This window comes from Tauraco erythrolophus, chromosome 6 (genome assembly GCF_009769465.1).
Source record: "Tauraco erythrolophus isolate bTauEry1 chromosome 6, bTauEry1.pri, whole genome shotgun sequence".
NCBI classification, from domain to species: domain Eukaryota; kingdom Metazoa; phylum Chordata; class Aves; order Musophagiformes; family Musophagidae; genus Tauraco; species Tauraco erythrolophus.
The window spans coordinates 59,667,166-59,811,344 of NC_141470.1; the positions used below are offsets into that span (position 1 = coordinate 59,667,166).

General features: G+C 40.6%; 2 protein-coding genes across 5 annotated transcripts; one reads left to right on the forward strand and one right to left on the reverse strand.

The window, feature by feature from the left end:
* Positions 1-2,102: 2,102 nt before the first annotated feature.
* Positions 2,103-3,170, reverse strand: LOC104376643 (inositol 1,4,5-trisphosphate receptor-interacting protein-like 1). The gene has a single exon (XM_009983253.2). The coding sequence runs from the start codon at positions 3,153-3,155 to the stop codon at positions 2,103-2,105; it is 1,053 nt and encodes a 350-aa protein (XP_009981555.2). The 5' UTR covers positions 3,156-3,170.
* Positions 3,171-9,966: 6,796 nt separating this feature from the next.
* EML1 (EMAP like 1) lies at positions 9,967-119,999 on the forward strand. 4 transcript variants are annotated; one of them, XM_086613793.1, is made up of 25 exons: positions 9,967-10,114; positions 62,558-62,740; positions 65,640-65,702; positions 68,016-68,148; positions 73,750-73,800; positions 77,078-77,212; positions 82,690-82,718; positions 84,126-84,152; positions 87,338-87,467; positions 91,728-91,877; positions 93,882-93,951; positions 95,879-95,989; positions 98,364-98,459; positions 98,989-99,123; positions 100,589-100,688; positions 102,565-102,719; positions 103,932-104,057; positions 104,317-104,448; positions 109,101-109,168; positions 110,736-110,824; positions 111,347-111,444; positions 111,564-111,651; positions 111,841-111,936; positions 118,036-118,166; positions 118,440-119,999. In XM_086613793.1, exons 1-25 carry the CDS (start codon positions 9,988-9,990, stop codon positions 118,563-118,565), a joined length of 2,649 nt encoding a protein of 882 aa, XP_086469919.1. In that variant the 5' UTR covers positions 9,967-9,987; the 3' UTR covers positions 118,566-119,999. The 4 variants fall into 4 exon arrangements, with proteins under 4 accessions (XP_086469919.1, XP_086469920.1, XP_086469921.1 ...); XM_086613794.1 differs by lacking the exons at positions 9,967-10,114; positions 65,640-65,702; positions 84,126-84,152 and adding an exon at positions 33,798-33,864 and having other exon boundaries at positions 68,016-68,147; positions 73,743-73,800; XM_086613795.1 differs by lacking the exons at positions 9,967-10,114; positions 65,640-65,702; positions 73,750-73,800; positions 84,126-84,152 and adding an exon at positions 33,798-33,864.
* Positions 120,000-144,179: the final 24,180 nt, after the last annotated feature.

The following is a 144,179-nucleotide window of genomic DNA, read 5'->3' on the forward strand; positions in this document are numbered from 1 at the left end:
GCTCACTGGACTTGTTCCAGACCTGAATTTGTCCATGCCCATTTGGGAAGTGCATGGTTTAGGAAAAACACGTTTTCAAACATTTCGGCTTGTGTTGCAGATTCCCTACATAGTCTGAGAAAGCTTCCAGAGCATCGGGCTTGTCCTCCCCCAGATAATGATATGTGGTGACAGTAATCCTTCTATCACACTCTAAGTGCTTGTTCTTGCTTCTGTTGAAGTCATCCAGATTGTGGGTTATTTGGAAGCATTTATTTTCTCTGCTTCTTCAGTATAAAAGAAGCAGAGGATCTTATCACCTGCGAGTAGAGAATTTGCTAGATAGCAAAGGCAGAGGCCCACTAAATTTGCTTCAGTGTCTTTCTGATAAGTGGAAACAGATACACTCAGGTGCTTCAAATGCTAGAGAGAGGCTGCACCTACTGCAAGAGACTGGTGGTGATCGTGGCCTGAAGCCCAGAGGCTTTTGGAATCAGACAGCCTGTAATCCACAGGCCAAGCTCGGGCTGCCAGCATGATCCAGCTCCTCTTAGAGCAGGCAGCAGTGGGGCCATCCTAGGGCTGACCCTCACAGGAGGGTGGACTGCGGGGCTGCAGGGCCAGCACCAAGGGGGTTCCAGCAGGCAGATGAAGTGAATAGCAGAGGATATAACCTCAAGCACATCCTTGGCATTGTTTCCACACGGCAATGTACCTGAACCCTTCAGTCTGTGAACGGATTTTCTTGTTTGAGCACGACTCATTGCACTCTCACCCTTCTCAGATTTGGACCATCCTTTGTGGTTTACCAAGACCCAGGGTAAATGAACACATCCAGAGACCCCTGGAGATGCCAAAGCAGGCAGATGCATTTGGCTCTCTCCTACATTTTCTGTGAGAGGCTTGGCTGGGCGATAGATCCATGTCGTGATTTTAGGCCGATCTGGCAACTAAACTCCACACAGCCACTCTCTCCCGCCTGTAAAGTGGAGAGGAGAAAAATATAATGAGAGGACTGAGGGTCGAGACAAGAACAGAGGGAGCACCCACCAACCATGGTCCCAGGCAAAACAGACTCAGCTTTCTTAAAGCAAAACAATTTATTAACAGTTACTTAAAAGAATAAAGACAAATAAAACCAGTTACTTAAAAGGATAAAAAGAAAACAAGGCCAGATCTTCAAAACAACACCTCTCCACCCCCCTTGCCTTTTCTTCCCAGCTCTACCTCCTCCCCCCAGCAGCACAGGGGGACAGGGAATGGGGGAGTGCAGGTGATTTCATTCCATGTTGTTACTGCTGCTCCTTTCTTAAAGGAGAAGGAGTCCTTACACCATTTTCCCTTGCTCCAGTGGATCCCCTCCTCACGAGGAAAATCCACAAACTTCTCCAGCGAGAGTCCTACCCACAGGATGCAATCCTTCCCCATCAGATTGCTCTGGTGCGGGCTTTACCACAGTCTTGGATTCTTAGGAAGTTGTTGCCGCTCACTCCGGTGTGGGTCGTCACATAGACTCTAAATGCGTTTCTATACAGACTTTAAATGCGTCTCTACCTGTGCCCATGATTCACAATAGTCCTTGGGCTCAGGCATCTCTTCTCCGACGTGGGTTCTCCATGGGCTGCGAGTGGGTCTCTGCTCCACCAAGACCGCCTTTGGCTGCAGGGGGGCCACCTGCCATCTCGCCATCGGTTGCAGGAGAAACTCAGCTCCGGCACACCTCGTCTCATTCCATCTTCACTGACCTGGTGTCTGTGTGGCCGTTTCTCTCAGATTTCAGTCCTCTCTGGGTGAACCCGGCCCGGTGGGCACCCCGGGAGCGGGGCTCTCCCCGAGTTCCCCAAGCGGCTCCATCGCCGCCATCCTCAGTGGGTGGCACCGGCCCAGCGCGGGCCGCCGACCGGCCGGGAGCCGGGGAGCTTGATAATGGTATCAAACCATTATTTACAAAACTCCGTGAAGAAGTTTCCACAGTCTCTTTCCTTCAGTTGCAGTTAAAGTCAGCATAGTCACTGCTCTGGATTTAAACTCTGCTCTGAAAGGCTTGTCATCTAAACATGGAAACATTTAAGTCATGTGCTAAAGCAAGAAAATGAAGCTGCACAGGCAACACTGACCTCTGCCTACTCCATGGTCACGAATGTGTGCAAGTTGCCTTCCGGCACCACCAAGATCAGCTCAATGGTGAGGGATGTCATGTTGGAGCTGCTCAGCCTGAGCCTGCAGAAGCGTGGGGAGGGCAGCACTGTCAGCTTGTATGCGTTTTCCTCACACACAGCAATGGAGGCTGCTGTCATCAGGTACTGGAGCCAGAGGGCAGTTTTCTGCACGTCAAGGTACGAGCCGGTGCAGAAGTTTTGTAGGAGGCTGGCTCCCTGGCTGCTCATTAGCTTCTCCCTAGGGCTGTGGAGGAAGCAGAGCATGTCCCCCAGCTGCCGTTCCCTTGAGCACACGCACTCCAGTTCCACTCGCAGGCGGGAGTTCCTCACCAGCATCTCCCCTCCAGTGCCCAGCTCGAGGTGGAAGGAGTGCCCGGGGGGTGGCTTCATGGGCACAAGCAGGATATAGACAAAGTCTTTTCCATGGGCACTCTGGAAGCCGCCCACCCCGACAGCTGGCTGCAGCTGCGGCACGAAGGCATTGCCGGACCGTATTTGGCACTCAGAGAGGAGGTCGTTCACCAGCTCTTCCACCATCATGCATGTGCTTTCCCTGCTTGGCAGCGGCCACAGCTGCTCCTCCCAAAACCCGTCCATTGGTAATGAGTCTTCCGCCTCCTCCTCCTCGAGCCTTCTGCCGTGCTTACTGCTGCCTCCTGGATTATGGTTTCTCTTCAAGAGTGACCAGTAGAGCCAACAGAGCATAAAATGGCCTAGAAGAAACTCCCCTAGCTTCTGATATGTCATCTTCCAGAACCACCAGCAGAACCTAAGGAGCAGGACCAGGCCTCCAACCAAGGCCCAGAACTGCCACTGCTGAGCCACAGTGAAGAGCAGGGCTCCCCTGGCCGCCCCGCTCGGCTCCTGGGCGCTCTGCACCATCTCTTCAAGCAGCCAAGTCATCTGTTGATTCAGATACTCTTCATGCTGCTGCATGTGCTCCTGCATGGCCTTATCCAGCCCATCGCCAGCCATCCACGGGTGCCAAATGAGGAACCGCGAAAGCAAGACAGCCATGGTCTGCAAGAGAAGGGAGAGAAGGGGTTCAGGGGGCTTAGAAAGCGCTGGGAGGGAGGGAGCTGGTGGCAGGGGAAGGGGGGATGGAAGCCGCAGGAATCGTGTGGCGGGTAGGAGAGGGGAGGAGGCAGCTGGGAGCCCGCAAGGCCCATGGCCAGTCCCAACAACGTGGGCACCGTTCCCAGCTCCAGGCGCTCTCCCGAGCGTCTGGGCTTTCCATGCAGGCTGGGAACCCACCACCCGGGGGCCCGGGATTCTGCCCTGGCCCTTGTCCAGCACAGCCTCCCGCCGCGTGCGTCCTCACCGTTATCCCAGGGCGCACTGTTCCCTGCTGACGCCCCTTACAACCACCCCTTGGCGACCTGTCCATTGTGATGTCACGGGCGCCCAGCACATCACAGCCTCGTCTCACCTCGCCTCTCCCCTCCCTTTCTGCCCCATTTAATTTTCTTCTCCCTTTTCTGTTGCCTCTTTTCTTCCCCTCTTCTCCTTCTTTTTTCTCCTGTTACACTCCATGTCCCTTTTCCCTTCCTTTTCTTCCCTGTTTCTAAGGGTTGAGAAGAATCTTCATCCTTGATTGGATACGGAGGGAAATATGGTGACAAAGGATGAGGAAAAGGCTCAGGTACTTCTGTTGCAGACTAAATTTGGTTAACCTCATTCTTTTAACTGTATTCTTTGTGTCTTGCTTAGCACTGTTAAGAATTGTTGGGATTAGCAGTCTTGTTTAGCATCAGTAGCCTAATTTGCTGAAACCGTAGGCCACAAGCTGCTTCCTATCACCTGGGAAAGTTGAACTTAATTTTTGTTGATTAGTTACATGAAGGGAGGCCCTGAGAACAGTGCAAGCTGGAAGATAAGGGGGCCTCAACTGTTAGCAGAAGCTGCAACTCATCAAGATAAGAAACAGCTAACAGCCTGTCTGGAAACAGCGAAAGAATCCAATAAGGAACAAAGAAGAACCCAGACCAAAAATGGCCATTGGACCAAGAGACGTGTCCAAGGCACGTGAACAGCACATGAGGAATGGGTGCATAGTCTGTAAGGGTATAAATGCCCAGAGATTCCTTTATTCAGGATCCCTCTCCGGAGGCACACAGCTCAAGCTGTTCCTATTGCTGTACCATTCAAATTATTTAATTTTTTAAATCTGGAATCATAAATCTGAGACTCTGCTCCTGGAAACCTAGGACAAAGAATTTATTTAACACTCAGGGTACCCAGCCTGCTGAGCTGGAAGACAGGGACAGGAAGTGGAATGAAGACCCTATAATCCAAGAGGACATGGTTAGCGACCTGCTACACCCCTTAGGCACATGCAAGTCTATGAGGCCAGATGGGATCCACCCAAGGGTACTGAGGGAGCTGGAAGAAGCGCTCACCAATCCGCTTTCCATCATTTATCAGCAGTCCTGGCTAACGAAGGAGGTCCCAGCTGACTGGAGGCTAGCAAATGTGATGGCAATCTACAAGTAGGGCCAGAAGGAGGATCAGGGGAACTACAGGCCTGTCAATCGGACCTCGGTGCTGGGGAAAGTTATGGAGCAGATCATCTTGAGTGCCATCACGTGGCATGTACAGCACAAGCTGAACGGGCCCAGTCAGCACGGATATGTGAAAAGCGGGTCTTGCTTGACTGGCCCGATCTCCTATGAGAGGGTGACCTGCTTAGTGGATGAAGGAAAGGCTGTGGATGTTGTTTACATGAAATTTAGTAAAGCCTTGGACACTGTTTCCCATAGAATTCTCCTGGAGAAACTGGCTGCTCATGGCTCTGGCTCAGACGGGTGTACTCTTCGCTGGGTAAAAATCTGGCTGGATGGCTGGGCAAGAAGCGTGATGAATGGAGTTAAATCCAGTTGGCGGCCACTCACAAGGGTGGAAAAGCCTGCGCCCACCAGGATCCAGGTGCAGAGCTGCAGGCATTTGAGGTCACAGGCACCACAGCACATCACAGGCACGCTCTCTCATCTCCTCTCCTCTCCTCTTCTTTCTCCAGAGTTTAGTGTAATTAGGCAGGAGATTCCAGAGCCTCTTTTAGAAGAATTTGCACAGTACCTCATGGTTTTTCTGCCTGGGCAGGGATCAAACCTAGCTGCATGTTTCTGTACATGAGTGAATCCAAAGCTTTCTTAGATGCTCCACAAGCAAATAAAGGTGTAGACTGTGTTAGAGAGTCTTGGTAGCTGGCTGGGGAGGAGGAACGGGATGTGGAACGGATGTTCTGAAGATCCCTCTGGTCTGAACATCTGCTTCATCGTTGCTGCAACTGAGAGAGTCTGGATTTGATGTCCAGTTTCACATTCATATAATGGCTATTACCTCTTCCCCAAGGCATTCTGAGCCAACGCAAGGGCTTATTTATATATTTATTGCTTTATATATTTATTTCATAGAATCATAGAATGTTTTGAGTTGGAGGGGACCTTAGAGATCATCTATTTGCCGAGAACTTACTGCGAAAGTGCCAGGCATGTGGAGCAGCACTCAGTGGTATTATTTTCAGCTGCTTACTCATTCAGAGGGAGCCGCAGCACATGAGTCTTGCTGTGCTTTTTGGCTGCTTTCCTCTTGGAGCGTGGAACTGTGCATGCCTGGCTCTTGAGAGAAAACAGGGATAAATCACAAGTTTGCCGATGTTGCCTTGCTAACGTGATGTGTGTGTAGTCTAAGCATGTGCAGTATGGATCATGAATGTGCTCTTGGGAGGGAAAGTGTTTGGGGAATCTTTTACAAACAGGAAGAAAAATACACTGATATCTCTTGTGCTCTGATAAGGACGTGTAGCATTATGTGCAGACTGCCTAAAGAAATCACTGCTTTCAACAGTGGTAACGAAGTTTCCTAACAAAGACAGATTGTGTCTACAGAGAAAAATAAGAAAAGTGACTGCCAAATAATATCAGTGAATGTATCAAGAAAATACTATTTCATTACCAACAAAATAATGATGTTAAAATCTGGTTACGCAGCTTGTCTAAACCGAGGAGACTAAATATTCGGTGACTAAGTGTCACTACCCAAAGGATTTATCCATTACTCCCCACTTATCCTACTGCAACCTAAATACCTCACAAAATGACCCTTAGCAGCAAAAACTAAAACCAGCTATATTTTATTGGTTACCAGTGAGTCCTCACATCAAAAGATAAAAGATGTCAAACATGAGATCTCATTAGAAGAAAAAAAGAAAGAAACTAAAAAAGAAGGAAAGAATCATTAATCACAGGATCCCAGATGTGTTCCCTCTGGAGCTGGTGCTCATGGGCACACCGAGCAGCGAGGGACGGTTTCAGTCCCGGGAAAGGCCTGACTCAGCCACACACAGCTGAAGGGATGCTCTGGAGGAAAAGCAGGTTTTGGCTCCTCTCTGTTTGGGGCTCACGTCAGTAACATCAATATACACCCATTTCCCTGCTTTCAGCTAAACCACCTCCGTTTCACCTGCCCTTCACATCAGAGCAGATGTTAACTCCATAGTGCAACTGAAGAAGCATCTTGTTTCCTCATTCTCCCTAGGGGTTGTTAGTGATGTGTAGAATTTGCTTACCAAAAAATAGGATAGTTAAAGAAATAGAGTGATATTGTAACAGGTAATAAAAAATCCAACAGCTCCAAACAGACCCCATGTCAAGTTCAAAATGCCTATCAATAAGCTCAGTTATACATTCATAAACAGTTGCTTGCACGACAAGGATGTCACCAAAGGGCTCAATTTCATTTTCTCCCAAACCATGGCAACTTACAGACCTGTGATTTAAATCCTGGTCATCACTCTGAGTGTGTATGTTTGGGGGATGGGGAGTTAAATCCCACGAACCCTCCTTTCTCTCACAGAATTAGCTGTACCTCAAGAAGTCATTCAGTACAATTATTTATTACTTGTGTAAATCAGAGCAATGCAAAGAGGTCTGCCAGTGAAGTTTAATGGCATATTCCTGTTTCTGTTATTGTTCCAAATTGTCTAAACTGAGAAAGGAATGATTCCTTTGTTTCGTTTGTTGGGGTTTTTCTTTTGTTTTGAGTTTTTTGTAATGCTTTATGCTCCCAAGGAAATGATAGACAGTGAATTGTTTATGAAATTCCTACAGTGGGAGGAAGTCATGCTTGGGTCTTGCTGCCACGGAGGGAGATAAATAGACTGTCCTAATATATTTAGCTAAAGAAGATATAACCCATAGGAAAACAGACTGAGCAAGACTGGAGAGACCTACACAAGCTGGCACAGCAGATACTGAGCCAGAGAATAGACTGTTTAGAGAGAGGCACTTATGAGTACTCCCCACCAACAAATGAATCATCGAGGGCCTAACTGGCTATTTTTAGCAGCAGTGCTTACATTTCTTTTGCCTTTACCTCGAGAAACCTGAGTGAAGCACTGCATGCATGGCACTAAAAATCCATACAGAGCAATGCTGGGCTTCCTTATGTGGATGGGCAGGGCTCAAAGTGCCCTTGGCTTAGCAGTGCAGCAGGGCCCACAGACATATATATATATACATGTGTGTGTGTGTGTGTGTGTGTCCATGCAGAAGTAGTTCACAATCACAACATATGCCCTCACGTGGTGGGTAGATCGGTGGGGCTCAGGCACCCTTTATGCTCCCATCCCCCTGCTCCCATGCTTCTCCTCAGCTCCTCTGCCAGGATCAGGGAGATTGCGTCTTGTGATATCCTAATCGTTGCTCTGGGCAAAAGCCTTTGACTTCAGCTCTGGGGATCACGATTTAATCCAATAATTTAGCCCAATAATAGATATGAGTGGGTAACACAATATTTGGTTTTTATCATTAGACTCACCATTTGGAAGTAACGGGCTGCAAAGCCCTTATGATTTGTGTCAGGGCATTCCATAAGCGCCACTATAAAAAAGCAAAGATGTCTCCATTGACAGCACTTAAGAATTTTCACTATTGCTTTGATGACTATCCACTTTTAATGGAAAGTGCTTTTCCACACCATTGAAGCACAGCTAGCCCATAACTTCCGAGCACCCTGAAATGCTGAGATGCTACAGGAAGCAACGCTTAAGAGAGTGCACCCGCTCTTTGGCACGCACTGCCTGGCTTCAGACCCCGCACAGCTCCCTGCCTGTGCTGCTGCTGGATCACGCACAAATCGGGGCAGAACGCGCCCCCCAGCATCGAGAGCGGAACAGAGCTATTTCATCTGCCTTCCGTTTTTGCCGAATTATCAAGTGGATTTTACACTCAATTCCTTGTCTGAAATTGGTGGTAAAATCCACGCAGGTCTAAGCTTGTTTCCTAAGATTTTATTGGATTGCAGAAACAGTGTGTACTCATCTGGCGGTGGCGGATATGAAGGCTGCAAGTTGAGAGGCTGATGTTCAAATCCAGCTGATCAGCATAAAGCCCTCAGGATATTATTCTTGCTGCAATTACAAGTAACAGCTATCAGGAGAAGAAAGGGCAGGAGACAGCCATGTAGTGAATAGAAATGTTTCTCTTCAGTTGTTTGTATGAATACTGCAGACAAGGATAAATAATTGTTACTATAAAGCTCTCGGTGACAAATTGATCCCCATCTGTGTCTCTAGTGTTCCTCTAGTTTTTCCTTATGGAAAGGAAATCAGGCAGTGGTAGGTCATCAGTGTGGTCATTTTAAGCTTGGTGAAAATAATGATCCTGATTTAAGAGTCTCCTTGTGTGACCTTTGCTTAAATTCTTAAGTGTTACTCACACAAACAGCCCCACTGGTGCTGATGCTAATAGGTAGATAGCAGAGACAATTTCACTGTGCCTGTTAGAGACTGGAGACAAGAAACAAAAGCTCCTTTCTGAGAGCTGCCCATCCATCTCAAATGCTCTGACTCACTTCACCTCATGTGCAACTAACTGCTTAGAAAAACCAACACTGACATCTTTTTACCATGTTTACAGGATTGCAGCTTTAGGATACACAAAGCATTACTTCAGCTGATTCCATTAATGCTGAAGACACAGGCTTGTACTTACTCTGTACAAGCTGTAGAAAAGGATTCTGTGTGAGAGGATTATGGCTACATTTCAGATGCTCAACATTTACTAGTAGAAATATTTCGCGATGAAGCAATACCATCATTAAGACCTTGCAATGCATCAGCATCTGCTTTATTTCTTCTGTTAGAGTCTCCCTAATTTTTTGGGGGGTCTGTGTGTCAGGCTACGAAGAGACTCAAGCCCAATTGTTGCTGTTCTTGACTAGTTACTTAGGAAATAGGGAAAAAACATCAGGCTCAGTCACACAACACGATCTATCAATGCAAAATGGCAATGCAATACCATGTCAACGCAAGTGGCAAACTGAGCAGATTTCTGGTTGCCTGACATGTGCCTGTCTGAGCTTGCTTGTATGCAAACAGAAATTCATAAATGGCATAAATTACATGAACTATGTTATCTTGCATCAAAATATTTTCCCAGTTCTGTGTTTCTAAATATATCTAATTTATGCATTTCTGAGCACATAATATATGTTGCTCACAGCTGAAGCAGGTGTATCAGCTCCTCTCCTGCTTAAATCAGAGATGCTGTTGGATATTTCAATGGATAGAAAAAGTACTTCTTCAGGTGGTGCCAGGTTTGAAAAATAAGTGGTTTGACAAGTCTAGAGAAGACATCCAACACAAGCTCTTCGAACTACAAATTCTTTTATTGTAGGACTTGTACTCTCCCTTTCCAGTGACCTTGCCATCCTAAGTGGGTTCTTATGACATCACCTTAATGCTGTGGCTTAAAAACCGCTTAATTAATTTAGCGTCTATGCATCGCTGTCTGCTGCCATTGTAACCTTTGCATAAGTAAAAAGCAGACAGGGCACCCAGCTGCCTCTCATGCAGAGCCCTTTGAGTCCCGGACATAACCCACCAGCTGCTCCGGGGGCATCGCTGAGGAACATGAAGTCCATCCCCGAGGAACCGTCCCAGGCAGACCACAGTGGAGCACCAGAGTTCTGCGCAGGTCACTCGTTTCTTCTATTACTTAATTCCACATTGTTATTGACATGAGGATTACCTTGTATTTTATAACAGCTGGGATTTTAACTCCATCTACAAAGTAATTAATTTTCCTTAAGTGCGATGGTGGCTCGGTGTTAAGTAGTAAGTCGACAGGTTTACTGAAAAGATGTTTTCTCTAGTCTGGATATGATACTGTAAGATAGCATCTCTTTCTGTATTGTCTGATGTTAAATATCGTAGTACAGCAAGAAAAATTGTTCTGACTCAGTGCTGAGCTCTGAAGACCTCATAGACTTTTTTTTTTTAAGTGTTACCTGTTCGTGGTGAGTGTTTAGAGTGAGTTTAGAACAGAAAAAAGCTTTCCTTTTCCTTCAGTACAGTCTGAAAAGTAGACAGGTGGCGGTAAAAAAAGGATTTTAAATCTAAAGCAAGCTATAATGCCATTACTGGTTTAAGTTACTTTAATAAGAAAGGATTTGTTGCTTACTAGCTTGAGATTATACATAACTGTACTTCCAGTCAGTAAGCGAAAAAAAAAAAAAGATAAGCAATCAAAATACTTGATTTTAAATACATTTCATTTTCCTAAGTAGTAGACTTATAGATGTTATATGTTACTCATTAGCTAACAAAAGAAAACCTCATCCTGAGATCTGGCCAAGAAAATCCAGGATTTGAGTTCATGCAGAGACTAGTCTACTGTAGATGACATAGCAGTATTGTCTTTCTCCCTGCATTATACAGCTTGGCAGCAGTACCCCAAAACCAGACTTAGAAGAGAAGAACGTGTTGCATTTCTCCCCAGCCCCAGAAATACCAGCTCTCCCGTACCAGGGTGCAGGGACCGCTGTTTGCGCGTGGCGGTGACTTTGTGTCGGCAGGTGTAACCCCGGGAGGTGCTGCCAGCGATTGCTGCACACTGCGCTCAGCCCCCCTGCCCTTCACAGCGCTCGACCCCAGAAAGCTGTTCGAGTCCAGCAACTGGCATCACGGCAGCAAACGGCATTATCTGAATTATGCGTGTACCAAACCTGGGCTCTGCACAGGGAGAACGGGTTCAAAAGCCCTTCTGACAGCCCCACCACTGTATTATGTAGCATGTGACTCATTAACTGCCAGCAGCTGAGACAGTCCAAGCAGAAAGATGCTTTTGGAGCTGCCTGCTTTGTTCAGAGAAAGCTTGACAAAAATGTTGAGCTTGCTTTTGTAGAATAGGCTCATGCACACTGAAGATGGAGGACATCCGTAAGGAGCCAAGGCACTTCATCCCTGCACAAGCCAAGTGCAGGGCTGTGTCAGACATCAGGAGCTATTGAAAGACAGAAGTACAGTGTGATCTCTGAAGCTCTCTGAAACTATCTGAGTGGGAGGTTGAATGCCACAGTTTGTGGAAGAAGAGATATTTTTCCATTCTAACAAAAGTCTTTGAGAAGATCCTGGGTTATGTATTGCTTGTAGTCTATGACAGATTGAATGAGGAATCCATCCTCATGGGTTCTTCTTTGTTCAAAATTAAGAGGTAAGATAGCTAGATGCGGATAAATTATACTACTAGAATACTGTTATTATACTATTTATACCATTGGAATTCACATTGCCCAGCGTGTGCAGGAAGGGAACCTCCAGTGTGCCGGGCACTCAGGGGAGATGCGAGTGGTGGCTTTTGGTGGGTACCACGAAGCTGTTCAGGGAACAGTCATGTTGGGTTGCCTCCTGCACGTGTTCCGCACCCAGGCACTTCTCTGGCTTTTACGGCACACTGATCTTCTCCCCCCAGCTGTGTCATCCTCAAGATGTTTTTTCATCTCCTTTAATCAGATTAACCAGCTGCTCATGCTCTCCGGACACTGTGGGATGTACTTCAGACCTTGATCTGTCTTGCCTTTGTATTTCCCCCCTCGACAGCTGTGTGCTCAAAGCAAGGGGATTGTGTCCAGCTTGACTTGCTGGGGCACCTATCTTCTGTTTTCTGTGAGAGGGGCCCTTTTAGTCCTTGAACACTCTGTGCTGCACCTGTGTTCCCTTCAAAATGGGGCTCGAGGTGGTACCTTCTCTAGGCAGATGGCAGGAGCAGACCTGTACCATCTGCTTCGGGCTGGTATCGTCTTCCAAAGCATTTTAAGGGGTGCTTGCTGGTAGAAACGAGTTTTTATGTCCCTCAAGGTGACATTGGGCACTGTGAGATGGTAGAAAGTGATTGAGTTGGTACCTCTGAAGAGGGCAAGCTGCCACCACAGCTGAAGCTCCCGCTTCTTAGCAAGGACATGGTGAGGAGCCAATTTGCTGTTGATGTGATGTAAATATGACGTAAAATAGGTATGTGAAAATGACCACGGAAATTTCACATATTTACATGGAGTCTGTTCTCTTACTCTGATTTTAAGACTACCTGTCTCCGGTGATATAAGCAAACTTTCTCATTTGTGTCCACGGTCTACATATATAGCACTAAATGTGTACACAAGCCGATGAATAAATGTTCCCATTATCACGTTTGCAGTATGGAAAAAAGAATCCAGTAAACTTCTGAATAGCATCACATGTATCCAAACCAGAACATAAAAGGCTTTTCCATAAACGCATGCATTTCGGGATGCCTGTTACTCTGTTCTTAAAACAGAAGCGGAGCTAATTGCCAGTGAAATCAGCAGTCACCGTACCAATCAGATGACCAGCAAACAGCTAACACAGTGTTTACAGGACAAAGTCTGGGCTTCACTGCGCTCCACAGTGCCTAGAAGCAGTTGCCATCACTACTTTTCTTACCGTTATTCTCCAACATCTTCCAGCTTTAATGCAACTGGACTCAACAATGAATTACTACGAATATGCATATATTTTCCCTCATAAAGCATTTCTGACTCACATGTTTTAAGTAGGGCAACAAAGATATATGAACTAGACAGGCTATAATTGTTTTTGTGGACTTATTTTTTTATGACATAACTTGGATTTGAATGTCGGGTATTTTTACTGTGGTATTCTTTACAGCACTGAAATATTGATTTTGTCCCCCTGAGCACTAAATACCATTTTTAATATAAGTTTGTTTGCATGGAGTTGATATCTGTGATGCTGTGTTGGTTGCTATACTGTTTCTACAAGAAACATTAACTGCAGAACATGAGATAAGGTACCTGTATCCAACCCTACCCTGGCCGTATCAGAGCTGAAAGCCTGAGCTGGTTTGCATTTACTGCACTTGTTTTGCATAGCTTTTGTGCAGTTTTACACAGCCTTGTGCTTGTTGCACTGTGCTGCAGGTATATTTGCACATTAGAGAGGCTGGATAAATGGCGACGTGGTCACTACCATTTTGCCCTAATCACAAAGGGTAAAGCTGGTCTATTTTTTAAAAGGAAAACTAGTATTAAGCTACCTAGTCTACTGAAATACAACTGTCTATATTTCAAGTTTTCTTTCTGCCTAGAAATCATAATGTTCGATATAATAGCTACTTATGAAAAAAGTATATTTTTATCATTTCTTCCTCTAATACTCACTGAATATGGTTGTCAGAAACAAGCAGTGAAACATTTTCATTTTATAGTCTGAAAGGCCTTCTGGAAACATAGGTTTGTGTTGGAGCATTTCTCAGAATATTTCTTTAGATCTGTCTGTCGAAGAAAGATATTAAAACGGACATTCTTTTATCTGTTTATATATTATGGACCTTTTCTTAAGCACATATCCTGTTGTTTTCATTGCCCTTCTGAAACTTAGATGATACCATATAGGAACACCCCCTGGTACATTTATTTACTATTTTTGGCTCATGACATTTTCCACATCACAATTTCTAGGGTTATCAGCATCGGTATTTAGACGTACCGCCTCCTAAATGTATTTATGTTGACATACTATCAGCATCGACTCAGAAACATTTCCCCTCCACTCCATCTTCTATACTCAAGTCATCCTGCCAGAATTCAAGTTTCTTTCATATTCTGATTAGGTGCTTACTCCATGTCTCTTTTTAGCATCCATTCCTAAAAAGTGCTCAGGCTGGAAAGCCCTGCCCTGCAAAGCCTCGCTTCTCTACCACAGTACAAGGGAGCATCTTGATGTCCTCCCTCCTGAATGGAGCCATACTACCAGCCTGAGCACGTCACCTCATTTGAACTCTTACATTATATAAAACGAGGAAAGAGGTTTTAATTTATCCAAGAATATCTTCATGAAAGGAGTTTTAAGTCATTTCACTGATTATGAAATCTCAGCCGTGAAACTCTTATTCAGGCAGAGCTATTGATGGGAAGATCCCTATTACAGCTAGAATATTTTTTCTCCTAATAACAATGAAAACCCACTACATATTATTAAATTTTGAATGAGGTCTTCTATGCAGCAGGGTTTTAATGATCTCACCGTTGCCAAGTTTGGCTTTCAAAATCCCAGTGGAACATTTTTACCAGGCCTATTAGGTAATGCACACAACCCTTGGGCACAAATTCACTATCTCCTATTCAATGTCCTCACGCTAGACCTTGCCAATGACACAGATGTTCTTTTTCCATAAATTCCATCAACCATGGTCTGGAAGCCATAGTTTTTGTTGTTCTGTTCATCTCTGCTTTGTATGCATTTGTATAGCTGGTCATTACTCTTTAACAAAAAACTTTCTGTCTAATTTAGCTTCTCTTCAAAATAAAATTTGTGATGCAAACAGAAGAAAGATCATTCTCTGCTGTGGGCCGGTTTTGACCCTTTTGTAAGCATCAGGAACATATTTGGTATTTAAGATGGGAAATTTTGTATTGTTCCAACCAATAAACAAGGAAATATTTTTTTTTCCAAATCTCAGAACATGCCAGTTATACAGATTTTGCAATATGTCCTCCTTATAGACTTATTTCTAATGGGATAGTTTGCATTTTGTCAGGCCAAAAGTGGAAGTTTTAAAATTTATGAATCTTTCAAGTGTTACTTTCCATAGGGCATTAACCACTTTGTAGTTTCCAAAGATTTGAAGATCCCAGGGCCATAATAAATACATTTGACTCCAAATCAGTTTAATGGAAGCATTGCCCTAAGAAAAGATGTAAACCTAATCAGAGACTGAAATCAGGGCTGACCCTCCAATCCTCAAATAAATGATTGCCGTAGGGCGTCTGTCTCAGTTGGGACAGGAGCCTGAGGGCACATCAGGGCTGCTGTCACTATTTAAGGCTCCTGCTGTGAATCCTCTGGCAAGGAAGGGGCAATTCATCTGTTTTAATGGATCCTTTGGTCATTCCTGTTCTTTTGCCTGTCTTTCAGTATTCCTTAAGAAACAGTCCTGTACTAACCAGAAGATTAATGACATCACCTAATTGGTTTTGCTATCCTTAGAGATGATGGGCCAAATTAATCCCTGTTAGAGCTCCATTAATCTTTATGGATTTACACCCAAGATTAATTCGTCCCCATGATACTAATCACTTGCTGTGTGGTCTGTGGAAAATCACTTAACTTTGCATGTTGGTTTTCCATCCCAGCTGGAAAATGGGGACAATAACTTGGAGCTCAGTGAAGACAAATGCTTCAAACACTCTTAGGATTGGTTAAAATGGAAGTTACTTTTTAATAAAATGCACATTTTTTTCTGAATGTTAATTTCAGTTTGCACTTGTGTTCTCACTTCTTAGTGAAGCTTGGATAGAAACGTTTCCCTATGGGGGTATGGATGTGCCTGGTATTTATATCAAGTGAAGTCTTGGCACTGTAGAGCTTGGTGGGAATTTATGTGCTGATTATCCCAGGCCCGGGGTGTCACTCTTCAGGTTTTACAGAAGTCACGCACACACCCAGAGGCAGAATTTGGCCTTTCTCATTTCTGCTCCATTTAGGCCAATTTCTACAGCTGTTCCCCAGTGAGAATCTCACTGAAGATAGCAGGAATTTTGCTTAAGTAAGGATTACAGGATTAATGCCTCTATCTCCACTCATGTTTATTTTGGCAGTCATTTAGATTGGAGATCTCCAGAGCTCTCTAGCTCAGGTTCTCTCCATTCTGCTCACAGATACACATCTAAATGCGCCTCTCATGGATTAAAGTAGCAATTGCATTTACAAAGAGACTTCTGTATTTGCAGAAAAATGTTCTGGTAATGCCACCAATTAGATAAAACTGGGACTTCACGCAGATAATAGAAAAGAATCTGCTGATAAGGATTGCAGCAATTTATTTTAGCTGGGACCCATGCTAGAGGTGAATAACAAGCAATCCATCAGTTAGACGACGAAAAGTACACTTGAGTTTTACAACCCATTCCCTTTTAATAACCCCAGGCACTATTACTCAATCAGAAAATATATATATTGAAATCTGTTCTTCTCTATTTATGCATATTTAATGTGTTCAATTGCCTATATTAGTGAATATATGTATAATAAAGAAGTTAAAGGATCAGTCGTTGTAGTCTTTTTAGTAGGAAACTATACAATAAAATTTAATGATCTTTGCAAAAAAGGTGCAATGTGTTTAGTAATGAAATAATTATAGGGTTTTGACATTTATTTGGTACAGCTTCTCTGAGCAATTTACAAATTGCTTTGTAAGAGCAAGTATTTTTCAGATATACATTTTATTTTACAGCCAGTATTAGTCATTTCTTCTTAATTCTAGAAATATAAAAACTGTTTTACTTACTTGCTGGAATTTCAACAGACGTACTAAATGTGCCCTGAAATCATCGTCAATTATTTATTTGAGTTGGCAAGGAAAAATATTTTTAAAGTTTAATGAAGCCAGCAGTGATACACAGTTTCACGTTGCTGAGCAACAATACTGGTGACCAGTATTTTTAAGGTAAAAGAATACAGCATAATCATGTTGATGCCTCAGGGCTCCGTTGTACCTCCCATAGTAAAACTCAGGGGAGCAGGATCAAAGGGTGCAGCGGACTGCTTCAGCTCACTGAATTTCTCACGAAGAAGCAATGGATTGCAGGGCAGGAGGGGAAGCTTGGAGACAGCCCCCAAACTCCACAAGTCCCAGAAACCCATGGGGAAAGAAGCTCTCCCCAACTTCAGGGCAGAAATGGTTGAAGTATTTGAGCAAATTGAAGGGGAAGCTTGAGAGGGGTGTAGGAAAAATGAAACGCTGCAGAGAGAGTAGTTAATCTGGCATTTCTCAGAGTTCAAGGATAAAGAGACACTAAGCAAAGTAAAAGGCGGAACATGGATTTGATTAAAAGAAAAGCTTTCGTGCAATGCATAATCGATCTGTGGGACTAACTACATCAGAGTGCTACCGAGGCCAAAGGCATAAAGGATTCGGAGAATGACTAGCACTAATACAGGCCATGCAATCATCATTAGCTGCATGAGGTAGAATTTTCTTTAAACAAGAAATCTCTCTCTCTCTCTCTCTCTCTCTCTCTCTCTCTGTGCTTCCTGGTATTGAATAGCAAAACTGGGGAGAAAATTCTCCTGAGGACAAGCTATTTTATAAATGCGTGTTGTGTGGCACAGTGAAGCCCACCTGGTACTGGGCCAGCCAGAGCACAGGTCTGGGTTAGCCTGGCAGTTCCTGTTTGTGTGAAGTTCTGCAGCGATGTCTCCCCACAGGCTGGCTCTTGCCTTGGGCTACTTCTTTTGTATTTTGGCCGAATCCCATTTCAATGGGACCAGAGGCAGTGAGATGGAAGACTTCCTACAGGTGCTCCCACAAGCCTCTGAGGCTTTGCAAAGGAAAGGAGAAGCCTTTCCACCTGGAAAGGCCGTGGAAGTTGCACGCTGACTTGACCGAGTCTGTCCAAACATGTCCCTCACTTATAAAGGCAGTTGCGGCCGCACAGTGATCCCGTGGGGAAAGGCGCAGGGCTGGAAGGAGCAGAGCAGAGCAGAGCCGAGCAGAGCGCCGTTGTTTCCTTCGCTGCCAGCTTCTGTTTCCCCTTGATAACAGAGGGGCTGAAAATACACAGCACTTCGGCTCCTTATTTATTAACCGCATTCCTCAGCAAACACATTGGTGCAAAGCAGCACCAGATTATCATCCTCGGTTTGTGTGTGTTTTTGAGAAGTGTTCTCTGTGCCTACTGGGAATTGTGTTTTGAACGTTCCTTTTTCTGTACTCTCTGAGTCATATTCCCTCATTCCTATACCTCACAATATTTTCCCATTGCCATAGTGATTGCCTGTGAGGAAGGCACAGCCGAGTAACTTCAGGTTTTCACTCAACCCAAATTGCCTACCAGACTGGACCCCTGCTGGAGTTTGTCTTACAGCAAGCAGGCGGTATGAATTAAATTGGGCTTTTTCTTTCTAAGAGAATCATAGCTCCTTTCCAACACAGAGGAGATGTTGTCACCTCTCTGGTCTAAAAGTCCTCTCACCAAACCATCCCAGTTGGTCTGATCCTAAATCTTCCGAGTAGGTCTGACTCCGTAAGCAGGCAGTGACTCCACACCTGAGTTCTCACAGAGCAGCTAAATGAATTAAATTGCAATAGTGAAGTATGTGTTGCTCACTCGCATTTGTGTGTGCCCCCTCCCTGCCCTGCTTCAGCTGAATTCTTTAAACTTACAAAGGGTTTGGACCAAATCCACATTTCTGAACACCTCCCTCTGTTGGACACTGATCCAAATGTCACAGCTTTCTCAAATGTCACACTACTACACCTAAGCAGAATGGCAAACCTGAGTTTCATAAGTGTAAAGACATAATTTTAAACTTTGTGGTTTAGGTTCTGGAATATTTAAAAGACTAATATGTTTTATGAATTTAAATGTGTATCTTTGATAATGTAAAAGAAAAAATTCTCTTGTAGGAACTACTTTTGTTAGCACTGTGAAGGGCAAATCCAGAAAACAGACAGTCTAGCCTTCAAGGTTAATGATCATTTTTAATGCCTGTTTAGGAGGTTGTGCTGCTAAGAAATAAATCATATTAGATTTTCGCTCTTTTATGAGGGAAGGGGAGAACAGTTTGTACAGAATGCCTTTATGCGTAGATATCTGTGAATGCAGAGAAAAGAGAGGCATAAATGCCTTTCATGTCACGCAAGGGAATAACATAAACACACTGAAACATTCGATTCCATCCCTAGCAGTACTTTGTGATATGAAGACAAATACAGGCTGAGCTCACTTTAAAATATTTTAAAATGTGCTGATTACAGATGCTCAGGAGCATCAAACCCAGAGAGAGCTCTCCTTTCCAGAAGTGTACATGTTTGCCTGCTAAACAGCAATTAGATACTTTTAATTTAAAGCAAATACTGCAGTCAGTGTGAAGAGCCTTTTTACTTCATCAGCTTGTCCACAGGAGCATTATAAGAGTGGATCCAAAAAAGAGAACAGAGTAGAAAAATGAAATCACAGATGTGCCTCGTATCGTTTTGGAAGTGGACAGTGAGGACACCTCAGACCTGATGCCTATTCAGGCTTTTGTCATTTCACAATTACAACTGTGATAATGACTTTTTGCCAAGTTTTGACTCTGGTTTGCATCTTCTCATAAGAGGGAAAGGGGCATTGGCTCATTCTACAATAAGCACTAGTGAACTGTAATTGCTTCTTGCTGACCTGACACACACCAATGCCCATGAGAAGAACGGCTGATTCTCCATCTCTACCCCCCCCAATAGTAGCAATGTACACAAGAGCTCAGAAAAGTGACTTGATTTTTTGGCATATCGACTTTATTTTCTGGTACAACATCAACTAAACTGATTTCTTTATCAGCTGCTCTTGAGGGAGTGTCGTGGTTTAACCCCAGCTGCCAACTAAACCCCACTCAGCCGCTCGCTCACTCAGCCCTGGTGGGATGGAGGAGAGAAATGGAAGGGTAAAAGTGAGAAAACTCATGAGTTGAGATAAAGACAGTTTAACATGTGCATAAGCAAAGCAAAACAAGGAATTCATTCACTCCTTCCCATCCGCAGGCAGGTGTTCAGCACACATATCAGTGACATGGGAAGAAAAACACCATCACTCCAAACGTCCTCCCTTTCCTTCTTCTTTCTATGATTCTATGATTCTTTCCCTAACTTTGTATGCTGAGCATGACGTCATATAGAATCATAGAATCCTAGAATGGTTAGGGTTGGAAGGGACCTCAAAGATCATCTAGTTCCAACCCCCCTGCCATGGGCAGGGAAATCCTCCACTACACCAGGTTGCCCAAAGCCTCATCCAACCTGGCCTTGAACACCTCCAGGGATGGGGCATCCACAACTTCTCTGGGCAACCTGTTCCAGTACCTCACCACCCTCAATGTAAAGAATTTCTTTCTTATATCTAATCTAAATCTCCCCTCTTTCAGTTTAAATCCATTGCCCCTTGTCCTATCACTACATGCCCTTGTAAAAAGTCCCTCTTCAGCTTTCCTGTAGGCCCCCTTTAGGTACTGGAAAGCTGCAATAAGATCACCCCGGAGCCTTCTCTTCTCCAGGCTGAACAACCCCAACTCTCTCAGCCTGTCTTCATAGCAGAGGTGCTCCAGCCCTCTGATCATCTTCGTGGCCCTCATATGGTATGGAATACCTCATTGGCCAGTTTGGGTCGGTCACTCTGGCTATGTTTCCTCCCAGTTTCTTGCTCACCTGCAGACTAACAAAGCATGGGGAGTTGAAAAGTCCTTGATTTCTTAGCAACAACAAAAAACATCACTGTATTATCAACAGTCTTCTCATACCAAATCCCATACTAAATCCAAAACACAGTGCTATTCCATCTGCTAAGAAGAAAATTAACTTTATCCGAGCCAAAACCAGAACAGGGTGGTAAGAGTATGCTGCCAATGACTTCAATGGGGGCAAGTTTTGATCTCCTCACAACAGAAAAATGGAGCAATGTCCTAATTTATATTACTGCAGCTTGATAGCAACTGAGAGAGATTTTGTAAGTAAAGTAGGATTATTTGAGGTACTCCAGCCAATTACTTGTGAACCTCCTGTGGAAAAAACAACAGCAAAATGCCCCTGGATGTGGCCCTGCAGCTACGGTTCTGCAGAAAGCTTAATGGGCTGGACAATAACTCAGTGAGGTGGATCTCAGGAAACCTAGGCTGGAAAAGACCTTGAGAGTTCATCTAGTCAATCTGACCTAAGGCAGGACCAGCTATATCACATCAAAGAGGACACATATTTGTCTAAAACGATCTTAGAGATGTTCCACGGATGATCTGTAACTTCCCCAGGCAATTTATCTCAGTGCTTTACTGCCCTTACTGTTGGAAATATTTTTTATTCTAATGCCTCACCTGAATGAGAATCTTTTTTGATACTTTAAACTGGACTTACTGCTCCAGCTGAGGCGTTATCAATGCTGAATAGGGTGGAAGGATTTCTTCATACATTTTCAGGATTATTTATCCATCGCAGTATGATGCTCGCCTTTTCCACTCTGCATGCATAGCTGACTCAATGTTTGGTTTGTGGTCTACACTTGGTTGAGCTATTTCCTAACCAGCTATTACCCACCTTCCCGCAGATAATTCCTGTCTAAATGTAGTCCCTTGTACTGGTCCTTAGTACATTTTATCTTGCTTTTACAGATAGTTCCTTCAAGCTGCCAAGATCTTTTTTTAAATTTTAATCTGCCTATTGACTAGCATACCTGCAGAGCTCCTAAGCTGTGGCCTGCACATTTGCTAAGTATGTCCTCTGCTCCCTTTTTCAGTCACTAATGACAATGTAGACTATAATGGGACTAAGGACAAAACCATGCAGAATCGTATTTCCTTCCATTTTGTGTCACTTTTTAGGTATAATTACCTGAACAGTCTCACACCTGTTAGAACAGGTGTAGCAGGGTCAGCAAGGCTACGTTTCCTTATTTGTTTAGGAGAGTGCCATGAGTGTGCATAAAGCCTTACTGAAGCTGAATTATATGACGAGTGCCTTCCTCCTCTCCACAGCACAATACAGTCACAGAAAGAACCAGACTGGTTTGTCAGACTTTGTTCTTACCACTAAAGCTGAATGCTATCTACTTCCCCTTTATTTTCTAGGCCCTTATAAACTGTTTAAAAAGTTCCAGACTTTTTGAGGGGATTGAAGTTAACCAAACAAATCAATAATCTCCTAGTTCCTTTTTTCCCCCATTTTAAGGCAGGCACCATGCTTTCCTATTCATGATCCCCTGACACCCTATACATCTAGTCACTCAGAGACAGTAACTACCCGTTGTTCGATCAGTCTGCCCGTTAAGTATCACAGGATGAAGTTAACAAGCCTAGCTAATTTGAAAAAAATCATCTGAATACAGTGCTGCCATGAGATGAATCCAACTGCAGAACTAATCAATCCTAGAAACAATCATCTGTTTGCTAGGGTAATTTTCAGCTGGGTCAGTTCACCACCCAGATCCCTGCACACCCTTACAAATCACTGTGGCAGTGGGATGCAGGAGGGCAGCGAGGAGGTGAGAATGGAGTGGAGCAGGGAGCTTGTAACAACATTTTTCAGCAACAGCACTGGCTTAACATGTTTGTTAAAATACAGCTTTAATGAAGACAGATACAAAACAGTCATTAATCACTTGTAGGTTCCCCATGTAGGTTCCCCATGTCATCCTCAAGGCTGTTGCCTTGCACCCCTGTGTGCACTCTCCTGGCCTTCTTCATATGCACTTGTAGAATGACATCTTGTTACCTCACTGTCCCTGCTTGTATCTTATTTTGTGCTTTTGTCTTTCTGATTTTACCTCAACATACTTCTGCCATTCATCTATACTTATCCTGAATAGTTCAATTCCTTTCCATATACTTTCTTCTGGTCAGGTCAGAAAGGGGCTTGTGATGAAGCCAGGGACTTCATTCCTACATTTCCTCTCCTTCCTCTACGCTGGGGTAACTTGAGTTTCTGAGCTCCAAAGGAAAACATGCAGGGATGGAAAAACCCTGGGTTTCACGCTTCATATGCCATATTTCCTAATTTCACATAGAAGGAAATGCTGAATGAATGACAGAGCAAACACTCTTCATCAGACAAATGCTAAATCATATCTGTCATGACTGTCCCCTAATTGCTTGAATATGATGTAACTCCAAGCAGAACGTAGCCCATGGAGTACATGAGCAAGAGAGAAAAGAACATTTTTTCTGCAGTCCTCCAGCTGTTCTGATCTGCTCAGCAGAGCCGAATGTAAACAGGTATTTTCCTCTGCTTCTGGTCTCTAATTGCATCATTTTCCACGAGTTCACATGTATGGCAGCTGAAAATCATGAGTCACATGTATTCTTTTCCAGCATAAAGTATTTACTTCTTATTCTTGGATGGTCACCAAATGACATTTAAAAGAGTGAAGTTAGCAAAATGTCCTTTACACAGGCTTACACAAGTTTTCTTTAAAACATGTTACTGATATGAAATGAATGCCATCAACTTCTTTGAAATGCATTTTTTTTTCTTAATTTGTCATATGACACTAAATTGCATCAATATTGCTAAGCTTTTTTTTCCCTGCTGAAATGATTGCTGAATAAGAAAATAACTGCTGGTGTCTTGAAATAAAAGATGTCGTGAAGGAAGGGGGGAGATGTTACAGATGTGTAAATCTGAAAAATCTGGATCCAGAGTTTTGACTTTGCCAAAAAACTGTCTAGTTGAACAAAGTCTAGCTAGGTTATTTGTAATTATTTCTGTATATAGCACCATAAAGCTATATAACACTTTTTCTAACAAATAAAAAATAATGAAGTCAAGATTTTGGCTGAAGCTGATAGTGCTCTGCAAGGTTAAAGCAGATGAAAACTTGGCTCTTGGCCTATTCTACCCATCCCTTAGTCTAGGGAGACTCATTCAGCTCCATGTGGGAACATTTGTCCGAAGGGGTGATTTGGGAAAAAGACGCAAAATTCTTCATTGGAAGATTTCTCAGACATCTGTAAAATATACCACAAGCTGGTTACGGCCAAAACATTCATTAAACAGCTACTGATATGTAAAAGAGTTGTTTAAGAGGAATAATATGAAGGAAAAGGCAGCAAGCCCCTGTGTGACAGGGCTGCAGGCTGATGTTTAGAGCAAGATCCTAGCTGGGACTGCACGGTGGTCACGCAGTGTCCCTTGGCAACCTCCAGCCCTTCATCAGCCAGTGCACACTGCAGGGGTTTTATGTTCTTAATTCTTTCGTTCATGGCTGCATCTGCTTGTATAATTTACGGCATACAATACATATTTTTCTTTTGAGATTCATTCTGCTCTTTATTCCAGCATTTATTCTGTCGGAAAGTGGTGGGACAAGGAGGGGTTATCGGGCATCAAAAAGTTGAAAAGAACTTGTCTTCTTGCTCTTTTTTTCTTGAATTATGACTGTGCTAATGACAAAATCCTTTTAGTTTCCCTCCTTTCCCTTTAGTTTCCCTCCTTTCCCTTATCTGTAGCCCTGGTTTTCTCTTGCTTCTTTGAGAGCTTGAGAAAGAAATGTCAGGTGGTGAAATACTTAGGAATTAAAGGGCTGCATCAAGAAGCGTTTTTAAAATTAGGTGACTTGGTATCCGAAACAAATGCACGATTGTTCTTCATGCTTGGATGGCTGGCAGCCAGGCGACAGGGCCTGGGCTATTTCTCAGGGCTTCATTCAGGGACTGTCATTATTGCCCCTATTACTTTTTCCTCTGTCCAGGGCTCCCTTGAATGCCACCACCAAAGCAAAGAATGCCACGCATGGCTTCCCTTGAGGAGGATTAGTAATCCTACACCTTGCATTAGCTGGCAGAGGTGTTTTAAGAACAACCAGCATTCTTTCCCCAAAGGCCAAATATTTTATTACTGTATGGACCTGATCCTGCAATATAAACCCTGCTATCTATTCATGTTCCTGGGCAATTCAGTGAAAACTTCTTTGGTTCAACCACTTATTTTGTTGCATTTTATTTCTTAAGTTTTGTATGTCAGAAGGAGATGAAAAGTGGCATTTATCTAAATTTCTGGATACACTTGCTATGAATCTGTAGAAAGAAATTACTTTGAAAAAAACACATGTACCACAAACTTGCTTTGATCGCATTATGGGCCTCGGGTGATTGCACAGACCAGAACAAAAAAGTCTCTTCCAAGTCAAATTCTGTTCCAAAGTAAATAAAAAAGTTTAATTCAAAACAAACTTATAGTTACCCAGAAAAATAAAAGCTACAGCCCATGCTGGAAATTAGTGTAAAGTAATGCTGAAAACTGTAGGAAAGGATTGTTCCCTATTGCTTTTTTCTTAAGCAAGCCAAGTTTAGATTAGCTGATGATTTAACTGTTTTCTTTCATCCCCCGGTTGTGTCTTGGGATCTTGTACTGGGAAAGCAGAAACGGGCTGAGGCAGCAAAAGCAGTGGAGGGATGAAGGTCTCAATGTAGGTGGTCTTGGGCTCTGGCAGATATCAAAGGAATCTGCGAGGGTAGTGGGCTGAATTTCCTGCGTACCCCTTGTAGGTCATCCTGTCTTCCACCCTCTCGCTCCTCCACCCGCTTGGGAAAAGCTCATGGAAATTCAATGAGTTTGAGCCAGTGGACCTTCTGTTGTCCCCTGCATCCTCTTTCTCCCTCTACCTCTTTTAACAGGAGGTGGATAAGCAGAACTCTAAGATGGGTTAATTGAGGTGGTAAATGGGCATATGTGATGGCAGGAGTTAAGATTACAGGTAAACTCTGCAACTGCTTTCTATGACTTGTTTAGTTGCACAAATTAGCTTTTCCAATAAACCCCTATCTAAAAAACATATAAAATCACTAAAAGAAATGCAGCATTATTTCCAATTACGTCTCAAGACATTTACCATAGTTCATTTTTCATATCTGGGCAAATTTCCAGTAAAATAAATTACCAATTTTAGCTCTTATTGCAAATGTAGAAAAGTGACATAAATGAGATTGGCTAGCCCCTTCTAACATTAATGTATTGAACGGATGTGGTACTTCATCTTACACATACATTTTTATGTGTGCTTTATTATTTGCATGGCCTACAGTAAATTCTCCTAGTACGCATTGGTTCCCATGAGATGCCCTTAATTTTGCTGGATCTTGGCAACAGATCAACAGCGACATGAGAAGGTGAGAAATTACGAATACCAGGTCTGATAAGGCACAAGTTTAAACCACCATTCTACTGACCGAGGAATATAAGAAAAGTGCTGAGATACCTCCCTCTGTTCACAGGCACTGTGGGTATCTGTTCGCAGAGTAGAGAGGCTTGTCTCTCACAGTGCAGCTGACATACATCCTTTGGACATATATCCTGTTTTCTACTTCTGGGTTTTACATGTTCTTGTAAATTGCTACAGTCAAATTAAAATTCTCAGTCTAAAAATAGAACAGAATGACTATTTCAGTAGCACTTCTTTAAAAAAATGGCAATTTTTGTGTACACCTTAAATGATCGATTTGCTATGCTGTTATTTAAGTACCATTAAAAAAAATAATCTACATTAGAGTTTGCTCCGGTCTTTCTCTTCTCTAACATAATTCAAAAGGCACAGATTTATATTGTTGTGGCTTTGTATAAACTAGATATTAAATTCTAACAAAATATGACTTAAATACATGCATAAAACAGACCGCTGGAATATTTATTGTCATATTAACATCTTTATAATCATAACACGAAAACTAAAAAATAAAAGAATCAGTGACCTCAGCCATGTGCAGGACGAGTGTCTATGTGGTGCTAGCCACCCAAAAGCATCCCTTTCTCATACTCGTTGAAAGCATTTCTCAATACCTACATGCCTGGGGCTCCCCGAAGTTTTGGCGGGTGCACGAAAGCTCTTTCCGCTGGGAGGGAATTTCCCATGGGGAGTGACACAGACCTATAGGAATGACCCTCCAGTGCCCTGGCTGGAGAACTGGTGAACCTGTGCTAAAGCTATTGCACCTGAAATCAGAGAAGCAACTGTACCAGGACGTAGGATTCTTGTCCCCAAACACAGAGATCTCAAACAGCTCTGCTACTGGAAGCTTTCAGCCTCCGTTTAGGGCTGAAGCCACCAAAAATACAGTTGCAGAGCTCAACTAGATTTGAAAACGTTTAAGGAGAAGTTTTGAAGAATGGACGGGTTATTTTCTCATGTGACGCTATCCATTGCTGCGCTTCTTCACGTGATTCTCTCAGAGTATTAATATCTTAGAAATGCTGTTCCCATCAGCACAGATTGCACAGAAGGTGGAAAAGGAGATGCATTCCTGTGTATCTGTAGTGTACTTTGCTTCTCGTCAGTTTAGTATCACCATGTTATGTCTTTGAGGGTAACAAGTCTGCAGTCGGCCATTACACACTCTGAAATGCATTGAACCCAACTTGTTAGGGGACCTTACAAAAATAAGTGTTTCTACTGCAGGCACTATGCTTGAAAGCATTTCATAACAAACCATACAAGTAATACTTTCAGCGTTTGTGGGCAGGGTAGGCTAATGGTTAGTGCACACAACTGGTAGTTATCCTGGTTTGATTCTGTCACTGACTTCCCAGCGTGACTTTGGCTGTGTCATGTTTTCCCTCTCATTTTCCAAATAAGTAACATAAAGACAACATTTAGTTCAAAAAGGTGGTGCAAGTCTGAAAGCACCTCTGTTTGCTGAGCAGCCTCCTGTCTTTGAATGGCAAGAGTCATAGATGCACAAAGCATTATTCTTTTCATCTTCAAAGCCTTCTCTTTGTATTTACAAATTAATCAACCTTTAAGGCATTTTTTTTTCCTGGGCAGTATGATTAAGAATATTATTATTAATTATAGGGAAAATTCCACAATTCCAATATATGTCATTCAAAGCAACATGATATATACAGACATATTGCAACATATTTTCATTTGGATTGTAAAACATGCATACCTTTGATGGTTTCATCCCACATTTGTAATATTGTATTTTTAATGCACTCAGACTGTGCCGGCATAATGGTGATGCTCCCCTTATAGCCCATCTTTCCCGCATGCATGAAACGTGCTTTGTAGTGACATTCATGAAGACCCCTGCTGTGGTTGAAATGCTGGAGTCCTGCTATTTAGAATGAATGATTATTCCAGTGGTTGAAGTGTTTTCAGAAAGGAGACTGGGCGGCAAGGCGCTTCTTCCTTTCCTACCCCACAGCAGGAGAGGAAACCCTTATTTGAGCCTACGATAGGACCCTGGCAGAAAACCCCACTCTAATACGTGGAGATAGTCTAGCTGTGAGCAAAAGGAAAAGCCACTTCTGAAGAATGAAGACAATTTAATTACCACATGAAATTCTCTTAAAAAACCCAAGCAATCCCTGCTGCTGCTCGCTGAAGAGAAAGGACAAATTAAAAAAAAGTAATTTAAAAATCTGTCTAAATCTGAATTTCAGTGGACTTTAAGCAGCTAAATCCAAAACTTAATCCCAGAGTCCCAGAGTCCCCCTCTGCTAAATGCCAATCTCATCCTGCAAGTTCCTCAAACCCAGGCACTGGCTCTTCCTTGCCTGGGGCTCCCGTGGTGCGTAGCCTGGTGCCGCTGCCGGGCGTGCGGCTGCCTGGTGCTGGCTGCCCGGCTCCTGCCGAAACACCGCATCCTGCAACGCTGAGACAGAGCACCGTGCCAGAGAGATGAGGTCTCTGCTCCGACACCAGCTTTCAGACTGGCCAACTTCCAGTGCCGGTGGTGAATGGCTGGAAGAGGCGCCCATGTCTTCTGTCTTGAATGAATGACAGGTTATCCAGGGAGAAGCACGTGCGTGGTGCCTTGTGTTTGGAATTGTAATATGGGGCCAGGCACCAAATGTTGCAGTCCTTCAGTTTTTTAATGGATGAAACCTCTGACTCACAGAGGAAAAGCAAAACTTGAACAAACACACAATTTAAAACCTTCCAGGCTTGGGCAGAGACTGCCTGCTGCATGAAGAAGGACTGTAAATGGTGAAATGGACCCTTACATCTTAAACGGAAACACAATGAGCTGCAGAACTGAGCTCAGCTTCCTTCCATCACGCTGCAGTAAATGTGACCTATCAAATGATTGCTGAAGAGCTTGAGGGGCTCTTCAAAAGTTAGTCATGGTCAAATAGATGCTATAATTATATCCACTGATAAATTTTAGCAAAACCAGCACATTTGCTGATGGTGCTAGATGCTTTGCCTGGTGAAGATTCCTCTAGTTACAAAATAGGTTCAGTGTACGCAGCGGCCACCCCAGCTTTCCTGGTCTGTTCTGTGGACATGCATGGCACCAACCTGAAAGAAAAATGCTCCAGCCTCTGTGGTGAACCGAGCCTTCACCTTTTGTAAAGAAGGGCCCACTACACCTAATGCCATTAGCAGCTCTGCACAGTAGGCTTTGCCACTGAGATCCAAATCCCAACGTCCTTCCGTTACCAAGTGCTACCTCATTCCCCAAACAAGCCCTAGGAAAGCAATGGCAATGGCAATGACATTCAGCATGGACCCGTGTGTCAGGAATGAAGGGTACGCTGTCCAAGCTATCAACAACCAGTGAAAACAGCCTGACACTGTCGAATGAGAGAGCCACAGAAATGACCCAGAAGAAAATCCCTCTTCAAAAGTCCTTCTCTACCAGTCAGGTGAGACGTGCTTGTATTGGGATTCTTCTCTCAACATGATTGCTAAATGTAAACAGCACAGGGACAAGATTTATATAATCAGTGTCTGCTATTTTAGTGGATTTTGAGAGGATACTGTAACTCAGATTTCTTTGTTTCATATTGACATGGTGACTGGGACAGCTTGCTCTTGACTTGAGAGTATTTTTAGCTGTAACATCGTATTATAATACAGTCCAATTCTATACTGTTGAGAGTTATGAACCACAATACTTCTGATATGCACCTGCTGCAGGATATTTTTGTATTTATCAGTAATGCAAAAGAAATAGAAATAAAAAAGGAACAGGAATACCTAAAGCATCAAAATTATTTAACTATAGCCTATTAACAGGGAGTGAAAACAAGGCTTCTTTGTCCTAAAATTGGAGTTATAACTCCTGAAAATTCAGCTAGGGATGGGTGAAAGCTCTTTTGTTCTCACTTAGCAAATAGTCATTTGTATTACACAACTCAATACAAATGAAACTTAAATAATTAGTTACGAAGGGCAGCTTTCAAAAACGTAACATCAGACAGAGTTTCTGACAGTGCCAACAATAAGCGTGCACAAACATATAGCAACAAATCCCCTCCAAATACATCAGTCCCACTATATTGCTCAGAATGCCACATTCCCATTCCTATGTATATGATGTCCCATTTTCCAATGCACTAGCTTTGATCTGTACAAATGATTAAAGCTAAAGCTTACTGAAAAATGGAGAATAAAAAGAAGTGGTTTTGTTGTTTCACTACACCAGCAGAATTCCCAGAGACACATTGGTGCATCCTTCTGATCCATTGTCCCATTGTTCGCAGAGCCAGACAGAATTCCTTTTTCATTTCGTGCCTTGTGGTTCAGTTTAGTGTAATAAGATTGTAACAGGTCTAGAAATCATTGCAATTAAATTATGAAAGTGTTTTCCTTTTCTAACCCTTGCCCTCAGAATATAATGTCATCATAACAGCATCTACAGACTAGAGCGGAGATCATTTTCTGTCACATCTCTGAGCCGATTTGCAGCACAGTGAGCCAAAAGGCTTCACTGACACCTTCACAATTAATTTTTGTGGGTAATCTATCACATGGTTTCAGATGTTCTATCTTCCTTTCATTATGCTGCCTTCAGACCGGGTTTAGATTTGAGTTTCTAAGTGACTTTTAATTTCTGCTTTCTGAAATGGAGCTGTGTTGTCCCTTTTTGTCCTTTCTTCTGCTTTGGCAGATGTCGTAAAAGTTATCGGGCTTTTACTTCTCTTACCTTTGTAGCCCTGTGTCGTGGTTTAATCCCAGTTGGCAACTAAACACCACCCAGTCCCTCTCTCACTCCCCGCAGTGGGATGGGGGAGAGAATTAGAAGGGGAAAAGTGAAAAAATTCATGGTTTGAGATAAAGACAATTTAATCAGTAAAGCAAAAGTCGTGCACACAGCAAAGCAAAACAAGGAATTCATTCACTCCTTCCCATCGGCAGGCAGGTGTTCAGCCATCTCCAGGAAAGCAGGGCTCCGTCACTCATAACAGCTACTTGGGAAGACAAACACCATAGCTCTGAACGTCCCCCCCTTTCTTCTTCCCCCAGCTTTATATGCCGAGCATGATGTCATATGGTATGGAATATCCCTTTGGTCAGTTGGGGTCAGCTGTCCCAGCAGTGTCCCCTCCCAACTTCTGTGCACCTCCAGCCTACTCGCTGGCGGGGTGATGTGAGAAGCAGAAAAGGCCTTGGCTCTGTGTAGGCACTGCTCAGCAATGGCTAAAACATCCCTGAGTTAGCAACACTGTTTTCGGCACAAATCCAAAACACAGCCCCGTATCGGCTACTGTGAAGAAAATTAACTCTATCCCAGCCCAAACCAGCACAAGCACTCTCACTGACAACACGATTTTTACTACAGACATAACACTTTTAGATTGCATAGATTTCACAGATTTATTTGCCACAACTTGCACATCTGAAGGAGGTATAGGTTAAGCTAACATTGACATTTTATGGCGACCACACTACTTGTGCTGAAACTCTCTCTAGCTGGTGGAAAATTAGCACATTAAAACACTTCTCAACCTCAAAAAGAATAACCTAATCACAGCAATAATGTTTTAAAGTGAAGGAAATTCTTAATTAAAAATACATTAAAAACGAGCTCCATTTTTCTATTATTGTAACTTGTCTGCCAAAAACGCCATGCATATGTGTTTCTGCGTGTACAACTTTTTAGAACAATATGGCGTCTTAAAAATGTCTGATGGCTTACGAATGAAAAGGTCATGAGAAAATCTAAGGGGTTTGTATTAATTTTAAAGATGAGAAAGAATCATGGCTCATTTAAAACATTAAGAAAATCTATTGCCTTTGATATTCTTGAAGTAGTTTTCTCTTCCATGCTTTTTTTTTTTAACGTAATTAAACTACCACAAATTTCTGTTATTTTATAGCCCACAGCTATAAAATGCAGTTGTTTTTGTCAGATACAAGTCAAGCACCATCAGGCTGGGTAAGTACTTGTGTTGGAGATGACCTCAACTGTACTGATATTGGCACTGGCAATTCAGGAGGGAGCACTTTTCACTCCTCTTTAATATGGAATTGATATCTCTGCCTAATTTTATAGCATATTTTTGTGTTAGCACTAGCATGGTTTAGTGGTTGGTGAAAAGACTCACATATACCGAACCCACGCCTGTAAGTGGATCCACATGACGGAAAAAGCTTGCAAAAAGCTCCTGAAGGTTTGAGACCTGAAGACACGCTTTTTTAAGTGCTTTGGCATTTTTCAAGATGAAAGGTGCCATAGTTATGCAATGCACTATTTTTTGTGTGTCCCTTAAGGATCTTGAAATAAAAACGCCTTTCAGTAGCCGGACACTTAATATCCCCAGCACAGAAACTGAAGGTATAAAATAAGTTTACAGGATTACTAGCCACCAGTTTCGTACCACTATCCTCATCTCAACATGAATGGACATTATAAACATACCTAGACAAAAATATTAAAAGCAGTCGAAATTATTTTAGTATCCCGTATTGGAAAAGTGCATAATATTCCTCAAACTAAATGCTTAAAACTGTATAAGACGGCTTAACGGACTACAGTTGGTTTGCGCTTTTTTTAAAAGAAATTTGTAAGAGAGTATCGATTACGATATTGTTTTGTCAACTCCATCCTGTAGCCAAGCGAAGGGCCACTGAAACCAGAGGAGGACACGCGGCTGCTCCAGCGGAAGAAGCGAGCGGAGCCTCAGCCAGAGCAGCACCGAGCAGCGCTGCTGCAGCAGGGGGGGATGCCGGGGCCGCACGCTGCGCTCTCCGGCCGGCAGGCTCCCCCAACAGCTACCGCCAAGCTTCTGCCGTGAATTCGGAGATGTTCCCATCTGGAACTCTTTGCACGGCCGTACGTCAGCCGCCATCCCCTGAGCCGCTCGGCGGGCGCTCCCCGCCGCAGGGACGGGAGGTGGCCCTGCTCCGCCGGCCCGGCCGGGACACCCCGCCTCGCCGTGTCCCGGCGGGAGGCGCGGCCCCTCGCCGCGGCACGGGGAACCGAGGCTCGCCCCTCTCGCAGACGAGGGCCGGGTTTCGGCGGCGCAGGGGCGGCCTGGCCCGGCGCGGGTGATCGGCGGGGCCGCCGAGGAGAAATGCCGCGCCGGCCCCGCGCCTGCCGAAAGACGCGGCTTCTCGGTCGTCCTCCCGCCTCGGGGTCGCCCCGGCCTCTCCCCGCTCGAGCTAGTAGTGCCCCCGGCCTCACCACCGCGCTCTCCCGGCCCTCCCGCCGCCCGCCCAGCGGCTCCCTTCCCGCGAGACCCCGCCGAGCCGTGCTCTGACAGGGCTCCGCCGCCGCGGCGCCGGCGGCACCTCCCCTCCGCCTGCGAGCCGCGGGGCGCACGCTGCGCCGCGGGGCCAGACGCCGCCGAGCGGGACGGGAACCCCGCGGCCAGGGAGGGAAGCACCCCGCACCGCCCGCCCCCGCCGCCGCGGCGTGACGGCGCCCCGCCCCGCCCCGCCCCGCGGGTCTCCCCCCTCGCCTCAGCGGCGGAGCGGAGCGGCGCGGCCGCCGCCCCAGCCGCGGCGGAGTGAATGGGTTGCCATGGCAACTGAGTGAGGCAGGCAGCAGGCCGCCACGGCCCCAGCCGCCTCCGCTCCTCAGCGTGTGGGCGAGGAGGCAGCGGGCGGCCGCCGGGACAGCCGAGGGGAGGCCGGGAGCGCGGCGGCAGGATGGAGGACGGCTTCTCCAGCTACAGCAGTCTCTACGACACCTCTTCGCTGCTCCAGTTCTGCAACGGTAAGGGCGGGGGCCGCCTCCCGCGGCCGCCCCCGGGGAGCGGCGGGGTCCCGGCGCCCCGGCGGGGCGGAGACGGAGGCCGGCGCGGGGAAGGCAGCGCCGGGAGCGGCCCTGCCTGGGGCTGCCGGCGGCGTCTCCGCCGCCCAGGGCCGCCCAGCTCCACAGCGTAACTCAGGGAGAGGAGGAGGAGGAGGGAGGAAACTTCACCCCCCTCTGCTTCCCCCGTTATACAGCGGGAAACCTGCCAGCCCTCGGCGCCGGGGTGCTTCTGTGAGGAACTTCTGGACCTCCTTCACGGGAATATGTGTAGATATGTGTGCGTATGTGTGAATATGTACAGCTATGTGCGTATCTGCCTCGGAGGCAGAGCCGGTACCCAAGCGGCCACCTACCGCTGCATGCCTCCGCTGCGCGTATGCCAACGTACATGGATGTCTATGGATAGGAGCGAGCTGGGAGCGCACGGATGTGACCCTGAGGCGCGCAGCGGCGGCACCGCGGCGACCAGAGCCGTCCCGGCGGCGCGGTGCGATGCGGCTGGGGCAGGTGTCCTTCCGCCCCCCTCCCCTGCCCGCCCCCCGCTCCGCTCCCTCCCCGTAGAGCCCACCCGGAGGCTCTCCACACCAGCCAAGGACAGTTTTTAGGTGCGAGATGCCTGCGTGGAGTTAAGGTAGTTGGCTTGCAGTTGCTGATTTTTCTTTCTGTTATTTTTTTTAAGGTAGGGGTTATTGGGGGGGGGGGGGTGGTGGCGTCACCTGAGTGGCAGTGTGGCAGGGGAGCTGCTGGGCTGCAGTGACAGGTCGTAAAAAAGGAAGGAGGAGGTGAGGAACTGCCAGTATCCTCAGAGGAGGTATCTGGAGATTGGCCTGCACAGTATTTGGGATTATTCAGTTAGCTGGTGTTTACTGTTGTTTTGGGGGAAATAAATCTGTTATCCTAAACGTTACTAAGAATTCTTAATGGTAAACTTTAGGCTCACAATACCTTATTTTGATGCTAGTTACTGCTTTCTAGCGGCAAAAATGCAAGGATTCATAATCTTGTATTTCATTGAAAATTAATTTGTGCGTCTCTTATTCCTTCAGATTTTAGTAGTAGTCTGGATTTCTGCTGTTACCTGAACAGCTGGAGTCAGGTTCATATTAAATTGCTTCATGACAGCAACTGCGTCAATATAGCTGCCTTTTTTCTTGGAGGAAACGAAGATGATAAATTCTACCTTATTTTCTTTGTGGTGTTGTGCAATAAAGGGACAGGTTAGCAGAAAACTCTAATGCATGTGGACCTTGAGACTGCGGGAGCAGTTTTTGAGGGCATGACAAGTCACACGCGTGGGCTGTGCATTGTGTGGTGACACTGTATTCTCACAGCTCTTCAGGAGAGAAAACTACGACTGTGTACGGGGGTTGTACACTAATAGCAGATGCCTGTTTTGCCTAAACGTAATAAATATTTCGTTGTAAGTATTTTTAAAAAGAAAACATACAGCAATGTATTTCAAAGGTTATACTCTAACCCGTTTCTAGGCAAGCTGTCTTCCTACAAAAATCCCTGGGCTTTGCTTTTGCAGTGTTCATGATAGTAGCATACATATGGGAACAGTAGGAGTAGCAGCACTTTCTGAATAGTTTGAATAGGCAGAGTAGCTTATTTCTGAGATCTGTCACTCGTGGATTTTGTCACTCTGAGCACCTATTATACATGATGGAAATGAGCTGTATGTATTTATGCTGTACACAGGTTTTAAAATCTTAGTTAATCCTTGAGTATTATGTTCTAGAATGCGTTACTGACGAGATTGCTTCCCTAGCTGTTGTAAACTTGTATTAGTGTTTATGAAATAAAGTGGTTTGGTTTATAAAATAAAGCGAAAGAAGCCTTTCCCTTTATGAGTTAGCCTTCAGTGAGACTGTATTCGATGAGATGAGGAAGAACAAGAGAATCAGGCCTTTGAATACTGCCTTGAGGTGATCAGATATTTCACACAGGCACTCATGACCCATGAGGAAAAGAAATACAGATGGAGGATGCCAGTGAGGGTTTTGAGGTTGAAAGAGGAAAAGAAAATTGCTTTACAGGGAAGTGGAAAGCTCTTGCAAGTATAATGTAGTAGTATGAAAGATGTGAAGTTGGGAGTGGGGCAGGCATAAAGAAGAACGAGAGCAAGAAAGTGGTGGAGATGTGAAGGTAAAGGTGATTTTGATACGGGGTGAAGGGAAATACAGAAATGGCTGGTAAGGACTCAAAGTGATCATCGCTGTGTGCTCTAACGTTTTCTGTTCTGAACATAGAAGAAAGGATTAATTTTAGTTTTGCAAGTAAAGACATGATGAAATTTTCTGATGGTCTTGAACTGAAGAAATGATAAAGAGGCTGCCTGTACGTGTTGTGTTCGGAAAGATCAAGATAGAGCACCTGTGCTCCTGCCAGAATAACTGTAGGTCACTGTAGGACAGCAAGTGAGCTCTAGCCTGGGCCCAAGGACGGCTGTAGCCTCTCCCGCTTTCTGATGCCTTCTTGGGGCAGGTGGCAACCACAGAAGGGATGGAGGAGGAAGGGAGCAGTGGTGGGCAGGAGGCTGTGATGGGGATGTGGGAGCCAGATCTTGGCTGTTGGAGGGCCTGGTCAGAGAGAAAAGGAGTAATATGAGGGCAAACTTATCCCAGGCCTCCTTTTCTCTCTAGAAAAGGCTCTGGGTTTGGGAGGAGAAGTTGGGTCTTATTCCTCCCTCCTTCCCCCCGTTCTTTACTCACACACAGATCTAGTCTGCAATTATTGTTTAATAACATATTTTTATGGTTTGCAACGTGTAAGAAATACGGTAAATACAGAAGGAAGGGAGAGAAGGAAGAGATGAGGAAAATATGTTCATTTTGAGCAGCATGTCTAAAATCTAGGGCAAATATTTAGCACAGCTAGTTCAAAGCCACCTACTTTCTGCAGCTCTTTTATGGAACAGTAGGGTAGGGTTGGCATTTGGGAAACATAATGTTAATGAACACAAGCATCAGTCTGAGACAACATCAAAGCAAGAAATACAAACTTGCAATGTGATTTTAGGAAGTTGTTTCATTCTTGTTTTCTTAGTTGTAAACTCAGAGAATACTACTTTGGAGGAGTTTATCGCATTAGTTTGAAATATCCCTCTTGATTTTCAGAGGACAGTCTCTTCAGATGCACAAAGCCTTTTGCTAGTTTCTGTGCCTATTCTATTTGTTTGTTTATTTTTAAGTAAGACACTAAAATAACTCCTCTTAATACCTGTCTAAGGACAGTTCTCAACTTACATCTCACTTTCTAGGTAACAAAGAACACTGTTTATTTTGCATGTTGAAAAGTTAAGCTTGGGTAATATTAACTGTGCTTGGTTATAGATACCCTCCTTGGTATCGATGTGACTTTTATGTGGTTCTTAGGTAGAAAACCATAATGCTTATTTACAGTCAGTTAAAGTTTTAGTCATGTGTTATTTAAGTTGGAGGTAAAAGTGGTAGAATACTGATAAGGCAAGACAGTGTTGAGGTTTTTAGCATCTGCTTAAAAACTGATGGACAGAACTGTGCTGGACATGAAACTACGGAACTAGGTGCATACTTCATTTACAGACAGTGCTCATCTCACCTTCAGCTGATGACAGTGAGCTCCAAGAATGATCAATAGTGATAACAAGCAGGTAGGGGAGGCATGTAGGGTGTGGGCAGAGGTTCATGGGTCCTCTGACCGCAATTCCTTATCCATTTATAGCCGTAATGATGACCTAACGAGCATGACCTGCACCACGCTAATGGCTGTGGGCAGGATTATTAGAGACGTAGAACGTAAAGGGTGAAATCTGTGATTCCTGTACTCTGCAAAATGCCTGTGTGAACTTAGAGAAGCAAGTGAGAATTTATCCTTGATTTATTTACAACTTGTAGCATCTTTTTAATATTCTTCACTTGGCTCTTGAGAAAATTGTAGCTGCCAAATGGCCATTTCTGCAACCATGGATGCCTTGTTTGACAAGAACTTCAAATTTAAAATATCTGGGTGAAGCAGTAAAAAAGAAGTGTAAAACAAATTCTTTCTTAATGAAATTGATTTCTTTGGCAAGGGATTCCGTAATATTAACTACAGTTCTGTTTAATTGATTATGTGAAGTATAATTACTAGTAGAAAAACTTAAGAGGTTGAGAACTATGTTAATTTATATTTATTAAAAAAAAAAAGCAGAATAAAACCCCCTGCTTTTAAAAACTGACAATTCCTTTTCCCTTCCTCCTTTCCCTCTTCCCAAAATTGCTAAATCATGTTATTAAGATTTTTGACAGATAATAGTTTTGATAACTGTCAGTCACTGTTTCTTTTAAGTCTTGAAAAGTAAATTGTGTGAATTGGTTCATATAGTAGTTTTGGTCAGTTTATTTCCTGTTTGAGTCTTCTCCTTCTGTAATTATCCACCATTCCCCAAAATAATTCAAATATATGTACATTTTTCTCTCTGACTCACGTATCTACGAGTGGAGTGATACCCTGTCAGTGAGGAAGTGAATGCCGCAAACAGGAAACCTTTATGGACAGCATTATTCTGGCAGTCGACTCTTCTTTCCCGTTTGGTTCTCACACTTCCTTTCCCCAACCTTCTGAAATTCAGCTGGTTACCCTCTTCCTACAGCTGGACTAAAATCGCACAGTATAGTATGGATTAGGGAAGGAACAATGGTATGCTGAGCCTTGTAGTTTTCAGGTCACTAGTTCAAATCTGCCAAGGGTTGGGAGAGACTGCAATTTGGTTTTCTGTGATCACTTCCTAGGAATAATGCAAAGCGAAATTGGATTTAATTTGGTTCTCACTGGGCAGATTCGTGCACTGTGTGTGTGAAAAGATGTTGCAAGCATGCTCAAAAAGATGTTGCAAACATGTTAATAGCATTACTCATGTTTGTTGTTTTTCTCAATCGCCTGTAACAACAGAGACAGACAGACAGACCAGGCTTTCTCATATTTCATCTCTAGACCTGTCCTCTCCAGGACAGCAGCGTGTTCTGAACTCGGGAGTGGAGGAGACACCCTACATGAAGCTTCATTCAGTTTTGTAGGACAGTAGAAGATTTTATTACCCAGAATTGCTTGGAGAACATTTTCTTATTTTTCCTTTCTTTGAGATTTGTTCAGGCTCTTACAATTGAACACTTAAATGTGATGCTGGATTGGACTCTACATTAAGTGTCTGTTTTGCACATTTTGGAGTTACGTAGAATATTGGTCGATTTTACTTGATCAACTTGCTTCTAGAGCTTACTTTCTTCTCTCCTGGAATAAAAGGGAGGGGTGGCATACAGAAACATGTTTTTTTGTATGTGTGATAATTGAATGCAGAATAAATCAGTACACTATAAAATAAAAATAACTTGCTGTAATGGACATTTTCACAATATATATTGTTAGCTTATTAAAGCTCGTGCTATTATTTTTAATAAGACACTATATAAGTAAAATGAATTTGTTACCCTTTAATTAGCTATGTATTTCCAAATCATGAATTATTAAAGCTCATTTCAGTCATGGATAGCGTTAATTGTAGTTACTGGAATTTAATTTTTTTTGGCCTTTTTTTTTTTTTTAACCAAGCTTTTAAAAACAAATGAAAATGTAGACCAGTCATGAGAGAATCCTTCGGTGATCGTCAAACGTCAATAGAGAATCTGTGTCAGTGTTAGCAGGATGGAGAGAAACTACAAGTATCAAGTATTTTATCATGAATAAAACAACATACAGAATTGCAAATTAAAGCATTGGGCTCTTAGCAGAAAACATGCTTTATCTGATCTTCAAGGAGTTTTTAAAAAATTTAATAGTACTTTACAGAGCTGATAAAATATGTGTTTTAAGTTCTAATTAAGAATAGTAAGACCCAGTTTCTTCTATTGAAACTTAAACCATGTGCAAACAATTCGAATAAGCATTAGAATTATATTAGAAGTACATTATTAAAAAGCGAATATGTGAGGAGACAGTGAGGTAGTACGCCAGTCAGCAACATACATTTTAATAGATTTTATCCTGGCTTCACTCCTGTTTCTCCTTTCCTTAGAAATTTAAGATGAAGATTTTAAAGTTGATGCTGCAGTTCTTTTGTCAAGAGAAATTTTGTGAAGCTGTGATGAAGAACCTGTCTTTTGATCATCAAAATCTCGAGGCAGATGTGAGAGAATAAGTAGGAGGGTTGCATGAGACAGTATAATGGCTACATTTTTTTGTGGGGTGCTTGCTGTTCACAAATTACCGCTAATTGGGCAACCATAAGGAACTGGGAAAGCTTAGAGGGAGTGCAGATGGAACTGTGGATGATGCTCCTCTTCCATGAAACATGATTTAAAATGTTCGTCCATTACGTAATTAAAATGTGCAAGTAGCTCCCTGAGGTTTTTTAGGGAGGTAGGGTGGGGATAATGATATGTTAACATGATTTCACTAAATGAATTCTTTGGAAAGTAATTAAGTGAGATTGTCCACACTCCATTACTTCCAAAGAGTGAAATCTGACATGGTCCATCATTTTCTTGTCTTGCTTTGAGATGACTGATTGTTGAATAAATATAATATACTTCTTGAAAACGTATTAGAGGTCTCTAGCAGTGTTTTTAGATATTGTGGAATGTAGAAACTAATTGCCTTTTTGGATTTGAAATCTGAAATAAGCATCTCATTGTATTAAAAGCAGTTTGCATTTCTCAATAGCACAGACCCTGTATTTGATTGGAAACTTACGTAAGTTTCCTGTAAACAAAACAGAAGGAATATCTCCTGGTTTTAAGTGTAACTTCCATAATCCATTGCAGGTCAATATATGAGACAGTAGCTTGGCTTGAACTCATCTGAGAATTGTCTGTGAACAGGTGCCTAAGCTAAACTTTAAAATGTGCTTGTCTATCCTGTATCTTGGGAACCTCACATTTCAGTATGTAAATAGAAAAGACAGAGAGAAACAACCATTGTTTCAAGCTAGTAAGGGCAAATATTTTTTAAAAAAACTTTGTAAAGAACCTTGTATTTCATGAAAACTTCATGTTTCTTTTTCTTACAACTGTAGTGAACACCACAACAAACAGAAACAGCTTTTGAGATTTCCCTCTGCTGCTCCTGTACACTCAAGTGGGGATGACGGCACAGTAGTATCTAGAATTTCCCTGAGGCTGTAAAAGGCTTTTGTACCCTGAAGTCATCAGCATTAGGAGCAGCTTGCTTTTTATTTTTTTTCCCTTGGTGGCAGGGGAATAAAATCATCCTGAAACCTGAGAAAGATGCTTACAGATAGACAGTTTCATATTTACTTGTTTACTAAACCAATTACCATTCTGTTACTTCCTTTCCCATTCCCTGTCCAGCATTTCCCAAACTGTTCTACACAGACTTGTTACTGCCTAGGAAGCATCCTTCCAACTCCCAAATGGAGATGCTGCTTTAAACGGCTCGTGGGGTCTGGCAGGTGGGTCCTCCTCCTGACCTTGAAGTGAGCACCTCAGGCTTAATCTGTTACATGGCATGGTTTTACCATTCAGTGTCTGATGAATTGCGTGCCGGTGGAGGATGGCTTCTTGGAGGTGAGCAAGGTCTGCGGCTAGATGGGTGGTCTGGTGAGGCTGGCTAGGCTGCAGGGGGCAGCGGGGTCTTTATCTAAACTGATAAAAACCTGACAGCAATTAGCATATCCTGCAACTCAGGCCAGTCTTTATTTGAACCAGTGTCTGCACTTCTGCCTTTTTGCTTTACCTCTTCCAAATGTAGGCCAAAATAATAGGGCGGTGACAGCCAGGGCAATGCTCAAGTGGTGCAAAAAATCAGGCCATCTTTTTTAGGTTCCTAACTGTGAACCTAAAAACTGAATTTTGAATTGAGTTTTAAAATTGAATTTAAGAAGTTCATGTCCATATATTATGTGAGGCATGGATATAAAGCATGTTTAAAATACCTCAGTGTCACACCGTAAATAATTACTAGTGTGATTTAGGGTAAGAGACAAAATCCCGATGCTGTGCAGCTGATAGGAGTTTGGCTGTGGACTTCAGTGAGACTGCGATTTCAAACTCTGAAAACACTCATGGCAAACTGCAGTTGAGTCGAAGAAAGTGAGGATTCTTGGAAATTTTAGCTCTCGTAGTGAAAAATATACACCACTGTAATTTAGCTAAGTGTATAATGCCACACGTGGAGGGACGTGCGAGGGTAGGTTTTTTCTTTTTCTCCCTTTTATGCTAGACAGCATGTGTATGTGTGAGATCCCTGCGGTGGCTGTGTTTCACTTTGGAAATAAGTGATTTCCTCTGTGTTCAGATGTTTTAATGAGCTAATCGGGGATCCTTTGGGACAAAAGATCTTGTACATACAATTTTTAAGTTAAGCATTTATACGTCTTGCAAGGCTTGAGGTCTTTTTTTCCTGAGAAGAGAGATAAGATCCATTTTTAAAATGTAGGGGTTTGGTGTGCAGTCTGGCAGACATGTAGGCTGAGGTCAGGTACTGTTGGCATACCAATAAACCTTTTCTCAAACGATACGCTGCAGGATTGGCAGCTGAAGGGCAGAATACTTCAAAAGAGGTGTATGTAAGATGCACTAGCTCTGAGATGCGGTATTTTAGCTCTATGTCTACATTAGCAGGAAATACGGGACAAAAGGAAGAAATCTGTAAATCTAAACCGTTTGTGGTGAGGACCTGGGTATCCGTATGTCTCTGCGTTTGCTGTGGACTAGCTCTAGTCTGAAGCCATGCTCCAGACACCCATCAGCACTCGAGCATTCCTGGAGTGCCACTGGAGTGCACTTCTAAGACTTGGCCACGATATGAACCAAAGAGGGGTGAGTGGTGACGATTGCTGCATGAGCACCCTCTGGGTCTGAACTAAAAAACTTGTAGGGAGCCAGTGGTTATCAAAGTTAGCTGGCAGTGCTGCTGGGGCAGCTGGAGCTGGGGCGGTTGTACTGTTATCTTGGAGGGATATTGTCTCCCAGTTTCTAGTCTCTTACCATCATTCTTTCTAATTTGGGAAGAATATGGTCAGAACACTGCTCCTGAGAAGTTGCTCACTTGTCATTCCACTCTGTTTTTCCTTGTGAAGAGATTCGTGATATCATGAACAAAAGACCATAGGACTTATGTTGGGCTTGAGCACTTCTGTAGGTGGAGAGATTTATTAACAGTTTATCAAAAAGCTTTGTTTATCATTATGGACACTGATCGTGTTCAGAAGTGAAGATTAAAAACTCTTGACCTCTTTTGAGGAAAGTTGAATGGATCGGGCAGAACTAAAATCAAGGCTTTAAATTGAGAACAGTTCTGATTTACTGACAGAGCTAGGCCCAGTCATTCTGGAGGTGGCAGGAGGGGATATCAGTGTAGCAGTTTACCTGACCTTTTTATTGTTTAATAGCTCAGTGTTTCCACCTCTGTTTTTAAAGCTGAATAAACAGGATACAAATAATAAGGCTTTTGGCTATGGGGATTCCTCTCACCACCCAGACCCAGTATGATTGATTACTGTATGGTGGGTTTTGCTTAGATTGTTTTTGCTACATTTGACAGTCTGTTATCTGAAAGACTTAGAACAAGCATGTTATCTGCACAAGTCGGAAAAAAAAAAAAATGCTTCTGACTGTCACACCAGTAGTCTTTCAAAGCACATTTATAGCTGAGTTAAATCATTACTTACCTGAAATGTATTTCAGATATTTCAGCTTTCTTTTGTGACCTAGATGCTTTGTTTGGTGTTTTTTTTTGTGGTGTTTTTTTTTGTTTTAGGGTTTTGGGGTTTTTTTTGAAACAAGAAACTGAGTCGTGGGATTGAATGTTCAGTTATGGAATTGAAAAATGTTTACTGTTGTGTTAAGTGAATGCTTTATAACTGAAATTCATGGAAGCTGGAAAATATGTGTGTTGTTATGGTCTCCCATAGCTCCCAGAGCAATATATCTGTATCTACTCATTTTTTTTTATGAAGTTCACGATTGTAAGGCATGAAGGTGAAACTTTACAGCAGTGAATAGAGTAGTGTGGTTTATTCCAGCATTGTCTCATCTGCAAGTTATTTGAGAGATTCCATTCTGTAGCTGTCATTCCTAGGTAGGATGCTCTTACTGGGACCCTGACCTCTTATGTGAAGATGTACCCCTGGGTGATTGATAGGCTTATTTCTAAAATTTGTTTACACAGGGGGAGTGGATACCAGGGCAGCCTACCACTTTTTTTTTTTTTTTCCTTCCCACAGGGCAAAGCTAAATTGAAAGAACCCTTTATCCTTTTATGTACTGCTTTTCATAAAATTTACTTTGTTTCTGATGCATATTGATGTAATGAGATCTTTCTAACTACTAACTTTGAAGATGAGTAACACTGTGAGAATGTTTCAATTGTTTCACTTAAATGAAAGAATGCAATGTAACATGGATTGGAGAGACTGAATACGGGATGTTAAAGGTGACAGGCTTGATCCTTCAGATGTTAAGTGACAGAGAGTGTATGGGTTGCTTAGGAGTAAAGGGTAACAAACCAGAGAGCTGTGGGAGCTGGAAGATAGTAGTATAGAATTCTGGAGGCTGGGGTTAAGTTGATTCTGGTATCGGGGGCAAACCTGATGCAACCCCCACCACCTCCAGCCATCCGTTCCCATTTTCAGGCTACAAGAGCTCAGGCAGATAAGCTCATATACCCTGTGCGGCTGCTGGGAGGAAGGTCTCGCTTCCCCTTCCCTCTCTCGCTCTCTGTGGTTTTACCCACTCAACACTTGACAGACTAATTTGTCAGAGTTAATTTAACATGTTAACCAAACAGGAAAAAAAAACCGACCCAGTGTTTGTGTGTGGTACTTTGGTTTTGCTTTTGCTGGGTTAGTTTTCTGCCAGGTCGGAGAACTAAATTTGGCTTCCAGAGGCAGCAGAAGTTAAATTATAGGAGTAGTGGGTGCTGCAGACAGACTGGGGGCTTCTAGATTGGCCATTGTGTCCTGTGGAACTGGACCTTTGCTTTTGTCATTGCAGCTGCTTGTGGCACCATGTGTTGCACGGCATCAGTCAATTAATCCGAGTTAGAAGGGGTACCCATCTGGTTTGTATTGTAGCAGGTAGAAGTGATCTCGGTTTTTTTCTGTATTGTGCCAGGTGTACTGGTGGTAGGCAAAGTTTTAAAACAATGTGTAAGGCAATACAGGGGAGAGGCAGGCAGCCGCTAGAAGACTGACATAAAGAGAAAAAGTACTTTTTGTCTGCTACAAATATGATTTATAACTGAATTAAAAGTTCATAGAGATGGAAAATTATATATTCATTATAAATTTCATTTTCAGTCCAGTTACTCATTCAAAGCACAGTGGACTAACATAAATTTTTTACCATTGAGATTCCTCTATTTCTTTGGTGAATGTTTAGCTTTTGTGGTTACTTTCATGTGTGTCTGTGTGTGTTTTGTTTGTTGTTTGTTTTTTTTTTTTCCTCCCTGGAAGCTATGAATCTCAGTAGGTTTTGTAATTCTTATGTTCTTTGCAGAATTTTACATCACATTTGATTAAAAAAAAAAAAATCATAGCCCCAGGCACACAGGTGTACTCACAATATTTTTATACACAGAATTTTAATTCCTAATTACATATCATCTACTTTTTTTTCTTGCACTTTATAACTTTGTAACTATGTATTTATCAGAATTTTGTACTTTTCGGAGAGAAGTAAAATTTCTATCAAAAGAACAATGATCTCTTCTTTCTTATATTGTCTTTCTCGGGAACATACTGGTTTCAGGGACACACTGATCAGATCATTCCACAATTTTGCAGGAAAAGGCATACCCTAAAACTAGAATTAATCAGTAACAAGCATCATCAGTGTGATGCTGTCGCTCTGTTCTTGGAATCGAGTCTGGCTGACTGCAGCTGAAGTATTTCTTTTGATTACAGCAGACTCGTTGCAAGGGGAAGAGGAAGATTCGCAAGACCTCTGTGCATTGAGGAATTTAAACCAAAGTACCCTTGCAGGAGCTAGTAGCCATCTTCAGTGGTCCTGTATAGGAAGGCCTGGATTAAGAGCCTTGCATTGGAGAGCACAGTTGTGCATCTTGTTTGTTTACTCTTTTTTGAATCCAAAAAGTTGAAGTAAACCTAAAGCAGCTCCAGTGATTCCTGCAAGGCTCTGTAGGATTTTGTGAAGCCCAGAAATCACTTAGTGGATGCTGGGTTATTAACCCTGGTAGCTTTGACTCAGAAGGTTATGAGGGATTTGATTTGTGTGCATATTGTTCCAGGAGGGTGTAACTTCAGGGATTTTTCCTCCTTTCTATGTTTTTGGGCGCTTTTTTTTTGAGATTTTAATTTAAAAAAATGTTTAGTCTTGGAGAGCCCTCTAAATCTAAGCCTTTTACTGCCTCCTGAATTTGGCAGTTGCTTCTCTTCGTTTAAGTCTCCAGGCATGTGCAGTGTGAAGCTTTGAAGTAGCTACTGCCTGGCTGAAGCCTCTCTGGGGGCAGGAAGAAAGATAATAAAGTTTGTGCTTTTGACGTTTTCTTTCTTTCCAGCATGTAGATATTTTAACACAAGAATAAGTGCAACGGCTGATTTTTAGTAAAGACTAAAATTGCAGAATTGCAGAGACTGTCTTTTATGGTCTGGTTTTAATTTGGAACAGTCACTAAAATCAATGGTGCGGAAAACCACATGTATTTTTGTCAGAGGTTTAATATCTAGCATTAGGAACGGATTAATCCATTTAAGAAGTGGAATATAATATTCAAGGGGGAGGTACTTTGTTGCAGCCCAGTTTTCTTAGATAATGCCCCACGGACCACTGACAAATACCAGAAAAAGTGAGGAAAGCTATGTGGGAAAACAACACAAGCTTTTGGATCTTTGTAATTCTGTTTCTACATAGTGTCTGCCAGTCCCATACTCAGCTGAGTGAGCAAACATTTGCAAAGTCCATGGCAGTGTATATCCCAAACAGAACGAATTGGAAAAACCTCTCTGCCTTTACCTTTCCTTGCAAGGCTCTTCAGATGCTATCTCAGCACTGCTCGTGTACTTCCTCAAGAATAAAATACATATAGGCCACCTTCTCCTGGCCATTCCTGACTTTTTTCCAGTCTGGTTCCCTTAAAAAGAGGTGCCTTGAGGGAGTGGATTAGAAGTAGGACAAATACATCAGGGAGGAAAAAAAAAAACTATTTCAAACATCTTGACTGTGGCAGGGAAAGGTTTTTCTGTTTAGGTGTTCCCAGCTGTCACATGGAGCACTTCCTGCACTACACTCATTAGTATTAACTAAGATTACTTGATTTAGTGTTAGCTTAAATATATAAAGGGATTTAAAAACAATTAGTGTTATGCACCCATTGCTTGGTTTACCAGGCTCTCTGGGTTCGTCTGCTGCAGAGACCCAAGCGGCATGAGGTGCCATTTCAGCTGTATTCTGGGACACAAACCCCGTGCAGCAAGGGGAGCGTGCCCCATGGTGCTCTGCAGGGGCATCAGTGTTGTTCAGACCTTAGTTTATTTAATTGATTTGAACCATTTGGTTCCTGGTTGAGTGAGACAACTTGTTGGGGTCTGGATCAAAATTGTTTAGTTGGTCCTTACTGATCCCTGGTGTTCAACAGAGTGAAACATCATTTTGTAAGCCAAGGAAAAATTACTGTCTTTGTCATCATCACTTCTGTGCACTGTGGAAGCTTTACCATTACTGTAAATGTGGTAGTAAGTTTTTTAGTAGAAACTTCATTTATCTCAAACAATATTGTAAATGATCTGTTTTTACTTGCAGTTTATTGTAGTACCTTTTGTTCTGCTGCACAGATATTTATTCAGTTTCTCTTTGTACATAACCATTTGTCATACTAAAATTAAATATTAGACCTGTACAAAAATTTAAAATCATTCTGTACTGGAAGCAGCAATTCTGTGACTCCCTTAACAAGTCAGCAACTTGCATGGTTGTGAAATCTTTCCTCTTTCTTCCAGTTATGACCAGGAGGAATTGACGTGTTGTTGCTCTTACAGGTCCTTCCTACCTGTCCTGTAGTGAGCTATGGTTATGAGCTGCATACTAAACCTCAGTTATCCTATGTTACAATCTATATGAGCTGAATTCCCACTTCCACAACTGTGGGAGTGGAAATGTGAAGCAGTCAAGTAAGCTCAGTCCTTCAAGGCTCCTCCCAAGGTGACTGGTGCAGAGTGCAGTGAAGTCCAAAGGGTTCTTCCAACCTTTTGTAGGCACAAACCTTGGGAAACAGATGAGCATTGTTACTGTGACTACATCTTTCAGAATTTTTCATCCTTTTTTTTTTCCCTTATGATAAAAGTAACAGCATAAAAAAAAAAAAAAAGCTTTTGACACTTTTGACAGGCTTCCACACGATAATTAGATAGTAAAAAGAAGGTGTGGGTTGGCAAGGCATTAGATATGAATGATATGCAAGGTTGTATGTGTTTTTCTTTAAGCAACGTTGTGCTGAAGATGAAGCCCTCTGAACAGATGTGTAAAACAGAGGTTTTAAAGTGAAAATGGATTGTATCCGTTTGAAATAATCCAAGAGAAGCTGGAGAAACCAACTGGCACTCTCATTTCTATTTCTGAATAACTCCTTTATCTAGGTAAGAAGTTCTTAATACAGCATATTATGTGTATAGTCTTAGAACTGCGTGCATTAGCTTCCAGTTACACCCAGTGTCTTATTTATTCACTTTCAAATTAACTTTCTGGAATAATAACCTTTTTCTTGTGCTGTATATTCTGAGCGTCGCCCTTCCTGCCTTTGCATCTTGTGGAGGGGGCAGGAAAAAATGGCTGGAGGAGAAGATGGGTCATATAGTTTGTGTCAAAGAAGAGGAGGACTGGACAGAGGGAGGGAAGATGAAGCAGGGCCTTGACACAGCTATAGTATATGAATTTTATAATTACTCCACAGGAAAATGGATTATGGGGAGGCATGCACAAGACAGAAGAAAATGCACAGTGTTTAGTATTCCTGTGGGATTTTGGGACGTCCAACTTAATTTGGCAGGGTATCATCATTTGGTCAGTGGTAGTGGTGGCAGCAGAATTGGGTTCGGGTAGTGGCAATTGCCCCTCTCCTACTGCTGTGTTTCTGGCTGCATGCTTTAGGTTTTGTGCATGTTCTAGGTCCTGTGCCTTCTGGGAGTCTAATTCCATACTTTCCACCTGCACACTGGGTCCCAGCTCCTTCCCACAACAAAGAGGGACCCACTCCTATGCGCTGAAGCCCCCGAGCCCCCAGCCTGGCAGCACTGCCAGTTCTCTGCAGGGTCTATGGTGGGAGGCTCTTGCCCCACGCCCTGGGACCATGACTCCCGAACACAGCTTGCAGAGGTGCTCGAGTCCCTGCATGTACTGACTTGAGACACGGTGCAATCTCCTCCATAAAGTTAGTAGCAGCAAGAGCTGCCTGCATTGCAGAGACTTGTCCGTGGGCAATCAGGAGGCGGTTGTGAGGACCTGGTCGATGCTGCCAGGTTGTAGATACTATTTCCTCGGCAAATTTTTAGCTCTGTTTTGATTTCTTGAAAGAAGGTCAGGCTGACTGCTGGAGGACCCGGTGCTGTCAGGGGGACCCTTTTCCTATCACACCGCTGCTCTGTCCTGTTTGCCAGGCTGTGAGTCTTTCAGAAATAAGACGTGAGCTGCCAAAATGGCAGATGATGATTCTGCTGAGCATACTGTAGTCTCTCATAGCATTGGTGTTTATCAGGCTTCATGTACAGGTCTCAGCAGTACAACTGAAGGTCCTCCAGCCCTTGCCACACCTGACTGTGTAGTCTTCAGCCCCGCAGAAAACCTAAGGAGATCCTGACTGAGGACTGCAGGGATAGGGCTGGGTAGATTTTACCCATGGTGGACACAGGAGATATCTTCCACTAGCTCAGGTTGCTCAAGGCCCCATCTGTCCTGACCTTGAACACTTGTAATGATGGGACATCCACAGCTTCTCTGGACAACCTGTTCCAGTGTCTCACCAGACACTAAGCATGTTGAAGAGCAGAAGCCTCTAGAACCCACACCATGAGAGTGTAGTCCCTTGCAGAATTTGTAAGGAAATGCAGATTTCTTGGGTCTTGTATTTACTCTGCTGTAGGCAGTTGTCTATGAAACAAAATATTTTTTTATCTTCTGGTACAGATCCACAGATGCTAATGCCCTCTCCTTGCTGTCGGTTGTTTCTGTGGATGAAGTAGCAAGCAGATAGAAAGTTCCAACACCTCTGGAAAAATCAGGAAAATTATTAAGCTTTCCTTTTTAAGCCCTGACAGGTTAGAAAATGTTAGAACTAAGGCTGTATAATGAAGCTTAAAACACAACTATTTATGTGTTACAGGATTTTTTTAATTACTTCATTACCCCCTATAATTTTCATAGGAATTGTGCCTTATTCATTTCACAAGGCAGACCTTCCCCGAGTCCAATAAATCCAGTAAATGTGTTTAATGTAAATTTGAAATCCAGTAAATATAGCCAGTAAATTTGATATCCAGTTCAAAAGCCTTTCTTTTTCTGGCAAGGCGAGCTAGTAAGGCATTGAAGTACTTACCATACAGTAAAATATACTTATGTAAAAATTGATGACATTTTCTTGGAATTTTTCTTTTTTAATGAATAAGAAAGTAGGAACTATCACACTGTGTGAATAACTTCAAAATGTGTTTTTCAGTAAAATACTTGCGAGTTTTTTTTGTGGTGTGTGGGTTTTTTGTTGGGTTGTTTTTTGTTTGTTTTTTACTTGATAGCGTGCTTATGAAGCTGTCTTGTTTTCATAAAAAAAAAAAAGGGAGATGTGGATAGAACATAGTTACTGGGGTGTGTGACTCCTTTGCCTCAATGGTGTTCACTGCTATAGCTGTTGCTTGTTGGCTTGAGTGTAACTGGGGTGCCTAATCAACCAGATGGTTTTTTTATTTCTCTTAAACTTTTGACCTTGCAAATATGAAATGCTTGCATTTGGTGAATAATCAAAATTTGGAAACTGTTCCTTACAAATAAGACCACTGAGTGTGAGGAGTTGGGTCACTGGCCTAGGGAAGTTGTAGCTCTGGTGGTGAGGCTTTTCTGCCATGGAGAGAGCCTGATGTCTGAGGGTTTTCCTAAATGGTCGTGTTAAATATTGGGAATATGACCTTCTGATCCGTGTATCTTACCATGAGATTGTTTATTATGTTTGTGTCTTTTGTGTAACTGAGGATTTTAATTCTGAAGCTTTTCTATACTAGACTTTACTTTTTGTCTTCTGCTAAACTGAAGGGTATTTGAAAAAGGCATCTCCTGTTTGCCTTGTCTGGCTTACAAAATTGATGTGCTGTGAGCAGATATTGTTTTCTGAACTATCTCTTCAGTGCAGTAGGGAGAAATGTTTTCCAATCAGTTTCAGCCTTTTTCCCACGTCTCATAAATCTAGAGATTTCCAAGTTCATTGTTGCTCTGCTTACTGCCCATGGAAATTACTGCTCTGTACTGAGGAAGTTTACTATACCTGGGTGCTGTTTTGGGCAAATCTTATCACTTAAATAGTCTTTACATACTTGGAGACTGCTAATCTGTGTTCAGGACTGCTTTTAAAAATGTACCTCTTTGAATTGTAAATAAAGATTGTAATGTTAAATGGTGTCCTGGCATGTTTTGAATTTGACTTCTGAAGTTGTAGCCTACCAAAAAAAAAAAAAAAAAGGATCAAAGAGGGGAAGATAAGTAAATAAATTCTAGGTTAATTTAGTTCAAGTGGCTATACTTGCCCTACCTTGTGTCTATATGCTTGGATACATAGGTCTGACTTATGGGAGGTCCAGCCACATCCAGAGCTAAGAAAGCATAAAGGAACTTCAACCCTAAAGCTGTATGGCCGTATTAGCTTTAAAGAGGTGTCTTTGCTGGTAGGCTCTACCTTATCATGAAGGTTGAAGCTCAGATGCCCAGTAATCATGGGGCGACAAGAGCTTTATCAGCCAGGCTTTCTGCACGGTTTGTTTGCGCTAGTCCTTCAGCTCAGTGCCATTAGGAGATGGCTTTTGGGAAAGGATTTGCTCCGCACAGCCTTTGCCCATCTAATCTCTCAGGTGGAATTCATACGGGAGAAGTACTGACTGCCACCAGAAAGAAATCAGTCCCAGAAAGTCCTTGAGGGAGAGGAACAGTCGTGAGCCAGGCCCTGCTTGGACCTTGGCCTGGGGCTCGCTCCCAGCCAAGGGCGGATCTGGCATCTGCTGGCTCTCTGCCTTTTGCTGAGGACTCTCTGTGTAGCCTTGAGGAGATGTAATACTGCATTAGTTGGTCAAAGCATATTTATAAACTTTTTTTGACAAACATGAAAGCTATGAACTAGATTGTCTCCTCCTCCATGGAAACCTGAATTTCTTTTAAAAATAGGCAATGTGCATGTTGTTGTAGCATTGCCAAATGCTGCGGAGGATGGGGCAAGCCTTGGAGTACAACTCCTTCATTCTCACAGGGTGGCAGGACCACAGTTGCATAGTGTCCTGGGAATGGCACTGCAGCTGGGTGGAATTTGTGATAATACTATGCACTCCGCTGTGGTAAAAATAAGAATATGATCTTATGTTAGGGAGTCCAGTTAAAAATAAAAAGAATGCAAATTGTCTTCAATTAGAGGGGTTGCATGTTAAACCAAATAATTTTTCAAATTATGTATGGTTTTCTGTTTCTTGAAACAAACTTGAAATAATTTTTTTATTTTTTTTAAGGATAGGGAATAAAAGGATTGTCTTCCTTCTCTGTATCCTAAAAAGCCCTAAAGCAATCCTCTTCCTGGTAATTACCAGGACATCTAACAGTCTATCAAATGCAGTGTCTCTGGCTGTATTTGAGTCTTTGGCAAGGGCAGTTTGTTCTTTCTGCATTAATATCAGTAAAGATTATTTACTGGAGAGCAGGAATGTGACATTTTAGAATAAAAAGTTATATTACTTAGACTAAATTATTGGTTTACTGGATATGAAATAATTTTAAATGGTAGTTTTGATATCTGTCAGAATTAAATGAAAGCAAGACTTAACCCTAATTCACTATGAAGATAGACAACATGGGGAAAAATTCCAGTCTGTTGTGGACATCCTGTGTGCTTTTTTAGCTCTCCCATCAAAGCAAGACTGTCGCTAGTTAATTACAGTACTTCTCACGAGCACTAGGTTAACTGGCAGTAGGGAAAAAATTGTACATTACTGTGAAAAACAGTACTGAACCAGACAAGTTTTAAAAGAAGACTTAAAAGTTTTCTAAATTTGAAATAATTTTTTCCTTTAAATATTTAAATTGTAATTGGTCTTTGTGACAAGCTGTAATGAAACCTAATGTTATACTGCATTAATTTCAGAAACTAAAATATTCACGAGATAGAGAGTTCTGAAAAAAAGTCAGACCACTGCTGGAAGTGAAGCCATTAGCTGAGAACAAGTAACCAGAGTTTGCAGAAGTGATAAATCTGCTCTTGACATCAATAACCCCTTCTGCAGGTGCAGGAGGAATGTTTTGTTCTCTTTGTATTATGTTGCTTACTTTGAGTCTACAGAAAACAATTCAAAAAGCTGGTAAGCCTTTAAGAAATGTGAGTATGGAATATTGGGGGGGAATATATCTTACAAATAAATGCTGTTGATTAGAGGCTGAGATTTTCCAATTCTTAATTCTCAAAGGATATGGTTATGAAATAAGACAAACTATTTCTAATTGATAGCTATGGATTTCTTGCTATTGATGTAGTCTCAGTTTTAATAAATCTTTAATTTCTTAAATGGAAGAAATGTTTTGTTTGCTTACGTATTTTTGAAGTTTAACAGTGTTTTTATTTTGATTTTTAAAACCTTAGGCATACATGATTATAACTTTCATTAAAATGCAGGTTATAAGAAGTTATAGGTAAAAAGGTATTGGTCCAAGTAAATTCGAGTATCACTTGCCATTCCAATGTGGAATACGAAGGTGAAGAAATGTATGCTAATGTAAGTAAGTGTTTAGTAGTGCTCTCTCTCCTGTAGTGTAAAGGCTGTATTTAATTGCAGATCAACTGGTGGCTGCTGTGTCTTAGTGGTTTCTTGCTAGTGTGAATCAACTTTTCTCTAGGAAAATAACTTAAGTAGTACGCAGTAAACAAGCAGAAATAAAATTGTTCTGTAGTGCATTATCGCAGGCTGATATCAGTAACTTTTAAAAGATGTTTTAAATCAGTTTTCTTGCCTTTTGAATCTGTCTTGGCTGCAAGTAAAAGTAAATCTTTCTGCTTTACTTGCGTATGGCTTAGCTGAAGAATCCAGTGGAGACATCCAGGTTTTTTAAAGGCAGTGAAAACATATTGAACTGAGTACTGATTAAGTTTCTAAGAAAACATTTTGTGTGTACCCATATGTGGAGTTTATTTGCTCATGGTTTAAAACATGTTTAGCAGAAGTAAATCTTGCATCTAAGTTGTTTCTTTTTGTCTAACAGTGCCAAACAAAAGCTGAAGTCTTATTAGTGTACATCATGTAAGGAATTTGAAATCATCCCTTGCTGGCTTTTGTAGTATGGCTTGAACGTTGAGCCACAGCCGTGAGGCAGAGATGAGGCTCATTGAAAATGTTCTCCCGTGTTCTGTGACCTGCTTTTCTTCTGTCGTTCTGAAGGGTGTGATACAGGCACATTTGCAGCACGTCACTGAGAAGATGACGTGGTAAAACACAGCCCAGTGTTTCTGTCCGAGATACCTCGGTTAATTAACCTATCAGTTCCTTTCTTTACAAGTTTGTCTAACATGAAGATAGATGCTTCTATTTCAGCATCTTACCTAGGCAGATCTCATGATGTCACTTCTCTCAAACTGCTATCCCTGTCTTAATATTATGCTGCAGAAGGTCATCTTTATTCTCCTGGCTTTTGTTCACAATGGTTTGGGGGTTTTGTTTGTTTGTTTGTTTTTGTTTGTTTTGTTTTGTTTTGTTTTGTTGTGGTATGGCCTGATCCCAGCATAATGTAGAGGAATGATAATTTGTTAAAACATTTTCTATTGATTTCTATGCTCAACAGAGCCAGCACAGTAAAGACCTCTTCTGGGAAAATTCCTTTAATTTATTGATGTGCAAAAATTTGTTCCATCTTCCACTTAAGCACTATTGGAAAACATAATTTTTAACTGGTTGATTTCCAAATAGAAGCTCATCTACCATCTGCTGGGGAAAAAATAGTAAGCTACTAGTTATAGCTCGATAGCTACAGGCAGGTCAAGGGCACGTGCTTATAATTTTGCTACAGTGACTGCTGACTAATTAACCATGAGGAACTTTCTGAGAATTTTCTGTTAAGATCATTTTCTTCTCTACCATTTTGTTAATGAATACAGTGCACCCAGCTGTGAGGCTCTGAGTGATGATTGCTATTATGGATTTGTCCTTTCAAATTCTGCTTCTAATTTTAGGAAATTATATTCCTCATCTTTAAGTTTCTATTGGTAAAACTGTAAAAGGACAAGTTATTTGTCAGTGAATGTTGGGAAATAAATACAGTAATTAGATTTTTATAAATACTGGACTGCAATAGCTAGCTATATTAGAGGAGGGAAGAACACTGTTCACAAAAATAACCATCTGTAGTCCATATATAGTAGAGGAACAAATATTTGGATTACAGTATTTTTATTAGAATGATTTCAAAGTGGTCTGTTCTCACAAGATGATGCTTTACGTTGCTGTTACTGTGGTCTCCTTTAGATCACCAGAGTACGTCATTAGGCGGATGTGTGGGATAGAGTTGTCTTCTTCCCATTTCCTCCTACACATACATACCTTCTGAGGACATGGAAAAACTAATCTGGTCTGTTCAGATTACTTACTGTGAGATGTACTTGATTGTACCGAACTAGGGCATCTCCTTGCAATGCTAATCATTCTTATCTGAAGTATATGTCCTAGAATAGGGATTGAACTGAAAAGTTGTCCTACCTGTTCAGAGACTGTATGCATGCATGCATACAAATATAAGCTCATAGGTAGGCATGGTATTGTTCCCATAGCTATCAGGTTTGAAGACTAGATGCGATTTCTTGTTTCTCACAATCAAAGCTTTCCAGCTAAAAAAGCATAGATGGTGGTTGCGCTTTTATCCTATTATGTATACTTTTATACCAAAACGCGACTGGAGGAGTTTACATCATAAAGGCCATTCCTTCAGTGTTCAGCTGGCAACCAGTTTTGATTTCTGGAAGTTCAGGTAAAGCAACATGCTCTTACAGTTTTAACTGTAGTTTAAAATTTCTGTCTGTTTTTATTCCCCTACCACACAAAATAACAAGATTAAGTAGGATAACATTATTTTGGGCTTTAAATCCACTTGCTTCTCACAGTGGAAAGCTCTAATCTGGTCAAATCAGGGTCTAGCAGACCAGTCCAGTATGTACCAGACTTTATGATAAGCTGTTGCCCATATGTGTTTTCATTGTCCCCAGGAGACAAGCCTGGAAAGCTGCTGCTGTGTTTCAGGTACTGTACAATGTTTTGCATTAGAAAAGTGGATGGAGGAAAGATATTTAGTCTGTGAAATGCTGTCACCGCTGATCTTCTAAACAAAGGAGCTTGGCGTGGTGTTGTCAAAGGAAACTAAACCTGCTGTTTTATTTTCCCATTGTTCCCTTGCACAGAGAGTCTTTTAGTCTGCAAACGACCACTGATATTATGCCAAAGAAATTGCTACAAGGAAGATACTCGGTACTTTCCAGATCTTGCATCTAAGCCTGGCAATGATGTGGTGGCTGCATTCCCTTGTTTATGTGCCACAGTGAATTGTTTGCGTTCATTTTGCAAGAAATTTTCATTTTAAACCTTGGATGGTTGTCTCTCTTCCTAATACTGCTTTCTCTCTGTTGCTGTCAATTCAGACAGACTGTGTATATCAAATAGGTTGTCTGACTGACTTCTCTGCCCCAAACTCAAAGATGCATGAAATGAACCAAAAAGGGAGGACAGGATTTTGAAGGCACAGGAGATGCCTGCCATGGAAGGATGTTTTTCTGCACTGTTAGAGATTCAAGCTAAGCAGATGGCATTGAGAGAGGTGAAGCGGAGAGGTCATTTGAAAGTTAGTGGTAGTGTGACTCCCAGGGAGCTCAAAGAAAATAGTTTAACTCAAATGCTTGCATGAGATATCAGTGATGATGTGGGCAGGAGAAGGAAAGGTGGCTGAATGTGCACGAAGTGATATGTACTGCATCTGACAGTTTTGCAGGGTTAGTGGAGTCTGAAAAACGTGGTCCTTTATGGGGGAAAAATGTTTCTGGAAGTGTAGCATCTTCACTGTTCTTACCTGCTTGCTATTATGCTGAGTCAAATCCAGTCTATGGTTCTCCCTATCTAAGTTTAGCTGCGGGATTGTGCTTTTTTGTTTGCTTATTTTTTAATAAATGTTATTCTTTCTCTCCCTTGGTGTCATGGACTTTCTCAGCAGCTGCTGTGTTCTGCCATAAAGTTGGATGAATGCTGGAATTCCTTTCTGTCCGTGTGCATGTTTCATAAGGCTCTAGTCCTGAAGTTCATAGTGATTTCCAAGGAATGTAAATATTTGTACCAGTTAATTTCAGGAGAAGTGCAGCATGTGATATACTTAATGGTATCTCTCAATAACGAAACATATTCCTACTAGGTGAGCTCAATTTGGGCTTGTTGGCACAATCTATGCCTTTATGCTAGAAGGGCATCTCTGTGTGCAGGTGATGCAGCCTTTTCACTGCCATCCTTTGCCATGTTTTCCATCATGTGGGTTGTCTTTCATTTTTGATGGAGACCACTATTGGATTTTGCTATCTCCAGAACACTTAGATTTTCTTTTCTCATGTCCTGCAGAGCATCTAAATTCAGGGACAGCTCTGGTGAAGACCGTAAGATGGTGCTCTCAAAGTGTGTTATGATAGTGTCTAGCAACCACATCCCCATTGTGCTAGGTACTTTACAAACTTATAATGCATGGAATATATCCTGAAAAGTTTTGGAAGTATAATTTCATCCTGTTAATTGGTGCTTCAAAGAGACCATGTAGATTGAATAAATTCAAATTTGTTTGCCAGTCTTTTGAGAATCAGTACCTAATGTTTCCACTACTTACCCAGCTGTCATGGTCTGAGCTGGACAAGATAGTCTCAAAATTGATGTCTGCATAAGGCGAAGGTGGAATACACTTGATGAAGTAGTTCTTCTGAAGGGAAAATGCCAAGTCTATTTTAATTGTAATTCTTTGCTATACCATTAACGTACAGTTCAGATTTAGGTTTTCCAGCAGGTAAAATCTATAGAAATCAGTATGCATTTTAATATGCTTCCTTCTAATAGTGTATGTTTGTCATTTTGCTTTAGCCTACATATAATGAAATAATATTGAAATCATTCTTGTAAACAGAGTACACATCCTGTTGTTGGCTCTGCTTCAGATGTTTCTTCACATTTGGCTAGGTTCAAGTAATAAATTGCTGAAAAACTGGAAGACACTCTGGAAGCAGATTAATCATCTGACTCAGTATTGTCTTTTAGTTTGCCACAAGAAATCTTTCCAATCTATGAGATCATGGATTAGCTGGTTGGAAAATTTAGAGAGGCATGAAGAACATTCCCTTTTTTTGCTGCTTTCATTTTGAAACCTGCAGAATATCAGCAAAGCATAAATGACAAATGACTGTTCTTTCCAGGCTTTACCACAAATATGTATTATGATGAAAAATCAGGCATCTGAATTGGTACCTCCTCATTTTATCTAATTTTAGACATTGTAGGTGGCATTTATCTCATGAGATGTAGCTTTGCGTGTTTGAGACAGTGATTTATACTTGCATTATAATCCATGAAAATAAATGAACACTTGTAGAATGTGATTCACTTCGCATTTCTGTAAACAGGTTGCATAAATTGTGCTTTAAAAGTCCTTTTTCTGCCCATGGATGAAAAAAGAGGCAATGGTTAATTCTAAATGCTATCTATGCTCCCGATGGAGGTGATATGATGTCTGTTCTGTCTGTCCATGGGCAAAAAAATGGTGGCAGCAATGGATAAGCAGATCTAACGCTTCAAGGCAAATTGTTCGGGTTTGTAGTCTCCTTCGTATGCCTTTCAAGATGGTGAACGTCTGTGGGTTTTGTGACAGCTGTATTGCAAAGAGGTCACCAAATCTAAGTATATTGACACTGTTAAAGAGTCGTTAATGTTGAGTTTACTGTCCCAAAAATTACCATGTATTGACATAATGGTGTTCTTACTGTGTTGTAAAGCTGTACAGTAACAGCTGTTGTGTTGTTACTGCACATTTCTGTTGATGTGGGTTTCTTTTAAAAGCATGCTTTTTATTCCCCTGGATTCACCTGATTTGTTTTGAGGATCTTTACATCATTGCTATGACCCAGCTGCCATGTAAGTGCACAAGTGGACCCTTCAAGAGAGAGCGTAGCCCCAGGCTGGACCAGCCCAAGGCACAGCACTCGGTGGCCTCTTCCGTGTCCCTGTGCTCCCCTCTCAGCCCCCTCTGCATGAATTCCTTGAGGATGTGCTTTATCCATGAGAAAATGTGCAACGAGGTGCTGTAAAACGTATAGTCACTTTTAATTTAATATTAGCTTGGGAACAATAGTAATAAGGTGTCTCTACTCAGAGCCTAAATTGCAAACGTGAGCTAAAAATTTCCTTGCAAATGTCCTTTGCCATGAGGATGAGCTGTGTACGGCAGAGGCAGATCACAAGTTAGGCTAACAGTACAGCTTTTGCTGTTGTGGGCAGAGTAGGTGACATCCCTTGTGACGTTTTTGTTGTTGTTTGGTTACTTTATATCATTATTTTTTTCTTTTCTGGTACCATTCCACTTTGCTTATTGGGCTGCTTTGAAGTTGCAACTTTGTTACTCAACATAGGCTGTAATGATCTCAAGGCAAGAACGTTCCATCCTCTACTTGCATAACAAGCAGGTTATACTTATTTTATAATTGAACTCTGTGTTCTTCAGAGCGGAGTTTTATTCTGTATCTCTCTTCTAGCTTACTTGTATCTGCATGCAAAGGGGAGGCAAGGCAAGCGTGACTGGGCTCCAAGAAATTGGTCTTCAGTTGCAATCTTACTGAAAGTTGTTACAAATTTTATTCTTTTCTGCATCCTTGGAAGGGAACCACATCCTGCAAAGTACCCACCATAATAAAGCAAATTGTAGGTTGCAGCAAGGGTGAGGGTGATGTTCCCAAGGACCAGGAGGAATGGTGATGGCGGGAGGCGCAGACGCGCTGTGTCCAGAGGAAGGATTTGCTGGTGCCTGTTGGTCAGTGAGGATGGGAGGGGAAGAGTAATAGCGGCAGCTGGGAGAAGAAGGAAGAAGAGAGATGTACATCTTAGTAGTTGTTAGTGGGAGTGATTTCTTACAGGACTGTAAATAGACTGGTGCCACTGATTTACTACTTGAAGATTTACTTTTGGGCAAAATTACTGTTTCTACACACTTAAAAATTAGTGAAATTGATATTTTAATGAGGGTATTTTCTTTTGTAACAAGGGCTAGATCATTTTAACACCAACTGATGTTTCCCTGGATTTCCTTCTCTGCCCTGAATTTGGGAATTGGCTATTTCTTGTTGACTGAATTCAGAAGAAAACTATGCTGTGCTGTATTGAGTTTGACAGAACAGCCAAAGTTTGAATTTGGCTTGTATTGGTGAAATCAAGCTTTTGATTTGGTTGCCTATTGTCCAGTATGCTAATCCATGTTATTTCCAGCTGAGTTGAAGTGTAAAGTCATTAGAGCAGCGTGGGCCTTTTGTTTGTACAAGGAAAGGTTAAATTCTGCATGCAGCTCATACTGCTGCCAGCATGGCTGCTAATCCGGGTTTGGGGATTAATTACCTGTAACAGCTGCAGGACGGAGTCCTGTACTGAGCACAAGTTTGATGAGGCCAAAGTTTGGAAAGCTGTGTCATGGGGAAAGTTTTTCAGCATTTTTCAGGAACTTGAGTTCTGGTTTAGTTTGTTCAGAACTGGATACTGACATTACCACTATATTCAGCCTAATAATATCCTAATGTTGAGATTTTAAATATGCTCTGAAAATCCTGTAACAAAATTAACATGCAATTTAAACTATATTAGCCTGTAGCTATTTATGGACTGTCAATATTGTTATAGTCGTTGTTTCTAATTCAGCTTTTGGTAACTGCAGATAGCTATTGGGGGTCCGAGGGGTGAGGAAGCCAAAACACAGTTTATGAACAGATTTCAAAAACAATGTGTGTTGGGGTGGTTTGGAGATTAATAGATTTTTTTTTTTAATTTTAAATGCAATTTTTCCACAGACTTTTCTCATTAAAAGTTTGTATGTATCAGCATTTCTGGACATGCTTTTAAATGCACTCAGAAGCTGTTGTTTTCCTATGTGAAACACTTACTTTGTTTTAAAATCCAGCACTAATTGTTATGTATAAACCATTTAACTTGTGTAAATGTACAAAAGAAGTGAAAAACTCTGGTTTGGAATGGAGACGAATTAAGTACACAAGAAATGAAAACAAATACCAGCTTCGTAAAGAGAGATCAGCTTTAACAGAAGAAATATGTGCTGTGGACTTGCATTAGGAATGACGGAGAAGTCAATTATGATTGTAGATAGTAGCATAAATATCAATTTTTGCTCAGGTATAACTTCTTAAGTCTTCAAATAAAAGCTATTTTCCAATCATCACTTGACTAACATTACTTAGAATGATTCAGTAAGTTAATACCCAACTTTTTTTTAGGTTTCAAATCCGCCTAGTTAAATAAACCCTTGCACTTCTCTTTAAAAACTGCACAATATTTTTACCCTGATAGATACTGACTTTGACATCTTTGGCATTGCTTTTGCTTGCTTTCTTCTTCTTTTTCCTGACTTAATATTGTAAGAAATTATAATGTTTCTATGTGATAGGAACTCCAGTGGAATGAAAGTGCTTATTAGGAAAAATATTCTTATTACTAGTTTTGGGTGGAAAGAATGTGTAGTCCTCATCAAGGAGTTGCAGGCTTTAAGCTTCTGTGGGTTGTTTCCAAATAATGGGTGAATTGTGTGCAAAGTAATGACCTTTTTAAGAATTTGCAGACTGAGTATAATTACTGGGTAATTCTGAATTTATTTAATGTTTCTATTTCAGTCAGAGGGAACGTTCTCATAAAGCTGCTAGTATAAATTAGGAGTTAGCAGATGGTGTTAATATCTATTCTCCAGTCTGTAGACAATAACTTGAAGAAGTGTAAGCCTATCTGTTGCTCATATATGTCTAATCTATACATGCTATCACATATGTGAGAAAGAACAATCTGAAAGGGTGTGTAGCATATCAGAAGGTATGATGCTCTACCTGAATGCCTGCCAGTGCCAGAATGTTGTGTTGAGCAGAACAGTGAAAGGTGATGGTTGATCAGTCTAGTTCAGACATGCAGATAGTTGACAGTAGGGCCCAATTAGCAGTAAGTAGCCTTGAAGCCAATCTCATAATCACATCTTACTTAAGTACTCATCTTTTTTATTTTTATTTTTTTTTTAAATTTCCATCTCTTCCTTTCGATCACTTAAAAACTTTCTTCCTCCAGAGATCATCAGGTCTGAGAAAAACCTTGATTTTTCCATGCAGCCAGTATATAAGGTATTCCTTGATGGTTATACATCGTTGATAATGTATCCCTTTCTTCTATTTTACTTAGATGACAGTGCCTCTGCTGCAAGCAGCATGGAGGTCACGGATCGCATTGCCTCTCTGGAGCAACGTGTCCAGATGCAGGAAGATGACATACAGCTGCTCAAATCTGCCCTTGCTGATGTGGTTCGACGCTTGAATATTACAGAGGAACAGCAGGCCATGCAGAACAAGAAAGGACCTACCAAAGGTTTGCATTTCAGATATCTGTGAAATCGGTAGTGCAGTTCAACGAGTGTTTTATATGTATTAAAATAGGTTATTCTTTAGATCTTTGAAATACTCAAAATCAACAAATCAAACTCGAAAATAAAATACATTTGAAATTTAACCTGTGAAAGAGAACACATGAAAATCCAAGTGGTTAAATCTGTGAGCCTTCTACAGTTCCCATAAACCGGCAAAGCATTTGCGTATTCTTAGTGCTTAATCCACTGTCTCTATTTAACTATGGTTAATTCCTCACTTTTGATCAAGATTAGTTTATAAACTCTTTAGGGAGTGCATGGTCTTCTATGGGTGAAACTCCTAATAGTTGGGGCTTTTTTTGGTAAAAAAAAAAATAAATTTAGCTAAAGCGTAATTTTAATTTAATTAAAAACGTCTAAAGTGTCTTTGGATGGTGCAGGCATAGCCAAAGACAGAGCTCTGAGGTAGCACAGAGGTGACATGACTGAGGAGATGGTGCAACACCAGCTGCTCAGGGATGAAGGAAAGGTAGAGCTGTGGTTGGTGCCTGGCCCTGTTCGAGCGCAGCAGATCCAGAGCCTGCGAGCTGGCAGGTGTGACAGACATTGCCACTCGGCCATGCTGTGCCGTGCCCGTGTGCCACAACGTACTTTCTCTTGGTTCCTGCTCTGCAAGAACAGGTTTGCCTGCACACAAATCAGAAAAGCTGGAGTTGAACATCCAGTGCTTCGCAGTAGTGAAGGTTTGTTAGAACCCGACCGCTGTGATTTACTGCGGTCTGTGAGGCCGTGAAAGCCTGGGAGGCTGCCTGTCTGCAGCTTAGCAGGAATGCGTGAGGGATTCTTGGGTAGTCTCAGGAGTGAGAGTGGTGGCAACCGAGATGTGGAAAGAAGGTATGACTGACTTCACAGACTCCCTGTTGTCTAAATTAAGAAATTGTTTCTTTTAGGATCCTGTTATGTATTAATATAAATTAACAACTTAATTCACATTGGAAGTATGAGATGTAATTATGGATTCATAATTGTCTTAGCTGGAAATTAAGACTTCCTTTCATCTTGGTTATATATTTATGATTTTGTGACAGATATTTACTTTTAGGCATTGATTTAACAGAATAGGCAAGGCACTACTTAATTAATTTGCTGAACTGAGACATCATGTTTGTTACAATGTTTTGTGACTGGAGAGGAGGAAAAGAGAAGAGAGCTAGGTTAGTTGATCGTATATCATACTAATTGGACAGAATATGCAGTAAATGTCTGTGATTTTATTTTCCTATTCTCTTCCATTTCTGTTGTATTCTCGTTTTATCTTTGTTTAATTGCAAAAAAAAAAAAAAATTAAAATATCAGATAAGTTAAGCGTTACTAAAGATAGCCTCCACTGTGATAAAATGTTCCACCAAATCTGGTTGTACCAGGGAGTAAGAGGCTTTTTCTGATGCATGGAGGAAATAAGGTCTAGCAATTATTACTGAGTTGTAACCAGATCAGTTCTTCTTGCCTGCTGGCTTTACTTAGCAAAATCCAGACCAGATTTTCATGGATTCTGTGAGCAGAGTTGAACTTTAAATCAGGAGATGCTTTCTTGGTCGTGGCAGATCCTTAAAGCCATAGTTCAATGTACATTGAAGAAAAGTTGCTGTAAGTCTATCTTTCTGCCTTCTGTGGCTGTTTTTTGGTTGTTGTGGGTTTTTTTTTGTGGTGGTGTTTTGTTTTTTTTTTTAACGTGCATATGGCATGAATACTTCTTAGTATGTGTGTGAAATGACAGTGTAAGAATTTTTACTGTGATAATGCAAATGGAGGACTACAAAGCCAATTGCTCATGCATTACAAATTACTGAAATGAGTCCTGATAATTGCCAACTAAATCCAACTAATTTCTAGAAATAATTGCTACTGTAGCAATTTATGTAAAGAACTTTTAATTTTACTATATATCAGTTGTATCATTAGTGTATAGTCAACATTATTAAACGTATTCTGTAACAGAAAACAGAATCTGAATTACCCTGATCGTTTGTTTTTTCCAAGTGTTTTGTCAAATACGACACATTTCACATGATGGCCTGCTTTTCATGTAGCAGGCACAACTCCTTTATAAAGGGTTGCATGCAGTTACTTAGGATATGACTAAGTTGAATTTCGGCATTGGAATAGTATTATGGAGGCTGTTAGGAAAGGGATTTTGCTTAGACGTGGATGAAACTGGAGCAGAAACTTCTCATGTTTTGCCACTTGGGCTTCATGAGACTCGTTCTGTTTTCTTTCCATTGATCATTTAATGATTCGTTCTGCATTCAGAATTGTAAAAAATGGAATTTGAGCTCACAAAGTGTCACAAAAATCTCATCCATGCAAACTTGAGTTTGAAGCATATCGTATGCTGCTGCTTTCATTTGATCTGTAGATGAAGTAGATTAGGATTAAAAGCACATGTGTGTTGGGGGGAGGTTAGTACCTTCAGAAAACAGGATCTACATGTACTGCTTAAAGTCTAGAACAAGAAACTTCATGGGACAGAAGACAACGTTTTCTGAGTATTTCAGATTTAAAATTGATTTCAAAATTTCAAGTTTTGGACTTTCAAACCTATGAGACACAATGCTTGAGCTTGTTTTTGGTCTGTGTATTCTTGTTCTAGACTTGAGCTGGACAGTTTAGAAGCAGCATACAACACGGAGAGTGAGCTGCTCATCTTGTCCATTTGTGGACCTCCTTCACTAATGGTGTTTTGGGTTTTTGTTTGGGTTTTTTTTCCCTGCTTCCTTACTTAATTAAACTACTTGGTGGAGTTCAGTATGGCTTCCTGCCTTTGTTTTACTTGTGTTTGTTGTTCTTTCCTTTTGCAATTATTGGTTTGTTTGTAAACTTAACAGCCCTATTAATCCATAGATCAGAGTATGACTAAAAAAGCTGCTGCTGAGGCTGATAAACATGTCAGTCCTCCTACCTCAGGTAAGACCTTGAAGCAACAGAACTTCCAAAATAAACGTTACTGACAAAGCAATAATACCGATGTGTTTGAGTTACTGACTTCTAACAGCAATGAGGTGTCTGGGGTTGTTTGGCTGTTCTGTCAGTTACCACTGGTGTGAATTAGCTGCCATAAATAAAACTAAGGAGCTCCAGAATAAATAGTGGATTAATTGAGTAATGTATTGATTTTCTGCGTGCTGTGTAAGAGTTTTGTGGTGTTGCTTTCTACACAAGCTGACTATGGGGCTAGATCTTTAAATCTCCAGCTCCAGAAGCATGGGTTCTGAGTTGGTGCTGGATTTGAAGCAAAACCTCTGGTAAAGGTTGCAGGGTTTATGCCTGGCTGCTGCTAGTTTCAATTTCATAAGGTTAGGAACGTAAACAGACTCCAGCTAGTTCACTCCAACTACTTTTTCATAGGCATTTTTCTGTAGTATGCAACAGAATCAATTTTATACATATAGATTAATTATGGTGTTGCAGCCATTAGGAGGCAAGCAGTAGACCATCCACATGAACCTGTAGAAAGAGTTTAATTTGGAAGAATGAATACTGTAGAAGTAAATAGGATCATGGTGTCTGAATCCCTTAATAAAAGAAATAAATAGGAGGAAGAGAAGCCAAAGTACAGTAAGTTTTGGGTATTTTGCCTGGGCTCTAAAGACAGCATTAGTCTGTTAAAAATAGATCATGGAAGCCAGGGCTGGAAGGCACCATGATTCGTTTAAGTCTTGTTCAGCCTTTCCTTGAAGCTTCCCATAAAGTGAGAGAGCCCTTGCTCTTCTTATCCTCAGTAAGAATGATACTGTCTCTCCCTATCAATCTTCTGCAGTTACAGACTTTCTGATCTTCAGTGAGCATGGATAAGATTTTCTTCTTTTTTTACTTTGTTGACTTGTTTTCATGTTATCCTTCAGTCTTCTGAGTTCAATAAGCTTTATTCCTTCAATATTTCCTCATGGGTTGTTTTCTAATTTTCTCCCTTCTGAACAAATAAAGGTTGAACACATGACAAGCAAGTATTTATTTTAACAAAGTTTCAGGACAAAGTTTCTCTTGAAACTTGCTTGCCTGAGTAGACCATATTCACTGATCTAGTCTTTTCAAGGCACAGGCTTTCACGTTTATCTTCTGTTGTTCAAGATATGAAAACTTCAGGTGAACAATTCAATAAATGCTTGCCATCAGAGCTACAATAAGATGTTATCATGGTATAACCTAGTACTGCATACAATTGTTAATTTTTAGATTTTAAAAAATTTTTGCTTTTTAGATTGTCCTCAGCTGTCTTTTTTCGAAGAGCATTTCGTAGGTATTCCCTCTGCTATGCTCTCCAAGTTCAGTAAAATTTTATCTTTTGTTCTTTAAGTGACTTGTGACTGCTGCCCTCTCTCAGGTGTTGTTTCTCTGAACCCAGAGACTTCTGCCATCTTTACAAAACAGGCATATGATACAAAGTTCTGTCAAATTTCCAGTGATGTACACAGCTTTCTTCTCTGCTATAGGGAGAGCACTAGTCATGTTTTCATCTGTGTTCCAGGGCATGATCCACTGTAGTTTTCATGTTTCTACTCATTGCTTGCAGTTTTAACCACTGTTTGCTTTTGCAACTAATTTCTAACATACTTGAATGGGACTTTTCTTAGTCTAATATTAATTACAGGTATGACGTGTATCACTTTTTGAGCCAATGTTTGATCAGAGGAATGTAGGTAGGTAATGTCAGCTCACTAAGTCCACTATTCTGCAAATTTCAATTGCTTTTTCTGACTAAAGGGTAAAATTCCGTTTTGTCAAATGTAAGTCCACATTCTTTAGAAGAAGGGATTTTTTTGCAGGGAGGGAGGGAATAATGATTTCTCATAGATCACATACTTGTGGAAAACCTGCAAGAACATTGAGGGATAATGAGCAGGAGTTTCTGGAATGGCAACCTGTCTTCATTTCTAGCACTCCTCTGAATGCTATCTAGGTGGGCAAGAAACAGATGCTTGTTTAAGGGAGCAGGATTTGTTTGGATGGCAATGATTACCTTTGCACTTACCAGTAACCTCCTTCAACTAGGACAGAGTTTTACAAGTGAGGCAGGTTATAGAATTGTGTGCTTAAGCCACATGCAGCTGATTTGTTTGATATGATTATAAATGAAAAACAATGAAAATCCTCCCTGTTAGATCTCTCATCTATGGTGAATTTGCCAATAGTGAAATAAAAATGGTATTTTAAAATTATTCTAATGTTTGCTGGGGGAAAAGAAGAAAACAATTATTTCGTCTTCTGCTTGTTTTACAGCAAGACCGCTGGTACAAACCCTGCCTTTAAGGACTACTGTTAATAATGGAACTGTGTTACCAAAGAAACCAAGTGGCTCTTTACCTTCCCCATCAGGAACCAGAAAGGAGACCGTATCACCAGCAGCAAAAAGGTACGCATCTATCAGAAACATTTTAATTGCAAAATTGAAAACATAGTATATCTCCTCTTTTAAGCTTCTAGATAGGTAGGTTTTCTTACTTGCAAAGCAACAGTCTAAATAGGAAAGAAAAGGAGAGATGGATTTCATTCTAAGAGGCTTTAAACTTATTCAGTCTAATTAGAATTAAGGTTATTACCATGAATATTGAAAGACTGCACAATACTTGGTCTACTGGTTTGTGTTATTTTCTTGCTACTGAATTCTAGCATATAGACAATAAAGTATTTGTACTCTGCTGTTGCAAAACATGACATGAAAAGTAGTTCAAGAATTCTTTTAGTAGCTAGTAGAAAATACATAGTCTGTAGAGAAACTGCTATTGTTACAAATCGGTATGTTACCTCTGGTGTTTTTCTCTCTCTAAAAATTATCATAGAAACTGCGTGTGCCATGTTAGAAGCATCTCAGGGAGAAGGAAAATTCTGTGCCTAGCTCATATGTATGCAAATGAAGACATCTATCTTTAGATATCTTACCATTAGCATGTATTTAGGTATTTTTAAAAATTGCTGCTCTGTCTCAATTTGTTTTGTTTGTGGAGTTGTTTTTAAGTGGACCACACGTTTTATGCACCCAGGTTATAAGGAACGCAATGGATTGGGTGCAGCAAGTTCAGGTTACATATGACAGTTACTGTGGTGCTTATCTGCTGTATGATTTGCCTGTAAAAGATAATAGTGTGGGGGCTTTTTTTGGTATTTCTTTTGTTGTGTGTCATCCTCAGCTTTTTGTAGTGATGATCCTGTCAATTCTGAGGAGGGCAGGCTGTGGAGATGAGAGCATTAACCTGCTCAGATCTGAAATTTCTTTTGTAAAGAGAATTTTTCCTTAAAGGGGAGATGGTGACTAAAGATATGCCATTCTTTGTTACTGTGTTGAAGAGGACTTGTTTTCCAGGAAACTCCAGGTTTTATTGTTTTAGAGAAGAGAGAAGCTACGCTGTGCATAATTAAAATTGGAAAATACTTTATTTGTTTGTGTCACACAAAGGAACTTTTGTGAGCTCTATGAACTGGGGCTCACTGCAGCTGTAGGTTTGGGCAGGTTGGCCTGCATCAGATCTTAAAATAAGAGGAGGAAGGCAAATCTATAAACTGTTCCGTTATCAAAATGATACTATCAGAATTTTGAAAATGGGTGAAAGAACTTGCCTTTTAAAAAATAAAATTTATTATTGTTTAAAAAAGAGAACTGTTTTGTATATGCAGAATTTTTGAAGAAATTTATTCTTTACAAATTATTTTTCCTTAATAATTTTCATAATTTCATTCTTACTAATAAAGTTTCAGGTGGTAATTGGCAGACTTCACCTGGGTACAGAGGGTGTGACTCCTGGGTCTCTACACTCCATCCCCAAGGTTTAGTGCAGGACTTTCTGCCCCATAGTAGGGTGGATGAAGTGCAGGTCAAGATCATGCTCGTGCTCTCTCTGTTTTGAGAGTCCTTTGTGTAATTTGGGTGGTCCCTCAGGTATTACCTGCGGCCCGTAGGCATTATCCTAGCTCAGGATCCCTGTAATTAAGTGACACCCTGCAGGCCTTCCACCTGACCCATCTGCAGTCTGTGTGCTTGGAGTGCCAGTGGGAAAGTCCTTAGGGATCATCCATAGGGAGCATTTTTGGACTCTCTTGGTTCCTGTATGAGAGAATCTTCCACAAGATAAGGCTTTAATGTCCTTTTATTATGGCTTGCCCTTTCTGTTCGCCAAAGAGGCTAGACTGAAGGTGCTTCAAATATGCAGCATGAAAGTGTATATCAAGTTTTGGAAAAGAAAAAATACACATGGGCAGTTTTGATGGAATAGATAGACACTTTATGAAGAGTGCTTAGGAGAGCAGGGTTATTCCACGTCCTGAAAAACGCAGTTATAAATCCAGGTGCTACGGAATTCCTGTTCCCTTCAAATGTTCTCAAATTCTGTTTTGTTTGCCTTTAGTATGCAGATGTTCTTCTTTATTTTATTTTTAATTAAATTATATTTAAAGTGTATTTCTGTGCCCTGCCTATAATTATACTTCAAGAGGAACAGAGTGGAATGGTAAGAAGCTCACCAATGGATTATTGTACAAAAACGTTTTGGTAAATTATTCTCTACTCTTGTCATTTGATAATGAACCCTAAAATAACTGATGGGATTTCATGTTTTTATAATAAATTATGCTCCAAATATTCAGTATTCAAAGATGATGTATTAAGTGTTCCAAATAGCTTTTTTACAAATAGTCAAGTAGATTAATTCATTATGCATTCATTAAGATGAATTCATTCATGCTTTGTATTTATACTGGACTCTTCTACATTCAGGAACTGTATGTGTGTATGCATCAAACAGTAATGGAAATACATCAGCAAGATCAAATAGCTCCTTTTTTTTTTAAGGAGTAGGACTTGTTTATTTCTGTTAGAACCTTCACTCAGTGTTGAACAGCTTATAGATAGCGTGTAATTTAAATTTTTTTTTAAATTCTGGTTTCTACTAAGCAGTCATGTTTTTATTGTGCTCTTTTCGTATAAACTGATTCCAAAAACTACTGCTACTTAGCAGTGTAGGCATTCTTTAGTTGAAAATATGGTAATGTGGCATAGCAGCTCTAAATAGTAATAAGTCTTTATGGATGTTTTAAAACTTAATTTCTGCTTGGGTACTTTTAATAGTTTTCCTATACAACATAGGTGTAGAATTGAAAAATTTAAAATTTTTCAAAATATGAAAAAGATAAAATTTAAAAAAAAAAAAAAAAGATTTTTTTTCTGAGTCATCTTCTAAACCTTTGGTCTGCTGTTGGGAATTACAAATATCTGCTAGGATTACTCTAGTAGAAAATATCATCATCGTTTTTTTTCTTCTTACCCGTGACCATATTTTTAAAGAGAGGCAAACATCCAGGTGAATGGAGTCTTTCCCAAACATAGTAATGAACAGCCTTATGAAAAGGGGGATTTACACAAAACAAATATCTTCTGATTCCTCCGTTCTCTGATACTTTCATCATTTAGGTTAGGAAGTGTCTGATGTCCAATTGAAATGACATCAGTCTGTCCCTTGAAACAGTATGTCATGCATATTTATATAAATATATGCAAATAATCTCCGTGGGGACCCAGTGTGCATCCGTACATTCCACTGCTTAGAAATAGATGTACTTACTGATACGTTTGCAGACACAATCTCATTTCGTACAATAGCTGTATTTAAATGTGTTGGTTAAACCACATCCCAACCTGTGGGTTCCAATGCGTTATCTGCCTTGCTGGATTACCAAGAAGATGTGGTTCAGAGTTCACTACATTTTCTGATTTCCTATTTAATATTTGAAATGGAAATGACTTCTTCTGGCAGGAGTATAAATTTGGAGGTACTAAAAAAGGCTTGAGGCTGAAAGGGTGGAACTAGCAGGCTTTTATTTGTGTTCTGCCACATATTCTCTCAATGACCTTATGCAAATCATTTAACCTCTATGCATATTGGTTTTCCATATGTAAAACATGTATCTCTGGATATCAGTAGGTTGTTACAGGGCCTAATGTGATAATTAGATCCCGATCTTGCAAAGTGTTGAGTGACCTCAACTGACTCTGACTTCAATTAGAATTGAGGGCACCAAACCCCCCTTCAGCATTCAGATCTCATATAGTCAACACTCAATTATCCAAGTTAAGGAAGAAATGAAATAACCTGAATAGAGCAAAAGCACAAATCCAAAACATAAGTGAATTGAATTACAAAAGTGTATGGTGGCAATACAGTGCAAGATAGAAAGCGTAGTGATGCTGCTGGTACTGGGACCAGAAATTCTGGTCCAGCACAAACAGGTGCTGGGCGCTCAGGTGATGGGGTGCCGTGTGAACACAGCTGGGCAGCTTCCAGCTGCAGACTGGCTAATGCAGAGCTGAAGTGATTCTGTGAGGGGCTGAATAATCACCTGGCACAGATAATCGAGAATTGCCTGCCTTTGCAAAGCGTTTCCAAGTGGTCTTCACAAAAAGCCTTTGCTCAGAGGCTTTGATTTTAAATTTAATATATTTACTACTTTTATGATGCAGAAGTGTATGACCTGTTTTGAGTAGCAGCTTTTTGAACACTGCCGTATTTTTATTCTGAACTTTGTGCTTAGAATAATTATTGGAAGTTTTCAGAGTGAGTGTAGTGTATCATGAGCAGAACTTTCCCTCCCCCCTGCACTCTTCCTCTCAGATGTAATGTGGCTTGAAGTTCCCTGCTTAACACTAAATTTGTCTTTGGAATTTGTCCAGCACACAGTAGTAATGTTTTGTGTTCCCTATTAAAATCTAGGGTTTTGTGACTCATCTAGGATAGCTTTGTTTCCTAGAGTTGAGGGGCAAAAAGGAAAGGAAAAAAAATGTAAGGGAGGAGAATGACAGACAGTACCTTTCCCAGTAGGGATGCTGCTGCGGGCTGCGGGCTAGCACATACTTTGTCTTTCAAAAGGAGACAATCAGTCATTCTTTCTCCCCCAGCAGATTGCAAAGTATTACAATGGTGCAAAGCTCTGACAATGGAGATCAAAAGGAAGAAGCTGGAACAAAGAAAACATAAAGACCTTTGTTTGTAGGGAGAATAAAATACTTTAATATGATAAATTCCTGTTCTTCTAAACTCTAAACACATGGCCCCTAGGAAATTGTTCAGTCGCCTGGAATTAATGTTCTGCATTCTGTTCTAGGGGCAGCGATGGTTTGTAACTGGTGCACACTCAAACTCTGTATCGTCTAACACTTGCCTCTCAAAGAAAATGTTTTAAAATAAACCAAATATAATTTAAAAAAGAAATGCCTCTCCATTGAACTTCAAGTGGCAAAACTATTATGCCATTTTACTGTATCTCTAACAGTTAAAGTTATTAGTACATTTTGCTCAAAGGCATAATGAAATTAAAGTCGTATGTTAATCTTGAATTTATTCTAATTGATTTAAATGAGGGTCAGAAAGAGTGCTAGACAAATTTCAAAATATTGTTTGAATTGTCAGTTACTGTCTAAGAACATTGTGTGCTATTTTTCGGTTTATTTTATTAAAGAGCTTTTGTTCCCCCACTATTTTGATAATTAAATATATAGCCAGATTTGTTTACCACAGTTCGGTAATGCAGCCATCTGAAACATTCATGCTATGCAGTGGTATATGTATGTATATATGAGGATTTATTTTCTTGTCTTTATTCTTGCTTTTTTAATAGTCTTTGTCTTCTAGCTGGATCATGTGTCTTGTTTTTTCAGATAGCTTCTTTGATTTTCTTTCTTTTTTTTTTTCCTGAGTCGCTTTACAAATGGTCAGCGTATTGGAGCATTGCTGAGATTTTGTCATTCAAAGATACATTGGTGTTCTTAAATGTATGGTTTGAAATGATCAAACATCTAACTTGAGTCAATAAGCACTGTGTTGTTTCCTCTTGCACGTGACTTCATATCTTGAAAGCATGCGATTATGTCTTTTAATGTAAGTTTGTTTTAAATGTCTTGTTTCCACATTGTATTGTTGCATTCACTTTTTATTCTGCTTTGTTTACGCACCTCTCAATCTGGATTAAGCAGGTCTGTGAATCTTCTCAATGCATGCAAACTGAAAAAGCCTGCTCTAAGGTGAGGGATCCTTAATAGCTTTGTAGTGTTGAAGCTCAGTTGTTTTTCCTTTACATTTTCATTCAACACAGAGAAAGTGGCTGTTTTAATACAAGCATTAACATGGTAGAACTGTAATTATTATTCCCATTTTTAACACTTTCAGAAATACATGTTTGAACCTTTCTCATCATTGATAAATGCATTACAAAACTTAGATAATTTCAGTTACAGTATCTGCATTATCTCATTCTAACATGATTTTTATTATAGGGCTGTTTCAGTAGACCACATTGCTGTCTTAAATTAAAAATTGTGTTACCAAATGTTATCTTTTTAAACAATCGAAAATGCTCTCCTTTCGTGTCACTAATGTGGAAGCCAAATTCTGAAATCCAGTCATACTCTTACAAACCCGTAAGTTAAATGAATATTTTCTGTCGTGTTAAATCCTTCCTCTGGTGACAGTGTATCTGCTGTAGCCATGGGTTTAATCACTGGTGTTCAACATTACAGCTACCAAAATGTGTATATGCCAAAATCGAGTTAATATAATGCAGTTATAATCCTCTTTTCCAACCACCTGCTAATACTTCTCACTGAGCTGTTGTTGTTGTTGTTAAAAGTTTAAAATAAAATTTGTCTGAAGATAGCATTGCTAATTAGTTTAAGCAATAATGGGCATATGCCAAAACAATTTAAAAGAATTTTGTTCTTGCGGTAAAAGTACATTTATGCTGATATGAGACTTCATTATTCAGAAAGAAGATAGCATTGCTCTTTTAAGCTTTAGTCCCACCCATTCATTTTTTTATCCACCAGTTCATCTTTTGACTGTTGATAGCTGTAAAAGTAAAACCCCAAGCAACATTAAAATGAGTTTAAAATTGCTTTTGTCACTTACATTTTTTCTAACATTAGTATAATTTGGTGATTTCCTTAATTTAATTTCAATGTAGGCTGATATTGCCTTTTCATTTCCTTAACCAGGAAAAGACGCCAAAATAAAGGTTTGATCCTGCAAAATCACACAGAGAGGATGTTTTTGCAAGTACTGTATATAAAGTGGTGGAAGGACTCATGCTAATGAAGATATTTTATGTGGAGTAAACATTTTCAGTATCAAGACTTTATTTTTTAACCAGAGTAATATTAAATTGAATGATCTTATGAGATGCAGGGAGAACAGTTAAACACTAACAGTATATTATTTAATTTACTAGAGAAGGTTTTTTCATGCATTCAACATTGAGATGACTTGGATAATGTTAGGCTAGTGTAGGAGACACTTATTTCTGAAACGAAGACAGAATTAAATTCTTTTTACAGCCTTTTCCCTTCTCCTGTGAATGTATTTTGTTCTGTGCCTGTGTGTAACTTTGCATTCTGCTTGCTTTCTTACACCACTCTCTCCACAGAAATAGTATTTTGTTAATTTCAGCTTAATCATTTGAATCGTGCTTGTTTTTAATACAAAAATGCAGCACTGAACATCTGTCCTACCATCACATGTTCCAGAAAGTTTTTTGTCAAGCTACCTGAGATGCATCTTAACATGCATCTGCTCTGCGGAATTTCCCCTGCATGGGGTCTTCCCTCCTTTCAGAAGGGTGGTTGCTTTGCAGAAGGACTCTGGTTTGTTTTTCCCCATTGTTTCTGTAACTGAGCCTCAGCCGAGGTGTTGAAACATTCCCCTCCTCACTGGTAATATATATATATATATATATTTTTTTTTTTTTTTTTAAAGTCTATCGGTGGTGGTGTATAGTTGATAAACTGAATATTTTTTTGACCAGACAGAAAATTCTATCTCATTTCCTTTAGTTATGAAGAACCAATGCCTCTCGTTCTTACACCACACACAAAGGGGGACAGAGCCTGAGGAGCTGCCTGAGATAACAGAGTAGGGATAGTTGTTAGGGACTGATGAGGAGGTTTGGAAGAGTCCTCAAGGATGCTGAGGTGAGCCTTATGGTAAGCAGAGCATCCCTGGGGGTGTACAGAGGTCAAGGGGGACCTGGCTGGGGATGGTAAAAGAGGTGACTGTGATGAGACTAGGCCTTGAAGGAGCAAGAATGAAAAGAACTGAAGTTATCACAGGGAGAGAGCTTGTGGTTGGGATTTGGGTAGAGGGGTGTGAGCTTTAAAGCGATCATTGGTGTCCATGGCTTCTGGGGTGAGAGAGCTGCTGAGGGTGGCCATTTAGATATGGGGATGTTATGGGTAAAGGGGATGTGTCCATTCTGCTCTCTGGAGAGGAGAAAACAGCACAGGACTGAGGTGAGGGGAAATGAGACCTGACACTGAGTCCTGTTGTGCAGCTGCTGCTGTGAGGGCGATTCCTCCCTCTGTCTGGGTAACACTGCCTGCGCCTCTCTGCTGCACAGGGAGTGCAGCAAAGTGAAAAGCATCACCCAGCTCAGGGCCTTACCCTTAGCTGCTCACTCTCCAGCTAGGAAGCACTGGTTTAAGGAGAAGTGCTTTAGACTAATGCATAACCATAATAATTTGTCTCCTATTAGGCGCAAGCTCTGGGTGGACTTCTCTAAACTTACTAAGTAATACTTGTGTTTTGGCTCACTTTTTTCCGTCAGAGAGAGGTGGGTGTCAAAGGGGTGCCATAAAGTCATAAGAGACTGGTAGCTATCTTGGCAGGAAGGATGATTGCAGAGTGAGAGTAAGGCACTTTTGAGAAACCCTTTGTTCAGGGGATTTGGGGAATCTGATCTATTCATACATATAAGTAGGAACCATACATTCTTGACAGCCTAACGAAAAAATGCAGGCTAGCTTGCCATTAATTTCACTTTGTGGTATGTTAAAACTAGCTTTGAACTACAGAATAATTGATATTGAATGAAAACACAAAGTTAGCTTGCTGGTGCTCAAATTTTGACCTACTTTTGGCATTCTCTGTAGTCCAGCTGGAGATGTCAGATAATAGGCTTTGTCTTTAAAACTTTCATTTCTTGTTAAGAGAATCCAATACTCCAGAAGTGTGAAGTGTTAATCAGAGATTTGAAATGTGACCTGGAAAGTAGATGCTGAAGCTTACTGTATGATACTGCTTTACCCCATCTTCTATTTTATGATCAAGGAAAAAGCAGTATGTTTGTCTCTGTATCAGGTACTCAGTAAAACTCTTACATAGGCTCTTTAAGAAATCAAGTTATGATTAAAAACAAAGTTGTAGTTATTTGTAGGGTCAGCATTGTACTTGATACAGTTCTCAAAAATATTCGTCCTAGAGAGATGTGCTTTACAAGTGCCACTGTAAAACTTGCACCTTTTTTATTAGCACTGTTAAGAGAACCAGTTCAGCTGAGCGTGTGTCGCCAGGTGGTCGGAGAGAAAGCTATGGAGATTCCAAAGGGAGTCGCAACCGCACTGGATCCACCAGCAGTTCCTCTAGTGGTAAAAAGAACAGCGAAAGGTAATGTTATCTAAATACCTGTCTCCTCCTTTCTCTGCTTACTGCTCTAACAATGAAATTAGTTTCTTTAGTTTAGCAAATATTGGAATCTTTTTTTAAAAGCTGCAAAAGTTGGATAAAAATATATTTTAAGCATTTTAAACAGATTTTCAAATTTAGGTGAAATTTATTTGCCTTATTTCCAAACCCGGAACAATGTGAGAACCTTGAGTTGCCCCAAAAGTCCGTAATTATTAAATCTGCTTTTCTGTTATCTTAGTGGTTTCCCTTGATCTTCAAGTTCCTGGCACATACTTCAAGTTCCTGGTTGTGGTGCATTGACCCCAGCTGGCAGCTAAGCACCACACAGCCACTTGCTCCCTCTCCCCTGGCAGGATGGGGGAAGAGAATAGGAAGAGCAAAAGTGAGAAAACTCATAGGTCAGGATAATAAATGAAGGAAGAGGAAGAAAAAACAAAACAAGTGATGGAAAGGCAATCACTCACCATCTCCCACAGGTAGACTGATGCCCAGCCAGTCTCTGAGCAATGTCTGTCTGTCTGTCTGAGTGTCAGATTAATGAGAACTGGAGGAAGAGGCTTACATCCAAGTGCTATCCAGTGCAAAACAGAATAATGGGATACCTGTCTCTGATGATGCTTCTCTCTATGGCTGACAGTACAAGGGAAAGAAAATGTCTTGTCCAAGGGTTTCATACTCAAGATGATCTTGAACAAATAGCTGATTCGTTGATGCTTGTGGCAAAGTCACTGTATGGCTTAGCTGGTTCTTTCCTGGACAGTTTTTAGTCTTGGCTATTTCACTTCACAGAATGTTAGGGATTGGAAGGGACCTCAAAGGATCATCTAGTCCAATCCCCCTGCCTGAGCAGGACCACCTAGATTAGATCACACAAGAACGCATCCAGGTGGGTTTTGAACATCTCCAGAGAAGGAGACTCCACAACCTCTCTGGGCAACCTGTTCCAGTGTTCTGTTACCCTTACTGGGAAGAAGTTCTTCCTCATGTTTAAGCAGAACCTCCTATGTTCCAGCTTATATCCATTTCCCCTTGTCCTATCATTGGATGCCAGTGAGAAGAGCCCAGCTCCATCCTCATGACAGTCACCCTTTACATATTTATAAACATTAATGAGGTCCCTCCTCAGTCTCCTCTTCTCCAAGCTAAAGAGACCCAGCTCCCTCAGCCTTTCCTCATAAGGGAGATGCTTCGCCTGTCCTATTCCTGTTTCCCACCACCAAAAAGTGGTCTTGATGGTACGGTTTCATTATCTCACAGATGATGTGACCATGGAAACAGAAGCTGATGAAGATCACATAATAACATAATTTACCTGCTCTGTATAGGTATCAACACCATCACAGGAGTCGCTGGGTTGCTCGTGAGCCGATGGTATGGCACAAAACATCCCTTCCTCTTTATCCCTTCAGCATCTTTACTTGATGCAGGGAGTGACTGAAGTTGTTGTGTACTAGTGGGCAGCATAAATATGGGTGATGAAATTATTAATAGTTTGTTTCCTGGCTTACATTTTCAGCTATGAAGCGAGACAGCAAGTGTGCAAAGTTCATGAAACTTGTGAGAGGCTTAACAAATTGTGGTAATAATGAAAAAATTAGGAATACCATCAGAGAAAAGGTTATAAAATTGTAACCAAGGAAGACATCATCAAATATTTAGATAAACAAAAAATTTAGCCAGAGTAAAATCTTCTTGGGGATGTGCGTCTATGCATGCGAATGAGGTTTTAAGCCTACAGAATTCTGCAGGACTGGGCCTTCTGGTGCTTCTGGAAATTTGGCTTTATCTCAGCATATGTTTATTTTTTTCTTAATTTTTTTGTAAAATAATTAGGAACAACAGATAGCCTTTGGGGAATGTATTTTGAAGAGATGAGAATGCTGCAGTGGTACTAAATGGAAGTTGTTTTGGTTTGTTTACAAGATTTTTTTGTACTTTAAATTTCCTAAAAGATTGAAATATAATTGAAAAACAAATATTACTATAGCAATTAACTCTTTTAAGTAATCTCTAAATAAATACTATTTTTGAAAGGTGAAACTAAGCTAAAAATTAACTGACATTGAAGGGACTGCTGGGAGGATAAAAGCTTGCTCTTAGTTTAAGCTGGAATTTCTGTGAAGTGCATAACTTCATACAGCCACACTGTCCTAGTGAATTCATTAACAAGGAACTGCTGTTTTGTCTGTTGATCTCTTGAAGCCAATAGGTTTTGTCTAAGGCTGTGTTTTTTAATTTTTGGTTTGCATATCTATGTAACTTCTTACTCTGCTACACATATCAAATTATAGCAAAAGCTCTTATGTTGTGAACTCATTAATAAAAAAAACTCATATAAACCCCACAAATTTCTTATGGAAATTTATTGTTAAAAAAATTAAATTTCTATAATTAGATGGGAAGACCTTTCTTTCTGGAATGTGAGGAGAAAGTAAAACTACCAATCGTGAAATGTCATTACTGTTCCAATTAACTGTAGCTTTTCACAAAACTTTTACCAAACATATGATGGTCCTGCAGTGCCCTTTTTCTATGTATTTTATCATTTTTTTAAAAAACAATTTCAACTCTCCAAAAGGTGAATTCTACGTGTGTTGTGCAGTGGAAGATAAACCTGTCAAAATCTAAGTACAGTGCTTCCCAAAATCATTTTTTTTTTAAGATATCCTTGAGCTCCTGCTGCCTGCGTAAGGTGATAATTATCTGAAATCAGTTTAATATTAAAGCTACTAAAGAAATAAGGTGAGATTATTAATTAGGTTGTTGTTCAGTTACATTAAGGAAAGATATGACTTCTAGAAGCTATATAGAGGTTCTGTGCACTTAAAAAAATGGATTCCAAAATAGCTGAGAAATATAAAAACATTATGACATAACTAATGGTTATCTGCAAAATTGTTTTGTTTCTCCTCTAAAGTTGATCACGGTACTTGAGATGCATGTTTAAATTTTTCATACTATTCTAACAGAAACCCAGTGGTTATGTCATTCTGCAGTTGTTAGGCCACAAAGGGTTGAGCACAGCATTGATCAGAAATCACTTACTAATTGAGAGTGGGTGTCAGATTGCCTTAGCTGGAGCTAGTGGTGTTGGTACCACTATGAGAATAATGATTGTACGGTTAGAGAGTTTTCCCTGATTTCTGTCATGTGCAGCCTGAGGGTGTTCAACACCACAGCTCTCGCCTCCTTGAAGAGTGTCCTCCTCATCCTGTGGAAGGGGCTGGCTAAAGACTTGCTTCACGCCTCCTGTTGAAGCTGGGCCACTGTGCAAAATATAAAGCAAGAGTCATGGGACTAGAAGAAAATGAGCATGATTCTGTACGCTGGGGGCCAAGGCTGTCCTCCTAAAGCAAACTGTATGTGTGAAGGAGTGAGGAAGAGGGTGTTACTTTACCATCTAGTCACAGCTTTATTATCTGTATCACTGATCCTTATGGGGCCCTTCCAACTTGAGATATTCTTTGATTCTATTCTATGATTCTGCATCTGGTCTGTAGATGAAGCTTAAAGCAGAACACATGCCAGGAATCTGAAAAGACAATCGTGAAATTGCTATTTTTCAAGATATAGAGAGTTGTAGGCTGTTAACGCAAAACCATAAAGCTATAGGAAGCTATTTTAAGAAGCTTTAAGCACAAGAAGTAAGGAGATGGCCAAAATCTCCCATACTACTATGGGGTGGCTGTGAGCCGGGGAAGCCTTCCTAAGGGTTAGGTAAGTAGGAATTGACTCAAGTTCAGGAAAAAGAAAAAGGGTAGTCTGGGCTCTGTGTGTAGTTAGGGTTTGTATAGTTGGAAAGTACACACATTTTCTTTATTACTGTCGTGAATCAGCCTTTCACATTAGCTTGATTAGCTTGAATAAGTCAGCATGGTCTGTTCAGAGCTAGGGACTCTTGTCTCTAATATGGCAGCGTTTCTGACTAGTGCTCCATCTCTAAAGTTTTTATTTTCTAAAAATATCTTCATTCCCAGGAGAAAATGTTAACACCAAAATTAACAATGGCAACACAACAATGGCTGTTTATATAGATGAGGTTGGCTGTGTACAACCAGCTTGAAGTATGAATTTTGGTGCATGATTTAATACCAAGACTGATATTACAAAAAGTTGCTAAATCAGTGGGTAGGATCAGTAGAATTCTCTTTTTGTTTGTTTTGGTTTTATCATTCAGTAAATGTCAAATCAAGGAAAAAAGGAAAAATACTGAAAAATTATTTGCTACAACTTCTATTGCAGAGAGAGAATCTTTTATGCTTAGAAAAAATTGTGTGCAAAAATCCCTCCTAGTTTTGTTTCTGTTTTTGGTTTCTCTGTATCTGTCCACAGCAGTTTAGGAATGGATGTGGAGATGGCATCGCAGCTCTAGGGATACTTCATGCTTCAGCATTTGTCCATTAAAATGACAGGGCTTTCAACCCTTTTGGAATCACCCTCAGAAACATACAACAGCAGTCTGATATTTCAAAAGTTTTACTGGATAGAAATAAAATGGAACTGGGAGGAAAAATGACTGCATAATATAGCTTTGTGTCCCTTTCGTGCTTCATTAGAAGCAACACCCTCAAGCTTATTTATTCAGAGGCAAAGGAAAAAGGAAACAAATGACTGGCATTTCTTGAAACAGATTGCTTCTTGCTGGCCAGGGTAGTACTATCCAGAGAGCTCCTCAGCGCTTCTGCCTCTTCCTTCTCCACACACTTCATGTGTTTTCCACTCAAATTTTGCCAAATGTTTTCTCAAGACAAAAAAACAAACCAGTTTCAGGTTGCTCCCAGGCAGCAGTGCAGTGAGATAGAGAAGACGTTTTAATCATGATGGATATGTGCTTTCTGGGTTTTACCAAGTACTGCCATTCACTGAGAAACAATGGGCGGTTCCATGTTTTATGTAAACTCTTTGGAAAAGCACGATTCCAACTTGGTTTGCTCCTTAAATACAGAGAGAACAAAGGCATGAAGTAAGCAAACACCCACACGTGCACTGATACAGTAGCCCCCCTGCACCACACATGCAGAGATATGTTGTAGTTAAGGATATATCCCTAGCTTTTTGTTAAACTGCTTTAGAGTAACAAATCTCACTGACTGGAAACCAAAGCTGATGCAGCTACTCATGACCGGTTTCTGGGTTCTTCTGTAACTGGACTAACTCTGCAGAAGAGAATCTGGTAGTTAGTGGAGGAAAATCTATAGTTTTGAGAATGTAAGGAGAATTTAATGTTAAAGTTTTAACAAGGAGCCACAATGTATACTGGTTTTAACTGTGTTTGCCTAGGGATTTACCTTGTAAATAATTTAATTGAAATGATATTTTTTTTATCTTTACATACCCCACAAATATTAAATATCTTTTACATTATATGTTTAATTTTACATTATATTGATATGTTTATATGTGCAGACTGTATGTGTGTGCTTTTTTAAACAGAAATTTCTTCATTATTTTCACAGCAAACCCAAGGAACCAATGTTCAGTGCAGGTAGGAACTTTTAATATTTTTAAGCAGATAACTGTGATAGATAATAGATTTTTTTTTTTCTCCCGTGGATACTTAGGAACTGCTATTGGAAATCTAAACATGATATTTGCAGGTTACTGGTTACATATTTTTTTAAAGTTAATCAGTTTGCTGTGGTTTTTATTGGCCCAATAGGTTTATTTTACAATTAGGATTCTTTGTAAGAAGACAAAGAAGAAAAAGGCTGTGTCTTCTTACCCCAAATATGTCTTCCCTTTCAAAGCAGTATTAAGGCTTTGTTAATTAAAGCATATGCCAAGTTCCAGGTATGATGCTGTCATGTTAACTTAGTCATGAAGGGGAGCCCAGCTACTGTTAAAAAAATGCCACATCTGTCCCAATGCCTCACAATAAAATTTGTCAAATTACAAATAAAAAATGTGGTTTGTTACTACAGTTTTGGAAGTCTATCTTTAATTTGAAAATATTTTTTTTTCCTACTTATGTATTTATTATTAGGTGAAAGCAGAATTTGTCCTTGTCATTAGACAGTTACAAACTTTTGAACATTCTCAATACAGATACAAAGCAGAATAGTATACATAACATTTTTGTTCTGAAAAAACAAGGACAACTAAAATAAAAGCTTTCTTTTAACAAAATAAAGAAGGAAAAAAATGTTAATTTATCAGATATGTCATATTATTTTTATATATAGTTGTTTAACAGTAATCATGCATTAAGCTGAAAAAGTAGAAAATCTTTTGTTTACTGCGCTGATTGATCAACATCCAATGAAGTTCTTAAGTCATCTTCAAGGTTTAGTATGCTTGATTTTCAACTCAATCATATGTAAAACTAAGTAAGTTCTTAAGTCTTTTGTGACAACACAATTGCAGTTCATGTCCCTTTAATGAAAACTGTTGGTTTAGGAAAAGAAAACTTCTGATTTGCCCAGAATATACTTTTCTTGCGTAACATTTCTCCTTCCCTTGCACCATGTAAGCAAAGGTATTTAGAATAATTTTTCTTCTGACACTTTCCCATAGATAAAAGATCGGTAATTAAACAGATGTGACACTACTTTTACCCTTCTCATCTGGACAAAATTCCTACGGAAATAATTTTTTTTTTTCTAAAAAATTTATACTTGATTTTTTACTTACTGTAAGCATATAGTTGCATAATGGAGCTTAAGCTAATATTTTAATAATAGAAGAGCTAAACAGAGCCCCTAGCTGGAGGAAAAGGGTTTTGCCTTCAGTTATCCAACATATGGCACGGAGTATGGCTCAGTGTTTTGTCAAGCACCAGGTTAGCCTCCAGCAGAAAATGACTGGACGGACGGTAGAGCAGGTATTTAGCGAGTTTATTGTATTCAAACACGTCTTTATCTAGTCCTTCTGTCTCTGTCTCTGTAATCACAAGGGAAGCGCCGTGTGACACACTGCAAAGGTAGGCGTCACTTCCAAAACCTCATAGCTCTCGAAGCAAAATGGTACTGGTGGGATAAAAGCTCAATGAACAAACAGCTGTTTTCTATCTAGCACGCATTTTGCAATGCTAAAACTTTACTAGTTCTTCAGAATGAAACAAAAATATTATACTGTCTATTATAGAGTCTACTGAATTATAACCCTCAGGTGCACTTTAATATAATGGGTTATAATTTAGATTCCTGTGGACTTTTTCAGAAGAATTTGAATTAGAAAAAATATGTTGAGAGAGCTATATGGCAACACGTGGATGTTCACTGTGTTTGAAATGGTGTTCTGCACTTTTGCTGAAATTTATATAGAATTTGCCCTTTTGTTGGCTGTTTCGCTGTTAGCCTAACATGATTATAGAAGCCTTGGTTTTTCCCTTGCTTTTTCTTACCGAGTAGACTGTAGATTTTTCCGAATGTTGAATAAGCAGACCTAGGCCTCCAGCTGATTTCTCAGTGCTTTTTGCTCAATGACATAAAGCAGAGTTACATTTGGTAAACTTACTGTATTGCTTTCTAAAGCTGTAGCTAAGCTATAGTGTAAATATGCACATTGTTGATGCATGTTAGTATCTGTGATAGTCACAGATTTGTCTTGCTTTTTAGAGATAGCTAAATCCTAACAGGTTTTCCACTAATCAGCATCTTTCAGCTTTGCAACAAATCTAAAATTTCACAAAGCAAAAAATGTTTGTTTTCAAAGCAAAGTCTTTTAGAGAGTCTCTACCTCTGTGTATTCTTTGTACTATTTTATGCCTGCAATCAGTAGTGGTCTCCTTTGCAGATCTTACTGGCAGTCAGGTGCCTTCTTATTTCAGTCCAGTAACTGTTAATTTTTACAGTTATTTTCAACAACAATTCCAAATTTACAAAATTGCAGATGTAAAAGATACATTTGTGTAAAAGTTTCGCCATTGATCTGTCTTTGTAGTTTGGTCATTGTCTGTCTTTACATCTATTTCTTCACATTTAGAACTCTGCTGTCTTAAAAACTTAGTTACAAAAAATATAAGGGAAGTTATGTAGATAATATGTTTGGATTACAAACAAAAATCAGTACAGATGGAATTAGTATTACCAAAAGTTAGAAAGAAACACACAGCATGGGTTTCTGTGCCTGACCTAGTCATCCTCAGTTCCTCTTTATAGTTAATATGGAGAGAGAGGTGTTCTGAAGGCATAATTTCTATACTTGATATAGCATACTTGGTATAGTTTACTAGAATTGCTTTTGGACATCTGCTTTAATACGTGATTAATTTGTCCAAAAGTACCTGTTTCTCCCTATTTACTCTAAAAAGAAGTTTAGAATGACTAGGTCAAATACTTCCACTGTAGATGGCTAAATGCAAGTTTTAGAAGTTCTGTAAGTTTTGGATTGGAAAAGCAGTTCAATGAATTAAACTTTGATTCGTTCCCAGCCTTTGGTAAGCTCAGTCAGGGGCTGTCACTGCTGAAAATCTATTGACTTCCAGTGCACCAGTATCAGTAGCATTGGCATGTGTTTCAAGCTCATTAAGTAGATGTTGCATGTGCATACAAATAGTGCTGTAATGCTCTGCTATTTAATGCTTTACCCTCTATAGTTTACTTTCCAATACAGATCTATTGGAGTAGATTTTTGAAAACAATTCCAGTATTCTAGCATTCGAACAGGCATCTTAAGCTCCAGCCATCTGTCACCATTATTTCACCATTGTTATTGCTTCTTTTTAGCATTCAGTTTTCTGTTGTTTTCATTATATCTATGAATTTTGTAAATGAAGAGTTTTATAGAGCCCTAGCTGTAACGTTACTGTGACAGATCAAGCAGATCTCTTTCCCAAATGAATTGGTCTAAAGACAAAATACACATATATTTAGGTAGTACAGCATAGCTATGATGTTTATTTGTTCAACCAGTAATTTTTATTCATTTAGTCAGGATTTGTAGCATATGCATATTTCCGATTAAAATAAAGCCTTATTTTTCAAATTAAAAAATAATGGTATAGTTGTAATGATACTTAACAATTCATAGCATAATTTTAACAGTCCTAAATTGTATAATTTTTTTCATTTACATGATTTTGTTACTTCTGCCCTTCCGTTTCCTCTGTGCCCACGATTATTCTGTCTAGTAACTCTACAGATGTCACTGACTCCAAAACTGCTTGATTCGCATGAGAACAAGGCTGAACCCCTTGATCTGCCGATGGAGCAGCAAGAGCCAGCACGTTCTGAATGTGGACAAACTTCACCAGAAGTTCACAGGACACCCACTTTGGCCTTGCCAGTTCCCAAAAGTCCTAGTCAGACCTTCATGGCATTTCCCAGAACTCCTAGTTTTATAAGCCCCATGAAGTCCCCAAGTCAGTACTTCCAGATCTGTTATTAATCCCTGCTTCTCTCCCCAAAAATATTTCTTACCAGTTCAACACATTACTTTTAGTATTTTCTTCTAGAAATGTTTACTTCTGTCAGCCAATTCAGTTTTTGTAGCTTCTCTCCTGTATGTCATTTTCCTTTCTTTTCATGTGCTGTCAATGTTGTCATTCCTTTTTCAATGTTTAGTAATTCTTAAAGCATTTCTTTTCTGCATGTACATCAGCATGATTCCTTTTACTAATTGTTTGTGTTCCTTATTTCGAATGTATCTCTAACACTGTATTAAGTGTAAAGCATATCTTTACACTGAGATGCAAAGAATGCGACTGAGTGTTGGAAAATACTTTAGATGCTGATGCTCCACTGTAAATATTGATTAAAAAATAAAATTAATTTTAAGTGGCATTCCTGCGTTAATTGTAATCTTTGATGTTTCCCACTTCATTTGAATATTTAAAAAGCTGTAATATTGTAACATTATTTTTCACAAAAAAAGTTTTTATTTCACTCCTTTCAGTTTTGTAGTTCTTCATGACATTGTTTAGTTCTAATTCTGCTGCTCAAAATATTTAGAGGAAAAAGGGACTTTGTATGTTTAAAAAAAAATTCTGCTTAGTGATTATGATTTAGGAAAAAAAAAACCCTGCTTAATTTCTAAGTTTGAGATTGCATGTCATTCTGTAATTGTAATGCACCAGACTGTTAAGTGGGAAGGGATGGAGAAGCACTGGAGTTCTCCACTGCTGTTTTTTTTTATGTAACACTCAACATTTCTGACCTTTTGTAGAGGAAGGATACGTAAAAATGTTTCTTCGTGGACGTCCTGTTACCATGTACATGCCCAAAGAGCAAGTGGAATCTTACAATTTGGAAGCAAAAGTAGAACTACCAGCCAAGAGGCTTAAACTGGAATGGGTGTATCCTTTCTGTGCTAGAGGACTACTGGAAATCAATTATTTCTTAATGATTTGCTTTAATAATTTTTCGACCTAAAGTATAGTAAAATTAAGATCTTTATTAATAGGGTTCGTTTCATTAGTGAGGAGACACTGCATTGAAATAGGTGTTCATTTCTTGATGCTGCTGTTCTGCACCTTGTGAAGTACAGGGTGGCAGCTTAAGAAAGATTTTGCTTAAGTGTTGCCTGGAGGTTAAGTCTGAAGCATGCTAATTAGCCAAAGATTAAACTAGGGATTTTGTAGGAATGTAGTGAGCTGTGATTATTAATTATAATATGCATAATACAAGCTCAGGTTTTTTTGCTGATTCTTGGCAGCAATTTTAACATTTTAAACTGTGTTTTATAAAATGTGTACCATTGTCTCGTAGAAGATGTTGTAATCAACTTCAGTACTTGAATAAGCCCTGAATTGGATAGCGCTTGGCAACTGATAGGTGCTTAGCAATAAAATTCATAAGATGTTGTATATAAAATAATGTTCGAATTTAGATTTTAAACTGTGTTTAAGCACCATAAATACCAAGCAACAAGAATTTTCCACTGACTTCTATGAGTGAACATAATTATAGAACTCTAACTTGAAAGAAATCAGCGTTTCATTACATACAGAAATTTTCACAATTCACTTTTAAATATAATGAGAAAATATATATAAATATAAATATAATTTATATATAAATAAATATATTTATATATATTTATAAAAATATATTTATATAAATATATTTTTAATATATAAAATATATAAATATAATTTATATATAAAAATGTATATAAATATATAGAAATAAATATATATAAATGACATATCGTTTTTGTAAAATCTTAGTATATGTAATAGATGATTGACACCACAAGATCTGAGTCTGTTTGTCATATCCACTGTCTTTAGAAAAATGAAGTCTTCATAAGGTTTTCTATTTTAAGAAAAAGACTTTTTTTGGTCCCAAATAGTGCAAATAGGAAGTTGCTTTGTCTTCATAAAAAAGAAGAGAGGCTGCAAATAGTCTTTTTCGAAGTTGTATAAATAGAACTGCATGTGGTTTCAGAATGCACACAGAGAGTTCCCAAAAGTCTCATTGTATTCACAAGAGATTGACAGCTTTAGTAACCATTCTGATTATTCCTATTGCAGCTGAGCCTGTGGGTTCTACCCCATTCTACTGGAACTGTATATATAATGCCTACAGAAATAACTGAAGATGAATTAAAAACCAAAAAATTCACAAAATTAATAAAATGGCTGAGATTAGAGTGATAAACACTCCTTGCAGCATTTTACCATCTAATTGTTGTACAGGCTCTCACCGTGTATTACAACAGAATTGAATGATGTTTTTTAACCATCGTAAGGTGCCCCTCGCTTAAGGGGCCTAAGGATGATACGGGAGGAGCAGTAGGATGCTTACTGAAACAACAAAAAAACCCAAACACAAAACAAAACAGAGTGTCATTAGCAGTGTGCAGGTGGAAGCTGAATTTAGTATTTCAGACTATTATAAGAAATGATAATTAGAGTAGGTCATGATTTCAGTCTCATTAGTTTCTCACTTAAGCTTACTTAAATGACTGAATATTTGCAAGATGGAAAATTATTTTTTAGTTTCAATGTTCATATATCCTTCCAGGTGTGTGTCTGTATACCCAGCAGAATCCTGTATATAAAGGTTGTCTGTGGATAGAAAAGGTACGAATTAATAAAATGATCTAACCAACCTAAATTCTGAGGAGGATGCATATTTTTCCAAAAATACTGTGCTAACTTTTTCACTTTTTCAGATTTTAATGTCTCTTCAGTTAAACCTAATCGTGATATCTATACTTAAAAGTAACACCAATGACTAGGTATATGAAAGACTTAAAAAAAAAAAAAAAAAAAAAAAAAAAAAAGGCTAGCGAGAGAGAACATAATGCTCAATTCAATTTACAGTTTATAATGATGAGAAGAAAAGCTGGGGGCAGGAGCTTAAAATAATTTAAGGAGAAAGATGAAAACAGCAGAAAACCAACTGATATTGCAGGCATTCACTAGAATTAAATTGAAGAAGCTCAGCTGTTTGCTTGGAGGTTAACAGAACTGGACCAGGAGAAAACATCTTTGTAGTGGACAAATCAGCCTGGCTGTGGGATTACAACCAGGAATGCTTTATAATGTAAGAATAGGGATAGAGAAACAAGATAATGGAGGTGAGATAGAAGAAAATCTAATGTGAGTAGATTTCGGGGCATACCTGAAGCATAAAGGGGTTTTAGAATCATGTTAGCAGGTATCTGGGTAAGCTGAAAAACGTTCAGACCACATCAGATATATTCCGTCATGAAGAAACGGAAATGCTGAGTGATGAAATGTGAGGGAGGGCTGGAACAGAGGTGGTAAAATCGGAGCGCGAAATCAGCACTGGGGACATAAGGGTGAGAGCGCTGGTCTGCACAGATCCATTTGAGACCAGCTCACTTGGCAAGCAGGAGGTTTGAAACAAAAGCCGCAGGCCAAATGAAAAGAAAAGGTCAAGATAACATTCCCTGAAGTGCCAGCTCACCAAATCCAAGTTGAAGCCACCAAATCCGAGTGTGGGAAACAGTCAGGAGAAGGAGATCAACCCCAGGAGTTTACATCTGAGAAAAAAGGCTGATAGAAAGAAACTTAGTGTTTGACAACAGCAATCATGCAAAGGGTTGAATGCAGCATTGTTCCCCACAGGAAGAATCATAAAGAAAGGAGATTTTCCCTAAAGAATGTAATCTTTCCTATTTAATAGCTATTTTTATGCTCAGAGATTTGTTCCTTTTGAATGTCTGTATAATGTTTTTACTTTGCTTTTTTAAAAAGTTCAATTCCTTACGCTAACTTCAACTGCCAGTTCGTTTTGAACTTGATTATATATTGTTGAACTAGGGAACTTTTGTGTTGGCTGCAGTTGGTAATGGTGTCTGGCCTTATAGAGAAAAATAAATTTAAACAAATAAAGCATGGTCCGCAATCTAGAGTAGTAACTCTAACCTTTACAGACAGACTCAAAATTGATAGTAAATGCTTTGTAATTTGAATATATTGGTTGTTTACCTGTCTTCAAGTTTGAATATCTCCAACTTGAAGGAACTTTGGCTGAAATATTTCAATTTGGGAGTTCAAAAGCTGTATTTCTAAATGCACATTTTGATGGTTGGCTGTGCAGCACTACTTCTGTTGCAATTATTAGAAAAAATAAGCAGGCTGTTTAAATTCCTATTTTAGAAGTAAGATAATTATCATCCTTACTTCTTGGATAATGTTCACATGAGTCTTTTAGTTTGACTGGGTTATAATTGACCATAGAGAATAGTAGAAAAGTATCTTTTTGATATCGTATAATTGGGGTTTCAGTACTTCTCCATATATTTATCACAGCCAGTTTCTCCATATTGACTGAATTAGAATGCACTTCTGTTTTGCCAAGAATCTGCTAATGCTGTTTCTCTGTTCCCATAAAAAAGGAAAGCCAACATAGTTGTAGTCCCCGATGACTCTACAGAAGAATAAAACTACATAATTTGGCTGAATTAACATTTGGTCTAAATAAGATTATTTCTGGATTAATTCCAGTTATTTAATTGGATTAATTTTAGATTAGTGTTGATAAGACTAGCATCAGAATCTGGGCCACTGCCTTTTAAATACTACAAGAATAAATTGGAATGGATGATGTAACCCTTTTACAGTTTCGTATCCATCTGGCTGGTAATGCCCAGAATAATGAAATCAATCAACCTGCACGCAGCATAATGCGATCAATCCTAATGTAATGCAAGGAGATGTACTGAATGACTTATTAGCATTTCCATCAAGTCTAAATTTTTGTTTTAAGTAGTCAAGCAGTGTAAACAGTAAATACACTTGGGACAAAATTAATATTGCTTTAGTCTGACATTTAGCAGATACCAGAGGATACAAAAGGGTGCGGGAGGGGATAGTATATCTACAAATTCCTATATTCTTTACGATGTATTTTCTGTAGGAGATGTAGATTTTCAGTAACTCAGAAGTCTGTGAAATGCTCTAGCTCTCTTTGCTGTGGTAAGGTAGGGAGTTCTGAAGGCTGTCAAGTGATAAAGCGGTGCTCAAGCTAAGAGATGCCAACTTCAGGAAATACAGAGGTGGAAAATCCAGTTTGTTTTTCCATATTTTTAACATTCTTCACTGGTAGATGATGTTATTGCAGCTTGACCAACACGCTAGCTATGGATATAGGGGTCGGGACTGTCGCAGTAATCTCTATCTTCTTCCAACGGGTGAAACTGTGTATTTCATCGCATCTGTAGTTGTGTTATTCAATGTTGAAGAGCAACTTCAGAGACATTACACTGGTCATAATGATGATGTGAAGTGGTAAGTCACCTAATAACCCTTCTTTTTTCTTCATAAAACAGTACTTAGGGGGTAATGTTCTATTCTTTTAATATAGTTTTGAAAATTCAAGTGGTTTAACCTCTAAGTCTTGAATAGGTTGGGTCCTAATGCCTGACAATTCAAATAAAGGTCTGACTGTAGTAATGGTAAGGATGTTAAATGTCTTTTAGAGCTCTAGCTAGTCAGCACACGAAGCAACTGCTGTCAGGGTGTGATGGCACCTGAGGATATCCAAGTATGTCCCCAACAGAGTCCGAGTTTGCTTGTGAAACCTGCCTTGAAGTCTGTGCTGCTGTATGTGCTGTGTCTACCTAGCTTGGATGTGTCTGTATGCAATTGCTGTATTGATGCTCTCCAAGTTTCTGCTTTTTTCTCTGTCTCAGTTGCTAACAATTCCTCCTCATGTTTATTTCAGAAAATTTATTTTCCATAACTAACATACTTTTTACATTGAGGTTACAGAAAAGTAGAAATCTGACTTAATCAATACATCTACTCATTTTAATTACTCTGTTTTTAGGATGATTTAACATTAACTTCTTCTCTAGACTTTTCTCCTTCCCCTTTTTAAATACGATTAAGTTATTAATCTTCATCTGGGTCTGCGTGCCAGATACAGATCCTTCAGGCTCAATCTAACCAACAAAACAGTTTTAATCTCATCTGTGGTCTTCCTGGTAGTGTCATGGCAGATATCCTGCAAACTAGTCCTGAGCAGCATGGTTTGTGTGCTGCCATGCAGGCATGCCAGCTTGGGCTTCAAAATGGTTTAGCTACATTGAAGCTTAGAGGATACTCGATATCTGGAAATATCAGTATCGTTAAACTGAAATCTAAATAAACATATGGTTTGTCTTGATGGTGTCTGTCCACTTGCAGAGTGTAACTGAAAAAGAGCATCTGGATTATCTGATGGGTCCTAATGTATTGAAATGGGTTTGACATCCCTTCTTTAAATTAATCATTATGAAACACCTGTTGTCCCTTAAAGCCAAAAATAGACCTGATAACCAAATCTGCTTGCATTGTGAGCATGTTTCAAAAAATCAAATTATTCGTATAATCTAATTGTTTTACAAGGAGGTTTTAACTTAGACCTGTTCCATCTCAATTCTTTCTTTCAAATTTTCTGACTCATCAGATATTTCAAAGCTTTCAGATTTATTGGAAAGAGGATACCTTTCTGCATTATAAAGCTGAATGAATTATTGCCGCAGTTCATTTTGCAGGGCACTTGGCCTCTAGAACTGTATGCAAAGCAGATGCAGTGAAAAAAGAATTGAGAGAGGAGATTTAGGGAAAAAATGGACTATACTCTAGGCCTTAATATGTATTTTAGGTTGATTTTTCTTAGAGATGTTAGTTAACATTGATCTCAGTTTTTTAAATCTCCGGTTTAATTTTAGAATCAAAATTCCTACTTTCTGTATCCTATTCTTACTTACTAAAGGACTTTTGACACCTTTTGAAAAGTATTAGAGAGAAGTTGGTATCTCCCTATAAAAGTTGCTGAATATCTGGTCAATGCAGTCTGAAGAGCAACATTTTAGTAGATACATCTGTTTGCTCTGGAGGATTGTCACTAGACAGCATTGACTGTACTGACTAGATCTCTGCAACCTCTGATTAGAGATAACTGAAGTTAGATAACTAGCCTAAAATGTAAACTCCTTATACACTGCAGTCCTTTAAATCTAGATGAGATTAATCCCAACATGAGTGAGACTGGGGCTTGTTTGATACATACTTTGAGGTATTAGACTTAGGGAAATTACTGCCTTGTTCATGAGGAAAGAACAGTATTTTGAATAAAAGAGCATGAAAATTGTTTTGTCAGTTCTGGTTTTATATTTTTTAAATGTTACGTGTATGCTGTGTGCTTTATATGGCTAACATAGGACTATTTATTACAAGCTCCTGTAAAAGTTTGATGAAATAGGTAACAAATGGCTTTAAGTTTGGCCTCTTTCTTTTCTTCTTTAGCCTGGCTGTCCACCCTGATAGGATCACTATAGCAACAGGTCAAGTTGCAGGGACATCGAAGGATGGAAAAGTGAGTGACCCCTTTGCTAACGTATAGTTGCTTATATTTCACAGGAATGCGTTACTAAGATACATGCTACATTCTTTTCATGTTGCAATTAAATTGGTCTTACGTTTTGGGACTGAATGCAAGCACAACTTAATTTGAGAGTGCCTATTGCACACCATCAAAGTTACCCAGTTCCATTGTCAGGATTGGTCAGTGATTTCTGATTCCGTTGTTTACACAGACTGAAGGTAGATTTGGAGTTGGTCTCCGAAAGAGACATGGAAGGATGAGGCTACAAAGGAGACCTGAGAGGGCAGATGGATGTGAGGAAAAGGGGAAGCAGTGGAGATCAAATTGTACTCTATACAACTGCATTTCTGACCACAGCTACTCAAAACAAAGTACAAAAAATAATGGCTTTGGGTTGTTTACTGAGAAAAGTAAATTCTTACTCTTGCCATCATCTAGGCAAGAATATTTTTTTCTCTCTGTTATTACCTGTTTATTGTAGAGCTTAGCTGTAGGCTACAAATTTATTTGAACAGAGTGAGATGAACATTGCTCCAAAGAGCTAAGACAAACGAGAAAGAATGGGTACAGCAGAGGCAGGAAAAGCATGAGGAAAAAGTTACTCAGCAGAGTATGTAGCTGACGTCACAGCCAAAGTGTTGTAAAATGTTTTAGTAAATGTCAAAGAAGAATTTTAGGATAAAAGCAGATTAACAATATGCTAACTACTTTAAGTAAAGGAAAAACAAAATCCCAATTATGCAATATAAGGTTTATGTAGAGATATCTCAGTTGAGTAACATAAACTATTAATTTTTATTGGGTGTTGGAGAAATCTCTGTTATTTTTTTTTTTAACTCCAAAAATAAAATTACAGTTGTATTTGTGGAAAAAAAAATCTAAAGGTTTGATGTCCATGCTTGAGGGGAATGTGGTATATAGGTGAGCTTACATAAAAGCCATTTATGAACTGAGGAACTGAAGTGGCTTTGATTTATTATTTAAAAAAATATATATTTATTTCTGTTAAAGGGCAGTTGCATTACTTCGGAGCAAGAAAGGCTGATGGCTGTTGTTTTTTTTCCTCGTATTGTAATAAAACAGAGCGGTTTGAAACGGCAGGGGTGAAAACAAGGGGCGCCAACCTGCCGCGCGCGCTGTTTTCCCGCAAGGGCCGATGCCCCCGCGGCGAATTCCCGGCGGGTTTAAACAGCGAACGTAGAGAACGTCATGGGCACGCGCTGCCCGCGGCGCCCTCTAGCGGCGCGGCGCCGCGCTCGCGCTCCCGTTCCCGCCGCGCTCCCGCCCCCGCCGCGCTCCGCTGGGGCGAGGGAGGGAGCGGGAACCGCCGGGCTCGCACCGGCACTTGGCCTGGGCCTTTCCGTATCACGCCTTGAATTTCGTGTGCAAAAAAAGTTCCTTCTGGTCACAGTCGTACGGTTCTTTTCTACGGCCGTTTTTGTGACACTGAAATTAATTACGTTTTAGAAATTCTTAATTTGTTGTTTTTTTTGTGGTTTTTTTTTTTTTTTTTTTGCACGTGCTGTTTGACATTGGCCAGAATTATCTCGGTTGCTACAGTTTAAACAGATGGTCCTGGACCTACCAGTAGGTCCCGTGCCACAAGGGTATGAACAGTTTCCACTTAATGAAGAATGTCTCGGTGTCCATTAACTTCAGTGAAGTAAAAAGATCAGTAAGAGCTGACGTGCTGGATGCTCCGGACAGTCAGTCACAGATATTGGTCCTAGGCGCAGTAATCAACACGTCATTGGTAGTGTATCTGTGCTTACACGGGTGATCCCAGAGAAGTTCTGATAATTTTCATACTTTAAGTTGTGTTAGAATGTTTTTTGGATGCGTTTTCATTTTTTAAAATCTTGATGGCTTTCACTACCTGCAATAACTTTCAGCTGTTATTTCTGTCTCTATTTTATAGCAATTGCCACCACACGTGCGTGTCTGGGACTCTGTAACTCTGAATACACTGCATGTCATCGGAATGGGGTTTTTTGACCGAGCTGTGACTTGCATTGCTTTTTCTAAATCTGTAAGTAAATGAATAGTCATATCAAGAATGTTTGCTGAACAGGTCTTTGAAGTCTTTCAACTTCAGCGTCCTTGAGCAAAACAAATTCATAGATTCATAGATTCATAGATTTCTAGTTTGGAAAAGACCTTAGAGATCATCGAGTCCAACCATCCCTAATCCCCATTAAACCATATCCCCAAGTAGATCATCCACCCAAGCTTTCTTTTCTCTCAGCTTCTTCTTTAGAGGAAGAAACTTTGCAACCCAGTTGTTTCCAAGAGTTTATGTCATTATTAAGATTAGCAGTATCTCAGCAGTCTCAGAGGTCTACTTTACGCATACTATAAATGCAATTAATTTCTTTAGGGACAAGCAGTTGCAGAAATACTTGTATTCTCAAAATTTTCTTTTCTTTAATCGTCCCATTGTGTTTCTCCCTATGTAAGACAGTTATTCTCTCAGCAGCTTTTAACCCCCTGCAATGTGTCAAAGAATGACTAAAGAAAAACTTTACAATGGCCTGTACCTCTAATTTTGGTACACCATCCTCTGAACTCTAGTCTATGAGAGATGTGAAAAAAAAAAACAAGGTGACATAGACAGTATTCGAGTCCCACATAAGAACATGAATTTGTAACCTGACACGTGCAAGTCTAGAAACCCTCCATGTAGAACAGCATCTGTAAGCAGTGTATGTGTGTTGTCTGGTTGTCTTGGCAGCATTTTTAAAGAGGAGAGGGTTCAATGTTGTATTCCATAGGCAAAATGTAGTTTAGTGAAAGTTTCCATGAGTACTTGAAACCTATTGGTGACAATATTTTATAGAAAGTAGAAAAGAGGAGTGAATTGGGAGAGCTGGTAAAGAATGCAAAGGTGAAAGACAACTCAGTTCGAGATCTCCTTTAGAGGATGAATGAAAATGAATAGCAAGCAAATACTCTGTAAGTATCTTCCTGGAGGAAGAACTACGTACTCACTAACAGAGGATTGCCATTGGCAGATGACATATATGTTTAATGTTTGCTTTATGCTGTGATTTCACAGTCAGAGCTTGGCCTGTTTTCAGCATTACTTCCCATCCCATAGCAGTAGTGCTTATCTCATCTTAGACAGCCCTCTCTTCAGGCTACTCAGTCCTGTCTCTGTCTCACTTCTCGAGTTGTGTTGGCACAGTTATTTTTGTAGCTATGTCTGAGATGTGTATTAGGGAGCTGATTCATCAAGAAAACGACAAAGCAACCTTACATATAAATAAAATGAAGTGGAGTAAGCTTGAGTCTTTTTCCCCCCCAAAAAATTGATCTGTTCACCAAACAGGCTCACTCTATGGTAGCCCAAACTTTTGTGGTGACTCAGCTCAAGAGGCAGCAACAAGCGGCTGAGCTCTGCGTGACAGAAGAAGGACTGTTTGTGTCAGTGTTGCTGCCAAAGGAGTGCCTGTGTAACCACAGGCTCAGTCTGTTCCGGAAAGCTCATCGGCAGTCAAAGCTAACATAGCTGATGCCAGGAGCAACAGGATACAAAAATCATATTTGAATGGGTTGGAAAGCAATTAGACATTATTTGATGGTTTATTCCACTGTAGACACACAGCCAGGAATGAACACCAAAGATTGGAAAAAATGGTCCAAAAACTACCTTTCAGATAGCTACTGTTTGGAATAAGATCTGATGATTGTAAAGCAGTGACCATCCCTAGTGTGAGCCGTGTTGGTCACCTCCCCTCAGCTCATGTAGAGTCTTAGTTGGAGTTCCTCATCCAGTCTTTGAATTCACACATTAGAAAAATGGGTACTGACTGGAGAAGGTCTAGGAAATATGATGCATGAAGAAAGACTAAAGGAATTAAGGTCATTAAGATTAAAAAGACTGATAGAAGACATGACTATAAAAAAAGACACCTGTGGGGAATAAGTTGTTTTAAAATTTCTTACTATGTTCCCTCATCTTGCTCCATTATTCCTATATGAAGAGTAAAATTTTTCCCTGTGTCCACAGCAGATCTGACAACAAGTAATTGATTTAAATTGCAACGAAAGAAACTCAGTGTAATTATGAGGAAACACTTTCTTAATAGTATATAACATCGTGTAGTTTGCCTTGGGAATTGTCATCACTGAATGTTTAAAAAGAGATACCTACTTCGTTCCTGACAAAGTCTGTTTGTCTGCAGTTTGGAAGAGTTCCTCTTCTAGATCCTTTTCAGCCCTATTTTTCAATGATCCTGTGAATTATTACATTTCATGGAGATCTATGTGGTATCTGAAAATATAACAGTTAAAGTATAAATATTTCACTTTCATCTACACAGAAGTATTTGTTTTGAATGTGTATTTATATTTTTCTAATGTTGGTTGGAGAATGCATTAATATTTTCCATGTTTTACCTCAGAATGGAGGAAGTAGCCTGTGCTCTGTGGATGACTCAAACGACCACGTGCTTTCTGTGTGGGACTGGCAGAAAGAGGAAAAGCTGGCAGATGTCAAGGTGTTGCAATAAGATATTTTGTACTCCTTGCTTGTATGTAGATCTGGATTTCTTGTCATAAAATGTTGTTCTCTATTTAACTTCTTGTGCCTTTTTAACACTTTTATTTTATAAAAGGCAGAGAACATGAGGAAAGGGAATGTTTCCTCTCACTGTTGAGATTTATCCCAATAGCTTTTTTTAAATTTTCCTATTGTAGCTATTCTAGAATTGATTAGAAAAGTCTAGGAAGCAATGATAAGAGCATGTGCAGAAAAGAAACGTCTCAAACTAATCTTTTGTGTAGAACTTCTCATTATCTGACATGGTTTTGAAGGATAGCTTTTGATAATAACCTACAAAAACATAGAATCTTTTGGCTTCAAAGAACTCTTACCAAAGTAATGCAGACTACATAAATAAATGAATGACTCAGAATTTTTCTTATATTGGGAGTTGAACAGTTAATCTAACTAGAGAACAATTTCATATTGTTTTGGTTTATTTGAACTTTAAATTTTGATACAATGTTTTTCTTTTTCCTTCCAAGTGCTCTAATGAGGCTGTATTTGCTGCAGATTTTCACCCTACTGATACAAATATAATAGTTACTTGTGGAAAATCACACCTTTATTTTTGGACACTAGAAGGAAATTCCCTTATTAAAAAGCAAGGATTATTTGAGGTAAACTATTTCCTTAATTTTGTGGGGTTTTTTTGGTAATAGTACGGTCATACAGAAGCAAGGGTTAATAAGGTTTGAGTGAATCAAAACATTTGATCATTATTAGACTTGAAATTTTATGGAAATTCAGGAGGCATTCAGGGCATGGCACTGAGAGCTTTTCCATGGGTTGTCACTACTCTAAAGGTTTAAAATGCAATTACCATTTGATTTCTTGCATTGCTTTTCCTATATTCTTTATAATGTAACCCCATCAAAAAAAAAAAAAAAAAGATTACCTTAAAGCTCTCTATACTCACCTCAGGTTAAAAAAAAAAAAAAAAGAGAATGTGTTATATGCTGGGTTTTTTTATCTTGTCAGAGGAAAGATTTGGAAAACCCCATAAGTTATGTGAATATGAATATTCTTCCCTTTTCCTGTGTTCTGCTCAGATACATACACATATGTAATTCAAATACAGATTGAGCTGGCCATTATTTGGTAAATATAATTTTCATTTCAAAGTCTTGATTTGGTTTTGTTCTTAAATATAGACTAAGCTGTACAGCAGTTGCATGCACAAATGAGGGATGTTTGTGGTGGCTGCAGATAACTCCAACAGGGCCTAGTTAACTGCTTGTGGAGTCAAAACAACTATTCTGCAATGTCAATTTATATACTTTGTGTGAAATAAGGAGAAGATGCTGAGAGAATTAATTTAAATTTTGTTAGATTTTATTTTTCATTCATTTTTAAGTTCTAAGCTACTTAGGCAGATTTCTGCCTCTTGTTCTCCATAGTTGTTGCAGACAGAAAAGCGTGGTGGCCGTAGTTGAGAACAGTCTTAGTTTGAGGGAGAAAGAGGCCTTGCACACTAGTAGTCAACAAACATTGTAAATAATGTACTTGGAAGCTACTAACTAGTGATTTTTTTTTTTCACCCCCTTACATATTTCGCTATTTTGTTGCTGTCAGTATTTGAAGTGCAGGGTCTCAAAGTAACGTTTCTGTTACTGAACCTTAGAATTCTTTCAAGAGATGATTTCTTAATTCTTATGCTGCAGTGAAACTCTCTAGTAATACTTTTCTCCTGGAAACTTTGGAGTTAAAGATTGCAGTAATAAAGCTTGTTTGCACCTTCAGCCATTTCTAAATACTTAAAGCCTTTGGGATTATGTGAGAGTTGGGGAATTTGGTTTATCTCAGAGCATTCCTGGTCTTGTGTTAAAAGTTGGCAGGCCTTCTCACTTGCTCTGTCCACAACTTGTAATTGAAGAGTGCAGGACTGGGCCACCAGCCTCAGCTGGTGCATCTTTTGCCCTTAGGCAAATTAGCTGTTTAGACTGTGGGAATGTGTCTAACATCTGTGTAGACATTTAAGCAATAATAGAACTCTGTAAGACTAAATTGAATTACTCAAATGCCCACAGTTAAACTGAGTGGTTTGTGTGTTGCTCTATGTGTATGTTTTTTGTAACCATGCAGAAACAAGAGAAACCAAAGTTTGTCCTGTGTGTGACCTTTTCTGAAAATGGTGATACGATTACAGGAGACTCAAGTGGAAACATTTTGGTTTGGGGGAAAGGTAAGACAAGACTGAAGTTAATAGTGAGTTGTTAATATGCAATACTTTGAATTTTTACATGAGTGTAATCTCATTTTAAGAAGAGTAAATTTTGTTTATCCTAAATTCTTTGCCAAGACCAATCCAGCAGATGAGTTCTGGATTATCCTCCACAAGCTCCTAAAGAACATATACTTGACTGCTAGAGCACAAAATTCTATAGAATGTGTTCCTTATGGTCAAGCGTTGAATCATACAGCTATGCCAGGACATATGACTTTACTGATGTAAGGAGTGGCAGGAAAAGTTCTTTTCCTTAATCAATGAGATAGTAAGAAACACTGTTAATGTAACTGGCGATCTCCAGTCCCCTATACTGTCACTCTGTTGTGTTTGCAAAAATTATGCCTATTGACATACACTTTTGCAACAACAACAAATAGCTTTATTTGTTTTCCTAGGAAGTCAAGCAAAAATGTATGCAGATCTAATTGAATTCCTCAGCTTTATTTCAAAAGAACAGATGGATAGGACGAACTTCTTCAAAAGCATTTTCTGGAAAGAAAAGACTTTTTTTTTTAGGCAGCAGAAGGCAATGCCTGCCGGAGGGCAAACAGCAGCAACATCCTAAACGTTTACTTAGTGCATGAGATCCCATGCATAGGAATAAGGAGAATCCCCTAAAGGAGTCCTTATTAGTAAAGGAAGAAGGGATATGGATCACAGCTGCTTCTTATTTGCTCAGAGCCTTCTCCCAAGATACTCAAAGGATATAAGACCTGGAAAGCAACATGGTGAATCAGTTACACAGCTGAGCCTTACTCAGCTGTTTTTGTAGACTTTTTTCATCCAAAGTTTATCAGCCCATTTTCTCTTTCTGCTTTTGACCAATATACTTGGAGTATCCCAATTCTTTGTATGCTGCAAGATCTCCTCACCTCTGCCAGTTCTTTTGAGACAGACAAAAATGTTCTTATTTTTCTATCCTAGTACAGCGTACTTTATGTGTCTTTACAGCTTTTGACGCAGAGCTCTATGTTCAAGTAAGGACTGCTTCCACGAGGCCGGAGTACCTTAGCAACAACTCCTCTTGTATTGATAGATGTGGATAGAAGCAAACAGGATTTATTAAGGAAAAAGCAGTTGTTTCTTCCTAGATCTATACTAGATTATACATAGAATTCTATGATTCTAGATCATAGAATCATAGAATGGTTAGGGCTGGAAGGGACCTTCAAAGGTCATCTAGTCCAACCCCCTGCAAGAAACAGGGATAGATACTAGTAATTGTTTCTTTATACTTCATAATATTAATAGTTCATCAAATAAGAGTTGTTTAATATAATGTAGCTGGTTAGAAGGTGGTTTTAGTCTAAGAAGGTACTTGAACAAGCCAAGCTCATTAATAAGGATTTATAGGCTCTTTCGGAGACTGATTCAGCACCTTCTGCCGGATGTATAAAGACCTCTAGCTTAGTTGGGTTTTGGTGCAGGTGAGGTGACTGGAGGCTGCGGGATATCCGTGGAAGATAATGAGTGACTGGTTGTGATTTCTTTGTGAGGCGTGTAGTGTTACTGCAGATCAAATGTCGTTTCAAACCGTTTAGCTGAAAACCCTCTGAAAGGTTGAAACGAACTTATTTTTACTTTGTGTTTGAACTAGACTGAGTGAATATGTATACTTTTCATTTTTAAGATGTGGGGAATATATTTTTAAGATGTACTAAATCAGTCTGTTCTGTGGGTCCGAGCATTTTGGTGAAACACTCCGTATCTGCCATTGTCATTGTTTAGATATAATCCTTGACAGGTAGTAGAGAAATGGAGAAATAAAACAAGAAAAAGAAGCTACTAAGCTGAGTATTTCAGTAGTAATACCTTTTCTCCATCTATCCAGGTACCAACAGAATAAGCCACGCGGTTCAAGGGGCACATGAGGGTGGAATATTTGCGCTGTGTATGCTGCGAGACGGTACACTGGTATCAGGAGGGGGAAAAGACCGAAAGCTGATATCTTGGAATGGAAATTACCAAAAACTTCACAAAACTGAGGTGATATCGGCTAACTGGAAATTACTCTGCTACTCAAAATGAAATTTTAGCTATCTTCTGCACACAGCTTTTTAAATCAATTTTTTTCTTATGAATGCGTATTCTGTGGGAAAGCAAATCAATGGTAAAATGTGGTATCGTTTGCGTCATCAGATCATTCTTGTGATAGCCTGTTCATTAACATAATATTTCCTTTTTAAGATTTATGATAATTGGAAAACAAATCTTGTATTCATACTTTTTTATATTATTTCTTCCTTTCTTTGCAGTTTATAATGTGAGGTCATTTTTCACTTCAGAGTATTACAATATTAAATTGTTGTTGTACTTTCCTCTTTTCCAAAATTTTTATTTTGAGGAAGGAGGATTTTTATTTTGTTTTTTAGTACTTACATTTTTTCACTAATTTCTTGATTAGTGTTATTTTTATTTAAAAAAGAAATTCTGAAAATGAATGTGGTTGCTATGTAGGAACTTAAAAGATTAAAGCAGAATTTGTTTTGAAGGAACTACATGACTGTTTGCATGCTGAATGTAAGAGAACAATCAGCATAAAACTGAGGAAGAGTTTCAACTCTACTCTGTATTATTAAATGTTGCAAATATATACACAACTGGAATGGCATGTCTGTTTTGGTGGTTCAGTTTTTAACACAGCACAAGTTGCATGCCCGTTGTGCTGTTTCTAACCATGACATCCTTCTTTTTCTCTTATTTGTTCATACAGTGGTATTCCTTGTTATTTTCAGTTGTACATCTTCCCTTGAACTTTATATTGGAGATTTGCACTGACTCTTTCAGAACCTAGGCTGCAATTAAAGAAACATACCTTGCAAGAAAATACTAGCAATAGAAAGCCTGGCACTGTCTCTGAGAAGAAATGTTTAGTCTGATATCACAGCTGCAATTAAAATATGATCAAGTTAGCACGGCATGAAGGAGCCTTTTCTGTTTGCTGAAATACTTGGTTTATCTGTACAAATGGAGTATTCCATAGATAAGGATGTCTTTTGTTGTAGTGTTATAAAGACAGTTACTGAGCTGATGCAAGGTGTTATAGACTTTTGAAAGTCAGACATATATGTCCATCCATTTCCTTTATTCTCTGTGCGACACTTAGTAAAATGCATTTGCTAGGCCATATGTCTTTAAAAATAGCAACGCTTGACAAATTGTCTGACTTACCTATCTGTTTGTCTGTTATGACCACAGATTCCAGAGCAGTTTGGTCCAATAAGAACAGTAGCAGAGGGAAAAGGGGATGTCGTATTAATAGGAACTACTAGAAACTTTGTGCTACAGGGCACGCTATCAGGAGATTTTTTCCCAATTACCCAGGTAAGCTGTTGCCTTACAAGAACATTTCTAAGTGTGTAATAACAGTAAAGGTATTGCTTAAAGTTATTTTCATCAATACGTATCTGTTTGATTTGTTATTACAGTACTTTTGGCAATAAATAACATTATAAATATGCATCTATCTAAGCCAACCTATTTTTCTAATGCATTAATATATAATTTGGTCATTTTAATCCTGTTTAAACATGTTTAGTTTTGATGGTACTGTCCTCGTCAAGAAACATTTCTGCTTGCGTAGGGTCACACTGATGAGCTTTGGGGACTTGCAGTCCATTCCTCTAGACCTCAGTTCTTCACTTGTGGACATGACAAACACATTACCCTCTGGGATGCTACCACTCATCGTCCTATCTGGAACAAGATTATAGAGGTATAAATTTTTTAAACACAACTCTACTCCTCCTATAGAACTTCTCAAGTAATTTGAGTTTTTCATAAGATTATTGATTAAAAATATCTTAAAGACTAACTTGAGGAAAAAAATGAGTGTCATAAAATTTGTCTTTCTGAAAATGGATGTAAAACTCTTAAAACCAAGAATTTCAAACCCTAGATTATATGGATCTATATGCTCTATCATATAGAAGTGTACAGTCCTGTCGACATATTTTTTTTACTAGAAAGAGAACCACAAATATAAAGCTAGGAAATGTTTATCAATTAAAAGTAGTTCTGATCAGGATTAGTACTACTACTACTACTATGCTGAGCACGATAGTCCGAATTCAGTGACAATATTCCTTCATGACATTATTTTCTATAATTAGTATTTTTCTGCATCCTGTTCAAAAATAAACAAATGTGTTTTTTTGAATTTCACTTCCTATCTCTGGTGTCAGACTTGGTGTTTAAGTACTGAGGGAATACTGAGCCGAGACTCGGTTTCATACTGTGCTTGGACACTCAGTTGCACGTCTGCAGACTCCTAATGGCTTTGTGGTGACATATGATCTTGATAACTGCATGCATCATTAGGAAGTGGTTTTTTAGCATACATTTTTGACACCTGATCACTTTTCTAAATATTTGCCCATAAAAAGACATTGGCTTATCTCCTAGAGACAGCAGAGGTGCTATTATCTCTCTATTTTGAGATGCCACTGTCACATTTTTTTCGAACAGTCTTTTTTTTTTTTTAATAGGCCTGAGAGTATGCTTTTTTGAAGATACATGTACTGATCACAATAAACAAGTTACTTCTCAGTCTTTCTTATCTGCCCTCTGTACAGTGGAAAAGTTCAAAAATTACGTCAGGAAAAAGAAAACAGCACCTGGTGTGTATATGTATCCAATACACAAATTGTGGCTGGTAACTCATAGATGACCCTCACATTGCTGACAACAGTGCTTTCTGTGTGATATAGTAAACAGTCCTTTATTAGGTTAGATGAAGTTGTGAATATCTTAATTATGCAGCTTTTTTCTTAAAAAGGTTGTTTGTTTTCAGGCCTACATAACGCTTTAAATTAAAGCTGGTATTGATAACACTTATCGAATGCAATGCATCTGCAATAAGCGTATGCTGTGGCATCAGGCTGAAGCAACCTTAACAGAACAGCATTTGCCAAACTGTCTCTCGTAGTATTCCACTCCAGTTGTATGCACTTGTTCAATCATGCTTGCTTGGTGAATGTGGAAATTGGAATTTATTCTAACCGAGGTCTTATGTTCTAAGGTCCATATTTTTGTTGACTTCTAAATTAATTGGAGAGACCAAATCAGCAGTTCCACTGCCCTAGAGATGAAAAAGTATTTTCACAGTTCAGTGCCTCGGTTATAAAGACAGATTGGTCTGTAGTATAAGAAATTAAAAGAAATGAGAATAAAAGTAATTCTTTTGATCTGAAAAAAAAAAGGAAATCAATAATATTTGGCCTGAGAGGCAGGCAGATAATTGCATTTTCGTACCTCCTGATCATTTTAAGGTTTAAGATATGTTAATATAATTGGGATTTAAAAATAAGCTCTCTCCCCTTCAGTCTTAAGAAATACTGTTGTTGAGCCTCGGGAGAATGGTCAAACCTTGAGATGCACCAAAATCTTACTGTGCTTGCAAATCTTTTGAATGGCTACCAAGATACCAAATGCAAGACCAAATAAATACCAGCACATTTAGGCTATGAACTTCAACAATAAAACATATTTTTAAAGATCAGTGAGCAGTTATAAACTGAATTGTCCTGCATCTGTCTTGTTAGACTCTCTAAGAAAAGATAAACCTGTTTATTTTTTTGTTTTGAAATTCAGGGATAGCAGTATACTGTATCATGTGGTATATGGAATATACTTTGTATGCAATTCAGAGTGAATCAAACAGTGACACAACTGGAAAATTTTACATAGACCTTTCTGGTCTTCAGCACAGGATTTTTGTGAAGACATAATTTGATTATTTAGAAATGTTCCACAACTGGTTTTGTGTGGGTCTTATCTATAACTATCCTGAACTGGAGAATAAAATCATTGGTACCATTTTTTTTATGCTTTCCTAATAAATTTCTTTTTCTTGGAAAAAAATCATCATGTAATTCAATTGCAAGTACTAATGTGATCTTTTTCTCAGTATAAAGGTATATGTTTTTATATACTTGCATACGCTTTCAAAAACACTGGAAGAATAGGTAGTTAGTACTTCTGATATATTTCTCATGACAGGCACAAAATACTGAGGAGGGCCTATAGTCATGAAGAGAAGTGCAAAATTTGGCACTTTGATCTCTTGCAGTCTAAAGAAAAGAGCATTTAGAAGTTTGGGTTGATAGTGAAGCATCATTAGTGGAGATAAGTACAATATAGAATCATAGAATGGTTAGGGTTGGAAGGGACCTCAAAGATCTTCTAGTTCCAATCCCCCTGCCATGAGCAGAGAAATCCTCCACTACACCAGGTTGCCCAAAGCCTCATCCAACCTGGCCTTGAACACTTCCAGGGATGGGGCATCTACAACTTCTCTGGGCAACCTGTTCCAGTGCCTCACCACCCTCAGAGCGAAAAAATTCTTCCTTATATCTAATTGAAATCTCCCCTCTTTCAGTTTAAATCCATGACCCCTTGTCCTATCACTACACGCCCTTGTCAAAAGTCCCTCTCCAGCTTTCCTGTAGGCCCCCTTTAGGTACTGGAAAGCTGCAATAAGGTCACCCCGGAGCCTTCTCTTCTCCAGGCTGAACAACCCCAACTCTCTCAGCCTGTCCTCATAGCAGAGGTTTTCCAGCCCTCTGATCATCTTCGTGGCCCTCCTCTGGACCCGCTCCAGCAGCTCCATGTCCTTCTTGTGTTGTGGACTCCAGAGCTGAATGCAGTATTCCAGGTGGGGTCTCACAAGAGCAGAGTAGAGGGGCAGAATCACCTCCCTCGACCTGCTGGCCACGCTTCTTTGGATGCAGCCCTGGATCTGTTAATCAGATAAGCTGCTATCTGAGAAATAAAGTTACTTAAGTAATCATCAATTTAGAAAAGGACATAATTTCCACATAATTTCCAAATTATCCTTTGTGTTCTCTGAAAAACAGAACTGGCGTTTAGCCGATGATGACTTACAATGAGCTTCAAATAATATTTAGCTGTGGTTTTGCAAATATAAGACACTTTTTAAGAAACTGTTGTTATTGAAATGTTTAAGGAACTGCTTCATTTACCCTGAATCTTTTGAAAAGGTTGATGGCAATAGCAGTGGGACTATAAAACTAGACTTATGTTTATTTCTTTTCCCCTCCATGTACACACTGCTTCATGAAGACAAGATTTCTGTTATCATTCTTGACAAAAATCTCCTATTAACCACTTGCAATGTCTGAGACTGTTTCATAAATCTGTGACTGATTATCTGGAGTAAATAAATCATTTCATGTTAACCTTTTTTTTTTGTCACAGAGATCTATGTAAAAGCTTTTAAGTGCAGTTATGAATACAAGTTAGTGCCCAGTTTAAATTCACCGTTTGAACTTCTGGTTTATTCAAGAGAAGATTTTAGCATTTACTATGAAATTATACTTTTAAAAAATAAGCAAATTTGCCTTTCTGGACTACTGTAGTGGTTTAGAACATGCATATAGAAATCCTGGATCTCACTGATTCTCTGAAATTTTTTTAGAGTTAGTAACGTCTTTGACTTAGTCACTTGTTTAAAATTAATGAGAATGTATCTTACACCTAGTCTCTAGAGCTAATAATTACAAATTACTAAAAATGTGAACAGGTTTACTAAAATTACTACAATGTGATACTATTTTAGAGTAAGGAAAATCAAGGACATAAGCATTTCTGTGGGATATTATAGTGAATTTTTTGCTTACATTTTAAAATTATTTTGGGCAGGTATCAGAAAAAATAAGCTATTTATTTTGGGACTTTCTGCTATAACCTGAAGAGTTCTGGAGTTCATTCTTTGTAACTGAGCAAGTATTAGAAAGAAAATGCTTGCTTTGTTTTTTAGGCCTATTTTTAAACTGCAAGAAAAACATTGCAATTCTACCTGTCTCCATAATAATGCACAATTCAAAGTAAAATGTTTTAAAATTGCATATCAAAATAAGAAACTCAGTTTATGCCCTTAATCTCCTACTAAGCTGCAACTGGCAGGTGCTGAAAAGGGTGTTGGTGTGTGTGGAAATTAGGTTTTACCCCTCCATGCAAGGCGATACATACCTTTGTCGAATAATGTACTTGTTTGTCCGTTAGACAGTAGGAAAATTGTAGCTTTGATACTTAATTCTTAGGTCAGCTCTAATTAAATAAGTTATGTTATTGTTATGAAATCGTTTGCCAAGTTATTTTTAGATAGTGAAGAAAAGAAAACAGTGACCTTGTATAGAGGGAGGAAAAAAAAAAATCTGTCGGGTAGAATTTCAAGTAGTTAAAAATGCTTTTTTTCCCTTCAAGTTTGTATTTAAAAAAAAAAAACCACACCAACAAAAAAATCAACATGACAGACTTATTCTGTTCCTAAGGCAAATAATTGAACTGTGTTTTTGTTATAACTTGGACTGGTAAAAAATTGTGCTTCCTTCTGAAACATTCTAGGATCCAGCACAGTCTTCAGGTTTTCATCCTTCAGCATCTGTCGTTGCAGTAGGGACGCTGACTGGAAGGTAAGATGCACGGAGCTACACCTTGGGCACCACCAAGCACTGCATTATTTTTCCAGCTCATTTTGAAGTTTGTTTTCTTCTTTTGCAGATGTATGCATGACATATATTCATCCCCTATTGATTTCTCTTGAATTTCAGTATGAAATTTATTTTTATTGCCTTAGTGCCTAGAAACCTTAGACTTGGACCAGTACCCTGTGTTTGCTGAGCATTGCATGAACACAGAACGAAGAGGTGGTTTCTGCCCCAGGAGAGCAGCAATCTAAGATTAATGGGAGGAGATGGATTTGAACCGGGCAGGAAGTCTAGGTTAAACGTGAGACCATGCGTGGGAGGTGCTGTCACCATACCAGTGACCTAAATATTGAATCTTTGTGTCCATCGTGGCAAAGAAGAGGCTGAAGAGGGAGTTTGAGGTAGTGAGTTGACTTTGCGGATGCGTACGGAGATCTTCTCTGAGACCTGTAGGGTGGCGTAGGCGAAATCACATAGAAAAAAGTTGCTCGTTGGAAAAATCTAGCAAGTGTTTGTTATCTCTGATGCAGTGACAACCAGAGGCTTTAACAAAAATTTGGCAAATGTTCCACTGTGCTAGACATAGTGTAAAAATGCATATTAAGAGACTTGTTCTGCCTGAAGAGCATAAGGCATAAACAAGACAGACAAAACCGAGGCGAAAGATAGTATCTCCATTTTACAGGGTACACTGAGCCCTTGACCACACCGTGAGTCAACAGCAGATCCTGAGCTTAGCCTTGGTTGTCTGTCCTTGGAAAAAGGAAGGCCTTCACCATAACTTCATCTTCTGTCATGTCACTTGAGGGCAGACTTTGCTGTTAGTATTGAAAACGGTTCCACTTAACTGAGAGTATATAGAATGTTTATAGGTTTTAAGCCAAGATTATTTAGGATTGTACATCTATCATAAATAAAGGATTTACTTTAGTTACTAAATTTACTTTATTTACTATGGAAAGCAAATCAAAAGGAGAAGCTTTGAGAGGAATCTTTACTTTGTCTTTAATAATTTAATGCAAGTATTGAAACACAAATGTTATCTTTGTGCTTTCTACACATTTCTGCAAATTAAATTTTGGCTCATTAAAATTAATAAATTTATTAAGAAATTATTTAACTCAAAATAAATTAATAAATAAAGCTAATCCTTCCATCAAAAGAGTGGCCCTGATTCCTGCTTGTGTTTTCCTTTGCTCTAGGATTTCATGTAGGCATCAGTTTAAACATCAGCATAGCACAGAGGAGGGTCATTAAAGGAGAAGAGTCATTATATGTAACGCTTATTCTAATGCATGACACATAGTAAAGCAGACTAAAATCTGAAGATTGATAACAGGGTCAATGTCTGATCATTTTTCTGGTTGAAAACATGGGAAAGACACTCTCATTCTGTTAAAGTAAAAATAAACCAAACTGAGGAGCAGTTGCTGTTTTTCTTTTCTTGGTGTAAAACTTATGCTATTTTGACAGAAGGAAAGTTGGTCAAGATTACAGTACATTTATATTCCTTATGGAATGATTTATTGGCCTCTTTCTGTATTTACAACAGGTGGTTTGTGTTTGACACAGAAACAAAAGACTTGGTCACTGTACACACAGATGGAAATGAACAGCTGTCTGTAATGCGTTACTCACCAGGTTTGAGAGCATTCATTTATTGGTTAAAAAAAAAATTGAATTTTTTTTATTAAATTTGGAGTTGGTTTGTTTTAAAATAATTCTCTACTTGCCATACTGAAGTTGAAAATAAATATGCCATGAAACATTGGCAACACTGAATGGGTGGTGTCTTGAGCTCTAATTTTCTTTTCCTCCCTCCCTCCTCCACATGCTCAGTATGGTTTCACTGGGAAGGAAAAAAAAAAAAAAGAATTAACTGCACAGGTTGTTGCATGTTGCAATCAGCTTAGCCCTAAATGGTCTGTAGCTGCTTCCAGAAATGTCATGTGTTTTTAACAGTAATATTTGCTGTATAAACTTGCTGGTTTGTAATCTTGAAATATGCATCAATATGCAACTGAAAAAGAAAAAATAGGATTTTATCTTTTTAGTATCAAGGCCTTTAAGAACAGTTCCCCTTGTCTGTGAAACACACACTTTTCAAAATTAGCCTGAGTTCTTTCTTACAGGAATAATTACAGTTCACTTTTGTGTTTATAGATGGAAACTTCTTGGCAATAGGTTCCCATGACAACTGTATTTATATATATGGCGTAAGTGAAAATGGGAGAAAGTACACTAGAATTGGCAAATGTTCAGTAAGTAACCTTTTTTCTCCTGGTTCAATGTTAACAAGTATGTTTTGTAGCATTGTATTAATACTGTCACATTAAGAGATACTGTTAGTACAGTTAATACAATATTTTTCTCTTTGTAGGGTCATTCCAGCTTCATTACTCATCTGGATTGGTCTGTTAATTCACAATATCTTGTGTCTAATTCAGGAGACTATGAAATCTTATACTGTGAGTAAGAATTATATTTAGTCCTTTTGTACCAAGTTCAGGCAGTCTAATACAGATTTAAAATTTAAATGAGACTATGTAACTGCCAAGACAGACCATATGCTTTGATTCATCTGGTGCAATCAAAAAGCTATACAATTTGAGAATTCCAAACGTTATCATGTGGTTGTTTTTTTTTTTCTTCTGTAGGGATCCCCTCTGCTTGTAAACAAGTCGTGAGTGTTGAAACAACTAGAGATATAGAATGGGCCACTTACACCTGTACTTTGGGATTCCATGTTTTTGGTAAGTATCTTTCCTCTTACAAGTTCTTACCATTCTTGTTATTAACAAACACTTGGATCGTCAACTTTTTCTTATGAAACATGACTTCGTATTTCAGGGAAAGATACAGAACTTCTGTTTTGCCATTTTTATTACAATCTGTCCTCTTATTTCAATCCAGAAAGACTCTGATTTAATATTCTTGCTAGCTTCAAGTATAAATATTAAATTGCAGCATAAGTGGGAGACAAGGAAGAAATCACACACTGCCCTTTCCGTCACACTAGAGCTGCTTCTTGTCTTTTTAAATTTAAAATACTATTCTGTGGAATTATCGTTCATTTAGGCAGCTGCTGGGCCAACTCCCCTTACCAGAACCAGTTGCATTTGCAGCAGTTACTGTGCAAACACAAAACAAGTGAAAGTACCTGTCATTAGGTACTTACAATGTATTTTAATACAATATATAACAACTAAATGAGGTGAGAGGAATGCAAGAAGAAAGAAGAAAAATGTAACAAAATCAGGATGGTTTGTTTCCATGGGACTTCTCTTCTGCCAGTTTTGAAGGAGCTGCTTTCCCCAGTTTGCTCTGAAGTTTTATACTCATACCACAACATGTGCAGAACTAGACAGATCGTTACAAAAGCTGAGTACAAGAAGCTTCAAACTCTTGAGTCCTGAAGATGAAATAGGAAGCCGTGGTAGGAATTCAGAGAAGAGTCTGGTTTAGCATAAAAAGTAAGCAAGGAAGATTTTCACCAGGTTTCAAGTAGAGTAGATGCAGTGATGTGTTTGAAAAAAGCCAGAAAGGACATGTTTTTAGAGCCTAGAAGACATAATGACAGTAGCAATACGCTGGGAAGAAACACTCAAATTTTCTAAAATTTAACTGACAGGCAGGGCTCGAGTATCGCTACCACACACTGTTTAGTAAAAGGTGGAAGTCCTTGAAGACTGTCTGCATATTGACTGAGGATGTTTCTCATATGAGGGATGAAGACCCTTACAGAACTATTAACATATTCCTGGAGTTTCGGTATACCTGACACACTGCCATGAAGTCTTTGCATTTGGCATCGGAGGTTCAGATATTCTGAAATGATGAATTCTTTAAGTGTGTATTCTTTGCTTGAGAACTTGGATTAATGCAAAGTATAGTGCTAATAAAATACAGAGCTGCTTGTGGTGCATAGAGTCTGGTAGGAGAGGGGTGTCACACCCGAGAGAGTTTTTTTTCTCCCTTGGAACAGATCAGCTTTTGGAGCAGATCTGTGGAACAAAATGATCTACTGGGCCAATGGGGAACATGTGGAAACATCGTATACTTTTTTTATACTTACAGTCCTCCAGGCTGAACTGGTATATTATAAGCTAAAGCATCAGGGATGAGGAATAAATAAAAGTAGTTGCTAGTTTTAATAATTATCACAATTATTATTTTAGTAATGTAATAGAGATTGCGAGAATGTTCATCGAATAAATGGAATTTTGAAGTAAAAGGATATAACTTAATCAGAAAGGATGTGTGATGCCTAAGTGGTGGAACTTTTTAAAATATGCAACATCATGCCATATATAGTTAGGTTTAGACTAGGAAGTTACAAACACGTGATAACTTTAGATGAAAAAAAGAATATTAATGGTGGCAGGGTTATGCTGTTGCTTGTCTTTCCAGAAAGATCAAATGAATGGAATTTGTTTTAATAGCTAGCAGAATCAGTCAAATCACAGGAATTTCTGAGGATGTGAGATTTTAAATATTCCAATGTCTTTTAGGAAAGGCATTGCAAGTACACTGGCTAACCAGCAAGTTCTCAAAATTCTTCTGATACAGGATAGATAAGCACCTAGAGGGGAGTTTCTTCCAGATTTGATTCTGGGGAGATGGGAGATGGAAAGAACTTACTGAGAATGTCAATGCACCTGCATAGGAATGACTATGGAATCAGGGAGATGTGATCCTTAGTATAGGAAGAAAAAAGAGCAACAAAATGAAAATAATGGACTTAGGGAGGGAAACTGCAAAAGTCCAAAGCCCTGTTAGGGAAGATCACAAGTTGGAGAAAAGATGAGATGTGGTAATTCCTTAAAAGGTACAAAGGGCACAAACTGTCAGCCCAGAGGAAAGATAGAAATGGCAGCAAGACACAAACTTGCTTGAACCGTTCCTACAAGGAAGAGGAATGCACAAAGTAGAAAGTGTGTTGGAGGACCAAGGAGCCATACAAACAAAAACCTAAACATAAAAGCAAGTGACAAGTACAGTAATAAAAGAAGTGCCAACGACAATATTTGTCTGCTATGCGGAGAGGAGAGAGAGGAAAGATGACACTGCTAAAGCTGAAGTGTTTAAAAAAAACTTTTTTTTTTTTTTTTTTTAATATGTCTTCATTAGAAGACCTACTACGATCTGATGACTAACCCAGTTAGTGCCAGTAATGAAAGGATAAGACATCTGCTTTCAGTAGGGAGGGAAGAGATTAGAAAATAGTTAGGAGTTAGATATTTTCAAAGTATCTGAGTGTGGTGAACCTTGTTGTATCTGTTAAAACGACTGGTTAGCATAATCTCAAGGCCATTAGTACTTATTTTCAGGACCTCAGAGAGAACAGGCTAGATACTGGAAAAACAGAAGAATGAATGCAACATCGTGGAATCATATACTTACCGTCTGTCCTGGTTTTGGCTGGGACAGAGTTAGCTCTTCTTTTTAGCAGTTAGAAGAGCTCCGTGTTTTGGTTTTACTCAGAGGCTTGCTCGGAAAAGAATGTTGATAGCAAGCTGATGTTTGTGGATGGAAATGAAACTCCAAGGACTTTTCAGTGTGCCGTGTTCTGGCCGGAGTGCAGAAGCACGGCGGGATAAGGGGGGAGCATAGCCGGGACAAGGGGGCCACGATTCCCCTTGTGATTTGTGGTGGAACTTAAGACTGAGGGCCAAACTGGCCAATTAGTATTCCATATCATGCAGCGTCATGCCCAGTATAAAAGTGAGGGACAGCTGGAAAGAAGGGCTTTTGCGCTTTGGCTTTTGCCGCTTCTGCGCTTTTGCAGTGCCTGTAAGGAGAGGATAAAGGGAATAGTTAGTGGCTAGAATAATAAATTGAAGAAACTAATAAATTATAAATTGGAACCAGTCTGGTAATGCTGGAAGTCACTCTACTATTCAGTACTTTGGGACCTCAGAGCAGCCAGTATGAACAGTCTTTAAATGTTTGCTGGGATTGCCCCACTGGATGTGGAAGAAGCAATCACATCATCAAGGATGTGAGGCATCTAGTATATTGATTTTTTTCAGTAGCTACCGGCTGACTGAAACTAGGGATGTCTTCTCACTGTGGTAGAACCACATGAAAATCACAAATAGTGTGCATAGCACTCGCAGAGCAACAGAACCAATGCAGCGGGGAAAGGAACATTGATCTGTTGAACACCTGTCTTCATGGGTGGGAACAGATTAGTCAGCCTGGAAATGTTTAGAGGTGATTCAACTGGAAATCAACAGCATGGAAAGCGTGTCCAATGGAGGATATTGTAGTGATACAAAGACATGTAAATGTGAAGGACTAAAGACTTTAAAACACTTACTGATCTGTGTGCTCTTGCAAAAGGCATGTGCTGCTGGATATGCAACCAAGGCATCAGGTCATATCACATGTCCAGTTTTGGAAAAACTAATATTTGAGGGGAAGGGCAGGAACAGAAGAAAGCTAAGATGCTGTGCAAAGCCTGAAAACATTGCAAGCAAGGCAGAGCTCAGACTGATTGAGTTCAAAACTTACTAGAAGGCTGTACACTGAATGTTATGTTTGAATATATTTTTTAATAGCATGGATGACAAAACAGTGTGTGTAATTCGTATGTGGTGTGAAGCGGCAGGATTAGCAAATTGTCTGGAGAAACAGAGGAATGGTGAGAGAAAAGGGGCAATTCAGTAGAGACAAATAGGAGGTTGCACACTTGAACAGCAGAACCCAGTTGGTACAAATACAGAATGGAGGAGAACAGGCAAGAGAGCAGATCTGCACAGAAAGATCGGGTTATTCTTGCAGGCAAACTGAACGTGAATCAACAGCATTATGAGGCTGTAGAAAAAGCAGATGCATTAGCAGGATATGTAATGAAAAGGATGCCATGCAAAATGGGAAGTAATCGTCCTTTTATCAGTATCTGCTTCAGTCACAGCTGGAATAGCTGTTTCTGCTTTTTGCACGTTGGACCAACAGATAACGTGCTGACTAGCAAGTGTAATTATCTATCTAAATATTGCTCTGTGAGATGTAATGAATGAATTTTAGAGAAGAGGAGGAGAAAAAAGGCATGACATTAATCTTCAAATCAAAGAAAGGAAGCAGCCTCTTTTTCCATGTCTGCAGAGAATGGGGAAAAAAAATATGAACTTACTTTTCAGCAAACGAGATTCAGTTCACATATTCAGAAAAACTAACAGTGAGGCACTGGAATAAATTTTGAAAGAGCACAGTCTCAAAAAAAACCCCGCCCTGATATGATCATTTACCCGTTTCAAAATGGCAGTCTTGTTTCTTAAACTGTTTCCTTTAGGGATTATTTCCAGCTTGTCATAAAGACTCCTGCCTCTTTTCAGCTAGCATTTGATGTTCATACAGCCTCCCTTTTTGTCAAAGTAACTTAAAACAGCTTTTCTGTGTATCTCCATTACACGTGTTCATAATTCCACGAGTAGCAATTACCATGTATCTTCTTTGCACCTTCCTTTTCTTTCTTCCCTGCCTCTTTTTCAATGTCCCTGCATTAGCAAAGAGGTGTTTCCACACACACCTGGAGAGTTAGGGGCATCCCACAAATCAGTACATTGTGTTTCATTTTATTTACAACAATCTGTAATTCCGTATAAAGACATGGAATCTCTTCCTCTTAGTGCTTTTGAACTGCTGTGCAATGGTGTAAAGATTGTATTTGGGACGAAGTACATGTGGATCAAAGGCTGGCTGTTTCGACAGCGCAGGACAGATGCCCACTTTGATGTTATCAGTAGCCCAAAGAAGGGAAGCTGGCATAGGCATCCTTCCAGGAGATGGGAGGGCAAGCAGGGGGAATAACTGTCTCATCCTGGCCTGTAATAACAATGAAGGAAGAGCATGCATTCGTGTAGTAGGACTTAAGGGGGACACTGCAGAGGATGTGTGACATAGGGACAATCATCATAATGCCAAGACAAGGTGGGGTTTTTTTTGCCAAATCGTAACGGCAGAACAGACATTACAACTGATTATGTCAGTGGTCTCTGAAAGTTAGGTATCATTTAAGTTGAGTGGGGATTAGATAAAATCTGAATTTCAAAAATCATAAAAAACCCTCCACAGCACCACATACAAAAAAAAAAAAAAAAAAAAGACATTTCAATAACTGACTGGATTTTGTTACAATTACCGTTTATTACGGGCAAGTTTTCAGAGGCTTTAAAGATGTGTTGCATGGATTTGGTCCTTGCATTGATGAGCCTACAGTTTAATTTTAGAACACCACTTTGTGCAGGAACAGCAAGGAGTAGAGTACGTGAGGAAGGACAAGAATTACTTACGGCAAAACAAAAGCATTTTAAAAATTTATAGTAGGTTCAGTTTCTTTTTGAGGGATCTGTTAATAACATTTAAAACTACGTAATTTCTTGTGTCAAAGGTTTTAGACTTTAGTAATATGAAGAAAGTATGTTGAATCATACATAGGTAGTTTTTTAGACTACAGTAGTATGAAGAAAGTATGTTAGCTTGTACATCAATTAAATGGAAGGGAAAATAAAAGCAGTAGCTATTATTTTTCTACACAACCATTTGAAAATTCTTTTAAGCTCAGACACATGATAATAATTCAGCAGAATTCTTGTTTTCAGAGTAAAAAGTGCTTTGCTGACTAGAGGAAATATAGTATTTGTTTATGTGCTTGATTTCCTATCAGGATCTGGTCTTTTGCTGAAACTGAAGTATGCATGTTGACTCAGCTGCAGTTATTTTTATAGCTTTATCTTTTTTCTTTTTTTTTTAAACAAGTAATCCTTTATTAATATTTTAACAAAAACTTAAGCTGTCACTTTTCATTTCCATGATAAAAACCTTTAATTAGTCCCTCTGTGTTTCAGGTGTATGGCCTGAAGGTTCAGATGGAACAGATATCAACGCTGTCTGTCGATCTCACGGGAGAAAACTGCTATCAACAGGGGATGATTTTGGCAAAGTACACCTCTTCTCATATCCATGTTCACAGTTTAGGGTAAGATATTTCAAAAAAATTTACTCTTGTAACTTGCACAAATACATTAAATGTTGTTTTTCTGTGTACAAAAACAAAAAAAAAGAATGGAAATGTGCCTATGCCTAAGGGATTTACTTCAGGTTGATTGAGACTACAATTAAATTTGAAATATAATCTAATATTAAAACACTTCAAGAGAATGATGCGATGCCTTGATTTCATTGTTGTATGAATGTTATGATGGTAAGTTTTCATGACAGTTTATATTCTCACTAATATGATGTTTTCTAGGCTCCAAGCCACGTGTACGGTGGACATAGTAGTCATGTAACTAACGTCGATTTTCTCTGTGAAGACACCCATCTCATCTCCACAGGTGGAAAAGATACAAGTATTATGCAGTGGCGAGTCATTTAGAGGAAACATCCATGTGAACATCCACAGTTGAGTCGACCATGCACAGAACTTATGTATAAACTGTATATTTAAAACTTAACAGTATGTTTGCAGTTTAGCCTGGTCACTGTGATTTTTGTTTAAAAAATTCTTACAAACCTCAGGAAAATTAAGCCCTGTGCTGGTTACCTTACTCAGTCTAGTGATTTTTTTTTTTTTTTTTCATTGTGTCACACCTTAAGAATGATCGTTTTCTCTTCTGTTGTACAATATATGATGCAGTACAAGTTTAATATAAGAAATGTGGCTTGACAGTTTGCAATACAGTGGTATCAGCGGAACGTGACTATCTTAAATGTTTTCCATAAACACTGCTAAAATGGTCACAAAAATGCCTTTCAAAGACTGTATATATGTGCTTATTTGTTTCACTATCTACACTTTGTACTGTATATGTACTTATTTAGAAAAGTCTAAGACAATGTCAAGGTACCGAATGTTTCTGATGGAGGATGATGAATAGATACAGAAAGTATAAACCGAGGTGTAAGGTGCAAAAATTAGTGGTTTAGACCTGAAAACGTGAATGCTGGCAAATTTGCATTCTCTTGGGAACAGCACACCTTGGGTATCACCCGTGAGGAGTTGCGATCCCTTTCAAGTGAATCAGCAGGTTATTCCCCAGTTTGACCTGAATATCTCAGCAGGGTTTACACGTCTGTGTGGTTCAGGTGTTCCATATGAGTTTAAATTAAAAATCTTTTTACTTGTATATGAACAATTTCTTTTTGAAAACAAAACAAAAAAGCTTGGCCACATCCCCGTTATTGGTTGATATATTTAACTAATATGTATATTAATCAGCATGATGCTATATTGTACATGTATAAGATTTTAGCAGTTCATAACAAATGGTAAGGCAATCTAGCTTTACTTTTTTATGCTTATGGATATTGTATATTTGTATTTTAAGACCAAGTAGACCAAGTCTAAAGATATCTTTTTAAGTGTACCATAAACCTGCAGAGGGTAAAGGAAGTCTTGGAAGCCTACATGAAATATTAATGTGTAACTTCTGGCCCCTGTGTTTTGTGCATGGATGGATATTTATAGTATGAAATAAGATTGTGTTTTGCAATGAAGTAATAGTGGAGGTGGTATAAAATGGTTAAGAAGGCCTTATCAATGTTGATTGTGACAGAGATTGAAATGTATTGTTTACTTTGAGGAATGTAAAGAATTTTAAAAGAGAGGAGTTCTAAGCGGACTCAAAAAAGGTAATATTAAAATTTTGCTTGTAATGGACGGTAAACGTTAATTCTCTGAACTCTAAAGCACTGGTTGTTTAGAGTGATTTAAATGAAATGGAATCAATAAATTTTGAAACTTTTTTATTACATCTCCAACCTCCTACACTGAAAGTGCAGGACACCAATAAACATGTATTAAAGTGAATTCTCCATGCATTCTTCCTGTTTAGTAAAATACGTCTGTGTCAACGTGAAATACTTAGAGAAGAGACAAGCTCTTAGGTAACACCACACATTTGTGATTTCTCGATTAGAGCTGCATTTGAAAATATTTGGGAATAAAATCTAGATTGTGGGGTACATAATACATAATTTCATGTGTGAGCGTGACCCTGAGAATGTGAACCCTAACGCACACCTAGAGAGTGAAGCTCCAGCTTCACAGCAGGGAAGAGGACACACCACATGCTTTCACCTGCAAACTGCCTTGGTTCTGCCTCATAGTACACATCACCTAAGTGGAGCACTCGGCTGGTGGAGGAGTGTCATTCCACTGCACAGGATTATGCTCATGGCAAGAGCTCCCTAACAATTTCTCTGTGTTAGGCACTTGTCCTCAGGCAAGACACCTAAAGGCCAGGGTTTCAGCGTCCCTTTAACCTGACGTTATCTAGTGCTGTCGCTGAAGGAGGTGGTCTTGCTCCTGGCTGCTTATTCCCATCCCGTGCAGCAACAGAAGAGTTGTTGTGTCCATAGTGAAAACCACACTAGGAAATGGATCCACGTTAAAATCGGTTCGGGGGTGGTGGGAGGAAAGGCCAAGCAAGCAAACAACTTCTACAAAACCGAAAACCCTCTTTCTCCGTTTCCTCATCTGATTTAGCTGTGCAGCTGTAGGAGTGCTTGTACCGAGCTTGTACAGAGGAAGGAGCAATGTGGAGAAGAGAATAAATGGACAGAGGAACACTGGAACAACTTATTTTGATGGCAATGTCAATCTCCTTCTGCCTGAAGTGTGTAAAACTAAGGCATAAAATCCCTCCCTTTTCTAGGGTTAATCCAGTCCTAAGAGGTTGTAATACTTGAGTGACAGATTCTTATCTGTCTGGATACTTCATTGATTATGCCGTGATACCTTCTGTTTATTAATTATTTTTTTTTACTTTTGCAGATGAGGTGCTTTCAGATTTTTCTGCTTTCAGAATTGCAGGTGATTTGTCATTACTTGCAACGGAGAAAAGAGGAGATGCAAACTGGGTTGGCTCGTTCCCTTTTCATCCTTCTCCCACAGTGCTGCTCTTGGGATGTAATAATGTATTTGTGATCCCCTTCTTCCTTTTAAACTATTATCCCTTTCATGAAATAGATGAGGAATCCTGCAAGTTCATCCCTAGGGTTACTGATCAAAGGGGATTTTCAACAATCCCATCCCATCTGTGCCTCTGCTGCTCCTCTGTTTCTAACTTTTGCTCTTAAATGTGTCTTTGTTCCTCTATGAAAACCTGATAAACGTATTAGCTGAATTGGCAAATGATGGGTAACGTCTTGAGCCAAATATCTGTTTGATGACTGTTGAAGTGATTCTTCTTTCTTTATCCAGGAAATTCTGCACAATTTCGCCATTGTTATATATAATCTTCAGCTCTCCCCACTTCCACCCTTGTTCCTTGGTTCTTGCTTTTATTTGTTTTCTCATGAGTGTCCTCTTTTTGGCTTTAAAAAAAAAAAAAAAGGAAAGAAAGAGTTATTCCTGAACTTTGTGTATTCCATTCCCTCAGCAACACCCAGAACTCTTACACCTGATTCCTTCACCTGATACTGTCTGCAGCAGTTGTCTTTTCCTGCCCTTCCATGGAGCGTGAGGCTGGCTCTCAAGTCCATGGCTGGAGTTATGGCTGGGCTTCTGCTTCTGCTCCTTTCGTCATCTGATCTTGGCTGCAGCAGGTGTAGCGTTGCTCAAAGAAGAGCCTTATCTCCTTGTGCCCTTGTGTATTGCTGTTGTCTGCCAAGCATTCAGCTACTCCGTTCAACTTTCTTCAGTTTCAATTCCTGTTTCTTGCTTTTCTTCCCTTCATTTTTAACATTGCTTTTCTGTGACTTCACCTTCCATGACCACATCCATCTTAGCCCTTACTGGCACATGTTTCTGCCCTTAAATGCTTATAAAACCAGTGGCCCTGACTACCCCTCTGATCATTTTGGGGCTGAGTTCCCGATTTCTTACTATATCTGCATCCACACCACTACTTTGACTTGTGCTTCTGAGTATCCGTGACTTTGCATCTGCTTTTAGCCCCTTCCTCCCTGCCCTCCTGCCCTTCCTCCTGTGAGTGTGCGGAGGTGATCAACACTGCCTTGTTGTTTCTTGGTTGTCCTCCATTTTTCTGTGGGCAGCCCTAAAGCATGCACCCCTCTGCATGCATATCACAGAATGTTAGGGATTGGAAGGGACCTCAAAGCATCATCTAGTCCAATCACCCTGCTGGAGCAGGACCAGCTAGATCAGATCACACAAGAACGCGTCCAGGCAGGTTTGAACATCTCCAGAGAAGGAGACTCCACAACCTCTCTGGGCAGCCTGTTCCAGTGTTCTGTTACCCTTACTGGGAAGAAGTTCTTCCTCATGTTTAAGCAGAACCTCCTATGTTCCGGCTTATATCCATTTCCCCTTGTCCTGTCATTGGATGCCAGTGAGAAGCGCCTGGCTCCATCCTCACGACAGTCACCCTTTACATATTCATAAACATTAATGAGGTCCCCCCTCAGTCTCCTCTTCTCCAAGCTAAAGAGACCCAGCTCCCTCAGCCTTTCCTCATAAGGGAGATGCTCCACTCCCTTAATCTTCTTTGTGGCCCTGCGCTGGACTCTCTCAAGCAGTTCCTTGTCCTTCTTGAACTGAGCGACCCAGAACTGGACACGATATTCCAGATGCGGCCTCCCAAGGGCAGAGTAGAGGGGGAGGAGAACCTCTCTCTACCTACTAACCACATCCCTTCTAATACACCCAAGGATGCCATTGGCCTTCTTGGCCACAAGGGCACATTAATTATGTACTTAGATTTTAATATATTTTTAGAGTAGTTTTTTTTCCTCTTCTGTTGTTGTATGGCATTTAGCAATGGTTTTTTTCAATCCTGCACTCGCTACAACAGCATGACTGTCATGTTTGTCCAAAATGATGAGCACATATATTCAGGTAAAACTTCTGCGTCAGGATATTCAAAGTGATTAGCTACTGAAGCTGATAATATCTATTTTGTAAGTCTTAAATTATTCAGGCAACAATACATGCGCTTTCGAAAGACTTCTTCCTCCCTCTTCTATACGATTATAAAACAAACATAGACTCAAATCTGTTTTTTTTTCGGATCATCGCCCATTTTTAAGTAGAGGCTTTTCATGATTTTGTTACCTCTCCTGCCTGTTTTCACATATTAATTTTACTCCTAAAGGACACATATTTGTATTATATCAAAACTGCAGCCTTTTTCAACTTAATTCTGTGTGCGTGATTTGAATTACTGCCTAAAAGATGATTGTTACACAGATACTTTTGGTAGTGCTCAGTTTTGACGGGTTGTTGAAGCCTGGCAGGTATTAACAGTTTCCAGCAGATGAGCTCTACAAAAATCAGTCACTGTATTAAAAAAAAAAAATAAAAAAAACAGCTAAGAAAGGAGATAGATGTAAGAGAAAGTAAATAATTTTTCAAAGCTAGTGAATTTAAAAAAGCCCACCATTTCAAAGGATTAAAAAAATCTTCTCATGAAGCAAATCAATTTTGTTAAAATGGATTTTTAACTATTCTAATTAATACAAGGTTAATTAATACAAGGTCATATTTCCCATGTGAAATGTTTGGATGAAATTTCTTCTTCAAAGGAATTAATATTAAAAGATATTATTTCCCTTCAAAACCATTTGTGTGACAAGAGCCTGCAAGGGCAAACGGACCCTTTTTTGCAAGGGTTGGCATTTTCCATTTGTTCCGGTTCTGGTCAGAGAAGCAGTCAGTCTTTTTGTTGTGTTTTCTCCTCCTCCCTGCAACTAGGGCTGTTGACAGATCACTCAACTGCATCTTCTAAAATCCTACAGATGGCAGAGAAAATGCCATTTTAATTACTAGTAAAAAGAACAGACTTAAGAGAAGCCTAAACAGAAATCTTTTTCTTCCATTACTGGCTGGGATTCACAGCCGTGCTGGAGCAGTCTGACGGCTGCTGTGCTGCTCTCGCGCTGCCCTTCAGAGATGCCCCAAGTCAGAGCATCTCCTAGCCCAAAATATGGGAGATGAGGAACCGAGTCCTGAGGGGAAGGACAGAATCGCACCCAGATCTGTCTGCTCCTGGACGGAGGCTGCTGGCTGCTGCTGAGTGAGTACATTAGCGGTTCACGCTCTTGCTGGGAGAGATTTATGTTTCTCCTTAGTCATGCAGTTCTGTGGCAATTTCATTTTTCTTAATGGAACAACGTTGCCTCCTGAATTCATTAAATAATTATAGAAGGCTAAGTGATAATTTACATGGAGGTGTTGATGACAGTTCAGCGAAAGCTGCCTCACACTAAGTTTGGTAGACCTGATTTCTGTCAGTGGTGATACCGATGGGCTCATCTACAACAGCCACTTGGGGCACCTTTGTCAACCAGGGTGTTTTGCAGTGTTGTGGGTTCCCCTTGGTCCCCTGCCAAATGTGGAAGTGCAAGGCGGTGCCTCCTTTGGGCAGAGCTGTGATGCTGTTGGTGCCACCAGTCTGCAGGTGCTTCCTTTGCACCTTGCATTTTGTCTGTTTTTATGAAAGCTTGAGGTCTTGTGCTCCATGAAAAGTGGTTTCTCCCCACCAGCTCCACAGTCCCAACTTAGCACAGGTTTGCTTTTACCATCTTTTGACTATCTACAAACTGCGTTGAATTAATTTAGACATTTCCATTCATTTGTAGTGGACGTATCTACACCTTAAAGGCTGCCCCTTTGGGTCTAGTCTGAGGTGCGGTGGCTACAACCATGAGAAAGATGACCTGTTTTCTGGGTCTCCATGGAAGTGAACAATGGGTTTTTAGCAGGACCTTCTAAGTGATGAACATTTTAAAAACCTGGCCTGTGGATTTACCTAGAATCAACATTTAGCCAGAGGGAAGCAAATTCAGCTGCTCTGTGGATTCTGGCTACCAGCACCACAGGAGCTGCGTTTGCTCCAAATTCCAGGTTGTAGGCTAAAGAAATCTCCTTCAGGGTGTTCAGTCATTATGGTTAGAAAGCAGAACTTTAAAAGGCTGGATGAGTTCTGTAGCCATGTTACATTATTGTAATTTGTCATTGACTTGCATTGCCCTCTCACTGCAGAGACATGCTGAAGAGGGAACTGTCTGCTTGAGGCAGCCTGAAGAGAATGCCTCTCTCTACAAAATCAATTGCTTTGGCTTTTCATTCTGGATTCAGTTTCTCATTAAGATAAAAGTCAGCATTTTAGGGCTCCTTCCTTCCTGCCCAGCTTCTCGTTTTCAGCAGCTTTCATTGACATCATAATTCCGAATTTATGACATCAGTGTATAACCACAGGGGAGGTTATTATGCCAGAGGTTCAAGTGTTTTGGCCTCCTAAAAAGAGCAGAAGCTGAGCTTAAGAGTCTCTGTCTACAGCTTGAACAGTTGGAGAGCGAGCTGACAGGAGGCTCAGTTTAAGTGGAAAGCCCTCTGGCACTTCCCGTATGCACAGCTCCTGTGCAGCAGAAAACCTGACCGACCACACACAGTTCAGCAGCCTGGAGAGTCTTGACTATCTCCAACTTCACAAGCACAGCATTGCCTCTGGTGAGATCTTTCAGACTAGTTTTGAATGAGAACACCACTGCTTTAGTCACCCTGTCATGACAAGCCTTGCCTCTTTCTAAAAAGCTCAAGCCCAAACAATCTTGACCTTCCAAGAGCAGGACCAATGGGATTTTAATAATGATTAAATAAACAAGATGAAGCAGCTCCTTGCCTGGCTCCGTATAGCCTTCTCTGCAAGAGTCAGCAAAGATACAGACTACTGTATCTCCTACGTTACCCTGATGTGGGATATGCCGTATCAAAACACGGGCTTTGGTGTTTTTTTAGCTCAGGTGGGGCTAAACCATAAGCTGAAGCACTATTTCTTTAAAGAAGCCAAAGTTACTTGTTAAAAGGAAAACTGGAATTGGCAGATGGGTTTATATTTCCATTACTGATCTTCCGCCCTCACCCTGGCATGAACACGCGTCTCTGGGGATGCTGCTGGGGAGGTTGGACCACTGTTACCTCCAAGTATCGCAGGAGGTTGTGTGGTCTTTCAAAACACCCTTACTGATGTGGCTTTTGCACACTGGGTGTCTACACGCTTGCAGTTTACTGATGTCTTTTCCTGAAGTTGCATGTAAAAGTTGTTAAGGAAAAATCACTGATGACTCTGAGATAAGGCCATCACGGGTCGCCAGGGCCTGCCCACAAAGCAAAGCTCCTCCCTGCCTGGAAAGCTGCAGCTTCCTGCTCCAGCCTTCCTAGCGGTTGCAAACCCTGCTCTCCTGAGGCAGAACAGGAAAAATGAAAGTGCCAGTGGGCTCCTCCCTTTCCAAGAGGAGGTACTGGCCTGAGGACTATCCCCCTCCACCATACTGAGAGCTCAACTGGACCTTTCCTTTCCTTGGTTCCCATCGTCACGTGAAGTATAATAGAACATAGAATTAAAGTATGTCAGTGGTGTATTTTTTCTGTTTATTCTCTGCCTGTTCCTATACCACTCCCCTTTCCTGTCTTCTTTCCCTTCTTCGTTCTTTCCTCTCCTCGTTTTTGCCCTTTTTATCTAATTTCCCTTTCTCTCCTTTTCTTGTTAAAAAAAATCCCAAACCTCTGTATTCTCCTCATTTTTGTCTAGTCTCTGTTCTTTTGTCCCCTTTAGCTCCTGCCACAATTCAGTGACTTGATCCTTTGTTCCAGCCTCTTCTGGTTCCTCCTTTCTCACCCCAAGACTGGATGAAGCATTGCTAAAGAAACCCAGGGGTTTGGGACTCTCCAGTTGCAGCTCCACTGTAGGTTCTTTCTCTGGGTCTCCCTGCAGCGTGGACTACGCTGGCTGCCCGTGCAGGCGGTGGGTGATGTGTGCTCCTTCACTGCCAGTGCCTCACCTTGGCTGTCTTTTGGGCTGCCATAACGAATCAGAGATGAGACCTAGATCTTTACCAAGTGGTGCCAAAGGTCGCAGGGAATGTCTAAGTGGCCAAGCACATGGGCATGGTGATGGGTGAAAACCAAACATTCGGGACTAAACCCCACTGAGTTTGGGGAATCTTTGGATCTCATTTTGCACTGAATTTGATAATCACATTCTCTCTGCCCCAGCAAGGTGTCCATAAAATTGTACAACTGGAACCCAGCTTGGAGCGTTGGCAATGTTATGAGTCACGTTGCCGTCTAAAGAACAATTTTTTAAGAAATAAATGCATATGGGTATTGCTGGACATAGTATAATAAATGGGTATAATGCATTCCTCTCAAGGGCGACTTTCACAAGGCTAAATCCTCCAGGCTTAGGAAAAGCCTTCCAAAAAAAAGTGTGTAAAACAAGCTATTGTGGACATTTGTTCTCTTTGAAAAATGCTAGGTATTTTTGTGAACAAGCCCGCAGGAAGGCCTGAGACTTTCAAGCGAAAGCTCTGAGCTGGACAAATTCAGTAGGGAAAAAATCACCACGAGGCTCTTGCTGCACGAGGCTCTTGCTGCACGGGCGCGTAGCTCTGGACGTGGCACTGACTCACTGAGAAAAACAACTGGATGACCTTGAGCTCCTGATACGAGGATATTTACAGAGGATCTGGCCTCAGGCTGTGTGACTGTTTAAGCAGGGCATCTTCCTCCTCCTCCTTCTCCTCCTACCATGAACTCTCTGAAGTGACAGAGAACAGGCCTCTGGGCAGTGTTGCAGCAGGAGCCAGAGGGGGCAGATCCATCAGGATTTGCAGTGCAGGAGCTCTCAGCCAGGAAAGAAGTGACCCTAGGGACAGCTGTTTGTTTGTGCAGCTCTTTGTTGGGCCATGCGGGGGGATTTGCAATTAGGGAGAGCTGTGAGGGGGGAGCAGAAGGCCAACGAGACCAGCAGGGTGGAGGTACGTCTTGCCCCGGGAAAAGAGCAAGTGAATCGGCAAGACCGCAATCTGAGATTGTATTTCTTTTTTCATACAAACAAACAGATTTAAGTCTCTTAGAAGACGTACGGTTCTGATAGCAATATAGTGTAAGATTTGTCCCAGCAAAACAATTATGACACATGTCTTTGAATCAACACAGTGACCTGGTGGACACTTGAAGCCATGAACATTAATGAAGAATCCTCATGGATTCTGGTACAACAAAGATTTTTAATTCTGCTCTTCTATTTCTGTGCCGTTAGTAGCCAGTAAGATTGATGTACGTAACAGTACATAAAATTTTGTCTCCTTTTCTCTCTTGCTTTTTTATGTAAGAATAAATAAAATGGCCAATACAGTCAACCAGTAACCTCACATACTCTGCATTTCTGCATCAGTTCTCAAACCACCTCATGGGCAATTAAGCCTCCCAACCCTTTGCAAGGGTAGACATTGCACAAGTTTATAGCCAGTGAGGTGTTGCAACTTGCCCAAGGACGGTGCCTCTGCTCAGGAGGCCGTGCAGGTACCGAGCCGCAAGTGGCGGAACCCGCCGTGCCCTACCCGGGTGTTTGCGGTCCCTTCCGGGCAGCTGCCAGGGGCTGGATGTGTCAGTGCTGGGGCATGCAGTGGTTGTAGTTTCACCTCTTTGTAAAGACTCTGGAGTCTCTCTGCAACATCAGGTGCCCATTTAGGCTGCACAGAGTCTTTGCAGAGGACATTTTTGCTTACTCTAGTTTTATATTTTAACCATGCTGTGACTGACGTTCATTCCTTTGCCTATTTGATTTGTGCCTGTTATAAACCTAGCTTAAGGAAATTACATTTAAAAAAAAAAAAAACAACATTGTCAATGAACTCACACATGGATTTGCTCTTTTAATCATGTTTTGGGTTCTAGTACAATTACTGTGGAACTTTCTAGTTTAATAAGCATCCTCCTTGCCTTACGCTGTCTCCCATATGTTGCATGAGCTGGTCAGTGACCCACACTCTGAAGGATTAGTCAGATGATAGTAATAAGAAAATAGGTTATTTCTTCATAAGCTTGCTACCTTCAGCAACCCCATCACAAATTACGTGGATGAGTTTCTACAAGCCACCGTCGCTCGGGGGAGACTGCATACCAGATCTATGGTCTGACACAGTTGTTTCTTTATGCAAACAACGTGTATCGTGCCTTCTAGGAAATTTAGGATAATTGCTTATAAGAAAAGACTATAAGCTCTGGTTTCAAACAAATGAGGAGGCCCCTCAGTAACAGGAGCTTCTTCCTTAGGAGACACCTTCTCTGTCTGAAATGAGCTTAAATTAATTGGTGGAGTGACTTCGGAAGAGGATGGCACAGACCTGCTGTGGGACAGGGAAGGCACGAACTGGGCTCATGTTCCGTCCCCCTGGCCCTTCAGTAACTCTGTCCCTAATTAGTTTTTGAACATCTTAATGATCATTGGAAACAGCAATTGTCAGATATACATTAGCTACCAAGAAACAAGCAAAGCCCTGAATAAAAGGCATTCACATTGTGCTACTACGGGTTTTGTTGCTGTCAAATTATTGTTGTTGTTATTGTTGTAGTATGTTTTTGTTTAGTATTGAGCCGCAGTAGGCAGCAGCAAGGCTTGACAAGCCAACGGTGAAATAGGTCTCCAAGGCATTAAATCTATGGGCTTGATTTTTGCAACATTTATTCTAGTGGCATAGGCTACTATTACAGTAAAAATAAGTGCTGTATTGGCCCGAATATATGAAAACCTTCGCTTTTCAGAGAAAAGGAAAACGTAAAGTGTTTACATTCCAAATGGTCTCCACTGCTTTGCTCTGTCCCTCCTGCACAGGCTGTGCCATGCCCAATAGCTTCCAACATGGTCCCGCAGTCTGCTGGTTCTGCACATGGGCACGTTCCGCTGAGAACTCGCACAGCGTTCCAGACCTACGGACTGCCCTGCAGCCCATCTTCCCCCACCCGCCCTCCCTGCACCTTCCCAAAACTGCCTCTGCACACAGGGAGAGGGGCTACAGCTCCCTTACTCCTCACGGCACGTGCAGATGGAGGTGGGTCTCCGGGAGTGAGCGGAGTGGTGTTAATCAGCACATGGACACACGGAGACAATGTGGACACACAGGCTAGCTGCCTGGAAACCCACTGCTTGCTGTGGGGTTACCTGGTCATTGTGTTTTTTTGTGTCTGAATTGGATGATGCAGAACTGGGAGAGATCTGTGGGAGATGCACCCACAGACTGCCAGTTTGAAAAGCCTTTACTCTTGAGAAGTACCAGTCAAGTTAGGGGGATCTATGTATGAAAGACCTGAGAACAACTGCAGTATTTGGTCCCTTGTCATGTCAGATCCTTGAGGATATCCAAGCGATACCATTTTCAATATAATCTTTTTCTAGTGGGTAGTGCATGGGAAGAGGCAAAGAGACGTGGAGAGGGGTAGGGGAAAATCCAGGCTCTGGACCCGCAAGGAAGCTGTTCCCACTGGTGGAAATCATGAGCGTGTGGTTCGGGCTGTACAAGAGAGATGGCAGGAGATGACTGGAAGAAGAGCAGAGGGCCAGGGATGGGTCTGGGATGTGGAGTGAGGATGAGAGTTGGCTAGGGAGAAGCAGCAGGGCTGGGAAAAAAGGCCAGGGCACCCCGGGGTGGGTGGGGAAGGTGGATGTGGATGGTGGATGCAACTGACAGCAGGATGAGATCTTACAGCGAAACTCATCTAGGGCAAGCGGAAAGGGTGGAGGAGCAGAAAGCACAGCTTCCCTGCGATGTTCACTGGAAACACAGTTTCTGCCCTCGCTTCCATCCCGAAAAGCAGCAATTTTTAACGCTGGTATACAGGACCCCTATGGTACCTCGCAGAGGAGAGGTCTGCAACCCTGCTCCAGCCGGGAACGGTTTGGGGACGCGGCTCGGACAGTTCCCCGGGCCCTCGCTCCGGCTCCGGCTCCGGCTCCGGCACCGGCACCGGCACCGGCACCGGCACCGGCACCGGCACCGGCCGAGGAGCCCGGAGGAGCCCGGGGCCGCCGATCGCTGCCGCGCACGGTGCGCGGCCGCTCCCCACGCCCCCGCCCCGCCTCACCTGCGCTGCCGGCGGGGGAAGGTCGGGCAGGGCAGGGCAGGACAGGGCTGGGCAGAGCAGGGCAGGGCAGGGCAAGGCGGGCGCCCCTCGCCATGCCCGGGCGGAGGCTGCGTGGGGCGGGGCGGCGCGGCGCGGAGGGGCGGTGCGGCGCGGCGCGGCCCCGCCGCGCGTGGGAGCGGAGCGGAGCGGGGCGGGCGGCAGCGGCGCTTTGTCCTGCCCACGCACACAGACACAGGCAGTGCAGCCGGGCGGGAGCCGGCAACATGGCCGGGCCGGCGGAGGGGCTGCCGGCCGCCGCGCTGCCCGGCTAGCGCCGCGGGGCCCGGCGCTGCGAGTGGGGCGGCGCCGCCGCTGGAGCCCCCACCCCGCCGCCGCCGCAGCCGCCGCCCGCCCCCGGTCTCGGCCCCGGCCCGGGTCCGGGTCCCGGTCCCGGTCCCAGCCGCCGCCGCGCTCCGCCGGGAAGATGAGGTGAGTGCGAGCGGGCGGGGGATGCGCAGCGCCGAGCGCCGCGGGCAGGTCTCCCCGCCGAGCCCGCCTGCGGGGCACGGGGGTGTCCGCCGTTCCCCCCGCGATGGTGTCACGCCGTGGGGGGTGGGGATTTCCTGTGCGAGTGGAAGGCGGAGGAGAGGTTAAGCAATGCGGCGCTTCCTAGTCCTTCACCGGATGGATAATACGAGTGGGTGGTGACATTTTTGGCATGTTTGACTGTCAGTGCCTAAATCCATATGACAGATTATCTCGGCGGTTACAAAAGGCTGTAAGCGCTTTGAAAATAGCGCTGCGATGCACGGCCAGGGATCCCGCTCGATGCTGCTGTTCCCCGCAGCCCAGGGCGTACGGCGGGATGAGCCTCGGGCAAAGTACCCTCCGGGCGGGAGGGCAACGTGCGGGGCTGTGAGGGGGGAGTTGTGCGAGCAGAGGAGACGCGGTTTCTCCCGAGCGTCCAGCGTAGGTCGTGCCTGATCTGCCGGAGTCTCTCCCTCCTCAGGCAGTGAGTGCTCCAACTCGTAGTATTCCCGAGGTCAGTTTGTCTGTTGTGAATAAGGAAAGCGAATAAAACCTCACAGATTCTCTGCAGCCAGATCAGTGCCTGGTGGAAGGAAGGAAGGAAGATGTTATTCATTTCGGTTCATGCTCGTCCAAATCTCTGTCTTTCCTCATTTATTCGAGTTCATGTGAGCTGTCAGTATCTCGGAGCAACCCAGCCTCTGATTCATCTTCTAATACTAGTGATTCTTTCCACTTAATTATTATATTTAGAAAGATAAGACCTCTTTAGGAAACCTTAAAAATGGAAATGACAGTTTGAAGCCAGACACCTTTCTGCGGTGCTTGATCCCCAAATTGTGAGGTTGGCGTTGCCCCTGGGAAGTACAGTGGAAGTCTTAAAAACCTTCACCTGGTATTTATGATTACTTTTACTCCTGACACTATTGCATGTGCCAAAGGCTTGGAGCTGCATTGATTTATTTTGTCATTCATCTTACCATTAGTTTTCTTCATTTGCTTAAAATTACATTCTTGGGGTGGGCTGAAAACACACGAGCCTGCAGTATTATGCAACTGGTGGCCTAGACCCCTCTAGTTTCCACCCAAAAGGTGTATCTCCATCAGTCTCACCTGTTCTGATCACGATGCTGCTTGGAGACCTCTGAACATCAAACACAACAGATGGCAACGAAGTTTTCCTTTGCTCTCTGCCGTTCGGTTACTAGCCCCGTTGGTAGAGCTCTTCCCCAATGAAGAAGGAAAGGTGACTTCCGGACTCATAAGCACAGGTTTCACCCCCCAAGGAGGCACCATGGGCTAGTTAGAAGGCTGGAACAGTTTTGAGTTTCTCCCACTGGAGGTACCCTGATTCACTAGAACTTCTGCAGTCGGTGGTTGTGCTTTTTGTTGGAAGACGTAGCAGGAAGGAGAGAGACCCACAAAGACAGACTGAAATAGGGTACCACAGAGTGTCTGAAGTGATCCCCACCATGAGACCTAGGGCCCTTTCAGAGGATGTGTGAGCTACGGGGCATTTTGGAAGGAAAAAGTAGACTAACTCCATGAGGGGCTTCACGACTTCCCTATGTCCTTGCTTTTGATGATGATGGATGGGATGCTTTTCTAGGTTGGACACCTAATGCTGAGGGAGCAGGCACCCGAAGTTGGGCTGTGTGTGCTGCTGGGTGCCTCTCTGTACAGCTGCCCCTTCCTGTTTTCCCCACGTGACACTTGGCATCTGCAGGTGTATTATACTTAAAATAGTCTTTTCTTGTAATTACCACTTTTATACTTTAATGTATGTGCTTGTTTTGGTTTTTTGAATGAATTCCCATTTTTAAAGGTTGCCATTACTGATTTTTTTCCTCGCTTTTACAGTTTTTACTGAATAGCTTGTGCTTGTCAGTAAATGTATGTCTGCAAATCACCTAAAGCCTTTTTCAGTAACAATTCTTGTTTAATAAAAATAGGCTATAGAATTCCAAAATACCCTGGCAGGCTATACAATCATTTAATAAAAACCTTCTGAAAACATTTGCTTAGCCATGTGTGTTTTATTTATATTGCTTTTTGTGATGAATAGATTACAGTACTATTCTTTGCAGAATTGCATTTATGTGATGGTTTCCATTTCTTTGATAATTTATATCTTCACTTCAAAGATTCGAAGTGTGCGTATAGTGGGTGTACCCCAGGTCTTAGTAATAAAATGTATTATAATAGATGTTCTGTCTCAAAAGTGGATTAGGATTCCTGGGTAGAAAATGCTAAAGTGCAGAGGTGTTATTACTTCTCAGAATATAAAAATATTCCTTTAATACAATAAATATTGAGGTGATTCTACAGCAGATATTAATTTCTTCTTGGAAGTAACGGAATTAGCTCCTATTTGGGAAAATGTCTATGAATATTGCTGTAGATGAAAATAAGATTTTTACATTCTGTCAGCAGTGGTGTAACCTTGCATTTTTTAGTCATAGCTGTAGTTTATAAGGCACCTGTGTTTCAGTGGTCTCTGTTATTAAAAATAAAAACCACCTATAGCATTTTGGGTGCATCCCTGAAAAAACCTTCACTGTCTCTCTCTGCCATGACCACGGTGAGTGTGAACTGGCTCCCTGTGCTGCCGTCCTGAGGCAGTGGTGTGGGGAAAGCCTCCCACTCCAAGCACTTTTTATTTTTTCTAAACAGAACATACAGCGAATATCCAGAGATGGAAACAACCTCTGAACAGGATTATTCAGATTAAAATTACTCTTTTGTGGGAATATATGCTTTAATCAAACACGAGGTAATGAGTTCAGTACAGAAGTTACTGGGGAAAATGGTATCTCTTAGCACCTTAACATTTGTAGAGTTCTCTAGCTAAAGTCAACCTATTTTTTCTGACATTTCTCTACAGCTGCCAACTGGAAATCCGAAAAAGCTGTTGTATTTAGCTCTGATTTAAAGGAACGGAGCAACACCCTAAGAAAAAGAGAACTGAATATTCATAGTATAAGCTTGTTTTAATAGAAGAAAGCATATATACGTCATTCTTAAACCGTTTGCTTTCAGACGTAAACAAAGTCTTTACATTTCTTCCAATAAACACAATATATTAAGTATTTCATTGTCTTCTGCATTTTCTATTCATTAAGCAGTTCATGAGATAACTCCAGAGTTTTGCCAGTGCTTTTAGATTGCCTGGAGGGTAACTGGAGCTGTATGTATGCAGTGTTATTTTCTATATTTTCTTGTTCTTTGCTGTTTGTTTCTGTTTGCATCTGTGACAAATGAGAGGGAAAGTGTTGTTTGTGTTTCTAATGTCATCAGAATTGGGGTTACTGACCTCACGGGACTAGTGGCCTGTGTAACTCAGTGTACTGTCTCCTGCAGGAAAGTAATAGCATCCCCTGAGATGGATAATAAAATCAAGTCATCTATAAAGTGTCTTTTAACCTTGTCACTTAGTAATTGATTTCTGAGCTGGAGCAATATGCTTGTAACTTAGCTAATTTTTGTTTAATTTGAAAACTCTGTCCTGCCGTGTTCTGACTCCTGCTGCGTGCCTTGGAGTTGTGGCGTGCGTGGCTGTGGGCTCCTGGGGATGGTTGGGAGTTGTCACACCACCTTCTACAATCATGCCTTCCGGTACGCTTAGGTTTGCAGCCTTTCGAGCTGAATCTGTGCTACGCGGTTCTGCCAGTGTCACTCGATGAGAAAACACCCAGCGCTTTGGCTGTCACAGTTTCGTCAGCGAAATCCCAAGTGTGACTATTATGCTGCTGACAGAAAATTGCTTTTGTTAGCTCAGCTTAGATCTTTAGAGGGGTAGTTCAGCTCTAGCTGCAGACAAACTCCTGTGTCAGCAAATTTTGGACCTCTGCTGAAGGTTGCACCATGGTGGCTATGGCCTTGCAAAGGCAGCAGCAGTGGCTCATGGGGAACCGAGCGATGCTGGGTTTCCATCAAGGTACCCTTACTGTCAGGATGTGTGAGCAGGCATGCCACTTGTGCCTCTTTCATACTAGTTGTTATTCTATATACTTAAAATATAAACTTATTTTCCCCTCTCTAGAAAAAGCATAAACTTTGGACGTGTTTTTGTACATTCCCTCTTTTTTGGAATATTTTGGTTCGTATTCTTTTTGTAATGGTGTAATCGAGGCTGAAGGTAATCTTTCAAGTGAGGGCGTGCAGGTCTGTTTAACTCAGTATTGTGGTTTTGTGTGGCTTTTTGCTTCTTTTTGCTTGGACTAGATGACCTTTGAAGGTCCCTTCCAGCCCTAACCATTCTATGATTCTATGATTCTGTCCTTTTCTGGGCCCCTCGCATTGTGTTGAGCAACAGACACCCTAATGTAGAGCAGCTCCGTTAGAAGTGTGTTGCTATTAAAGGTGTTTGCATAGTCTTTCTTTGTACTTGTCTAGGTGCTTCCTTTGGACAGTACAATACTTCTCTTTTCCTAAGTATTTAATGGTCTCTTGTAAGAAATCATCAAAATCTTTCCAAAAGTGCAAACACAGTTCAGGTTCAAATAATTTCCTGTATCTTGCAGGTTAGCAATTTTGTCATATCTTTCATTTTTTTCTTACTGTCTGTCATAGTTTCTCTCCATTCTGGGCACTGTGTAAGATAAGCAGCATTGAAGCTCTTTAGAAAAGATTTCTAAAGCTGCTGCCAAAACAAAATGAATCCTGACTAATGTTCAGTTCTAAAAATTACAGAATTAAAATAAAATAAATTGAATGAGCTATCGATTTGCTGTATCTGAGAAGGCCTCTATACATATTTCAGGTTTCTTTGCTGAATCTGAATCTTAGTATCATCTCATCCACTTTCTGTTTAAGTTTTTTTAAAAAAAAATAGTTGTTGTTTTGGTATTGTCCTTCGTTGCAGTAGATAAGCAGTGAAAACTGTTCTAGTGTGCATTGGCATTGCTCCTACAAGAGGATGGGGAGTTTCAGGATATATTTTCTGTTTTCTTCACAGCCATTGCAGAACACTAGGCATCCACGGTGCTTCCCCCCACTTTTTTTTTTTTTTTCTCAGCCTTGTGTCTAGGTTCAGTTTCTGAGAAGCACAGAGGAGAGGTGGAGTAGCTGTGCCACCGTTTCTTCATCTCACCCTGTTGTTCGCCCTTAGGCAGATTTCACCCGCAGTCACCTACCCAAGACTTCCATTTCATCTGCTTTTTGATCTAATGTGCCATAATGAGGGGAAGTGACTGAAAGCCGCCCTGCTACAGCTCAGAGCTTCCACCATGATGCGTTTGAACCTTGCACCAGTAAAGCCTCGTCCTGGCAGGACTACGGCTGTAGGGCAGACCGGGGAGAAGACACCAGACCTCCAGACAGGCTGCCATGAAGTCCCTGGGGCATAAGTCATGGCAGCACGCAGCCTTGCTTGGGTTAATCTGCCTTGTTCCTGGCTAATTAGCACACCGGGAGCTTTGCAGTGTGAGGATAGGCTGTTTCCCAGTACTGGGGCTAGCGGAGCAGAGATATTTCTTCATAGGAAGCTGAGTAACCCGATGGTCCATCCAGCACGTTCTCCTGGTGATGACTCCGTGTTCATGGGTGTGCACACACATCGCCTAGTAACGCTCAAAGTGCATCTCAGTCTGGATTGTGACTGTGTGAAATTGAAAACAGTTTAAATTTGGACTTTTTTTTTTTTTTTTTAATTTCTGAGGTATTTGGAACTGCAGAATGTTTCCTCCCCTGAGACTTTGCATTTGTGTGTTGAGGCAAACACTCAGAGTGGTATTGACAGTCTTTACTATTCTTAAGAGTTAGAAAAGCATTAAGAATATCTATTTGTAGTAGTCAGAGGGGACAGAATGAGCAAATCCTTACCAAGAACTTGAGGTTGGAAACCTCCTGCATGTTTCTGACTATCCAAAGTGCCATTCTGTAACATCACAACAACTAGTGAAGCACATTTCACTGGATATTTCACAGTCCTGGAGTGAGAGAGACGTGGGGACCAGACACTTTTGATTTTCCTTCTTGATGTAGGTATTCAAGCCTTACATTTGTTTCAAGTTCAGTGTTAGTTTATATGTTTCTTCTGAGTTCTCCTTCTGGCTCCCTTCAGCTGTGCCAACTTAGACATTTGTGGTTTGATAGGGTGAACCCAGATCATGAAGTCTTTACAAACAAAGACAGAAGAAAAGAAAATTCACACTTAGCATACACGAAGGGTATATATATAGGGTAGGAGCAAGCAGGAGGCTGAAAGGTTGAGGCAATGCTCCCTGGCACCACCAGAAATCCTGATGAAACCATTTCTCCAGGAGACACTATTACTACAAATTAAAATTTGGCTTTTACTGAGATGCTACTCCCGCTCTTCCTCTTATCCACTGCACACTCTCTTACTCAGGCTCCCCAGTGCTTGCGTTACAAACCATGTAGCCTAGCTGGTAGTTTGAATGAGCATTTTCTAACTACTACCATGTTCCCAGTCCAAAAAATATATTCTCCACCTGGGTTCAAAGTAGAGAGTTGTTTGTTGGTTTTTTTTCCTGAGTTGTACATGCTGTTGACCAGGAATTCGACACCCTTCCTCACATCACTAAACTCTCTCCCTGCCTGAATTTGCTGATAGTCAGCAGCGAGGATGGGCCTATTTCATAAAATCAGATAATCACAGAATGGTTTGGGTTGGAAGGGACCTCTAAAGATCATCTAGTTCCAACCCCTCTGCCATGAGCAGGGATACCTTCCACTAGATCAGGTTGCTCAAAGCCTTGTCCAACCTGGCCTTGAACACCTCCAGGGATGGGGCATCCACAGTTTCTCTGGGCAACCTGTTCCAGTGTCTCACCACCCTCACAGTGAAGACTTTCTTCCTTAGATCTAATCTAAACCTACTGTCTTTCAGTTTAAAACTGTTACCCCTCATCCTGTCACTACAGATCATAGTAAGAAGCCTCCATCTTTCTTATCAGCCCTCTTTTAAGTACTGGAAGGCTGCAATAAGGTCTCCCTGGAGCCCTCTCTTCTCCAGGCTGAACAGCCCCAACTCTCTCAGCCTGTCTTCACAGGAGAGGTGCTTCAGCCCTCGGATCATCTTCGTGGCCCTCCTCTGGACCTGCTCCAGCAGCTCCATGTCCTTCCTGTGTTGGGGCCTCCAGAGCTGAACGCAGTATTCCCGGTCTCACGAGAGCAGAGTAGAGGGGCAGAATCACCTCCCTCGACCTGCTGGCCACGCTTCTTTGGATGCAGCTCTGGATACGGTTGACTTTCTGGGCTGCAAGCACATTGCTGGCTCATGTCCATATGCTGGCTTATTGTCTGGAAGCCCCTCGCTGTTGAGTGCAGATCTCATTTAGGTGAGCAATTCATTTCTCAGGCAGTAGGTGTCATTCCTGCAACTTGAGACCTCGTAGTTTTCTTCTTTCTTTCTTCAGCTTCACACAGGTGCCAGGATGGATAGACATGTTTTTCTGTGATTTACTGGGAAAAGAAAAGCAAAACCAAAAAGCTGCGTAGAGTAACTCAACTCAATGTAGTACTACGAATGGTAGAGTGCCACAAGTGCGGGCATAGGTAGATGCTCCAGCCGGGAGGACGTAGTTTGGGTCTGGCTTTGTAAGCGAGGCTGTTCAGGCACTGTTAACTGCTAAGCATTATAGTAAAGATCCTTGTGTATTGCTGTCCATTCATTCCTTCCTCCTCTTTCTTCTTTTCCCTTTCCCATCTTTCACTGCTTCTTCTTAGTCAGCATGTGCGTTGCTTCCTTCCTTTATCCCTCATCAGTAAGCCGCTCCCTCAGTGATGAGGGAATCTAGAAAATACACTGAAATGGTATTAGCAGGAAGTAGGGCCGTGGTCACAGTAATCCCTTTAATTGCATGCTGTATCCTTTTTTTTCTGTTGCTGACACAGATCAGTGTTGGCTGCAGTGATGTTCCATGGGTATACGTTTGCGTGTAGCAGGAACGACTAAACACAACCAGAACCGTTGAGTGCTCATGATAAAAAGTTAGCTTAAATAAGTAACTTCAAGTGAAAAAAGCTGTAATGGGAAATAGGTCTGTTACATGTGTGCTGGATGAGTAGGAATATGCCTTCAGCACTGAGTAGACCAGTGCTACTCAACTTGTGGTTTGTGGTTCAGGGGACACCAAAAAAGAGTTCGAAAATCAGAAACGAGGAAATTAAAATCATCCACATATGCACATGTTTTTATGCAGTTTGTATATATGTACCCATGGCCATTAGCTCCTTACTGTTGTTATCCAGTTAAAATGTTTTTGGTACTAAAATCATCATTTTATTAAATGACTCTGTTTTGTCTGTCACTCTCATTCCCACCTGCCAAACAGTACCGGGATTTGAGATAATCTGTGAATTCTGTTTTGAAAAGGATTTATGGTTTAAAATGAGAGAAATACTGGACAAGCATATTTTGACAGAATGAGGTAACTTTAATATTCTGACTTTGTCATGAATTAGTGTTGAGTGCTGCAATACATTTGCATGCTAATCTTTCTATTAAATAACTAAATACATCAACTAGGTGAATCTAAGTCAATTTTTTGATCCCACAGCTGTTACACTGAGAAGTAGGGATTTGAGTCATCCAAATAAATCAGCCTTGCTATTCTCAGGCAATTAATTTCTTTGACCAGTCAGAGAGAACACGGTCTTCTATATTCATTTTACCTGCGTGCTTAATAAAATGTCCTGTATTTGTGAGTAGGTGGAACGAGGAGTTACGTCCCTTCGTCTTGCTTCGGCACGTGCAATGTTTGCTTTAGAGGAGCTTGCTGAAGTGCTGCTTTGTCAGCTGCTACCAGACTGATTGGTAACTCACAACACCGTCTTGTGACTCCACCAGTAGCCCGGTGTTGTGATGGACCCTCCTCGAGCCTGACCTGCTGACTCTTGGCTTTGTATTTATTTGTTTTAATTGACGTTGAGCTGTCAAATGCTGATTTGCAGCATATGAATCACATACAGCTGCCATCAAGATTGCCGTGGTGAGCGGTGATCCCTGGGGCCACCTAGCTCGTTGCAGACCCAGGAGCAGTTCAGAGCAGTGCCTTGCTCTACCTGCAGATCAGCCTGGAGATGGCCATCCCCTTCCGTCCTCAGGGATTTCAAGTGCCCACATGTAATGCTGGAGACAGAGGGAAAGCTGGCTGATGCCACGGCATTAAGGCCCTAATCTTGAAAAGACTTGTACACATTCTTGACCTTATTACTGGGAACAGCATCCTTGATGTTTGTGGACCTAATGACCGTTGTGATAAGACCACTGACCGTAATAAATCTAAGTACATGTGCAAGTATTGACGGGATTGGGGTCTAATGGAGCAGTGAAGGCTCACTTCTTCATTTGAGGGAAAAGCTCAGTGGGGGAAATTTGTTAGCTTTCAGGAAGAGAGCCAAATTCTGCCCTATTCCTGTCCTGTGTATGGAAGTCCTCACTTTTAACATATACAAATAAGAACATAAGCATCTCTTGTTTAAAATATTCCCACTCCCAAATGAACTGAAAACCTGGCAGTAAGTCAAAGCCAACCCCAGCCCTCGAGGGAGCGGAGGAGGCAAGTGGGTGGCACATGGAAAATGTTTGCTGAGAAGCAGTGGGGAGAGCTGGGGCTGGTGGAGCCATCCCAGTAAGGCAGATGAGGCTGGCCCTTCCCTTTTGAGGGTTCATGATGGAAAATGTGAAGGAGAAGAGAACGGAAAGATGGGCAGAGTGTTTAGGATAACTGAGGAGTATAGTAGGGGGTCCCACTGAGCCTGTCGTGTTGACCTGAATGCTCTTTCAGTTTGTGGTCCTCAAGATGAGGCCCAGGGATGAGCTGTGAGGGCCTGCTTGTCTCTTCTGTCTTGTCTTGCTAACCAAAAATAGTGCCAGAACTGCATGACTGCAACTCTTTGCAGGATCTGAGAAAACCTGAGCCAGCATACTATTTTAAAATTTCATGGTATTAAATATGAGAGTGTTACAGAAATAGCAGAGGGGAGAGTGAGCCAGGCAGCAAACTAGGGAAGATGGAAATGAATTTGTAAGATCAATAAATGCACACAAGGACATGTCTCAAGCCATGAAGCTTGTTTGGAGGTGTGGGGTGAGTCCCTCACAGCATGCATTTAGCTGTCCCTGCTGTCCTGAGCGTGACAGGGGCTCTGGCACCGGTGCTGGCGCAGGTCTGTGTTAGTCAGTGCTCCCAGTCCGAATGCAGAGCAGTGTTGTTTTCAGCTGGCTCCGTCCCCGGAACCGGTTCGCTGTGGAGCTGTGTAAACGTCTGTCAGCATCACACCGGTGCTGTGGGGAGCGGGAGGGGAGGCCATGGTGAGGCCAGGGAGCACCGGGGCAGCCCAGGCAGAAATGATGCTCCGTGTCCACCCCTCACCTCGGTGGTGACTTTGTATTTCCAGCAGCTCAAATACAAATCACTGCACGGTCTGATTAGCCCGCTGGTTTGCTAAGGATTTCCATGCTAAATTGCTGAAACAATAGTCCTTCATCCTAACTCAGGAATGCGTTCTATAGCCTTTTGTTCTTGACACTCGTCTCCATTCTTTGATCTCTTTCTCATTTTGGTCAAAGTCTTTCACTGCAGACTTAGTTGCACCCTGATGCCGGCTGTCATCTGTTATTGCCATCAGGGTCTGTTCATCATCCTTTTGCTTCAGAGATTTGGACACCTTTTGTGACCCTTAAAAGATGATAATCCTGAGCGGACACTGCAAAACAAACAAGACAGCTAAAGGTTCCCTGAACAAACGTTTTAGAGGTGTGCTTGGGTACTCAGGGCTATGGGTAAGCCTGACCTTGCTAGAGTCCTCGTCTTCCATTTGAATGCAGTGGGATTATAATCTAATAGCAATTCCCTTCTCTGATTCCCCAACACCCGTCTCAATATGATAGGCCTGAACCGCAGTTCAGCTTCACAGATGGCACCTGCATCGCAGAAAATATTAGATGACTAGTGCCCTAAATACAACGGAGCACATTCGTTGACACATCTGTGTATACAGAAAAATCTCTTTATTGGTAAAAAGCATAGTCACGTAAGAGGAACGTGAAGGGAGTTTTCTAGAAGACTCAGTGGTGACTTTTTAAGTGTTGCAGCAGGGTAAACAAAATTAGAATAAGACCTTAAAACTGTGAATAGACATGACAAATGACTTTAGTACTAAAGAACTTGGATTTTATAATTTTTTATTATTTTATTAAAAACAACGATTATTTGTTTTCCTAATAGTACAAAGCATGTCAAGTATTTTTGTGACCTGCTATTTAAAAAATAACCATATCAGATGCCTCAGCTTCTTTGAGGATTGTCTCAGTTTCCTTCAGGACATGCATTCCTCGTGGCCTATCAACCTCTGTTCAAGTATTGCAAATGCAGGAGGATGGAGAGATGAAGACTTGCCGGGTTTGTTTCTCACTCTCTAGCCTCTGGACTCCATAGGAACTTTAGCAAAGATGGAGAGAAAGGGGAGAGCCTTGATGGAGAGTAGGCATGCAGCAGCCCTGCCAGTTGTCCTCAGCAGGATATGCAACTCTTAGTACCCCTTTCCTGGGGAATGAATTCATTGGCAGCTGAAAATTGTTAATTTTGGAGGGAGTTTTGCAGCATTTCTTCTGTTCTCTGCTCTCTGTTCTGAAGCTATCTGCACAAAGCTGTGAAGGAGAATTAATCCAAATCACCTAAAATGTGAATGTAAAGTAAATTAGGTAAACTAAATTAAACCATTGTATATATTCTCTGATTCAGCGTTCGAGTGACCTTAATTTGATTAAGCTTAATTCACATCAAAGTAAATTATACTAAATATGAAATAGGGTTGATTTAATTAATAATGAGTGTGTCTGCAGGGATCTAATGTGGTTTGATTCATTACAGAAACGTTAATTCAGATTAGCTTTTTAGAGTTTTCTCATGTAGATAAACCTTACAAGACAGTTTATTAGTTATGCCTAAACTGATGCAATTGTGTGTTTATTCGAATCCGCTGGCTCTAGAAGGACCTTCCCACCACTATGCTTGTGTGGGACTTCATGAGCGTTTTGTTGTGAGGTGTCTTGTTAGTATGTTAATCCAGCCAAGGAAAATTCATCATTTTTCTGTTGTATTAGCCAGCTTTTGACCTGGCTTGTGCTTGCATGGTGCTCCACAGGGCAAAGGCAGAAGTGTCAATGTGTGATCAAGGTGGAGAGGATGGGGACCTGCTGCCTCAGGTCAGCCCTTTCTGGAAGAGACACCCTGCTTCGGACATTACTCATACGCTGGAACTTCAGTCTGCATTAGGTTACGTAGCACATAGACTAGAAGAAGTCATGAGTCTTGCTGGTGTTGCTTAAAATCTGATATCACCAAGTTTGATTTGCTCCATGTTTAGGTACAGCTCTCATATATTACTCAGCTCTGACTTGTACTGTTTTCCTTTGGCGTTTTCTCTCCTTTGTGCCCATGCAATACTGCAGCATGTACCTTCCAAATAGCCATCACCTAAGTAGCTTGTGCCTCCGATATACACAAGCTCTACTAACCCACTTCCTTACTGCTTTTCTTCCTCTTCTGTCCGTGGCTTTAAAGTTCTGTGAGTATATTTTTTGCTGTATGATTATTACAGGAATGGATACAGTATAATGGCAAAGACAACTGGAACAACTGAGACCTGCAAGTTTTTCTATAGGGTGTTTTTTAAGGACTT

Coding starts and splice junctions, on each gene's coding strand:
- LOC104376643 (XM_009983253.2), bottom strand. CDS start 3,155: ATGGCTGTCTTGCTTTCGCGGTTCCTCATTTGGCACCCGTGGATGGCT.
- EML1 (XM_086613793.1), top strand. CDS start 9,988: ATGCAGAGCCCTTTGAGTCCCGGACATAACCCACCAGCTGCTCCGGGG. Junction 65,703..68,015: donor TGTCAGTCCTCCTACCTCAG/GTAAGACCTTGA, acceptor CTTGTTTTACAG/CAAGACCGCTGGTACAAACC. Junction 73,801..77,077: donor CTGAAAAAGCCTGCTCTAAG/GTGAGGGATCCT, acceptor CTTTTTTATTAG/CACTGTTAAGAGAACCAGTT.